At 33.1% G+C, this 141,322-nt stretch overlaps 7 protein-coding genes and 1 long non-coding RNA gene across 19 annotated transcripts; 6 read left to right on the top strand and 2 right to left on the bottom strand.

The window, feature by feature from the left end:
• Nucleotides 1-29,383: 29,383 nt before the first annotated feature.
• Nucleotides 29,384-30,372, bottom strand: LOC127905916 (uncharacterized). Its single transcript, XR_008060466.1, has 2 exons — nt 30,225-30,372; nt 29,384-29,723 (listed from the first exon to the last, which is right to left on the bottom strand). It is a non-coding gene; the product is annotated as an uncharacterized LOC127905916 (long non-coding RNA).
• Nucleotides 29,522-31,846, top strand: LOC7483631 (GDSL esterase/lipase At5g55050). The gene is made up of 5 exons (XM_002317307.4): nt 29,522-29,768; nt 30,207-30,337; nt 30,571-30,804; nt 31,000-31,252; nt 31,372-31,846. The coding sequence occupies exons 1-5, from the start codon at nt 29,522-29,524 to the stop codon at nt 31,590-31,592; spliced, it is 1,086 nt and encodes a 361-aa protein (XP_002317343.2). The 3' UTR covers nt 31,593-31,846.
• Nucleotides 31,847-42,432: 10,586 nt separating this feature from the next.
• Nucleotides 42,433-58,860, top strand: LOC7483629 (DNA mismatch repair protein MSH5). Of its 10 annotated transcripts, none has more exons than XM_024611583.2 (34): nt 42,433-42,606; nt 43,037-43,068; nt 43,645-43,739; nt 43,993-44,070; nt 44,149-44,221; nt 45,853-45,916; nt 46,888-47,042; nt 47,184-47,285; nt 47,354-47,381; nt 47,484-47,515; nt 47,604-47,661; nt 47,936-48,022; nt 48,370-48,426; nt 49,202-49,303; nt 49,405-49,449; nt 50,250-50,327; nt 50,577-50,627; nt 50,718-50,799; nt 51,940-52,013; nt 52,106-52,205; nt 52,574-52,670; nt 52,775-52,864; nt 52,971-53,035; nt 53,146-53,204; nt 53,781-53,857; nt 53,950-54,036; nt 54,310-54,371; nt 54,464-54,525; nt 56,639-56,692; nt 56,789-56,874; nt 57,451-57,482; nt 57,561-57,584; nt 58,044-58,203; nt 58,664-58,860. In XM_024611583.2, exons 1-34 carry the CDS (start codon nt 42,571-42,573, stop codon nt 58,728-58,730), a joined length of 2,451 nt encoding a protein of 816 aa, XP_024467351.2. In that variant the 5' UTR covers nt 42,433-42,570; the 3' UTR covers nt 58,731-58,860. The 10 variants fall into 10 exon arrangements, 7 of the variants coding, with proteins under 7 accessions (XP_024467351.2, XP_024467350.2, XP_024467352.2 ...); XM_024611582.2 differs by having other exon boundaries at nt 42,435-42,606; nt 43,993-44,073; XM_024611584.2 differs by lacking the exon at nt 58,664-58,860 and adding an exon at nt 58,250-58,631 and having other exon boundaries at nt 42,438-42,606; nt 43,993-44,073; nt 58,044-58,159.
• Nucleotides 58,861-64,971: 6,111 nt separating this feature from the next.
• On the top strand, nt 64,972-71,196 carry LOC7483626 (uncharacterized). 2 transcript variants are annotated; one of them, XM_002317302.4, is made up of 14 exons: nt 64,972-65,281; nt 65,450-65,529; nt 65,680-65,892; nt 66,472-66,569; nt 66,752-66,945; nt 67,107-67,276; nt 67,570-67,914; nt 67,996-68,060; nt 68,665-68,713; nt 68,793-68,949; nt 69,281-69,365; nt 69,452-69,521; nt 70,020-70,160; nt 70,615-71,196. In XM_002317302.4, exons 1-14 carry the CDS (start codon nt 65,164-65,166, stop codon nt 70,939-70,941), a joined length of 2,112 nt encoding a protein of 703 aa, XP_002317338.4. In that variant the 5' UTR covers nt 64,972-65,163; the 3' UTR covers nt 70,942-71,196. The 2 variants fall into 2 exon arrangements, with proteins under 2 accessions (XP_002317338.4, XP_024437145.2); XM_024581377.2 differs by having other exon boundaries at nt 64,986-65,281; nt 65,456-65,529.
• Nucleotides 71,197-80,203: 9,007 nt separating this feature from the next.
• Nucleotides 80,204-89,218, top strand: LOC7483625 (dihydrolipoyllysine-residue succinyltransferase component of 2-oxoglutarate dehydrogenase complex 2, mitochondrial). The gene is made up of 15 exons (XM_002317301.4): nt 80,204-80,370; nt 80,476-80,557; nt 80,651-80,716; nt 80,810-80,873; nt 80,976-81,003; nt 81,513-81,583; nt 82,156-82,230; nt 82,341-82,396; nt 82,494-82,538; nt 82,645-82,902; nt 82,992-83,086; nt 83,397-83,487; nt 83,594-83,704; nt 88,038-88,232; nt 88,802-89,218. Exons 2-15 carry the CDS (start codon nt 80,501-80,503, stop codon nt 88,991-88,993), a joined length of 1,404 nt encoding a protein of 467 aa, XP_002317337.1. The 5' UTR covers nt 80,204-80,370; nt 80,476-80,500; the 3' UTR covers nt 88,994-89,218.
• A 3,276-nt stretch (nt 89,219-92,494) lies between these two features.
• On the top strand, nt 92,495-93,806 carry LOC7483624 (uncharacterized). The gene is made up of 2 exons (XM_002317300.4): nt 92,495-92,847; nt 93,396-93,806. The coding sequence occupies exons 1-2, from the start codon at nt 92,565-92,567 to the stop codon at nt 93,497-93,499; spliced, it is 387 nt and encodes a 128-aa protein (XP_002317336.1). The 5' UTR covers nt 92,495-92,564; the 3' UTR covers nt 93,500-93,806.
• Nucleotides 93,807-106,234: 12,428 nt separating this feature from the next.
• On the top strand, nt 106,235-110,237 carry LOC7471863 (grpE protein homolog 2, mitochondrial). The gene is made up of 6 exons (XM_024611609.2): nt 106,235-106,580; nt 107,416-107,644; nt 107,732-107,925; nt 108,056-108,223; nt 108,366-108,494; nt 109,749-110,237. The coding sequence occupies exons 1-6, from the start codon at nt 106,449-106,451 to the stop codon at nt 109,824-109,826; spliced, it is 930 nt and encodes a 309-aa protein (XP_024467377.1). The 5' UTR covers nt 106,235-106,448; the 3' UTR covers nt 109,827-110,237.
• A 22,994-nt stretch (nt 110,238-133,231) lies between these two features.
• On the bottom strand, nt 133,232-140,080 carry LOC7483623 (chloroplastic import inner membrane translocase subunit TIM22-2). 2 transcript variants are annotated; one of them, XM_024611704.2, is made up of 5 exons: nt 139,807-140,074; nt 138,981-139,045; nt 138,677-138,749; nt 138,543-138,596; nt 133,232-133,645 (listed from the first exon to the last, which is right to left on the bottom strand). In XM_024611704.2, exons 1-5 carry the CDS (start codon nt 140,012-140,014, stop codon nt 133,392-133,394), a joined length of 654 nt encoding a protein of 217 aa, XP_024467472.1. In that variant the 5' UTR covers nt 140,015-140,074; the 3' UTR covers nt 133,232-133,391. The 2 variants fall into 2 exon arrangements, with proteins under 2 accessions (XP_024467472.1, XP_024467473.1); XM_024611705.2 differs by lacking the exon at nt 133,232-133,645 and adding an exon at nt 134,793-135,452 and having other exon boundaries at nt 139,807-140,080.
• Nucleotides 140,081-141,322: the final 1,242 nt, after the last annotated feature.

Below are 141,322 nucleotides of genomic sequence, written 5' to 3'. Positions count from 1 at the left end.
ATTTTAAGTTTATATGCAATTAAATCTTTGTTATATTATAAATAGGTCATCTAGTAGATGAAAACTATGATTAGCCTTGCATATATAATTTTTTTTACAACTTTCTATTTGTAACATTTTTTATTTACAGGTTTCTATACCTTTGTTTACTTGATTTATTTTGGTTTTTTCTTTACATTAATTTTTTTAACTTGTTAAAATCAAGTTAAGAAATTCACATTCTTTTCGGTTTGTGAGGCTGTTACTTATCTTTGATCATGATTAAGTTATTAATTTTAGTTTCTCCATGTTGGTCGGAAGAAATGAAAAACATGTAACATATTGTTCAAAGAATTAACTATCCATCATAAGATTAACAATAATTGATCATAATATTTGCATTCAACAGTTCAAGAAATTAACATGTCTAGTGGGACTAATTTGTTAAAATAATAACATGTTAGTAATCATGCCAAAAATCAAACTAGAAAAAATATTTTTATAATAATCAATGACTAGTCAATCCACTCAACTAATAAAAGTTATTCTTTTGGTCGTAAAGAGTTCGACAACCACTTACCAAAAAAGGTGCCAATGAAACAACTTGTATTAGGCATGCCACATGTTAACTCTTCATTGTTTAATTCCCTACATCATTAATGAATTGTACTAGAATAGAGCGATGGTACCCCCATGCAATCCATAACTCTTGCACCCTTTTCAATGTATTTCCCTCTGCATAACCTAATGGTTATCCTTTCTAAAGGCCTGATAGCATGATCAGATGGTTACAATTAGTTTGGCAAAACCCTAATTAGCCAATAATTGTTCCTTCTAGAGGTGTGTCCTTATTATCATAACTTAATCCTATATAAAACTAATTTAAGGGATTAGGTGGAGTTGATCATACACTTATTTTATCTAGACACTTGAGGGGCATGTCCATGGATATTTTGAAAAAAAAAACACTCTAATAAAAATATTTGCAAGTTCTCAAGTTCATTATAGATATCATATGCCACACACCAGATACCATAACAAGCTTAACCTGATTTGAACATGATTGCTAATGAGGTACCACCTATCCTATAAGAGTAAAGACAAACTTGGACCAGTTATATGGCTCAACGGAAGGCTATATAGTATACAGTGATGCATCAAGAAAAGGGCTTGGTTGTATGTTAATGCAACATGGAAAAGTTATAGCGTATGCATCTCGACAATTAAAGCTATAAGAACTTAACTACCCTGTTCATGATCTTGAACTTACGACAATTGTGTTTGCATTGAGGGTGTGGAGACACAACTTGTATGGTTTTCGAGTCCAAACATTTATAGATCACAAGAGCTTAAAGTATCTCATGTCACATAAAATATCGAACATGAGACAAAAGAGATGGGTAGAGCTAATTAAATACTATGATTGCATAATAGACTACCATCATGTGAATGAAAATGTGGTGATATATGTCTTAAGTAGACAAAATTGGATTAAAAAAGAGGACTCCAATAATGGAGATAGAAGGGAGATGACAAAAATTAGGAGAATAAATGCTTAGTTAAGCCTAGGACCCAAAAGGTCATTAGTAGCACAATTAAGGGTATGATCTTCCTTTCAAGATAGAATACATGAAGCTCAATTGAGGGATGCAAGGGAGATGACAAAAATTAGAAGAATAAATGCTTAGTTAAGCCTAGGACCTAAAAGGTCATCAATAGCACAATTAAAGGTATGATCTACCTTTGAAGATAGAATACATGAAGCTCAATTGAGGGATGCAAAGACTGAAAAAGTGAGAAGAAAGTTGGACATGGGGGTTGAGACACTTTACAAGATTTCAAATGATGGTGTAGTAATGAGGGATAAACAAATGTACGTTCCATGAGATATGATTATTAAGAATGAGGTGCTAAAAGAGGCTCATTAGTCAAAATTTATAGTTTATCCTAGGAGTACTAAGATGTATAAAGATTTAAAAGAGTATTATTGGTGGCAAAAAATGAAGAGGGATATAGCTGAATATATAGCCAAGTGTGGAATATATCAACAAGTAAAGGTAGAACACCAAAAACCCACGGGACCTTTACAACCCTTTTTAATTCCTGAATGGAAATGAGATAACATAACTATGAATTTTATGACAGGTCTGCCTAAAAGAACGAAGGGTAATAATGTAATATGGGTTATTATAGACCGGTTAACTAAGTTTGCTTTATTCCTACCCATGAAAATGACGAACTCGATGGATAGATTGGCTCAGTTGTATGTGAGAGAAGTGATAAGACTGTGTGGAATTCTAGTGTCCATTATTTCATATCGGGATTCCAGGTTTACTTCTTGATTATGGTCGAGTATTCAACATGTGTTAGGAACACAATTGGATTTAAGTACAACTTTTTATCTACAGGTCGATGGACAATATATGAGAGAACCATTAAGATTTTGGAGGATTTATTAAGGGCATGCATTTTAAAGTTTGGAGGAAAGTGGAAGGATCAACTATCGCTTGTAGAATTCATATACAACAACAATTATCAAGCTACAATAGGAATGGCTCCATATGAGGCTCTATATGGTAGGAGATGTAGAATGTTAGTGTGCTGGGAAGAGGTGGTAGACAAAAAGCTATATGAAGGAAAATTGATAGAAATAACCTCTGAAAAAGTGAGGATTATTAAAGATAGAACGAAATCCGCCCAGGACAGATAAAAGAAATATGTTGATATTCAAATAAGACCTCTTAAGTTTGAAGTGGGTGATAAAGTGTTTTTAAAGGTGGCCCTGTGGAAGCATTTGTCAAGATTTGGTATGAAGGGAAAACTAGCATCGAGATATATTGGGCCCTTTAAAATTGTATAGAGAATTAGACTAGTGGCATATAAGTTAGCTCTGCCCCCATAATTGACCAAAGTGTATAATATGTTCCATATTTCTTTGCTTTAAAAGGTTGAAGTATATCCTTCCAAACTATTACCCCAAGTTCCTATAAAGATTAAGGAAGATTAACAATCAAACCATGCATTTAAAAACTACCTTGAGCATACATTTTAAAGTGTGCATATTAGTTTAAAACATTATTAGACATATTAAATCACAAATATTGTCCATTAAACTACAACTAATCATAATAGATGCACAATAAATATTCTAGCAAGAACTTGAAAAACATTCTAACAAGCTTTTAATCCTTAGCTTGTATGAACTTGTTCTTTTCTCTTTTCTTCCTTCAACTTTTGACATGATTTTCTTAAATTTTCCTTTCTTTTTACTCAAGGATTTTTCTCTAGTTTTTCTCTATTTTCCTCTTTATTTTCTCTTTATCGTCCCCTATTTTTTCTCCTCAAGAGCACCTGCCTTTTTATAAGCAAATCAAAACTAGAAAGTGTGAACCCATGGTGGTTTTGCACAAGATGGGTGGTTTATGGAAGATTCTTCCTCATCCTCTCCTCTAACCTCTTTAAAAAAGTGTATTCTGGTCCATTTTGTCCTTTTATGAGCTCACCTATCAAGAGAAAGAAAACCACAAAATCTACTCAAACATGGAATTTTTCTTCTTCAGTTATGGTTGATTAAATGAGACACTTTGGCGAGATCATCATGAAAATAAGATATAAATATGTCATAGGCAAACATGAATCATATAGAAGGGATGTATATCTACCATTAGAAACAAACCTCATCTGATTTGGAGGTGTAGAACTCTTTATTCATTCATTGAAAGATTGGCCTCCAATCAGCTTACATCTATCAATGCAAAGGAGGCTGATTATAGACAAGATGTTGTCAACATCTTTGAAGCAAATGAGATGTAAATGTTTGATGGAAGTAGCCGATCATTCATCTTAAAGAAATGGTGGTTTGAGCCCTTGAGGTAGTTAGAGATGCAACATTCATTCATCTCAAAGTGGTATCTCGATCAACTTTTGTCTGCTAAAGAAGATGATAAATAAGGATGAGACGACATGTCATTCGGTCTCTCTATTAAAAATGAGTGACATTTGATATATTTAAACCTTAGGAATTATGGTTTCTAATGGGATTTTGGTAAATTTCAAGTTAATCCATGTCTTTCTAATTTCTAACATATGCACCCTCAATTGATTCATAAACTTTTTAATTTTTGCAATTTCACCCCTGTAAACCTTGATTTAAATCTTTTAATTTAAGAGCATTTTACAAATTAGTCATTGGTTTCCAGATTATGCAATTTGACCCCTATTAACCATTAAATTTTCAATTTCTTTCAAATTAACCCCTAATTTGATTACTTTAAGTCCCTGAACTCACACGTTTTTTGCACTTTGATTTTTGGTTTTGAAATTATTTAACTTTACCCTCAGTTAGCCTTCAATCTTTAAATTTCTTTCAATTGAACACCTAATTTGATTAATTTAAGTCCATGGACTCACACGCCTTTTGCACTTTATTCTTTATTTTTAAAATCCTTTAATTTCACCTTTAATAAGCCTTTAACCTTTAAATTTCTTACAATTGAACCCCTGATTACAGCAATATAGCATTTCAAAGTTTCAATTATGTATTGAATCTTCTAATCTTTATGAATTGATTCGAATTATGCTTGCAAACATAATTTTCCTTCAATTAAATCATTAAATAAGTTGATTAAGCTTATTAGAGGTTTAATTAAGTCCTTAAAATTAATTAATTCTTATAATTTTGGTCAACTTTGAATTTCAACCTTAATTTTCTTTCTATCAAGTCTTTCTTCATCTCATTTGATCAAAATATCCCAATCTGGCAATCTTCTGACATTTTGGTCTGTGGTAGTTGAAAGACTTATCCCTCTCATATCCTAAAAATATTTTCAGATTTCATATTTTTATTTTTTAAAAATATTTTAATGAAAATAAATATTTTTATAAGGGAATCCAAAATTAGGTTATGATATTTACTCCTTCTCTTTATAATATTTCAGGTATAAAGTCTTCTAAAGGACTTTAGAAAGTAAACTTGTATAGAAAAGAAAATGGTGTTTTGTATTTGAGCGTTGACTCTTTATGTGAAAAATATTTAGCATTTCTCATGAATGGTCTGTGTTTGGGTAACATGTCTGTGGTTCGTGATCGAGTAACTTGCTTATGGTCACTATTCAGGTGACCTGATCGTTGTTTATGATCTGGTAACCTGATTATAGTCTGTGTTCGAGTGACCTATTTATGGTTTGTGATTGGGTAACCTACTCATGATCTCTATTCGAGTGACCTGCCCGTGGTTCTTGATCTAGTAACTTGCTCGTTATGTGAAAAATATCTAGGATTTTTCATTAATGATCTGTGTTCGGGTGACCTGTCTGTGGTTCGTGATCAAGTAACCTGCCCATTGTGTGAAAAATATATAAGATCTTTCATGAATGGTTTGTGTTCGAGTGACCTATCTGTAGTTCGTGATCGAGTAACCTAGATGTGGTCTCTGTTTAGGTGACCTGCCCATGGTTCATGATCGAGTAACCTGTATGGTTTATGATTGGGTAACCTACCCATTGTGTGAAAAATATTTAGGATCTTTAACAAATGGTTTATGTTTGGGTGATCTTCTCGTGGTTTGTGATTAGGTAACATGTCTGTTATGTGAAAAATATATAGGATCTTTCATGAATGATTTGTGTTCAGGTGATCTGCCCGTGGTGTTAGAAATATCTAGGATTTTTCACGAATAATAGCGCCTTGGATTTTCCATGAAATGTTTTGCCTCCCTTCTTCTGAGATGATCCATCTTCTGTTTTTATTTTTCCATTCACTCTTAGTTATATCTTGATTGGATTTCCAATGGTTCATATTTGTTGAACCTTCTGGCTGCTTTTGAGAAATCTTCCTTAAAACATTCCTGAAAATATCTTTATGATGTTTATGCATGTATTTTACCTGTTTTGAAATATAGACCCCCCCTTTTCTTGTCATCTCTTTATTGTTTGATGGATGAGGTTTGTAATTTCTAAAATGAGTTCTTTTGGTCTTTTGACTCTTCATCCCACATGGTCAATGTGTTTTGAATTTCTTACAATTCCTGTGGGTTTAATCTGTAGGAAAAAAGATAATTTGATCTTTTATTCAGTCAAAGAAAGAGGCTCGAGTAAAACTCGAGATTTTATTGAGAAAAAAATGTCTTATTTTTAGCATTTATTTATCAACATGAATAATAATGAGTAGCTTAGTTCGCAATGTCATGATTTTTGTGAAAAAAGTTCTTTCACATTTTGAGAACACCATTTATTGGTCCAAGTTGCTTGCTTGCTTGATTAGAAATGATTTTTTTAAAGGTGCAGGCTATGACTCTTGACTTGAAAGAATGAGATTTGTAATCTCAAAAACTGTTTCAAGGTTTTAAAGACTTAAGATCACTGTCAATGTGTCTTTCAATTGTATTTCTTTTATTTGCCCCTTTTTTGTTTGCTTTAGTGGAGCATCCTTATTTTGTTTTGACCTTGACTTAGTCATTTTTATTCTTCGTTTGGGAACGCCACCTCCATCATTTGGATTTCTCAGGTTCTTTGGCTTTTCACGACCTGCCTTCGATTTTGATCTTTAAATTTCTGCTTGCCCCTAGTATGAGGTGTGATTCTAGTCAAGGTTTTAAGAAAGAAAAACTTATTTAGACTCAAATAGGAACAACAAGGGGTATATTTTTAGAACATGATGGGATAACAAATATGGCTTTTCATCATTTCAAGCGTAAACAGTTAGAATCAATAAATTTTATCCTCGTCTTGTGTAATGGTTTGGGATTGTGTTTTTATGAATCACTAACTAGCAAATCGAACTACACGCGATTATACATAAAACTAAAATATGGCATAAGACACATGAGATGTGAGTTTTTTTTTTCATGTCATTGTTCAAAATTATTTGGTCACCTTAAAATAAAAATTACTTGAATGATTCGTTACAAAATGGTGTCTAAACATTCTTTTAAGTAAACATTGAATTATTTCTGAAATCAAAAAGCAAATTCAATTTTTTAGAAATATTTTGGCGAAAGGTGTTTTTCGTTTTACAAAATTGATTTGCTCAAAATGCTTTGAATAGATCCATGAAATCAATTATGAGTGTCAAAAAGTTTTAAAAAGGGTGAGGATTGCCTCTTAACATTGTATAACATGCGTTAGGGTTCGATTATTTTTACCATTATATTTATCCAATCATGGACAACAATAAAATGCTAAATATTATTTTCACAACAACATATCTTGATTTCAAAACAACAAAGAGATAAAGAAAATGTATATTTCATTAAAAGATGTGATGAGATCCCAATATACATGCAAAACATACTAATAACAAAATAAGAGTAGTAAAAGGATTGCCAATGCAACAACCCTTTTTAGTTTAGCTTGTTTAGCAATGCCAATGTCTTCTTAGCATTCACCACTATTTTTTCCATCTGTTTGCTATGTTGGGAATGGTCTAAAATGGGAAACATGCATAAAGTAGTCCATTCCCTTGTTACAACATGTTAATGCTTCTAATTTTGAAGTTGAATAGCATTATATCATAAAGTATCCTCCTATTACTACAATGTCGATATCGTAAAATACAAAAGAGCTCATATAAGGTCTCTTCCCCATTGTTGTACTCATGTTTACCATATACCTTTTATGTCATTCTCATCTATTATAACTTTTCATTACCTACAATTCCATGAAGCTACATTTATCATCCATACAGGTTATGCGAAGTTTCCCTTTATACTAGCTAATCATGATCTATGTATCTTTATCATATCCATAAACTAATGGGAAAATTGGAAACAACTCGTAACTTTCTGTGTTCCCATTAAATATGAATTTGTCTCTTTCCAAAGTGAGCCAGTGAAGTAAACCATTCACAAATACTAGGTTCATATGACGAAGTGATTCATCTTATGCTAACTTGATTTCCTTCAACTGCCTCCACTAACAAGCTTTTGAATCAAACAACTCACATTAGATGCAATTATACAGATAGAGTTCCTTGTGAGAGCAAAACTTGGTCCTTCAAGATCTTATGATCTTGTAATGCAAGGGATTTGATCTTACCACTAGCATGCCAATTCCTAGAGTATGGTACCGTATTTTAGGTTTTGGATTTTCTATTATTGCTTAGTAGCAGGCTCACACATATAGTTTTGAGGTTTATTATGTGCCTGATAGAGTAAAATACCTTGGTATGTTAATGTCATAATCTTCACATGGTTAGGTAAGCAATCAAGGAACGATCCATGGTTTATCCTTAAGGTAGCATAATATTCACCTTTAAGTATGTTTTGCCTCTAAGAGATGATATTGGTTCTTTGGGTGTGTAATTTGAAAAATATAGGTTCATAGAAGGGTTTATTGCTCTTTTTGGAAAAAAAGTCTACATCTCCCTATAGTTTCCATTGATGACCATGTTAAGGTAAAAAAAAAAATATTCAAGCATAAGCCTTGAACTGTGCCTGTATAAGTAGTATATTGTGCATCAATATGGATTGATCCTTAGTAAGAAGCTTCGTTCCCAGATGATCGACATAGCCTATCATTTGGCTCTTGTGATACTATCGTTCCAATTCCAGAATCAATCTTGATATCTTCAACTCTTAATATTCCAAGAGTCATTATCATCTCAACCTCCCAATGGAATTCATTAAAAAAAATCACTGTCATAACCATATTTGCAATGATATTTACAAAACTTGTCAAGATCCTCCACAATTTGGGTCTTAGATAGCACCTGGAGGTATCCTTCTTACATTAACATTCTATATAGATTCTCCATGGCCGCCCTTAAGACTATTTCACCTCTTTTTCCTTTTTCATTGGCATTAACTACTCCAATTCCAAAGGCATGATTTTGAGGTGGGTTTGAGTATTTATTTAGGGCTTCCTCAAAGGTGATCCATTTTGCCTTGATAAATTGAAGGAGTTTGTCTTTAAAAGTATAGAAATTTTCAATGTTATGCCCACTAGTGCAATCATGATAATGTTTGGTTAGGGTCACACCACTTTGGATATGGGGGTTGAAATGGTTTCTAAAGAATTGGAATGATTTGTCAAATACTTATCAATCTTTAAAACATCTTTTTAAAAGATAAAAGAAGGGGCAATAAAATTTGCTTGAGCTATTATGAGTTTCCATGTGGTTTCTTATTAGTTCGAATCTGATTAGTCACTTAAGGGAAATGATTATGATGTTGAGGCATAAAATGATCTTCATCTATACTTTTCAAGTAAGAGTTATCTTCTCATTTGTCAATCGGCATAGCATCAAACCTTTTTTTTTTGAATTCCAGATCCTTTTTAATTTCAATCCTTGCTTAACCCTTTCGGCTGTCGTTATTACTTCCATAAAATAAGCTAATGACTTAGAAGTCAAGTAATCATAGTAAGGAGTCTTTAAAGATTTGATGAAGATGGAATTAAGCTCATTCTCAAGTAGTGGAGTATAAACGTATTCCTTAACTGACTCATCATTTCTCATCCCTATTCTTTGAAGATCTGACCTGGTTGAAGCCACCTTTAAATTGAGTTTGAATTATTACAAAAATGCATTAGCCAAATACTCTCATTTTCTTTTTTCAGAGCCATTCAAATCCATATACTAGTTGAGAGTAGGTCCGACCAAGCTATTGAGAAAATGATGGATAAAACGTATCTCATCATGGATATTTTCTGCCATTATATTATAGTATATTTTAATGTGAGTCACTAGGTATTGTGCTCCTATGTACGTGACAATTTCAAGAGCTTTAAATTTTTAGGAATGTCAACATCTAGCTCACGAAATATTCCCCAGCTGAAAAGGGATCATGCGAATCATTTTTTTTTTTTATGATTATACCGAATATGCCATTTTTCTCCTGGAAGCATAGCCACCCATGTTAAATTAGCTGATCAATCTTTCTTCTAAAATCATGACAACTATCAATAGAATAACCTACTGCTTCTACATGGTATTTGCATTGTGCATTCTTATTGTATCATTTAGGAAAAGGGTGGTTGGATGGGCTTAAGTGGTTGAGAAACTATTTAATGGGTTTTTATAAGGCTTTGATAGATATCATTAAGGGGAATTAAAAGGGGAGAAACTTGCATTTTTAGATTTTCATGATATCCAGGTGGAACAAAAGTGAAGGGGTTTGATACATCTGGTTTGCAACAATTTGCAGTGAATTTGGAGACAAGATAACATAAATCTTTGATGCACTTGGGGTGTTAAAAGTAAGATTTTGTGAATTTTTATTGATCAAATAACCATCTAAAACTTTCTTCTGATGAGGGTGTGTGAAGGGACAAAATGACATATTCTTCATATTGGATTCCATGTGTGTGTGTGGGGGGGGGGATCCTTTCAGAGTGAATAGTTTTCCTGACAGGTCAGTTAATTGAACGATTTCCTTTTTCAGAAAATTATCCTGCTTCTATCCAAGTTCAATGTCTTTTTTGTTTTCCATTTACTTCTTGGCGAAGGGTAGCGTTAAAGGGTTAGGCCAATATTTCTCATACATGTGCATACATGACATGTAAAACTCTAAAATGTTTGCATGTTGAGGTTTATATATGCTTATGTTGGATATGGGTTAGCTTCTTTGAAATTGATTCACAACTTCTATTTTCTTGATTTTAGGCAAGATTTTTTATTTTAGCTGATTGTTATAAAAGAGTATTTTACCATGTTCTTATCATGATTGAATTCCAAACATATTAAATGAAAGGTAATATGATTTGCAGCCCTTTCATGACATATAACAAAAAGAGTTCGTATGTTTTTTTATAAATCAAACTTAGAAAAGTTAGAAAAAACTATATATCACTACTCATAGAAAGCATTGCCTTTATTAGCTATATTTAAAATAAAAGTGGTGGTTGCATCTAAGTGCTCTCAATACTTCATATCATCATTTCCAACTTGGGTAGCCTGTTGCTTTAATCTCTCGACCTGACGTGCTGCGTGCTCAACCTGCCTTATCATTTGTCTTATCTAGTCATTGAATAAAGTATTGTCTGTGACTAGGACACCAATACTGAAAGCTAAAGCCTCATTCTTTCTTTCAAGCATTCGTACTGTTTTTGTTTTCCAGATATGTTACTTTAGTTATTGCTTTTTGCAGCTCCTTCTTTTCTATGTCAAGCTCAACTATTTTGAAGTTAATATGGACCACAAAATTGTATATGTAATCTTGACATTCTTGACGCTCTTGCTTGGATTTGTGTAGTTATTTTTCCATTTTAAAGTATTGTTCTTTTAGCACCATCAGCTCTTCCTCTTGAATTTCTATCTCAGATCGTAATACCATGAGTTGTTCTTTTAAAAAATCAACTCTTTTCTTATAGTTTCTTATGTTAGATTCAACAACTTTTCTAGCACTCATTTCTTCCTCTAACTATGCTATATATTGGGCTCTCTTCTATGTTAATTTTGGTTAACCAACTCTTCTTTTTATTAGCATCTGATTTCTTTTTAAAGTTTTCATTTTATTTTCTTAAAGAAATATCTATCATTTCTTTATTAGCACTCATCATGTTCTTAGCTGACTTCTTGATATTAACCCCTTTTTTTATATTTGCACACATTTGTTGACCAGTTAATCACGCTTGGCTATTTAAATTTTCTACTGGTTACAACCTCTATAATTTATTAAAATAGAATTGTATTCATATATAAAATTTTATAAATGTTTATACGCTACAAGACAGACCTTATTCAGTGATTCTTTAGATGCTTGCTAAGTAACCATGTATCGATCTTGAGAAATCATCCCTTTTTTAACAACTTGCATTGCTCTTTTATACAAATGATCAAATGAATTGGGTTAGCAATATCAACATTATTAGACTCATTATCTGTTGCATATCAACATTATTAGCTTAAAATCCTTTCTTAATTGTGCCAAGATATAGGGGATTTCCTCCACCCCATTGCAAAAATAGGGACTAGCGTAAAAATCAAACATGGTGTAAATATTGGTATGAAAAAAGAAAATAAATAATATGTGAGATATACATATATAGTAGAAAAATAATAAATAAAAATTAAATGAATCATGATAGTGAAAGTTGGATTTGAGAAAAATAAAATTAACAATAATAGTAGAATTTAATGTGTGAAAGTTTAAATTAACCATAATGACAGGCCTAATATTTTAAATGTTAATCCAACTACAACAATGAGGGTTATTAAACTTGAAGTATGAGTTACAAAGTCCTAAAATAATTAGTGATTATGAACAATAAAGAGTATGAATTTAAATACAGAAATGGATCAAATGAATCTAATAATTTGATTAAAGTGTTAATCAAACTTATGGATGAATGGATAGATCTAGAAATGTATGGATAAGACATAATTATTATTTAAATGAGCCAACGGGTATGAAAAATAATTGTGTGGGGCAAAAATATTGTAATGTGCTATAAATGGGCAAAGGAAATATTTATGTTTGAAAAATATTATAATATGCCATAAATGGGCATGAGAAATAATTGTGTTGGAAAAATACTGAAATGTGTCATAAATGAGCATAAAAATTAATTGAGTGAGAAAAATATTGTAATGTGTCTTAAAGGGGCATGATAAATATTTGAGTTGGAAAAATATTGGAACTTGCCACCAATGGATATAAGAAATATTTAAGTTGGAAAAAAGCATTGAAATGTTCTATAAATGAGTTTAAGAAATACTTAAGATAATTTTTTTTTGAAGAAACCGGATGATAAAGCATATGAGAATGGAAGAAATGTATGTTCAAGCTAGAATTGGCTGGAAGTACATTGAGTTTAAAATTTTGATTGGAAGAGTCTTGGTAGACATAATAGACATTGAGTCTGAAAGTGATATTGATAAGCCAATAATGATATAAATGGATGATGACATGAACTAATGATTTTAGTTGGTTGGAATGAAATAAATGCTTAGGAAGGTCAGGAAGGCATATGATGGTAATTTAGAAATGTGATATGAATTAAGAGGGTTATGAAATGAAATAACGAAATGAACTAAATACAATTATAAGATAAAATGGGGTATAAATAAAATACGATGTGGAAAGGGAATATGAAATGAAAACATTATAATGGATTCAATAAACATAAAAGAAGTGAGTGAAAAATTGAGAAGGGTTATGGAATATATGGTAAGTTAAAAGGTGGTTTACATCTATGATGACAATAATTAAATGTGTTTAATGGAAAAGAAGAGCTCGTCAATGGTTGATAAAAAGGTATTGAATTAAAAAGAACATAGATTGATGTGCTTAAAGAAAGGGCTAATGTTATTTATTTTATTCATATAGTTGTAAAATATAATAATCATAATGATATTATTACATATGGCAATTTTCATGGTCTTATGTGTTTTACAAGTATCTTCTTTTGAAGGCTTTAGACCTTATAAAAAGGTTATCGAGCCTTTCTTATCATATAGGTCCTGGTATTGATTAATTGTTGTAATTGTAGACTAGTTTATGCTTGTAATTTATAAGGCGTTGTAACCACACTAAATTATGTCTTTATAATTGTTGTTACCCATTTTTGGGTTCCCACAAAAAAAATACAAAAAATCAAAAAATATATTCGGAAGAAAACCAAAAAATTATAGTAGTGAGTAGAAGATTCCGAAGCGCTAAGAAAATGATCAAATATTGGTTGAAAAGGTTAAAAAATACAAAAATTAAAATTTGACAATATATTTTGACTGGGGAGAGTCCTGTTGACAAAACAAAATTCATTTTAAGGAAGAAATGTCCAAAATCAGATTTTTATGGACTCAATAAAATTTTATTCAAGGTTTAATTGAATTTATGGAGGGTTTGATTGCAAGAAAAAATAATTCCCAAGTCAATTTGGGCTTTAATTGGAAGAAATTAAAGTTAAGGGGTCAAATTATATTTTTTAAGAGTTGATTTGGTTAAATCAGGGGCTTCATTAGAAGAAATTAAAGTTTGATGGCCAATTAGGGACTTGATTGAAGAAATCCGAAACCAAGAACAAAACTAGAAAAGACGCGTAGATATAGAGGCTGGAATGGACCAAATCAGGGGCAACATTGAAGAAGTTGAATTTGTTTTTTTATTAATTGAGGGTTAAAATGCACAAATTCAAAACCAATGACTAAACTGAAAAAGCGGCCAACATCAAGGCCGCCGTTGGAATTTTGCAGGGATACAGTTAAATTGATTTTTAAAATTAAAATTTTACAATTGAGGACTTGATTGAACAATTAAAAAATTAAAGACTGATTTGGAAACTAACATATTTTGGCACCATTTTCTTTTAAATGAAAATGACGCGTTTTGGTCAAAACAACGTCGTTTCTTGAACTCTTCACTTAAAAAAAAAAAGAGAAGAAGCCCGAAATGGTGTTGTTTTGAACGACATTGTTCTTCTTCTTCTTCCCCTAGATGTGCAGCAGGGGAAGAAGAAGGTTTTTGAATTTGTTTTTTTTCCGCACTCTCTCTCTCTCCCCAACTTAACCAAACACTAACAAGTCGTACCCCCCTCTACACGCCCTGCAATAACGCTGAAGAAAAGAGAGAGGAGCCATGCCTTACAGAGGACATCCCATACCACCCTATACTGTGGCACGATGGGACAGGATAGGGTGCCCCTCCTCCTCCTGTTTATAAATAGGGGGAAGCAATGAAGAAAAAAATGAGGAAAAAAAAAAGAGAAGAGAAAAGGAATGGGGAACAGAGGAGAGTGTTTTTTTTAGAAGAGAGAAAGATTTTGAAAAAAAAAATAGAGATGAACGGAGAAAAAAAAAGAAGGGAGAAGGGAGGGCAGAAAGTAAAAGAAAAAGAAGAGAGAAACAGTAACGCAAAGATAGGGGAAAACAGGGGAGAGTATAGGGGAATAAAGAAAAGAAAATTTGAGGCAGAAACAAAAACAATGTGGCGTTGGGGGGTACAGAAGAGAAAGTTCATCAAGAACGAAGAAGAGAAAGCAAAAAAAAAAGAGGAAAAAGGGAGGTTGCCGTTTTTCTTCCCACCGATGCTTGGAACCACTGTCCGTGAGCCACGCCACCACAAGCCACCGCCAGCTCAACTACCAGAGCCCCTTTATTCCAGGTAACACTACTCTTCCTTCTCGTCTTCATGGTCTGCTTATTTGCATGCAGAACATGCACTGTTCACGTTTCTACATCAAGAAATATCATTAACTGGTTACTGTGTGGTTGCTTCGGACTGGACCATCAACCCAGCCCACGCGGCTGGGCTGAGTCCAACAAAAAAAGTGAAAAGAGTTTGTTTTGTTTTTGGGCTAGTCCAGGCCCAATTTTGTTTTGGGTCAGTCCCGGAAGAGTTTCATTGTGGGCTCGCTGTGGCCTAGTGTCTTTTTGGGCTGGTCTGGCCCATTTCCTTCTAGGCTAGACTCAGCCTAATCAGGTTGGGTTCAGCCCATATAATTAGGTTGGGCCTAAACCCAATTCATTATTGTAATATATAATGTTATATATTTTATTTTTTATTTTTTTAAAAGAAAACAACAAAGAAAATTTCACAAAATTTCCAGAATCCTTTCAAAAACAATTTGTGGTTTTTTAGCATATTTTTCCACCATTTTGGATTAATATTTGTTGGCATTTTTATATTGTAAAAATACAAATCTGATATTAAAATACCCGATTTTCTTTGAAATGTTGCAAAAAAAAATATCTATAAAAAAAGTCTTGTTTTCATGCATACAACCAAGTCTATTAAAGAAAAAAAATCATATTATATTTTCATACAATAAAAGTTCAAAAAAATATGTCTTAGCATGTATTTCTGGCTTTAATAATTAGTTTATTAAAGTCACAAAAACTTGACCACTATTTCAAAAATCCCAAAACAATTATTTTATTTTCTTTTAATATTTGGACTTACGAACTTACACGTAAGACGTATTCCTAATGTTAAATAAAAATTAGTTTCTTTTGTTAACAATAAAACGGTTAGGTTTCACTTTATAAGATAAAAATCTCCTTACCGAGAAGGACTTTTCTTGAACCTTAAACAGACCAACAAATAAAAAACAATAATACCTTAGCATATATAATACAATTAAACAATGCAGCTTACCTCAGGTAAGATGTATTTGGAGTGCCAATACTTTCCATTTACACAACCAGTCCACGTGATCGATCTCTGAAACCAATTAGGGTTCCTAGTGATCAAAATACTAGGTGGCGACTCCAATTCCCTCTATACACTAATAAAACACAAGGAATCTTTATCTCCCCCATTTTCCCAATACCTAAAACAAAGTGGTAGATCGCCGCAACGTGACACATATGCGACAATAATATTATAAAAAAGAGAAAAACCTCCCCATTTTTCATGAATATAATTATTGAAAATATGCAAATTCCATTAAAAGGTTCTAGGCATTTCAAAAGGCAACATGAACAACCAGAAAAAGATAGTTTGATTAAAATAAATTTCAAGACGACATCATTTTAAAAAATATTTAGTTAAAAATATATTAGATCGTCTGGGGTTATATTTGAAATTTATAACTCAAGTTATGAGATAGTGATAAACTTAAAGAAAACAAATAAAAAAATATATTGAAAGCCAATTCAATAAACTCAATGTTGAAGAATGAAATTGAAAAACAAAATCATTAAAAAGGACAAAAAAATCCCCGAGTCAACCCGGGTTAACATGTTAAACATGGATCATGATACCAGAATAACTCAATAGAAAGAAAAAAAAATTATAAAGCTCAATTCTTAATAAATTCAATATTTAATGATAGAATTGAGAAAAATAAATCAATGAAAAAAGGACAAAAAAAAAAGATCTGAGTCAACTTGGTTTAACTCGCCAAACTCTTGACTCGGATCATAAAATTGAGATAACCTCATAAAAATCAATCAAAAAAAGAAATCTTGAAACTTAATTCATAATCAACCCAAATGGTTAAGGATGAAATTGGAAAAGAATCCAATTATAAAAAAACCTGAGTTAACCTGCAAAACTTGTGAATCAGGTCATTAAACTAGAATCACCTTATAGAAAAGAAATCAAAATGAATTATGAAGCTCATTCTTCAATAAATCTAATGTTAAAGTATGAAAAAAAAAGGTATTATTCCAATGAACAGTACTTTGTTAGGAGGGGAATTAAATGATGAAATTGAAAAAAAATCGATTAAAAAAGAACAAAAAAAGACTCGAGTCAACCCAGTTAAACCCTTGACTCGGGTCATGAGATTGAGATAACCTTATAAAAAGTAAACTGAAACAAATTATAAAGTTTTATTCTCAATCAACGTAAATGGTGAATGATGAAATTGAAAAAAAAGTAATTCAATTATAAAAAAAACCCGAGTCAGTCGGTTTAATCCACAAAACTCTTGACTCGATTAATGAAATTATGATAACTTCATTTAAAGAGAATCGAAATAAATGATGAAGCTAAATTGTTAATAAATTTAATATTAAATAATAAAATTAGAAGAAAAAAATATATTAAATAATACTTTCTTTTTTTTTAAGGAAAGGGAGAATGATTTGCCTTTGGTTGTTGACTGTTGTTAATAATAGTAAGAATAATAAATTAATTACCAGAGCCTGGGCGCAGCCATAGGCTCAACGAAGATATACATGAGTTGTGTTGGCATGAAGCATTTATGGCAGTACGGACACCACACCAAGATTAGAGATTTCAACCATGCATTCTGCTTCGTAGCTAGACAGTGATAAGGTCGGTCTGTCGTGATGCCTTCCCGGGTTGGTAACGCAGCACCACGTAGTTGGATTTTAATTCAAAAAAGATCAACTAGGAAATGGACAAAAATGATGAGGCACTATTTGATGGGCATTTATAAAGATATTATTAAGGGGAATTAAGAGAGGAGAAAACTAGCATTTTTAAATTTTTATGATATTGAAGTGGAACAAAAGTGAAGGTGTTTGATGTATTTGGTTTGCAATAATTTACAGTGAATTTAGAGACAATATAACATGAATCTTTGATGCACTCGAGGTGTTAGAAGTAAGATTTTATGAATTTTTATTGATCAAATAATTATCTAAAACTTTCTTCTAATGAGGGTGTGCGAAGGGATAAAAAGGCATATTTTTCAAATTGGATTCCATGTGTTGGAAGGGTATCCTTTCAGGAGCAAATAGTTTTCCTGACAGGTCGGTTTATTGAACCACTTTCTTTTTAAAAAAATTATCGTGCTTCTATCCAAGTTGAATGTTTTTTTTGTTTTCCATATACTTCTTGGCGAAGGGCAGCGTTAAAGGGGTAGGTCTAAATTTCTCCTACATGTGTATACATGACATGTAAAACTCTAAAATGTTTGCATGTTGAGGTTTATGTATGTTTATGTTGGATATGGGTTAGCTTCTTTGAAATTGATTCATAACTTCTATTTTCTTGATTTTAGGCAATATTTTTTATTTTGGTTGATTGTTATAAAGGAGTATTTCACCAAGTTCTTATCATGATTGAATTCCAAACACATTAAATGAAAGAGAATCTAATTTGCGGTCCTTGCATTACATATAATAAAAAGAGTTCGTACATTTTTTTATAAAACAAACTTAGAAAAGTTAGAAAAACTATATATCACTATTCATAGAAAGCATTGCCTTTATTAGCTATATTTATAATAAAAATAGTGGTTGTATCTAAGTGCTCTCAATACTTCATAGCATCATTTCTAACTTGGGTAGCCTGCTGTAGTAATCTCTCGGCCTGACGTGCTGCTTGCTCAACCTGCCTTATCATTTGTCTTATCTAGTCATGGAATAAAGTATTGTCTGTGACTAGGACACCAATACTGGAAGTTAAAGCCTTGTTGTTTCTTTCAAGCATTCGTACTGTTTTTTTTTTTTTCCAGATATGTTACTTTAGTTATTGCTCTTTGCAGCTCCTCCCTTTTTATGCCAAGCTCAACTATTTTGGAGTTAATCTAGAACTCAAAATTGTTGATGTAATCTGGACATTCTTGACGCTCTTGCTTGGATCTATGTAGTTATTTTTCCATTCTAAAGTATTGTTCTTTTAACACCATCAGCTCTTCCTCTTGAACTTCTATCTCAGATCGTAACACCATGAGTTGTTCTTTTAATTAATCAACTCTTTTCTTCTAGTCATTTATGTTAGATTTAACAGCTTTTCTAGCACTCCTTTCTTCCTTTAACTATATTGTATATTGGGCTCTCCTTTATGTTAATTTTGGTTAACCGACTTTTCTCTTTATTAGCATCTGATTTCTTTGTAAAGTTATCATTTTCTATCATTTCTTTATCAACACTTATCATGCTCTTAGCTAACTTCTTGATATTGACCCCTTCTTTTTTTATTTGCACACATTTGTTGACTAGTTCATCATGCTTGGCTATTCAAATTTTCTACTGATTACAACCTCTATAATTTATTAAAATAGGATTTTAATCACATATAAAAAAATTTATAAATGTTTATATGCTACAAGACAGACCTTATTCAGTGATTCTTTAGATGCTTGCTAAGTAACCATGTATCGATCTTAAGAAATCATCCCTTCTTTAACAACTTGCATTGCTCTTTTATACAAATTATCCAATGAATCGAGTTAGCAATATCAACATTATTGGACCCACTATGTAAAAATAGGGACTGGTGTTAAAATCAAGAAAAGAAAATAAATGATAGGCGAGATACACATATATAATAGAAAAATAATATATAAAAATTAAATGAATCGCGACAGTGAAAATTGGATTTGAGAAAAATAAAATTAACAACAATGGTGAAATTTAATGTGTGAAAGTTTAAATCAACCGTAATGATAGGCCTAGTATTTTAAATGTTAACCTAACTACAATAATGAGGGTTATTAGACTTGAAGTATGAGTTACAGTTTCCTAAAATAATTAGTGATTATGAACAATAAAAAGTATGAGTTCAAATACAGAAGTGGATCAAATGAATCTAATAAGTTGATTAAAGTGTTAATCAAACTTATGGATGAATGGATAAATCTAGAAATGTATGGATAAGACATAATTATTATTTAAATGAGCCAACAGGCATGAAAAATAATTGAGTGGGGAAAAAATATTGTAATGTGCTATAAATGGGCACAAGAAATATTTATGTTTGAAACATATTATAATGTGCCATAAATGGGCACTAGAAATAATTGTGTTGGAAAAATACTGAAATGTGCCATAAATGAGCATGAAAATTAATTGAGTGAGAAAAATAATGTAATGTGTCTTAAAGGGGCATGAGAAATATTTGAGTTGGAAAAATATTGGAACTTGCCACCAATGGATATAAGAAATATTAAGTTGGAAAAAAACATTGAAATGTTCCATATATAAGTTTAAGAAATACTTAAGATAAATTTTTTTTGAAGAAGCCCGATGAGTGTAAAGTATATGAGAATAGAAGATATGTATGTTCAAGCTAGAATTAACTTGAAGTACATTGAGTTTAAAATTTTAATTGGATTAGTCTTGATAGACATTGAGACTAAAAGTGATATTGATAAGCTAATAATGATATAAATGGATGATGAGATGAACTAATGATTTTAGTTGGTTATGAAAGCTGAGAAGGCCTATGATGGTAATTTAGAAATGAAATGCGATATGAATTAAAGGGGTTATGAAATGAAATAACGAAATGAACTAAATACACTTATAAGATAAAATGGGGTACAGATAAAATACGATGTGGAAAAGGAATATGAAATGGAAACGTTATAATGAATTCAATAAACATAAAAGAGGTGAGTGAAAAAAATTATTAAGAAGGGTTATGGAATATATGGTAAATCAAAAGGTAGTTCACACGTGTGATGACAATAGTTAAATGTGTTTAATGGAAAAGAAAAACTCATCAATAGTTGATGATAATGTATTAAATTAAAAAAAAACATAGATTAATGTGCTTATAGAAAGGGCTAATGATATTGATTTTATTCATATAGTTGTAAAATATAATAATCATAATGATGTAATTACTTATGGCAATTTTATGGTCTTATATGTTTTACAAGTATCTTCTTTTGAAAGCCTCAGTCCTTATACAAAGGTTATCAAGCTATTGGGCCTTTCTTATCAGATAGGTTCTTATACAAAGGTTAACTGTTGTAATTGTAGACTAGTTTATGCTTGTAATTTATAAGGTGTTGTAACCACACTAAATTATATCTTTATAATATTATAAAAAGAGAAAAATTTCCCAATTTTTCATGAACATAATTATGGAAAATGTGCAAATTCCATTAAAAGGTTTGGGGCGTTTCAAAATACAACTTGGACAACTAGAAAAAGATAGTTTGACTAAAATAAATTTCAAAACGACATCATTTTAAAAAAAGAAATTTAGACGAAAAAATATTAGATTGACTAGGGTCAACCCAAGTTACATTTGAAATTTATAACTCAAGTCATGAGACTGTGATAAACTCAAAGAAAACAAATAAAAAACATATTGAAGTCCAATTCTCAATAAACTCAATGTTAAAGAATGAAATTGAAAAATAAAATCATTAAAAAGGATAAAAAAACACCCGAGTTAACCTGTTAAACCTGGATTATAATACTAGAATAGCCTAATAGAAAGAAAATAAAAAATTATAAAACTCAATTCTCAATAAATTCAACTTTGAATAATAAAATTGAGAAAAATAAATCAATTAGAAAAGGACAAAAAAGAAATCTGAGTCAACTCGGTTTAACCCGCCAAACTATTAACTCGGGTCATGAGACTGAGATAACCTCATAAAAATCAAACAAAAAAGAAATCATGAAACTTAATTCATAATCAACTCAAATTGTCAAAGATGAAATTGGAAAAGAATCCAATTACAAAAAAAAAAAAAAAAACTCGAGTTAACCTGCAAAACTCGTGAATTAGGTCGTTAAACTAGAATAACATTATAGAAAGTAAATCGAAATGAATTATAAAACTCAATATTCAATAAATCTAATGTTAAATGATGAAAATAAAAATAAAAAATATATTATTCCAATGAACAGTACTTTGTCAGGAGGGGAATTAAATGATAAAATTGAAAAAAAATCAATTAAAAAATAACAAAAAAAGACTTAAGTCAACTCGGTTTAACTAGTCAAACCATTGACTCAGGTCATGAGATTGAGATAATCTCATAGAAAGTAAACTGAAACAAATTATAAAGTTTTATTCTCAATCAACCTAAATGATGAATAATGAAATTGAAAAAAATAATTCAATTATAAAAAGGACAAAAAAAACTCGAGACGGTCGGTTTAACCCGCAAAACTCTTAATTCGAGTTATGAGACTATGATAATTTCATAAAAATAAAATCAAAATAAATTACGAAGTTGAATTGCTAATAAATTTAATATTAAATAATAAAATTAAAAGAAAAAAAGATATTGTTACAATAAATAATATTTTTTTTAGGAAAGGAAGAGTGATTTGGCTTTGGTTGTTGTTAATAATAGTACGAATAATAAATTAATTAACAGAGCAACGATGATATACATGAGTTGGCATGAAGCATTTATGGCAGCACGTACATCACACCATGATTTATTAGAGATCAACGCTTTCTTCTTTTTTTCTTTTCTTTTTTCTTCTGAGATTAGAAAAGAACTAACCATGCATTCTGCTTCGTAGCTAGACAGTGATGAGGTCGGTACGTAGTGATGCTTTCCCGGGTTGCCAACACAGCACCACGTAGTTGGATTTTAATTCAAAAAAGATCAACTAGGAAATGGACAAAAACAAGATTGGCAGCCAACTCTCGTGGACTAGAAGGGCCACTCATTTCTCAGTGGCGTACTCGTGGTGGCCCCACCGACTAGCCCCATGTGGCCATTTCCCACCGCCTAGCCCTCGCCATGGGTTAGGGGTCAACTAGAAGGAGCGCAGGTCGACGGCCTTGCTCTTTGCATCTATAATAAAATACTTCGTGTTTATTGGTTGGAGGACCCCGCCGTCGCTGGTTTGCATACAAAATTGTTCGAGATTTAAATGAAAGAAATTAGTGATTAAATATACATGTTTTAGTTTTTAGCATTAGGTGTCTATTCAAACATAATGTTAAATACTTCTTCTTGTTATGTCTAAATTTAAACATATTTTACATATATGTTAGATTTTAGTCATTAAGGTAAAACAAACAAGTAACTATTTATTTTTAAAAAAAAAATAATTTAAAAAAAACTATTAAATTGAGTTATAAAAGTTCTTCACGCAACCAACACAATAACTTGCCCATCTTTCCATACTTCCTCTAGTTTTTACCGATTTTTTTTATGTAATTTAAAACACAAGACATGATTCTTACCATGTAGTCAAGAGTAAATATAAAGTTCTTGAGATAAGAATATTTTGTAAATAAAATTATAAAATAGTTATAATTATAATATTTTTATTTAATCAAAACATTGTTCTTAAATATTCATGGTTGATGCTCTATTAACACTTGACATTAATTAGAATTGTTGATATTGGTACATTTGGTGTTCTTTTTTCTATGAAAAAAAATATTGTTCTCATAAGTTGAGATATAAAAAAATATTTGGAACCAATATATAGATACTTTTAAATGAGTCTATCGGTAACCCCGTCCATAATAATTAAAAAATCTATTTTAAAAAAAAATATATTGAATAGAAAAAGAAAATAATTTTTAAAAAATTAAATTTGTATAAAATTCAAGTATGCAAAAATAAATTATCTTAATATGAAAGCCAAATATTTATTACAAATTTATATGTTCAAATACAATGAAACTAGAATAAAGGTTGTGCAGGAGTAGGAGGCTGGTCATTCCCGAGACCATAGAGCTAATAAGGAGGTGTACGTGTATCACTCATTTGTGATCTAATATCCATAACCAATCGATGGAGTTCTTTATAATCCGTAGAGAGTCATTCATATTTTTTTATTTAGATGGGCCGTATGTTCTTGCACTCCTTGCTATAATAAGGTCGCGAACTCCAGAGACTAAGTGCTCGATATCGATTGCAACCTCCCAACGGTTGAAACACTATAAGCCATCCGCAAGTTCTCGGTTGTAGTATTGGAGAGTCCATACACTCAATTTATATTGCGTCCACAGACAATTCTGTTTCCATCCACAAATCCAGATCAAAATCCGGGTGGGTTGAAGAATAGTCTTCGTATCTCTCCTTCAATCAACTGTTGTATGTCTCCTGGAAATAAAAAATAAAATCATCAAATTCAAGAAAATAATAACTTATGATAGAAAATGGTTCAACAAACATACCATAAAGTGTTGAGCTTGATTGTTGATGAACTGTTGCACCTCTTTTTGGTGGTTTTCACTCCGCACGTGCGTCTTCACAAAAAGCTCTATTAGGTTTGGCTCACGTCCAAGAACCGTAGTTTGGAAAAAAAAAATTATTGTCAGTTAAATATATTTATAAATAAATAAAAATTAATTAAAAATAGATGTGATTAAAATAACTCTTACCATTCACTTCGCATGCGAAACAAATAGAACAGAGCCGCCGGTGTGTGTGGTAACCAAACCGTGAATTTACCGGCTCCGGTTCCTCGCACCAGACTATGAGCATCATGTGAAATGATCGAACATCACGTGCTGAATATATTCCGCCCATATATTCTCTATGATGTATGGCAGGTTGAAATCCTTCTAAACCGTCACGTCATTCCAGCCTAGTAAAGTGTTTTCTCTGACATATTTTTTTAATTTTTTTGTGTCTCATACCAAATATCACACAACCTATATGATTCAAACGTATTATATATGAGTTAATGACAAATAAAATTTTAATATTTAAAATTCAAAAAAAATTATCGTATTGTTTTTTATGTTACCTAGTTGCAACGTGATTCTCTCAAACCCTACTCGCAACATTATCATTTGCTTTATCCCACTCAAATTTAGCTTTGCAATAAACATTTATAAAAAAATTCAATAATTTCAATAAAGTATAGGAATTAACATAAAAAATAGTAAATACTTTAAGTTAACACTAAATTTAAATCTTGTAAACCATGCATCGACCTGTGACTTCCAATCAGGATGTTTGAAAACCTGACTCCATTGAAATAATAGAATTTTCATTGACAATTTAAATGTCGATGTTATTATTCGGGCAGCTTCAATGTTTGTGAACCTGAAAATTGATAATTTTAATGAAATATTATTTGTTCATAAATTGTTAAATATAAACCAACTCAAAGCAAAACAAACTTGCATTGAAAGGTCGTCTTTCCAATGCACCTCATACTTGCAGTTGAATGGATCCTACTATGAAGGGATACCTCTTTTACATTGCGGAACTGCACTCGAAGAGGCAGTGTCGTGAGTTGATGTATGTGTTTCAAGTCTCTTCTTGGTCGGCACCTAATGACACGTTATTGTCATCATCGCTGCTAGAATAACTAGCTGTAATCATGTGCTCATGACGTGCACTTGATTTTCTCCTATATATCTACACAAATTTGATAAATATTTGGATAAACAATTTTAATTTTTTTAAAAAAAAACAATTCGGCAGCACATTCCCTATACTAGAAACTACCTAAAATTTTTAATCCTGCAAATAGACAACATATATGCTACAAACAAATTGATTTTATTTAATTTCTACCAATAATTTTGAATAATTCAATTTTATAGAAAATTCTCATTTTCTACATGATAATATTTTTAATCCTAAATTGACAAGAATTTTTTGTAATTAAATTTAATCCTATATATTCAATTTACATTAAACAACAAATTTGACAATAACAATTAAAATTCAACAAAACAATAAAACATTATTGCAATATAGACAAAAAAAGAAAAAACAATACAAAAACAAATTTAGGCCTTAGGAATGAAAAATTCTTACCTTAATGGCATGCTTAATTTTAGAGTTGAACTATGTGTTACATAAAAAAAACAAAAAAAAATACATTATTAATAAACCAAAAAAAAGAAGAAAAATAAGAAGAAAATATGTCAAAACATTCACCACAAATACCTGTCGATTGTGTTGAGAGAAATGAGGTTTAATTTGTAGCCTTAATATTTGAAAGACAAAATTGAAGAATTAGAGAATAAAACGAAGAGCAATGTTTTTAAGCCAACTGAAGAAAATGAAGGTCTGGTGCGCTCATGGAGTTTTTATACTAGGTTTTATGGATGAAATTACCAACGGACTATTAAATATTATTATTTTTAAATTGTTTATCGGTGATTCCCTTAGTAACGTCCTCTTAAAAATTTCATTTCGCACGAAAATTTTTAAAAACCCTTCTAGATTTTTTTCAGTTCGTTCATGATTTCATCGGTAAAATAATAAATAGTAAACAATTAGAGATGCATTAATTACCAACACGTTGGAATTCGTTGTCCATCGGTGATTCTGTCGGAAAACCTACCACTCAGTTAGTAAGTTTAATTGCCATCATCGATATGTAAAGGGAACAGTTCCCTTCACTTCTAGAATACATTGACGGACATAGACCATTGGTGTGATGTTTCATGAACAGTGCCTAGGGGAGGGAAACAATTCCCTTCGCCTCTAGAATACATCGATGAACACAAACCGTCGATATTTTCATTGGTGTGATGATCTATGAACAATGTCTAGGTGAGGGGAATAGTTTGCTTCACACGTTTCATGATTCAACTGAAAAGTGAGGATGCACATTGTTAAAGTGTTTCCATGCTTTACTGTCAGAAGGGTGCTCCATCACTCCATCCATTACATCATGTGATTGGTGTCATGTCATGTGCTCAGCAGTCTTTGATGACATGAATAACCTCTGCAGTCTATGTGTGATTGGAAAGTATCTAAGTTTTTTATGTGTGACAAAAATCCTTCCCCTGCTAGTTTTGGGTTTATAATGAGAATGCCAACATGTCCTGTACTCGATCAGCTTAGCATTTTCAAGGTAGTACAACATGCAGAAGTTTAGACACATGTCAATTTTTTGGTATCTTAGACCAAGGGGTTTCATCATCGACTTAGCAATATATAAGTTTTCTTTTAGTCTGTTCTCTTCAGGTAAAATATTTCTTGCCCATTCGATAATTTTGTCATAACCAACTTCACTCAACTTATAATCCGATTTGATAGTAAACACATGTGCAACGCCTGATAATTTACTGGGATTTGTGCAACCATCCCATAATGGTTCGTTAGAATCTTTCAAAAGATCAAAAAACCTGGCCGCATCTGCATTAGGTTCTTCATCTATGATTGAACATTGATCGACATTACTTTGATTCATTCTCATCGCATCCATAACCATAGTTCTATAAAGATTATTGTTGTCATCTATAACTCCATGCACGTTGCTAGCACTAGAAGTTGACCCAACCATTCTTTCTATCATGGTCTTATGAGGGACAAATGATTAAATGTTGTGTAATTAATAAAACCCTAAACCCCATTACACTAATCCATCATCCGCAATCATTGGGTGAATCTTGATAAATCTATGAATCGTTCATCACTTCTATCGAATCTATATCAAATAATGATGACAACAAGTATTAATTAACTACATTAACATAAATTTGAAAAAATATTGGTTTAACTCAAGATTATTAAACCTACTTTAATACTTCTTTTAATTCATTATCAATTATATACGTACATACAAAAATTTGTACACATTTACAAAAATTACAACTCAGCAATAAAATTAACAAATATATAAAACGGACCCGTTAAACAAGCCATTATTTATTTCATCACAACACACCTAAGTCAGTAATTTGATATAAGTTTCAACAATTTACAAACAAATATAATTTTATAAAATCTAAAACAAATCATAACATGTACAAAATCATAAATCCATACAACAAGTTTGTTTGAGAAAAAACAATAAAACAAGTAAACACTCAAACAAAATACATATACTACAGAAATATGCAATAAAAAAATTAACATTTTAAAATTGTGTTCAAATAAAAAAAAATGGTAGATTTGCTTACTTAAGATGAAAAATCCGCAATAAAATTTCAATCAGAACACAAATGTTGTCAAATAGAGTGTTGTTGTGACTGAAAAAGTTGTGGAAGGATGAGTTGTGTTGAGATGGGAGGATGTTGGGGGGGGGGGGGAAGCTGTTTTGTTGCAGAGGTTTTTTAAGAAAGGGAGGGGAGAGAGGAGGGTCAAGCGTCAGGCCATATATTAACTATTACCGATGAATTTCCGACAGAATTATTGTGACGGTGACTCTGTTGGCAATTCTGTCGGTATAAATAGCACGTCATTATACGGTTTGCCTGTTTGAATCTCATTGTAATTCCGTCGATAATAGCGTCTGTAAAAACTTACACGTAATCAAACTATTTGGATTTTTTTATTCCTTCATTCCGACTGAGATTTCCTTGGTATATACCGACAACATATTTCTGTTGATATATACCGATGAAATTAGCGATGAAAAAAATTCGGTTGGTAAAAATTACTACAATATACTAATGGAATTAATCCGTCGGTGTTTCTGTTGAAATTTGTCGATTTTCTAGTAGTGAGCATAACAACACCTAATCAAGACAATTGAAACCAAATCACCATATAGTTGTTTAAAATAAACTCCCGAGTATATCCAAAACTAACTCTTAAATTCAAGCTACGAAGTCGTATATGTTCTTCTCACATCTTATTTTACAAAATTATTAGCCATATAATTGGCCTCACACAAACAAACAGAGAGAGATAAAAGAGAAACGAGACCTGAAAACTATTTTTCAGCAGTCTCTAGACATTGAATGCTGAGACTTGATCAACGAATAGACTTCTGGCTAGCTTCCCTCCCATGTAGGTACTAGATAGGTCCCATCCATTTAACAGTAATAGCCGACATGGTTTCGAAATTTGATTTCATACACACATCTGATAGTTACATGACGCGCATGCATCCATGGACAATCAAAATTGAAGCAGAGCAAAACACCGACCGATACTGTACTGCACATTTAGCTGCTGATACCTCTACAAAGTATAGAGGGGATTGAATTAAAATTGTTGTAAGCGTTACTATTATTCAAGAGATTGAAGACTGGTTTGATCGTCAGATAGACTGATGGGATTCTAATTCATTTCTGATCCAGCCTTGTGAACGCAGTTACAGACAAAATCCCAAGCGAGTCTAGAAGTCCAGCGCCATTCACACAACAAAGCCATCAGCAAGAACAGTGTGTATGCGTGATGCATGGTAAACTGAAGTAAATTAGGCATCAAAGACCAACACATGGTAAACTGAAGTAAATTAGGCATCAAAGACCAACACAAAGGGGAAGTTTTTACAAAATAAAACATGAACTCACGCACATAACTCATTTCCTTTAAGTGAACTATTGGTAGATTTGAAATAAAACAGCGTAGTGGTCTTTTATGATAACAACATTTATAATTGAAAATTGGTGGAGTTGCCTTTGCGAACTCTCAAGTTCCCACGCAGCATCCCTTTTAATATCTTATTTTCACACTAAGAAGAAAAGAAAAAAACAAAGATAGACCCGCAATCCTTTCATCTCATCGTAATAATATCTAGCTACAGCAATAACAAGAGATCGTTCCAAGACATTTATGTATCTATATATACACTCTTGGGAAGTGTGCTTTTGTTCATAGCTAGGAAAATGGGCAACAAGTCATTTCTTCCGAGTTTCTTGGTTGGTTTTGCCCTTGTCCTGAGCCTCAAATTCGCCAACGCTCAAATGGTGCCAGCCATTTTTGTTTTTGGTGACTCCCTGGTAGATGTGGGCAACAACAATTACCTCCCAGTGTCGGTTGCCAAAGCAGATTTCCCTCACAACGGCATCGATTTTCCTACAAAGAAAGCTACAGGAAGGTTTAGTAATGGGAAGAACGCAGCGGATTTCCTCGGTGAGTTCCATGCATGCATGTATATTATAAATAATTAAAAAGATGTTCTAATTAACAAATCTTTACTCTATAATGCTATATATATACCAGATTCTAAATACACACAGTATACCGAAGTAGAATCCCAATTAATCTAGCTAACATCATTCTTTCCAATATGTTTAAGCTCAAATCCATCTCATGCATCTCTCCTGAATCAGTGCCTGTCTTAATTAGCTTTAGACAAAGTGAAACGCTGCGCGCGCATGTACATATATATACACACAACTTCTTTTTATTGCATGTTATAGTTCGCACAGCAAGCCGTATGTACTGTACGTACTAATTCTTTGCAAGTAACCAAAGCAACCCGTAGATCGAGTTGCTCTCTTGATTAAACAGTAGTTCCCTGCTTTCTGGGTTCGTTGTCTTATTTAATAATATATATAAATTGTGCAGCTCAGAAAGTGGGCTTACCTACTTCACCGCCATACCTCTCCGTCTCGCCACAGAATACCTCCTCCTTTATGACCGGTGTCAGCTTCGCTTCTGGTGGTGCGGGAATCTTTAATGGCACAGATCGAACTTTGGTAAACTAAAACATAATCCATGATCTTCTGTTTGGAATAATTAATTCCCTTTACAAGCTCTTTACTTTTTCAAATTATGGAAGTCTTTGACAGTTTGTAAAATGGACTATCGAGCCCATTGAAAAACATTCCTGAGATTTTTCTTCTGCGTGCAAGCCAAAATATACATGGTGGTTGCTTTCAGCTTTATGTTTTTATTAATATTCTTTCTTCTTTCCAATTTACTCAATTAGGGCCAAGCTATACCACTCACTAAACAAGTTGGCAACTATGAATCAGTATACGGCAAACTGATCCAACGGCTGGGATTGTCTGGCGCACAGAATCGCCTGTCTAAATCACTCTTTGTCATTGTCATTGGTAGCAATGATATTTTCGATTACTCCGGTTCGTCTGATCTCCAAAAGAAAAGCACCCCACAACAATACGTGGATTCGATGGTTCTTACAATCAAAGGCCTGCTTAAGGTATTTGTCCTGATTCCGCTGTTTACTGGTCTGATTTACAGATCTCTGTATTCTAATGCTAAGCTGGATAAAGTTCTTCGTGTCAAGATTTGGTCCATTAAACACAATCCCTTTTGCTTAATTACTCTATCCTTCTTGGGAGTAGCTTGTTTCCGCAGCTTTAATTACTAATTGACTCCATCACTTGCTGAGCAGAGATTGCACACTTCTGGTGCACGTAAATTTGTATTTGCTGGCATTGGGCCACTTGGCTGCATTCCATCACAAAGGATTAAGAACCAAACAGATCATGGATGCAACGAGGGCAGTAATCTCATGGCTGTTGCGTACAATAAAGGGCTAAACTCGATATTGCAGGAATTGAAATCAAATCTCAATGCCATATCCTATTCCTATTTCGACACCTACGCCTTGATGCACAATATCATTCAAAACCCAGCAACCTATGGTACGTAACAAGCATGCATGCTTCATGAGCTGGTTAGCATGGCATTAACAATTATAGTCTCAATCATCTTAACTATGCAAGCAAATTAGCTAATTAATTACTGCTCATCATGGTGTCAGGGTTTACCGAGGTTGAAGCTGCTTGTTGTGGGCGTGGGAAATTGAACGCCCAGATTCCATGTCTGCCCATTTCAAAATATTGCTCCAATAGGAGAGATCATGTTTTCTGGGATTTGTATCATCCTACAGAGACTACTGCCAGCATTCTTGTTGATGCTATTTTCAATGGACCACTACAATATACATTCCCCATGAATGTGAGGCAGCTTGTGACAGTTTAAGTATAGCAACAATACACGCCTGAAATATGTGTTTGGAGGAGAACTTTACCTTTGTCGAGGGCTGTACCAAAAGAAACAGAAAATGTGTAATTGTATTAGCAGCTGTACGTAGCTATCAGTTTGAGAAATAGAGCACTGATGATGGGAATTGAAAGTCGAATGATATGAAGAGTGATTATCATTCAACAAGAGAAAAGGATTTCATGAAATCTGAGAGAGAAGAATAAAGCAGTTAAGAAGATTACACTTACAAATTAATTATGTTTTACTCGTGCCAGCCCAGATAACTATCAACTGAATTCAAACAACTATAAAAACTATCTGTCTATTGTCACAACATGTGTCGACAATCTTTTATTCCTATCATTATACAAAAGCAAAGCCTAACCAACGCCTTCAATTCTTTTCTCAATCATCATCTTCGGCGGCCAAAATGTTACCCTTTGTCCTCGTGTTACTGAATTGATTCCCTTGACAAACACTTGTATCAGTACTCTCTAGTTGAGAAATCTATTCGTCAAGCTTAAAATCAGGTTATGTGCAAATCAAATGCATATTCCCAAGCGGCATATATGATCAGCTGGTGAGCTGTGAGACCGATGAATAAGAAGCTTTGTGGCCTCCAAATTTCTCCTTTTAACCATTTTCCTGTACAAGATCGCTATAGGGTATGGTAAAATCACCAATACTACTAGTAGGCAATGGAATTTGACCATGAACAGGTTTTAATTGAGAAATATGAAAAGTTGGATGCGCATGACAACTTGCAGGAAGATCAAAACCTGACAATAGCCTAGAGCTTCAAGTATAACTAGTCTCCTAACTGAAAATCTCATGTTTGTTCGTTTTTTTTCTCAGCTAGGTGTTTTATTCAATGTGGAGTTTGCTAAAGATGATTTAAGGAGCCTTACAACATCTGATTTCTCTTGTAATAAGTGAGTGATCTCCTATAAACTATGGCAGATGCAAAGGATGAGAATGATATGATGCCTTAAAAGGAGTTGCTGCTATCCAACATCTAGGATTCTCAGGCTGAAAAAAGAGTATTTTTCAGAAGATTAAGAGCTCTAAAAATGCAATGGTTCCTGAGAACCCAAAATTGGTAAGGTATCACAGTTAGTTGTCAGGTCATTTGGTTGGCACTTGTGGATTTAAACACCATACAGCCTAATTTGAGCATTTCCTTGTAAAAATGGCTAGGGTCAATTATGTAGAAAATAAATAAGAGAATTTAATTAATATGTGTGTGTGTGTAAGTTATATTATTATTTGCAAATATTCGCTTTAAATAATTGTTGGATCGCAAGGGTTATAACCTTGTCTGTTTGAAGTCAAATTCAATTAAGTTTTCATATAAACTTTTTGTGTGAGAATACATGGCAGAGTAAATACATAAATGCAAGATAAAATTAAAATACAAATTCAAGAAAGTGAGCTAAGATAAAAATTATGACATGTGATTTTTATTTTTATTTTGAGAAAAATGTTTTATGACAAGTAAATGTATTCAAAGAAATTACAAAATTACAATACCAAAAATCTTATATTTACCGACAGAATTTTCAATCGGTATTTATACTATCATTCCATCGGCAATGAATTTACTGATGGGATCGTGGATGGAATGCTTTGTTGGTAATTTTTTGTTTGTCGGTAAGTTCGTCAGTAATAAAAAAAAATATTTATTACTAATAGATTTACTGATGAAAAAAGTACGCCAAAAACAAATTATTTGCTTCATTCTGTTGATATTTCTCTCGGGAAGCTTGTCATATAACTGACAAAAATATCATATGCAATTCCGTCAGTGATTATTTAAAAATATTTTTTTAAAAAAATATATTTAACAGAACTAAAAAATAATTAAATTAATTTAAATCAACACTCCATAATACTCAGGAACTATGTGGCTTGGAAAAAAAGAGAAGAAAATCAACTCAAAAAAATTTGCAACAAATAAATAACATAAATAAATAAACAACAACAAATAAATAAATCAACTAAAAACAATTTTCACCTAACCTATAAAACATATTTCAGAACTCATAATCTGGCAACAAATAAAATAATTTAATTGAAATTGAACAACAAAATTAAAAAACAAATCCAACAAAATTGATCTCATATGAAAAACAAATCCTACAACAACATTCATACAATTATTAAGAACAGAAAAATTTAATATATATATATAATCCAAAAAAACACAAAAAAAAAATTCACTGTAATTTACCGACAAAAATATTATGTTAATGTTTCTGTTGGTATTTGTTAATTTTATGGTAGTTTTATAGTAGAATGACCTGAGATCCTAAATTAGACGTTTTGTCATCCTAGAATGAGATTCATTTAACGTTCAACATAAAATTTACATGAAAAAAATAAAGAAATTAAAGTTTACATGGCATAGTAGATTCACAAATTATAAATGAGTTAAGATAACAAATGAATCTTTGTTATCATATTCATGACAATGACAAGCATGGTGCAATCAATGCACGAGGTTAGAGGGGTTTGGAGATAAGTGAAAGGGTAGTAATGCCAACATGAGTTGAATGGTGTTTAAGGCAATGTAATAAAGTGAGGACGAGTGGCTCTTAATAAGGCAAGCTAGACCATTAGTAGCAAGCAAGCTCTAGCTCAAGCAATCCAACTTTGGTTAGTATCAAATGCATATGTTTAGGCAAGAAACATTAGCTCTATTTTTATAACTAATGCTAATGGAAAAATAATAAAGGTAACAACTAGCATAAAATGATGAATAATTGACGGAACTTTGAGTTGTAGTTTTATTTATGAAATAAAGTCTAATAAATTATGTCTCCCTATAAGGTTTATAAGTCTTTAAATGGGTTTGAAACCAATCTTAAAAAGGAAACAAAATCATAACCCTTAAACAAAAAGAAAAATTAACATAAAATCCAAAAATAACATAAAATCCAAAAATTTAAAGAAAAATCACAAAATTAGCTCAAACAACATCTTTGGAGCCTAATTTGGTGGGGGGTTTTTTCGAAGCTGGACTAGTTACAATAAGCCAAGCCTCTTATTAAAATGAGCCTCAAGAATATCCTAGAGAAATTTAAGTTCAATCTAACTGTCGGATCACAATTATGTATTGTGGTAACATATCCATTATAAAATTTGCAAAGAATCTGGTCTTTCATGACAGGAGTAGGCACAAGGACGTACGCTTTTATTTTTTACGTGATATTTGCAAGGATAAGGTGATTGACATGGTTTAGTGTTGAAGTGGATATCAAATTGCATATATAATGTCCAAGACATTTAAACTATCAGTATTTAAGAAGCTAAGGAGTTCACTTGCATTAATTACCATGAAAGAATTTCATAATTAACTTTGTAAATTGGTGTTTGAAGACTAGTAGATTAAAGGAAAGTGTTGTGAATAAAAGAAGATGTTGCAATCTTCTATAAAGGATCATCAAATTGGCTATTCTAGGAGGGAATATGTTATTGAACTATTCTCTATGAAATCAACCAACTATGTTATTTTTGTTGGAATTATTTTGCAATTTACCTAATTATTAAGAAGTTGTTTCTATTATTTACTTTTCTTTACCAAAAATTATAATTAGTAAAGTAGGTTGTTAGTCATGGGATTGGGATCCTTTTTTTGTAATTTTTTCTTTCCATCCAAGTTATGTATAAGTGGAGAAAATTATGGGGAGTGAAACACAGGATATAAAATGTGAGGTGAGAGAAACACGAGACGAGAGAAAAAAAAAATATAAGTGAATACAACTATGATTTGAGTAAAACATGAGAGAAGAGTGAAAGAAAACCTATCTAAAATTGCAAAATCATTCACTAATGGCATCTGATAACTTTGTATAACTTATAATCCCACGCTTCGATGGTTATTATGATCATTGAAATGTGTTGATGAAAAACTTTCTAAGATCCAAAAGGTATTGGCATCTATACTTCAAGAAGAAACATCAATAGATGCAGTACATAAAATGATTCAGAATGAATAGAAATCAAAGGACCTCAAGGCAAAAAAACTACTTGTTTCAAGCTATAGGTCGCTCTATATTAAAGGAATTAACTATCTATTTAAAGACAAATTTGACAATTACCTTCTATATTTGTAAATATCTTTTTTTTTCCTTTATTAGGATACTAGATTTAGGCTAGTTGTTAGAAAAGTATATATATGGTAGATTAGCTATTTTATAGAAGCTAAACTTGTAATCATATTCAAGATAAATAAATAATAATTCTCTAGAGAGGGAGCATAATTTTTCTTGCTCAAAGTTTTCTAAGTTTGTCATGAAAGGATTGGAAAGCTTACCCAAATGGCGACCATATATCAGTCCGAAAACTTGTATAATCCACCTCGAAACATACATCATATATAACTACACATCTATATGCATTTATATTCATGAGTCTTGAAATATGCCCAAAACAGGCATTTAAAATATAGGTTCCCCTACCAAGGTCTACAACAGAAGGCTTCGCAAAAAAATAAAGAATGAAGAAAGGGCCCACTTCGAGGCCCACTACTAGAAAGAGTTGGACAATGTCGAGAGTAACATGACCCGGATGACTAGCTTGCTCGAGCAACTCCTGCGAGCACAATCAGGGGAAGGGACATCCAGGCAACAACCAACTCTGCCACAACCATTGGCAACCCCAGTCATCATGAACCCACAAAATCTAGAGACAAATCTCGTTGACAGACCACAAGGAATGACGAGCATTTTATTGGCTCACCCGATTACGCCCGCTTAAATGTCAACCACCATAGACTTGACCATGAGAGAATCCAATGGGATTAAAGATTTTGGTCACCACGAACAGGATAAATGGGTTGTCTGGGAAGAAAGGTTAAGGGCAGTCGAGGGTTTCAACATCTATAACCTGGTCTAAGCAGCTACATATGCCTAGTACCAAATGTAGCAGTACCCAAGAAGTTTAAGGTATCAGACTTTATCAATTTCACATTGTTGGAATGCCCTAATACTCATCTAAGGTTATATTGCAACAAAATGGTGGAAATCGTACACAACGACAAGTTGCTTATACATTTCTTCCAAGATAGCTTGACGGGTTCCACGCTAAGCTGGTATATGACGTTAGACAATACTAGGATTAAGAAATGGAGCAACCTTGCAAATGCCTTTTTAAGGCAATATAAATTTAACATTGACATCATTCCGAAGCGAATGAGTTTGATAATAATGGAGAAAAGTAACAAAGAGACAGTAAGGGAATACGCTCACAGATAGAAGAACAAGGCATTACATGTGCAACCGTCTTTGTTGGAGAAAGAAATGGTGACTCTGTTCGCTAACACTTTCAAATCTCTATACTATGAGTACCTGATAGGAAGTTATGCTTAACATTTTTTTGATGTTATTGTTATCGCTGAAAGGATAGAGCAAGGAGTAAAAGCTGACAAAATATCAAAACCCACCGATAAAAAAAGGTTTTTGTGGAGAAAGAAAGATGATGAAGTAAGCAATATAGAATGAGGGTATAAGGGTAAGAGAGATTTCCAAGCCTAAAGTTATCACAACTAAGGCTACTAAGCCCAACCCCCTAAAATACCTAACATCACCTTTGTCAAGTCTTTCTCAGCCAGCCAACCCACCTACCCCACAGAAAACCAAATTGAAAGTAACCAAAGAAGCCAAGAACAACTCTTGCCTTTACCAATGCCCTTGAAAGAAATATATATAAAACTACTAAGCATAGGTCATATAGCCCCCCTTCCTTTTCCACCACTTAAACCTCATTTCCCAATTTGGTACAAACCAAAACTAAATTTTAAATACCATGCTGGAAATCTAGGTTATAGCATTGATACTTGTTATGCATTTTAAAAAAAACTTTTGCAGTTATTCAAAGCAAGGTGGATAACTTTCAAGGATACACCTAACATCAATTCAAACTCGTTACCCAAACATGCTTCCAGTAGTGAGGGGGTGAACGCAGTGGAATGTGGAGAAAAGAAAAGGTAGGTTCCAAAAGCAACCATGAATAGGCTATATGACATGTTGATGCAAGTCGATTACTTATCAACAAGAAGTATAGCAAGAAAGGGAAATCATTTTTGTAGGTTCCACGAGGTTACGAGACATATTATTAAAGAATGTGGAAAGTTTCACCAGAAGGTAGCACAAATGATGACTCTTGGTCTCCTATGAATTGGAGAAAGGGAAGGAGATAAGGCTGTTAGCATGATAGGTTTTCAAGAAGGGAAAGAGAAAGCGAGTAGAACCCAACCCACTAGAAACGGACCCCTAAAGCTCATCCTGACAAGACCTGTTTTTACCTATAATAAAAACTATAGTGCGCTGCTACATCATTATGGAAGCTCTTCTCCATTTTTGCAAACCGAGATTGATGGATTAACTTAGAATGACGGGTGTTTACACCTGAAGAATTGGAGAAACAACAAAAGGCTAAAAGCAAGGAATTTGTAGAAGATATTAAGGATATGGAGGTAAAAAAACTGATAAGTGAGGAGGAGACAAATGAATTTCTAAAGCTAATGAAGCACAACATGTACAGCATGGTAGAACAGCTAAAGAAAACCTCTGCCTTTATATCCCTAATATCTCTTATCTTGAGTTCTGAGTCCCCACCACAACGCCCTGTAAAAAGTTTTGAATGAGGCATATGTCCCTCAAGACATGACCTAACAGACCATGGAGCATTTGGTTGGAAGAATCTAAGTGACCAACTATCTATACTTCACCGAAGATGAGCTCGATGTCAGAGGTCACAACAAAACCTGTGTACATTATAGTAAGATGCCAAGATTGCACCGTTGGTAAGGTATTGGTGAATAATGGCTCAGCTTTGAACGTACTCCTAAAATATATGCTGGATGAAATGTCGGTTGATCCAACCCACATGTTGCCAAGCACTATGACAGCCAGAGCATATGACGGGTCTCCGAGATAGGTGGTAGGGACCATTAAAATAGATTTGTTCATCGGCCCGCAAGCATTCTTGGTAACTATGCAAGTGATGGACATTCACTCATCATACAACATGTTACTAGGAAAGCCTTGAATACATGTTGTTGGCGTTGTAACTTCCTCTCTGCACCAATGTATGAAGTACATTGTTAAGAAAGTTAAGGCTGAAGAAACACTAGCAATGATACAGAATGTGGTAGTACCTTATATAGAAGCTGAAGGGAGTAAGGACATGAATCTTCATGCCTTTGAAATTGTTAACACGGACTGGGTTCCAGAAAATTCAATGCTAAGAAAGCCAATCATTTCTAAAACCGCAAAGATGGCAGCTAGGTATTTCTTGAAACATAAGCTTCATTTCTAGTACAACCCTATCACTGGAAATCCAGAAAGGATAAGCCCGATAAGATGAAAAGCCATAAACCAAAGAGTTAGGCTTAGCTTTAAGCCTAATAACAAATATTACAAAAAAGCTGTTTATATCAAGCAAGAGAAAAGACTAGCTAGGCTGGAAAGAAGAGAGCCAAAATAAGAAAAGATTACCATTCACCCAATCCATATAACATTCCTTAAAGCTGCCTATGTGGCTCACTCGGGAGATGCAATGGGTCCTTACCCAAGGCCTCACTACTATGGACATCAACACATTGAAGCGAGATGACGGTGAAGTCAAAGGTCGTAATAAAATACAAGAGAGGAAAAATTGCTGCCCAACTAACTATCAACATCGTAGACAAGATGCCTGCAGTGGCCATTTTACAAAAGTTGGCAAATGGCGAAAGATTCCAGAATTGGGCGACTCAGGAAGCTCCAATAGTCTTTAAAAAGTAAATGACAATGTTTTGTGTTTTGTTGTGTTTCTTTTTTTAGTTCCGTGTTTTTTACCAAGTTGGCAATCTAAGCTCAAGATGCCAACATATCGGTTTCGTTGTGTTTGAATCTTTTTCTTTTATCAATGAGATCATACTTTTTTTTACATTTTCTTATTTACCTGCTTTTTTTTCTTTTGTTATTTTACAAACAAACATGCACTTACACCTTCTGCTTTTCAGGAAATCTGAAAGTGAATCATCCATATAATCACTAGCACATAACACTACACTTACACCTTCTGCTTTTCAGGGAATCTGAAAGTGGATTATCCACGAAATCACTAGCACATAACATTGAGAATAAACGACTAAATTTTGATAAGTATACAATTGCAACAGAAGAAAATAAATGGGAAAAGAATGTTGTGGAAGAATTCACTAGGTTAGTGGAACAATCAGAACAAATCTGAGATCCGGCAAGAGAAGAGCTGGAAACAATCGATGTTGGTACAAAAAAAGATAAAAAAGAGTTAAAGATAGGGGCTTTGATCACTTCTAGTGAAAGAGAGGATTTGATCGCATTGCTACGAGAGTATGTTAACGTGTTTGCTTGGTTCTATGCAGATAAGATACTGATATTGTAGTGCATAAGATACCATTAAAAGAAAGGTATACGCCTGTGAAGCAAAAACCACGGAGGACCCGCCCAGACATGGTACTCAAGGTAAAAGATGAGATAACAAGGTAGTGGGATGTTGGGTTTCTAGAAGTAGTTAGATACCCGCAATGGGTGTCTAATATAGTAATAGTTCCCAAAAAAAGACTAAAAAATTAGAGTATATGTGGACTACTGGGATTTAAACAAAGCAAGCCCGAAGGATGATTTCTCGTTACCTCATATTGATATCCTAGTCGACAATGCTACACAAAACTCGACATACTCCTTTATGAATGGTTTCTCTGGGTATAACTAAATTAAGATGGTCGAAGAAGATAAATGGAAAACAACCTTTGTTACACCATAGGGAACCTTTTGCTATAAAGTAATGTCATTCGGATTGAAGAATGTTGGGGCCACTTATCAAAGGGCGATAGAGACTTATTCCGTAATATGATTGCATAAAGAGATTGAAATATATATGGATGACATAATTGTCAAATCTAGAGAGAAAGAAGACCATTGTTAGAATCTGAAAAGTTGTTTGAAAGGTTAAGAAAGTATCAGCTAAAGTTAAACCCTGCAAAGTGCTCATTTGGGGTAAAATCTAGAAAGTTGCTTGGTTTTGTGTTAAGCAATCAAGGTATTGAAATAGACCTTGACAAAGTAAAGGCAATTCAGGATATGTCGACTCCTAAAACTGAAAAAGAAATCGGAGGATTCTTGGGTTGTTTAAATTACATTGCCCAATTTATCTTCCAAATAACATTGACTTATGAACCGATCTTCTGGCTCCTTTAAAAGAAGAATCCCAAAGTATGGAATGAAGAATGCCAAAAGGCCTTTGATAAAATCAAAAGATATCTACAAAATCTACCTTTATTGGTTCCCCCGGTACCTAGCAAACCATTGATTTTGTACCTAACAACAATTGAGAAAGCAATGGGATGTGTACTTGTGCAACATGATGAGTTTGGTATGAAGGAAAGGGTAGTATACTATCTGAGTAAAGAATTTACAGAATGCAAATCCAGGTATACCTTAGTAGAGAAGCTTTGTTACACACTTGTATAGGCTACTAAACGACTTTGGTAGTACATGTTGTATTACACCACATGGTTAATTTCAAAGTTAGATCCTCTCATATACATCTTTGAAAAACCTTACTTATTAAGTAGAATAGTAAGGTGGCAAGTACTGTTGGTTGAATATGACATAGTGTACACAACAAGGAAAGCCGTGAAGAGGAGTGTCATTGCCGACCATTTGGCAGACAATGTGATCAAAAACTATGAACCTCTGATCTTTGATTTCCCAGATTAAGATGTGTTGATTATAAAAGGGTGAAAGAGCTAGATTGGTGGACAATGTATTTCGACATAGTAGTAAATGTGTAAGTTAACAGGGCAGGAGCAATGATAATTTCTCTTGATAAAAAACAATATCCTGTCTCAATAAAACTACAGTTTGAATGTACCAACAATACTACAGAGTATGAAGCTTAAATCATCGGGTTAGAAGTTGCATTAGAATTGAAAATAAAGAAACTTGGTGTCTATAGACACTCTATGCTAATAATTTGCCAAGTAAAAAGAGAAGGACAAACAAAAGATGAGAAGCTAAAGTTATATCAAGAATATATGTTCAAGCTAATAGAAAGAATTTGGCGAGATAAATTCACTCATATATGGAGAGATAAAAATCGGTTCGCCAACACTCTGGCTACCCTAGTATCCACGGCCAAAATTGATAGTGAGAACAGAATACAACCTTTAGAAATTGACGTTAGGAAGTCTTTAGGAATTTTATCTTTTAATTAAATTTAAATTTATTGATTTCATCATCTGACATTTAATTGAGAAGATGTTGAGTTTTATAGTTAGCCCAGATCTACAATTTAATAGGTTGTGGGTTTAAAAAATTAACCCGGTTTATCTAATTCACTTAGGCTTACCTGATTTTTTTCTCTTTTTTTATAAACCTTTTGTTTTCCAGCTTCATTATTCATCAGCATTTTATAATTTTATTATTATTATTTTTTATGAGGTTTTTTTTTTGTTTTAAAAGTAAGGTCAACTTAGATTTTTTTTTTTCGATCTTTGTTGAATCTTACTTTTTTTAAAAAAATTTATTTTTAAATTAAATTAATTTTGTGAGTTTTTATTTTTAAATTAAATTAAATTAATTTTTTTTAAATAGCCCCAATACTAACACAATGCCGTTTTTATTATTTATTGGTCCAAATATATTTTAAATATTAAATGAAAAGCAATGGGGAGATATTTTTGGACGGGAGAGGTTTAGTTTCCAACCGTCAAAGTATAACTTGTAAAATGTAATTTTTTAAAATTCACCAATTTAGTCCAAACCACATTACACGATAACATGTGTAATTTTCGTATTTTTTATTAATAAGCCTTTCCCACTCAAAGGATGGCGGTTCCTTCGACTTCCTCATAACACGGTCTTCGAAGCAGAACAAAACCAGGACGCGCACAGAATAATAAAAACGAAAACCGGAGACGCAGACAATAGTTGGAGCTCGAAGAATGGAGGAAATAGACGAAACGGAAGCCCAACCTCAGGTCTATTTCCTCCGTTTCATTCTGTTTTATTTCCTCTCTCGCATTTCTGTTTGGTCGCCGAGAAAACGAAGGAAACCGATTATTATATTTTTTTTATCAAGAAGAGAATTTCCTTATCAGTGGAATCATTTAAATACTCAATTCTCTCTGTTAACCATCAAAAAAACAGAGAGAGAAGAAAGAAAGGAGTCAACAATTTATGCCTCTTAATTCGGACTTGCCGTTAGAAATAGGCTTTGCTAATAATTGCAATAATCATGTGATTTCAAGACTCATAGTCGTAATTAGTACGGAGTTGTGATTTATTTTTTGTAGTCGTAATTGCTGGAAATGCTGCATCATTTTCCTTTTGCATTTTTGCAATGTATGTATAACCGTTTCATTCAGATGTCAGCTATTTATTTCAATCTAAATCTACATCTAAATGCAGGTCTATATGGCATGCATCCTACATGGCCATCGGTAAGAAATGTGCATGAAGATTAGCCTTTTTTTAAAAAAATAATAATAATAAATGAGTTTTAATTTACGGTTGTGATTTACTTGTATAGTAGTTTGTCAGGAACTGCTTGATGCTAGGTTTTCATTTTTTGAACTTAAAGCATTTTCTTTTTTTTATATGCAGCAAAATAGTAAAGCTATTCAGGGTTTTTAACGTTTTAATTGCCTAAAGGATTCGTTTCGAGTCTTTTTAGTGTTTTTATTTCACTACATAGATAACAATCAAGATACTCTATGTGTCCTCTGAATGCACTGAAGTTTGGAAGTGTTCATGACTGATTGATCTTGTTAAAAATAGAAAACAGAGATCCTGTAATATAAGAAACTGTGTGGGTGTGGCAATTTTGAATTCTTTATAGCATTGGAGTTTTAAAACGGTGAAAAGCCAAAGTGATCTTGTTGATAAATTAACGTACTGATAAGGGCTAGTTATTCAACTCTTCAATGAAAAGTGTTTAGTCTGCAATTTTTATTTGTGTTCGGAAAATTTTATACAATTTATATAAAAAATGGCATTTTCACCAAATTCCTGCACAGGGTTGGGATTTCTTACTATGATTCCAGTATTCGCCAACTGCATGTGCTTGAAGTTTGGGAAGATGGAAGTTCAGACTTCCCCCTAATTGATCTGGGTATGCCTTGTCTCTTTGTTGGAATGGCGTTCATTTCTATTATTCTTCATCAGATTTGAATTCTAAAATGGTTTTTCTTGATGTTTGAAAATGATTGGTTCTGGAATATGGATTCATTGCTTGTCATTTAAATTATAGTTTTTTCATATTTCCATTCCTTGTATTTATTATACTCTTTGCTTTTCTTATATCTGGATTCAATTATACCATTATATCATTAATATCCTTTTCTTTTGCTGAAACACTGGTTCAGTAAAATATCAGGCGAAGCCTTTGAATATTTACACAAGCACTAAATGTGAAGAGTCCTTCTTATCTGCTTTACAACGAAGTGGTACTCTGCTGTTTACCTGTTTGATTTATGAGCTAATATACATGTGGAATGTGTTTAAGTTTCAAAGTGATACAGATGGCACAACTGAGGCTCCTATGGTGAAACTCGTAAAAAGTTCAATATTCAGCTATGAGCAAGCCTGGCACAGGTATTAGAATGGATCCTGACATATTTGTGCAACTCTACTAGGTTTGAATTTTCATATTAGTGTGCCGAAAAGTGGAGGGTCATGGTCAAACCCTACTAACTAAACCATAAGATCACTCTTTGATAATGATTTTTTATGGTGATACTTGGAAATCTTATCATGATTCATTGTAATAATGAGTCAAGAATTTAATGTCTCACAGAATGCAGAGACTAGTCATTGACTTTCTTCATATTTTCATCCAAGTCATTCTAATGGTAGGTCATTCTTGTTGTGTCATCACTGAGTTCCCTTAAAAATGAAGCACTTGAAGAGCACATATGAAATTCCAAACACTTTAGAATGTATCACTTAGCATACATTCTATTAGCATTTCAAATGTAACTATAACAGAAATGATAACAGGATAGGGGTGTTCACGGTTCGGTTCGGTTCGGTTTAGACTCAAAAAACCAACCGAACCGAATTACATGAATTTTGTGAAATATTAACCGAACCGGACCGAAAACCGGTTCAAACTGAGCCGGTCCGGTTCGGTTACATCCGGTTTTTTTGGTAAAAAACCGGGAAACCTAATCCCATCATATATGGGTTATTTTTTGGATTTTTTTTTTAAATTGGTTTACATTAAATCAGACTTTAAAATTTTCACGATCTCAGCCAAAACAACTCCTTCATGGTTTCCATTGCCATTAATCTCATCGATCTCAGCCATTATCACGAATACTTGCCACAAGAAAGATCGGTTGGGAGATTCTTGAAATTGAGAAGAAAAAAGCCCTCAGGTCCCGACCCACAAATGAATAGGAAACGGGGCGAGGGTCTTTCATTAAAGGGGGTAAAGAAGGGTGGGGCTTTGTTCTGAGGGGGGCGCTTTTCGCAGCTTTAGAAAGGACAGCCTCCAGTTGCAGGAGTGAAAGAAAGAGTCTTGACCAAGAACTCAAAGTAGCGGAGTCTGAGGTACAACTAAGAATGAAAAGGGAGGAAAGATAAGAATAAGAAAAAGATACAGGTGACAAAGATGGACAAAGTGACAAAGATGGGCAAAGATCACTGTACATCAATTTTCTTTGGCTTTGGATGTGTATGTGACGTTGAAAAATATGATCTTCTCATTGAAAGCTCATTTAACAACCCACCAGAAAGGAAGATTGGGAAACTGGGAAAGGAAGATTGAGAATTATTTGAGAGGAAGATTGGTTTTTTCTCTGGGCAAGGCGGCGACACAAATGAGAGGCAGTAAAGTTATGTTAACTGTTAGGGTTAGGTTACAATTTAATATTTATACCTCGAAGATTTTTGTAACTTTTGGCTTTTATAGGTCCGGTTCGGTTTGTGCCGGTTTTTGGTTCAAAACCGAAACCGAACCGGACCTGTTAAAATTTATGGTTTTGACAATCGGTTTAATCGGTTTTTCATTTCGGTTCGGTTTTTTCGGTTAATTTTTCTCCGGTTTTCTTGGTTTTCTCGGTTAATCGGTTATTTTGAACACCCCTATAACAGGAGAACAAATACCTTGTGCTTAAATATAAAAGTGTGGCTTCAGTACAATCAACTCTACAATGAATGCGTCATTTGATTGGTCCTGAGAGCATACAACTAAAACTCGATGTTTTTGTTTGGTTTTGTAGATTGATTTACCTTCGAGTGACAGGAATGGATGATGGGCTAAATATCAAGGAGAGGGTTTCATATGTAAATAGACAAATACAAACTTCATTACTTTTTGTTTCTTTTCTTTTGTAAGGCATGTTGTTTAATAAATATTCTTCTACAATTTAAGTTTCTTTTGTTCCTCTTGAATCATATTAAACTTGTTATTATATGTGCACCTTCTGCCCATAATAATACATTTTTTCCACCAGAAACTTGGTGATTCCAGCACTTTTTCCATGAAATGTTGAGCATTGCGATATAATAGTTTGAAATCATGCTCTTATCTAGTAGATTATATAGAATTTAAGTGCTTTTCAGATCATAATCGATTCATGAGATTCAATGAGAGTAGCATGCAGTAGTACTTGAATTTCATTTATCATCCTTTGATCTTCACAGAGGATGTCATATCGTCCTTATTGACACGTATATTCTGTTTAAATAGGACCCTCTTCTTTCTATGTAAAAAAAATGAGATAGAAGAAATGACTTGAGTTTAGTTTAGAACTCTACAGTTAGTATGGATGGTGTTTTCTGATTTAGCGGATGAGAAAAGTTGTTTTTAGTCATCCTTGCACTGATGCTCTATATCTTGATTCTATTCTTTCTTAATGCCATTTGGAGAACACATTAAATAATATCTGTTTTCCCTCCTGAAATGGATGGCTAATGTTGGGATCTGCCAGCTCTTGCATATCACTATATTCCATGACCCTCATAGTGCTACAGAGAGCTTTCTTTTGAATTATGTAATTGGGGTATTTTGGTACTTCATTCTGTTTGCAATTGTGAGTGTCCTTTTTCAGGTCCAGGGAACACTTACAAGATAATATTTTTCTCTTTTATACTTTATATAAATATAATCCTGGTACAGTCTGAAATAATAAGAATTATTATACAGAATCTTTAATGTGTCTTTAACTATGTCTTTCTATTCTTCCAGTGTTGGTGATGCCCCCAAAGCTTGACCTTTCTCTACTTTAAGCTTCCTCTCTGTTTCATATTGTCAGCTGAGTTCCATGATGGACATAGGAAGTGATGTTCAAGTTCGAGCAAGTGGAGGTCTTCTTGCCATATTAGAAAGTGAAAGGATTGTAGATACCCTTGAGCAAAAGGAATATGGAAATGCATCAATTACTATCGATTCTATCGTGGAAATTTCACTGTATCTTTTTATTTATGTATTATTTCTGAACTATTTCTTTTCGTTTATCCCACTAATTTTTGTTTTTACTTTTTGAAAACAAGTTAACAAATGGCAGAAAAGAAACTTGGAAAAGAATTTATCCTTCACGTATCAAATTAGAAACAAATTTCTTAAACTTGATGCAGCAGCTCATGAAGCATTGCAGATTTTTCAAATCGACAAACATCCAAGCCATATGGGCATTGGCAGGGCAAAAGAAGGGTAAATTTTGTATTATCTTGTCAGTTTTCTTATTCAGAAAAGTTGTATCCTGATTTTTTGACATGCAGGTTCTCTGTGTTTGGCATGATGAATAAGGTTTGTAGAGATATAGTTTTCTTTTTGGTAGTATCTTTGTAGAAATATAATTTTCCATTAGTAGTACCTGTAGCATATTAGACTAACGTAATCCCTCATCAGTGTGTGACGCCCATTGGTAAACATCTTCTGAGGTAAATTAATTTTGAGACTTTGTGATGTTAGCTTTTCCAACATTTTCTCTAATCCAAGGCCTTGAATAAATGTTTTACCTTGCTTTAGAAACTGGTTCCTGAGGCCTTTGCTGGATGTGGAAAATTTGAATGGTCGACTCAATGCTGTATCCTTCCACTGTTTAAGTTAATGAAATTACTTCCTGTTTACATGAATTAGAGCTTGGTCCAGTAATATGGCAAAAGATGGAAAACAATTACATAAGCTGGCACCATTTTGGCATGGGTTTGGTTGCTTGATCTAGCTGAAGATATATTGTGAAAATGTTATGATCACATTGAATAGTTTTCATTCCATTACTTTTAGGATCAGCTTTCAAAATGATCAAACTTCATATTTTTTGGTTACTGTAACGATGACATATTCCTTGACAGATTAAGATTTCATTCTTTCTTTGTTCCGAAGAACTGATGGTTTCTTTGCGAGAAACATTGAAGTCTGTCAAGGACATTAAGCGTATACTCAGAGTACTGTTTTTTTTTTTCTTCCTGTTATTTGTCATGCTATCCTTATGTAGGTTTTCAAAGCCTTTTTCCATACAAAATGAAGATTTCCAATTGGTTTTTAGTAACAATTTCAGCACAGATCTTTTATTTAAAACAGTGATTATATACAAAATAATTTTGTGGACTTGCAAACTTCTCACAGAGACTTGCTTATGTTCTTTGTTTCTGTCTAATCTGAAAAACCCATAACTCACTCTTTGCGCTCTTAATTTATTGGCATTATTACAAACATTAGTGAATTGCCAATTCCTTTCATTATTTTTCTTTTTATCTTCTGAAATTTGTAATCTTTCCTTTTGTTCTTGAAGAAGTTCGACTCACCAAGCTCCCTGTCTACTGTTGGTGACTGGACAGCCTTTCTGAAGGTAATCTCACCTCAGCAGGCAGTGCTTAAGTTCTCAATCCTGTTGACAAATATTTCTTAGCTCCCTCGCCTGCTAGCTGGTGCTGAGATGCTTCACTAGTTTCATAATTACAGGATAGCCACCACTACAGATAACCATTCTCATTTGTTTTCATGCAGTTGATTTGTATTTCATTGTTTCCTCCCTTCTCTCTGCTACCAATTGCCACATGTCTCAAAGTTTGAAACAGTTAAATAGGCTTCTTCATTGTAATATAGGACCTGGCCACTTTTTTTGGTTTTCTATGGTTTCTCATTGACAGCTTCTTAATGGAAGTAGGGCCTAAGCAGGAAATATTGCTTAGCAGTGTATACTGAAAGATTTTCTGTCAGTAGCTCAATTTTATGCCATCCAAAGAAGGCTTCAATCAAATATTCCTTTCCAACCTTAAGATTTTGTGTAAGCTCCTTGAAAAGAACTGCTGTAATGTCAGCTATAGACGAAGAAGAAAAAATGTACTTCATTTTTTCTGAAAAGATTTATTTTCTTTATTTCTAAAAAAAGAAATGGAAATAATGGCTGACTTTTGCTTTGTATGAATGGAATACGGACAAAAGAAAAATATTTTTATTGGCACACAAACCTATTCATGCATTATGCCTTCTACGTGTGTATGTGTGTGTTATAAGATCTTCATGCAATTTCCTGAAGAGATTATCTTTAGTTTCTTCTAGTGAGTAGATTCATAAAGTTCAGATTATATTTTATTTCTCCTGATCCAGTGATACTCTTGTAGAGTGTTTGTGCGCTCTTGCATTTGGGAAAGATATTTGAAGTAGGAATTTCTGAAAATCTTCAAGAGCATGCTAAGTACTTAAATCTGAACATTGTTGAACAGGTATCAGAACATTTGTTGCCTGCCTTTTCTGTGAAGCCTTATATTGTTATCTGTTCTCAAGGTTTATTCATGTGCCCTATGCATGTTTGTTTATTTTCCAGGCTTGTTCATGCATCACAACAGAGCTGGCTTATGTCTATGAATTGGTTAGTCCATCTTCCTGGATATTTTCTTAATTGTAAACACTGTAAAAGGTCACTTCTTATTGGAAGTTCCTTCTTCCTTTTTTTTTTTTCTTTTCTTTTCCTGAATGACATGGAGTTCCAAATCTCTCTGGAAAATAGATGGTGTGAGAACATGTACTGTTCAATAATTCTGTGTTCAGCTATATAGTTAAGACTATCCCTTATATTCTTCCAGCATGCATGGCATTTCATTTATTTAATCAAGTGTAATTGTAGCCTAAAATAAGAATTTTTTCAATACTTCCATATCTATTATTCAGAGCTTTGTTTGAATGATATTTATATGACTTATTGGCGAGGCTAATTGGAATAAAAGGGACAGATACTGTACATTTGGTAGCATGATTAAAGAAAAAGCCATGGCATGTGGGGTACAAGGCTTCAATGAGTTAAAGTGAGCACAGGAGTCCAAAAAATAAGAACAGCCCTGGGAACCGTACCAAAAAGAAAGGTGCAAATAGCTGTCTAAAGATTATAAGTTCAGGGATCTGCACAGAAATCTTCAACAAAAATCGATACTCAAGAAGAAAGGCGTTGATTTTTTATTCTGCAATTTATTATCCACGTTTCATTTTGTCGCATTACTGAGATGTTACAATTGCTGTGATTTATTACAATATGTTGTATCAGCTGGAATTATGTGTTGACATTACCTAACATTTTTACTGGGACATACTGCATCTCATCTTTCTTGATGTCTGAGCTGAATTCACTTCCCATCATTTTGTGGGTCATGCTCAAACGTGTGATTTCTTTTACAGGTGATTGGTGTTATTGATGTTAATAGAAGTAAAGAGAAGGGTTACGGGACAATAGTGAAAGAAGGTTTCTGTGATGAGGTTGCAGATTAGTTGTGATTTCTGGCCATGATTTTTTAAGAAATGGATTTTTAATCATTTACTCTATGTTCTCCTGTTTCTATTTCTTCAGTAAATATATTAAGATGACCACTTCTCCCCACTACTGAATCCACCATCGAGATGATAGGATTTCTTTCTGTTTTGCCCAAACCTTAATGCTAGGATTCGACTTTTCTCATTTGTGCTCAAACTGTGTTTCTGATAATTCAGCCTTTCTTTCACATGCAGTTGGATGAGCTTAGGCAAATCTATGAAGAACTTCCAGATTTTCTGCACAAGGTAAGTTGTTTCATTTGTACATGGATCAAATTGGAGTAAGGAATTGAAATTGTATGTACATTGAGATCCATTTGACTAACTCCTTTGTAGGTTACTTTATTGGAGCTTGCACAACTACCCCATTTGGGTAAAGAGAAGCTCGTTCCTTGTATTGTTTACATACATCAAATAGGTTGGTCGGAAGCTCTGTATTATACTGCTATTGAAAAACTTTGTATGACTAATTCAAAGTTTCTTTTAGATTTCATCCCTGATTATAATTGCCTTCACTATGTGATATTACTTTGTCTAATGCCTTGGATATACTTGAATGATGGCTTTTTATACTGCCTCTGTTATATAATGAGTAAATGAATCTCCCAAAAGTAAACGGTCAAGATTTCGCTATGCAGTGTGTTTGTGTTGAAACACTAATTTGAACTACCCAGAGTAAATATACATGTCATTTACAGATGATCAAAATCTGAGTTTCCAATCGTGATACCACATTTTATCTTCTTTACATTCCACTAGGAACTAGAGGAAGAACACTTCCATTGCATGAAAGTTGCTACATTTTGAGCTAGACATTGAATGAAACACAAGGGGTCTGGCACCATGATGAAAAGTCTTTTTTGCCACCACAAGACCAAATTGCTTCTGGTTATGAGAAGTGATTGCTAATTTTTAGAGTGTATTTTGATGAAAGAAAGCTAGATTGGGTAGAATACTGGGAAGCACTAACTTGATGATGCTCTTGAAGGTGTTACTTTATTTTGATAAAGGAAAAATATATCATTCATGATTTAATATCTTACCCTATATTTTTTTTTTCTTTTAAATGACGAGCATTTTCAATGGCACACTACCAAACCTTTTTTTTTTCCCGTAAACAGCTTTACCATCTCAGTTGGATTTAAGTGTACGTTTGGCTATGTGGTTGAACCCGTGTTTCAACCATCATAAGCATCAAATTGATTTCAACCACGTAGTGAAACCAAGCCTTAAGTTTTTGCTGAAAACACAACAATGCCAGCTGTGATCCAAACAGAACATGGCCTTCATACATATGGCATCTAATATGCTTGATACATTGTGGATTTTATTTTCCATAGTAGTGGAAGATGGATATCTTAGCTTGGAAGGAATTTTGTGAGTTTTGTTTTTAAGCATGTTACAGGAATTTGTGCGTATTGGTTTAGCTCATTTCTCATAGAAATGGAGGATAGATGTTGTTTCCAAACAGATGTTCAATATGAGTTATGCAATGCGAAGCTGATCTTATTTATTTTAAGCTTGTTATCCTTTTACATATGTGCTTTCCTTTATATAGGGTACTTGCTGTGTATTTTTGAAGAGAAACTTGAAGAAACCTCACTGTTGAAGCCTCAAGATTTTGAATTTATGGCAAGTTGACGCTTGTTTTCTATTTTTGATTAATAGTATTCATTCAAAAAATGTATTCGACATATGCTGATGAAAATATATTATCAATATAGTTTTTCGATGTTGATGGAGAGACTAAAAGATATTTCTATCGTACTCCAAAGACAAGAGAATTGGATGAACTTCTGGGAGACATTTACCACAAGATACTTGGTATGCATTCTAAATCTTACTCTACCTTGCTAAATATATGTTAGTGACTAGTTATTCTCTATAAATGTTTGTGAGAAAATACAAACAATGTAATGCCTGTTGTGAAAGATACTATAAGATGAGTCTATGGTCCATCAATCCAACTTAGTGAGTGCTAAACTCCGTTATCTGGTACATAATTAGATAGTCTTCAAGGCTAAGAGAAGAAGACTGGTTGCACATGCTTTTTGGTGCGAAGAAAATGTGTAAATGTGTCTTATATTGAAATTATATAGAATGGTGGCAAATACTTTTAATGTCAACGCACATCATTGTTTATTTATTTTATTCCAATTTTTTAAAAGCTGTTCATTTGTTAATATGGAAAGATATGGAAAGGGCAATCACTAGGGACTTGGTTTCTCATGTGCTTCTCTTTTCTGACCATCTGCTTAAGGCTATAAATTTTGCGGCTGAACTTGATTGGTAAGAATCATCTAGCTACCAGCTCTCCCCCTCTCTCTCTCATCATATATGTAAATTTCTTTTTGTATGCATAACTGACCATGTTATATGATGTTTACATTTAGCATTTTGTCACTGGCCATAGTTGCTCATCAAAACAATTACGTGAGGCCTATTTTGACTGAAGAAAACTTGCTTGACATTCAAAATGGAAGGTGAAAATTGATTGGATCATATGAACTGCTTTTCATTGGATAAAAACCTTAAAAAGTTGGATCTACTGATTGAGGGTGTTAATGAGTAGTCTACACCCTTTTGCAGACATGTTTTGCAGGAAATGACAGTAGACACATTTATTCCTAATGATACAAAGATTCTTCATGATGGTAAATTTACACTAATCATGACATTGATGTCAACAAAGTCTATTCCATTTCAGTAAGAAACTAAGGTATACTAGTTTTTGTGCTGAAATTTTAAGTTTGTGTTGCTTCAGAAAGGATCATTATCATCACAGGTCCAAATTATTCCGGGAAGAGTATATATATAAAGCAGGTCAGTAATGATTATCGGGAGGACTCTCTGTGTGCATGTATGAGTGCACACGCGCATATCTGTGTGGTGCACTTGCGCATGTCTGTGTGATGCACCTGCAAATATGGGTGTTGTGTCTTATGCTTTTTGTGATTCCTTCAAATTTGGGGCTTGATTCATCTTTCAAATAAAATCTATTAGTTGGTTGCTTCAGCAGTTGTCAGACAAATGGATACATTTTGCAGCATCTTCCTATGTGTGTCAGTTTACATTTAAAGTCAACAGACCTAAGAAATGACTATTTAGGGTACAATGTTTTGGTCATCATCAAACATGTTATAGAACTATAAAGTGCAAGTTCAGTGGATCACTTCAGCTAGCAGCAACATGTGTATCATGACAATTTGTTTCCACCATCTCCATATTTCTATGGATGTCTGTCAAGTCCATGGTGTTGATGCTTCTGTTGCAATTAGTCTTGAGGGTCATCTTGCTGTCCATTCTTGTGATAGTCTATTTTCATGCAAGTTGCAATTGATGAGTTTATGTTTCGTATCGCATTATTACAAATTTTGCTTTATGGGCGTTGTTTTCCAGGTTGCTTTAATTGTTTTCCTTTCTCACATCGGAAGTTTTGTACCAGCAGATGCTGCCACTGTGGGATTGACTGATAGGTGTCTGACCTTCATGATTCCAGCATCTTTCTTAGAATAACAGTTGATGTTTGTATTCAATCATCATGCAAAAGACTACTCTCTTGTAACAGGATATTCTGTGCAACTGGAAGCAAGCTTATGACTGCAGAACAATCAACATTTATGATAGATCTGCATCAAGTAGGACTGATGCTAAGGTAAACTAGCATCAGGTCAATTACGATGGTTTCACATTTCAGAACTAAAGGCCATTGTTCATGTTAACTGTCTCACAATCTTTAGCACCTAGACTTTGTTGATGTCTTGTCATAACGTTCATTCTTTTGTCTGCCAATTCAACATGGTGTTATAGAGAATGTTGGAGTGCTAAGTTTTTTTAAAATATCTGAATGCTTAGTAGCTGGAAGCTTATAAGACATCTTTAGAATCCACCTTTGCAACCATAAGGATTCATGTTGACAAATTTTCAGGCAAACAACTTCACGATCTTTGTGTCTGTTGGATGAATTTGGTAAAGGTACTTTAACTGAAGGTTAGTTTCTCTTACAAAGACTGGGTTTTTGTGATGCCTGATCATTTGTCCTTGTTCTTTAATTCACAAGTATACTACGATCTTGAATACAGATGGCATTGGTCTCCTTGGTGGAACTGTAAATTACTTTGTTGCATGTGATGACCCTCCAAAGGTTTGATATTCGTCTTCATCTCCTGTGAGATTTTATATATCATACTAGCATAATAGTTCTCTTAAGCATAGTGAAATTCAATGAGGATCTTTGTATGTATGATCATGCTAAGCAACATTTTCCTCTATTATTACTTCTTCCTAGTCAATTCCTTAATAGCATTAGCACCTTCTGTTATGGGTGCATATCATCATATGTCGAAGCATCAAAGCACACAAAAGAAAAACACCTGGGCTAGTTTCTTAGCATTTGATTTGGCTGACTACATCATGCAGCGTAGGGATTTAAATTTGACTTTGGGTGCATGTTTAAGGAACAGAAAGAGATTTCAACTCAAGCTTTAATTTGGTGGGATAAAGGCTTATATGATTGGTTATGAGAGTTGGTTTAAGTTTTTCAAACCAATTTCAGTTCCAGCTGAGGCTGCTCCTAGTTAGAAAGGTCAAGGGCCATTCTGTGATTTTACAGATTGCTGGAAATTTCAGTAGTATGATCAAACTTTTATTTTCCTGTTTTATTGTTTTCTTAGTCCTTATAAAGTGGACTTGTTTATGTTTCTTATAGGAATCATTACATTTTCTTACATAGGAATCCAAGACCAATTAGGATTAGTACTGACTCAAGGCTAAATATATATCTGCTTGCTGTCTTTTAATTGGATTATGACAGATCTACTATGAACAAAGTGAAGCCTTTTTCTTTGAGAGCGTGATGCTTTCACTCAGGAGTGATTCCTTAAGCCCTAGGTTCATCTTAGGTTCTTATTTTTAAGGAGTGATTCTTTCAATCCGCTAGTGTGAGGGTAGCAGCAGTCCATGTTCTGTTATTCTTCAAATTTTCTTTCAGATCTGCTTTCAATTCCACCTTAAAAATACTAAATTTGAAACCCTTACTAGTCCTATAAACATCAAACTCAAATCTTCCCCTAGACTTTTCCTGCACCACTACATCCACCCATTTGTTCTCAGCGTTCTTTATTCCCATTGATGCGGAACAATGAACAAAAAGACTTAAGAGAAAGAAGCTAAGAATTGAAAGCGAAGGAAGAGAAGAATAGAGATTGGAGATATGCAAAATCTGCAATATTTTTAATTAATCATCAAAATTGTCTCACAAAATGATAAAGAAATATATACATAGTAAAACCCTAAAATATCTCACTATTGGGCTCAGCCCATCAAATCAAATTGTTTAACATAAATAATTCCAAATAAATAAAATAAACAATGAGATAGGCCTTAATGGGCTCAGTCTCCCAACCAAAGAGTGACAGGTTGCGCCATCCTATGTCGTCTCCACCAACTCTTCGAGGGTTGGAGAAACTCGGCCCCATTGAGTTTTGATGATGAACACTGAACAATGTTTTTTTTTTGTAATCAGAACAGTAGGATGCTTTTTTTTTTAGATCAAACCGGATCTAGGGTTAGGGTTATGAATAAGCATAAGCATGTAGATCGTTTAATTGTAAGAACAGTTAAAACCCTAGCTCTGATACCAAATTTGATGCTGAGCAAAGACTTAAAGCATAAAAGAAATAAGTTTTTAGAGAAAGAAGCTAAGAATTGAAAGCAAAGAAACAGAAGAATAGGGATTGGAGATATGCAAAATCTGCAATATTTTTAATTAATTATCAAAATTGTCTTACAAAATGATAGAGAAACATATAAATAGTAAAACCCTAAAACATCTCTCTATTGGGCTCAGCCATCAAATCAAATTGTTTAACATAAATAATTTCAAATAAATAAAATAAACATTGAGATAGGCCTAAATGGACTCAGTCTCCCAATTAAAGAGTGACAGGCTGGGCCATCCTACATCGTCTCTGTCCATATACCTGTGTAATTTGCGGTGTGTCTAGTGTCCCCACCATCCATGTCCAATCTGGTACTATTTACTAGGCTTCTTTGCTGTCATTCTCACCATTTCTATTATAGATATTCTTTGCATGTGGCTAGTTTTCTCTACTTACTTCAATGTACCACCTCTGGCCCTACATCTGCCACTGGCATTTAAACAATTCTGAGGAACACCTAATATTGGGAACATGGGACAGTATAGGTAAGCTGAGCTCCTTACTACTAAAATTTCTCAAAGTTTTTTGTTCTTACAGGTTCTGATGTCCACTCATTTGACTGAGTTATTTAATGACGGTTGCTTACCAGAGGTATGCATTATTTTTTAGTTGCTTACCTAAGTTAGAAACACTTCTCGCTTTACCATTTAGAAGTGGGTTTTTATTTTAACTTTTAATTAATTCCAGTCTGAGAAGGTGAAATTTTTCACCATGAGTTTGCTGAGACCTGACAACAACTCTACGGACATCAAGGACATTGTGTTTCTCTATCGGTATATTTCTGTGACCTTTTTGCATCATGTTACAGCAAGCCAACATATTTTACCCCTTGCCACCCCAGGGCTCCCCTGGATGGTAACGCACACCCCACTTTAAAAAGTGAAGGTTGTAGGTTCAAGAAGGAGGACTGAGTGTTGGGGAATTAGCTAGAATTAGTCACATCTTTGTACTTAAAAACAGAAAATAACATTTTATCACTCAGTGAAAAGGAGAAGATTGCCATAGGTTGATGACTCAATTGTTTTCTTTTCCGATGTTGGGATTACTGATGTTAGGGAATATTTTCACTGCATCAATGGTTTAACAATTTGATGGGATTTTGGGCACTGCTCAGCATGGATCTCTTTCTCCCTACTCCGCACTTCTGCATTGCTGATTGTAGCATCCAAGTTGTCATGTTTGTAGGCAAGAGGGCAGTTAGTATGTTTGTGACCTCAGATGTACATTCTTGAGCCATAACATATCAACAGTGAACTTCTCATATTGGACTTCTTTGCCCAGTGATGGCTCTTATTTCTTGACGGATGTTGAAAGTGATTCTACTAATGTTTAGAAGACTGTTTTTACAGGTTAGTTCCTGGACATGCACTTCTTAGCTATGGTGAGTGTATACTTTTGTGTGCATTTGGTATACATGCTGGAAACTTGCAGTAAACTCATGCTGATCTATGGTTTGCAGGACTCCATTGTGCTCTGCTAGCCGGTACATCCTGACTTCATGATTTGTTTAAGAAACTTGGTCAAAATTATGTCCAAATAACAGCTATATGTTCCTGCGGTTGTTTTCCTTTTTCTTTCTTTTTTTTAATTCTCTTGGGGAAGCTGCTAATGGAGAAATAAATATGGATATGATACAGAGATTTTCGGTAACAGCAGGACGATATAGCTTGTTTGTGTTTGCAAGCATGACTAACATTTGATAGGTATAGCTGCTCCCTATAGGATTGACTCAAGTCAAGTAACCCCTAAACCAGTTGGTGTCTGTTACATGAATCTTTAATAGATTGTGATAAATGTTGCGCTGACAGTGTGACAGAATGTAGTTCTCCGGACGACAGACTTCTGTCGAAAGTTACCCGCGTAAACAAGAGCTATCATTGCATTAAATTCATTCATGAAAGGGCTGCATCACTCCAATTTACTGATGACATTGTTCATGCAGGCGTCCCTGAGGAAGTTATTAAGAGAGCAGCATTCATATTGGATACCGTCGGGAGCAGCAATTATGTTGAGCGATTGTGCAATGAGAATTTATCAGCCCAGGATCAACTAAACAAGGTCTTGAAGAACAAAACTTGTAGAATAACAGTGAAATCTTGGAGGTATGCAAGTATGTTTTACGGAGTTTTGCTGTTGTATTGAATGCAGGAGACGGTTGACCGGATGCTGGAATTTGATGTTTTCAAGGGAGACATCAATCTCTTCTTCCAGGATATATTTCCTTGTTAATCCAAAGAACATCAAATCAAATGTATCCTTTGTCTATCGTCGTAGAAGCATCACCTTACCACCTACAAAATATATGTCTCCTTTCAGCATTATTTCCTCGCTGTCAAAGCAAAACAAATGCACTCCCATCTCCACTTGATTTCCCAGCCCATTTACATACGATGCGATAGATATAGAACATCAGGGATAATTCTTTGGTCCCTTGGGATGGTTTCATAGTGGAAGACAACATTGTCATAAACTTCAGTCTTGGTATCTTTTCATGTTTTCTTCCTCCTGATAAAAATCCAAGGTTTTGATCTCCTGATGGACTTGCTATGTCTCTCTTTTCAGGGCGCCTCCTTTCCCATCCAATCCGAAACCTGTCTGCATTAGACTGAGAAGCATGTCCTATCGGTAAATAAGTGTAAAGAAAAGAAGAAGAAAAAATTTCTAAAAAATGAAGATAACAAAACAATTTGTGATAAATAGCCCAAGTATAAAATAATGAAAATGTTAAGTATAAAGAGAAAAAAAATATAAAAACAAAACTTGTTTTTTGAAAAATCCAAATTATAATTTTGTCACCTTTATAGTAAAAGTATGGGCAAAATTTATAATTATACAATTTCTATATGGAAACATCATTTTCTTATAGTATATGTATAACTAAATTATTTAAAATTAATTTTTTTATAATGTTAATAAATTTAAAATTAATTTATACCATGTTTTGAAGAAGTAAAAAAAAATTAATTGATTTGATGTGACTCGATTAACTTCACAAGTTTAAAGATAATTTGGATAATAAATGAAATATAGTTTGACAAAAAAATTAAGATGATATATATATATATTAAAATGATAATATATTAGATCGATTCAGGGTAAATAAGGTTAACATGTAAAATTCACTACTCGAGTCATAAAACAATGATAACTTCATAGAAAATAAATAAAATAAACATATTGAAGTCTAATTCTCAATCAACCCAATGTTGAAGAATAAAATTGAAAACATCAATTAAAAAAAACAAAAAGTTAACATGCTAAACTTGGATTATAAGACTGAGATAACCCAATAGAAAGTAAATTAAAATAATTTATGAAGCTTAACTCTCAATCAATCCAATGTTAAAAGATGGAATTGAAAAAAAATCAATTAAAAAAAAGATAAAAAAAAACCAGAGTCAACTCATGTTAACCTGTTAAATTCTTGACTCGGGTTATAAGACTAAGATAACCTCATAAAAAGTAAATTAAAACAAATTGTGAAGCTTAATTCCCATAAGTTGACGGATGGAATTAAAAAAAAACATTTAATTAAGCTTAATTCTCAATCAACTCATATGTTGTTGAAAGAAGGAATTGAAAAAAAAATTAATTACAAAAATTGACCAACAAAAAAACCAGAGTTAACTTGCAAAATCCACGACTCGGGTTATGAGACTGAGATAATCTCATAGTAAGCAAACCAAAATAAACTATGAAGCTCAATCCGTAGTAGGAAATTATTAGTTTTTTTTTAAAATATAAATAAAATATTAAGAGTATGAAGAATATTTTAATAATATTATTAAATCTAACCAAATGAGTTAATTTTTAAACCTTCATTCAACTATTTACCAGACCCAGGCGTCTTAGGTCTAGCACCCAAGTAAGTTAGGTCTGGCATATTTGTCAAACCAAAGTAAACACGGGTCTGGTGCAGCTTTTTTACTCTAAGAATAATAAAACAATATCAAAATACTAAAATGCCCCCTATGATTATAGAAAATTACACAAAAACAGTGTGAAAGAACAAAAATAATTACATGTGCAAAGCTTATTTTTTGTCTTTTCCAAGGCTAAAAATGTATTTTAACTATTTAACAGTTTGTGAAAGATTAAAAAAAACCCTAGGCAGCAGGCCTTAATTTTGTTAACCTTGAGGGTAGAATACTATTTTTACTATGCAAATAAACGTGAAAAGACTATCATACCCCGCTTAAACGTTTAATGACCAATAAGTCTATGAAAAGTACTAAAATACCTCCATAACCAGGGCTTCAATTTTTTCAACCAAATGGCAAAATTTTAATTTAATTTTCTATGAAAACACAACATTAGCCTCATCCCAAAGCTTTAGAGCTTGGAAAATCCTCTGTGCAAGTCTATAATGGATTGTGTCTTGGTCCACAGTATATTTGCATAGGGTTACCATACTCAAGCTGTTTGGGTCTAGCAACCAAGTAAACATGGGTTCAACGTAGCTTTTTTAATTTATATATAATAGCCAGACCAAAGTGTATTGGGTATGGCTACCATGTTACACCCAAGGTACTTGGGAATGACAAACATACCTGATTTGACAAACAAATAGGACAATTGTGCACTTTAGTTGTCAGGAGAGAGAAAAGAAAGAAAAAACGCAAATAATCGATCACCGACGGTAATCCAACCACTATTTGTCTACACACGCCACACCATTAGAAGAGAGCATGATTGCATTTCTAATTAGACGGCGGATGGCTAGATTTGACCACCGAGAAACGTCATATGCGCCTCCTTAATGGCACGGGCGCTACCCATTCGCTAGGGTGTGAAGAATACGCTCTAGCAGCTTTTCGATTAAAAAATAACAAATAAAATATGAAAATACTAAAACACCCCCATGGTTCTCTTAATTACACAAAATACCAATGTAAAAATACCAAAATACCTCTAAAGAAAAAGCTTCTTTTTATCTTTTCTGAAGCTAAAAACGTTATTTTACTGTACATGAAAATTGAAAAAAACCTAAAATACCCTTATCTAGCAGCCCATCCTTTTTTATCTTGGGGGCAAAGAAGTATTTTTACTGTTATGAATATTGTGAAAAGTCAAGAAAGCCATTGGTTAACAGTTTTAAATTTTGATGACTCTTGAGGTAAAACAATAGTTTTACTATGTTAAAAAAAAAATTAGTTACAAAGTAATTACTTACAAAAAGATTAATTACAATGTAGGAAGACAAAATTCTATAAGTTCTTTCATAAAGGTAAAATGCATGTAAACAAAGCTATACCTAAGAAACTATAATATCTTTAAGGTCTATGACCGTCCTATCCAGCAGAATGTGATGAACCTGCAACACATAGGATTATGGAATAACATTTAATCTAAGTACTCAATTCTAAATATTGTATACAAGAATAACAAATATTCCATAGTCAATACATCGTAAGAACTCCCATTTAAAGTTTAATGAAATCTCACTACATGTTTATTTAATATATCGATATTAACATCACATGCATTTCACAAAGGACTTCTACCGATACAATAATATACAATCAATAACTTTCATCTGAGATGATAAGCTTAGCATCAGTGGCTTTCATAACAATGGCTACCATCCACAATAGTGCTTATCAAACAGTCGGTATCGTCCTTAACGACACTTAACAAACAATAGCTCTTTTCTTTTCCCATTTGGTTTCATCCCTTTCTTTATGTTACAACAATACATTCTCTTTTCATATTATTTTGTTCTCTTATTTGAACAAATATACATAAGATGCATGTTTCAAGAAATTTAAACTAGAATTGAAAATAAAGATTAAGATGTTAAGTACCTACTTGCAGCTCCGACTAAATGTGTTTATCCAACTGCCGAAGATGTCACTCTTATTGCCTCTCCTAAATCTAGAGAAGGTACTCGCATTAATATCTCATAATTTTCACAATAATTCTAAAGTGTCTAATTTCAAAACACAATAAAATTTTCATTTTGTTTCAAAATAAGATTTAATTCAATTTTAAATCATCATCAATATCTCTACATACACAACACATTCAATTAAACAAATATTCATTAAATTCCACAATTCTTCATATATGTTCCTTTTATGGTCGACACCACATCTATTAACCATAATAAGGGAGAAGAAGGGCTAGATTTTGGCCAAATGACTATGATACACCTTACTTAAGCCATGTTTTTATTTTTCTATATTTTAGTTCACCTTTTAACATTTTTCCAGAGCCTTCTCAAGATCTGATTTCCCTAAAACATTTACTCGATGTAGAACAATATGTTAGGTGAATCCATGTAAAATCTCATCTTGATTTGACAGTCAGATTAAGAGTTATACTTATTAGCATAAAACTGGTCGATAGGTTATTTTACACCAAAATTCAAGTTTTCTTGTGCCCTCCTTGCATATAGCATGTTAATTATTCTACTAAGTCCTTAGGACCATTTTCTTATGCCATAAACAATAAAATAAAGAAATAAAATTGAATTACCTAAGTGTAAAATGTAAAAAATAAAATAAAGATAAAAAATGAGAAAAATGATTGAAAAGTTAAGTGGACAATCTAAAGTATCTTGATTAGTTCCAACAATAGTTTAACAACCTATTTTCTTGAGTTTATAGTAACAACAACAACAATAATTTTCTTTTAATCTTTGATTATATTAAACTAGGCCACGTGTCCCCTTTTTTTTACATAAAAATGATGTTAAGTGCTTATTGAATACAAAACCAAAATGTAGCTCAATTATTAGCCCATTAAATACAAAAGGACAAATATAGATAGAAAAAAAGGATCTAAAAAAATCAGTCTAAGTCAACTTGAATCAGTATGACAAACTTGTAACCCTAATAATTAAGGCTCAACCAATCCTGGTTATTCCACTAAACCCGCAATCCAAGTCATGAGATTAGGATAACTCAATAAAAAAGAAAATGATAAAAATCACAAAGCCTATTTTTTTACAAAAAAAAAAAAGCCAACCCATATTAACTTTGCAAACCTGTGACTTTAGTCATTAGACCGGAAATACCCTATCTAGAAAAATCATGAAACTCAATTTTCATTCAATCAAATATTGAAGGATAAAAATTGAAAAGAATTTCAATTATACAAAAGGATTCAAAACAAAAGGTAGTAATTAAAAGAATGATGATCAAAATTGAGATATAAAATAAATTTGATCTTTGATTGAAAGGTAAAATTGAAAAGAAAAATCAATTTAACAAAAGAACAAAAATAATCAAAAGAATAAGGATTAAAATTGAAATAAGAAATACAAACAAAATTTTGATGGAAGAGTAAAATTGAAAAGAAAAATCAATTTAACAAAAAAAATCAAAACAATGAGGACCAGATTGAAAAAATAATATGACAAATTGAGATTGAAATATGAAATATGAAATTAAAAACAAATAAAACTTCTACAAAAAAAAAAAAACCATAAACAAAAGCTAGAAATCAAAAGAATAAGAACTGAAGTTGAAACACAAACAACAAAAAGGACCAAGTGTTGGAGGAGAAAGAAAAAAGAAAAAAAATGGCACTACCAACGATAAACCACCCTGCCACCTTTTACATATGCACCATCAATAGAAAGATGACAAGGTGACGATAAAATATGATGGAACTGTATTTTTGGTTATTAGAGGCGCTGCACATGCCATTCAAAATGAGCAGGAGCCCTTACGCATCAATACTTTTCAAATTAAATAATATTTAATCGATGTAAAAAAATTAAATTACCCTTATGCCTGTTTGTTTACTGGAAAGTAGTTTCATTTTGGAAAGTGAATTCTAGGAAAGTGAATTCCAGGAAAGTGAATTATTTTCCGATGTTTGGTAGTGTAATGGAAAATAAGTTGGAAAACACTTTCCAGTGTTTGGTTATGTCATGAAAAATGAGTTGGAAAATAACTTATTAATGTTTTATTTTTTTTCAAGTTTATTAAAATAATGAGAAACAAATCTTACAAATTAAAAAATTGAATGAGAATGAAATTGAAAAAAACATATAATTTCATAAATTATCTCAAATAAAATAAATAATAATCAAAATAATAGAGATTAAATCTAAAAAATAAAAAAAATTGAAAGATGAAGAAATTAAAATAATAATAATTAACATTTCATAAATTATTTCAAATAAAATAAGTAACAATAAAAAGAATAAGGACCAAATTTGATAGATAAAAAATTTCAATTAAAAATGATAAGGGAAAAGCAAATAACAATTATAAAAATGAGAACCAAACTTAATATAAAAATTAAATTCTAAGGGATGAAATTGAAAAACAAATATTAAAACAAAATATATATATAACAATCAAAAGTTTGAGGATCAAATTTGATATAATCAGCAAATAATATGACATTTCTAAATTTTTCACAACTTTCGGAAAGTGTTTTCCGTCCAAAATAAAAGGAAAACACTTTCCTGGAAACCAAGTCAAATTTTTCTTTGACTGGAAAGTGTTTTCCGTTGACCAACTTTTCTAATGACAAACAAATACAGGAAAGTTTGGAAAGTGATTTCCCGGAAACCACTTTCCGGGAAACAAATACCCCCGAAATCAATAATAACAAAAAAAAAAATTGATGTAAAAAGACGGAGAACCTTTGTATATATATTTTAAGTTTTTTTATTTTAAAAATAAAGTTATAATTTTATTGTATTTTAAAAGGTAAATTTCAAAACTTCTTAACATGAAAAGTAATTGAGTTATTTTTACCGGGGGGGGGGGGGGGGGGGGGGGGGAACACATGTGCCCGGGGCCAATCCCTCAAGAACTAATAAATCCTGCGAAAAACAATAGGTTAATTGTTAGTTAATAAATATTATATAACAAAAATAATTGGCTTAGAGAAAAAAATGGAAAAAAAAAAAAGAATTGAATAAATTAAATAGAAGGGGAGCCATAACCCAGGAGGAGTCTTCAACCATGATGCTTCTATGCCCTCGTGTCTTTGATCCCAGTCTTTCCTTGTGAAAAGAAAATATGCTTTGCCTTCATTTTCGTTCCTTTAGCCACCTCAAATCTGTCTAAATCAAACCTACGCACCTCCCTGCGCAGGATATGGAGTCGCCTTCTTTTGTATCCAAAGCAAGGACCGCCATCCATTCCGCTGCTGCTAAAGCGGAGCAAGTTTTCACTGACATTAAATCAGACTTTATATCCGATCGAGAAGGGCCAGGTTCCCCGTCTCTATCTCTCTTCAATCTATATCCACTGCTTTCTTTCCTTTTATTCCCCTCTCCTTTTCTTTCTCATGTAGAAAAAGATGCGTGTATATATATATATATTAATTAATTAATTAATCATCGATGGAGTTTTGATTTTTTGTTGAAATGAACCGGAGAAGACTCAGATAAGATATCGCCAAAGGAATCGATAAAAGAATCGGGAGAAAAGTCGTCTCCGCGCAATGACAGCGAGTCAAAGGTGAACTAATTTTTGTTTTTTTTGTTTTTACAAAATAGGTGTGTTTTGATTCGATTGAGAATTTGAACTTGATTTGAATAAATGTTTTTTTTTTAGTATTCTTGAAAAAAGAAAAAAGAAAAAATTATTGTGGGCAATGGCATGATGCAGAATAAGAATGAAGGGAAGCAGCAACATATGAGGTGGAGACCTGGAAAAAAAGGGACTAAGCTGGATTGGCAAGATAGATTCAAGAATACTATAAGATTAGGAGGGAAAAGAGGACCTGACAACAACAACAAAGCTGAAAACTCAACCATGGCTCTTCCATGTTACGATGAAAATCTGTACTTACTCAACATGAAAAACGAGGAGGAGGCCAAGGTATCAAACTAACATCACCCTCATTTTATATTTGCCGTTTGTATGATCTATTTGCTTGACGTTTGACGTGTCCATCATGTTGTTTGCTTCAAATGTGCTGATGAGTGAATGACTTACGCTTTAGTGTTTTCGAAATGCCTGTTTAGCAGTGATGTTGTTGCCAGTGATCTGAAGAACAAAAATAAAGAAAGGAGCTTTTCCAAATCGATCGATGGAAATGCGATCAGACAGAATTTTATAGGTTATAATTAGGTTTCTGTAATTTGGCCTGACAAGGCTTTTATTTGTTGCCGCAGCCAGTTAATACTTAAGCCAAGTGGTAGTTTTCTCACCAATTGACTTTTTTTCTTTTCTTTACCTAAAAAGGGTCATGCTGAATAAGCTTCTCTGTTTTCTTACAACAGAGTAGTGCATTTGTTCCTACAATATATAGGAGGAGTATGAAGCTAATAGGAAAAGCTTTTGTCTGTTCCATTATCCAACACCTTTGATTGTTGCTTGTTTTGCTGCATAGCTCACACATATGTAGAATTTCTTGTTTTTACATGTTTACTTATTTCCAGGATTGATCTTCTGTAGGGCTCACATGTTTCTTCCATAGTAGAAAGATTAAATGCCACCAACCCAGATACAATTCCTCCAATATCTGCCTTGAAGCAATTGGCTGTAGCTGTGGAGTAAGTTGCTGGATATTTTTTTATTCTTTGACCAAAATATTCCCTTTTCTTTTAGTTCTCAGATCATTTTATTAAACTCGGCAAATCTTGAGGCTGTGTCCTGATGAGATTATTCTGTAATTGAATTTGATTTTTCTCCATGCACACAGAGTTCTTAATTGTTTTCTGGGAATCTTTTTCAGTTCTGGAAAAAAGTTTAAGTCAGTGAAAGACATTTTGGCATCATCTGGAGCTTCCTCGCCAATTATGGAGAGGGCAAGCTTAAGCCTTGCTGCAGTTAAGTCATTAATGCTTCGAGACAAGGAGGATAAACTTACATCTGAGTTTGGTAATGATGAGAAGCTGGAATCCTTGATAAAATCATTGTTTGATGCAGGTAGATTCATGATTAGATGACCTTCAGACTGCTTTTCATACCATTTTTCTTTAGTCTTTGATACATTGCATTATATTTTTACATATAAAAATTTGTTAGTTTGTTGCATTATCCTGTGATGATCTTTCACTTCCGTTGTAATATTTGCAAGATATTCGCAGAGGGAAACTTTCTCAGCCGGAACATGAGCCTGGTTTTGGAACCACCATTATTGCCCAGAGATATTCATGGTGCTCCACCTGAGGGCTTTCTTACTAAACTATCTGAAGTAATTGGAAGTTTTACAACCCTGCGAAAAATGGCATTGTTCTGGTGCAAAATTGTTACTGAGGTAAGTGGACTGCTAGAAATTCTATCTGGTGATCTAACACATGGGAAAGACTACATAAGCTTTACAAACCTCAAATAATCACTGCTTTATATAATAAACTGTTAAAATCTAGCACCACTACAAGAACAATTTCCATTGGTCTCTTCACTGCAAAGCAATACACGATAACTAGTTTTCTTTTGGTCCAAACCATGAAATTGTTCAGATAAGATCTTTCACATGCTTTGGAATTTTGAGCATTAGCGTCACTTCACCATTTTCTTTATCTGGCAAAGCATGTTCACCATTTTCAGATAAGAAGACTTTGGTCTGAAGAGCTGTATATACCTGGCATCCCTCTAGATGAGATTCCAGATTTAAATTCCTGTCGTTTGTACCAGCAACTTCAGGTTGTGAATTCTTGTGTTTCTAGAAAAAAGTGGCGCACTCTGGCCACTCAATCAATAGAATCAGTAATGAGGCATGCTGGTTCATGTTCTGAAGAATCAGCTGATCTCCAGGGCACAGTCACCTCACACCATATCTTATATGCTAGAATAAGCACTGGAGAACTTGTTCTTCGATTGGGAGCTGATAGACCTGCTGATAATTTAACCATGTTGGAAACCGGAGAACCTGTATACTCACCGATCACCCAGGTTTGGTTGGTTATTCTCAGTAGCTCTTAACTATGTACTTATAACTTTCTTGTTTAAATCCATTTTCATCCATATATACAGGAAGGACCTTTGCTTACTGAAGATCTTATCAAAGAAACAGAAGAGTTTGTGCTGCGAACTGGAAGGTTAGTGTATTGAGTAATTCCTGTTGTAAAAGTTAGGTGCTAAGCAGAACAGTAAAAACCATCCAAAACAGGGAAGGGTGCTGACCAAACTGAGATAAGGAAGGGCAGGTTGTCGTCCTTGGATCTGCAATCAAATAAATTGCCACTACGTCACCCAATACATTCTGTTAGGAACATTAGTCTCCTTGTATGAGCTAGACCAGCTGAACAAAGTATAATAGATCTGCTAGTCAATTATTATAGTTTTTAAGCCATTGTTCTCTTTGATGTTTTTGTTATAGGATTCCTATGTGCCTCTTAAACAATGTGTTGGATTTGGGCTTCTTTTGCATTCTCTAAGCATCACGAATGGATATGAAATATTAACCATTTAAATTTATGGTCATGCTTGGTTTATGTAGTATGATGCCTGCAATTGACTACAAATTAAATAGTTTATACAAAATACTTATCTTTATCCTAGTTTGGTTCTGTCAAAAAGCACAATATGTTGATCTCAGGCCCATGCACGCCTTTAGCTTTCTGCATTTGAAACTTGTGATGTTTAGGAAAGCAATTAAGCTTTGGGATTTCTTTGATGAATTGTGTTATTTCCAATGGTCAGTGTTGGCGCTGGGTGTTCTCAACTCCTCTCTGACATGCAGGCCTTCAAGGTAGATTCTTCAAACAAAGTCTATCTTATAGATTGTCAGGAAGTTTATGAAAGTAATTGACATTCTATATGTGCGCTAGGCTGCAAATCCTGGTTGTATCTTAGAAGATTTTGTCAGATGGCACTCTCCCCCTGACTGGACAGAAGGTGAGCCAAGTGATGAGGCTCAAGAGTATGTTGATCAAGTTGATTCATCTTCTACGAGAGGCCAACTAAGCAGTCGAATGCAAAAGGAAGGTTTACCCTTTACCCTGGTGACCTCAACTACAATATAGAAGTGTTCATTTAGCAAAGCAATAAGCAGATTAATTCTTAAAGATATTACTACTGCTAGCTATTGCATGTTTCTATGTAAGATGTATTTTACCTGAATTGTGTATTCATCTGGATTTTCTTGTCTATTGAATCACAAATTATTGCATTCTTTTTTCTCCTAATATCCATGATCAAATCAATTAGTTACTTGACTATGTCATAAACTTCACTAACCAGGTTGAAGTTGAGTGTGCTGCTGCTCATTTGAACTTTTATCTGATTTCTCTTGTAATTGAATTTGCAACAATGCTAGGTAACTTGTGGCGTGAACTGTGGGAAACAGCCAAACCTGTACCAGCTGTTAAACAGGCTCCCCTCTTTGATGTGGATTTGGCTGTGTAAGTTTGAATCTTTATATGGATGCTAGTTCTGATTAGTGCTTACACTTGACTTTACAAGGCAGCGTGTTGCTTTAATTCTTCAGGGAGGGTATTCTGAATGACTTAGAAGACATCCCACCTGTTGAGCTTTTTGAACAACTGTTTATTTCTTTGGTAAGATATCTTGAACAGCTCATGTTGCTTATCAATAAGTTATTCCCATCCAGCATTGTTCATTTGCTACACTGCTATATAAAACCCTGGATTTTTATGTCTTTTGATAGCCAGGTCTGTCTGGCCCAAAGACGAAAGATAGCTAGGTCTCTTCAAGCTACATGTTTTTGATAATTAACATTATAAGCTTTCACTAGCTTTCCTGTGGTGCTTGGCGTTTGTCTTTCCTGAATTGCCTTTTGATACCATACTATATCATGAGAAATGTTTTTGATCCTGCAAATTGACGTTTGCATATGACAAAGTTTACACTGCTCTTTGCAACTAAAAAGGAAAAAGTAAAACCGGAAGGAAAAAAATCCAATTCGTCTGCTTTATTGGTACAGTCTGCAACTGCATTGTTAACATGTTATTTTACTTGTTAATTACATGTTGTTAACTTCAAATCGTACCTCTTTTATGGTGTGCTAATAATGTCAGATGTTCTGAAAATTTCAGCTTGGTTTGGGATTTGTAATGGCCGAGGCTAAACTCTCCTGTAACAATGATTTGTTAAAGATATTTTTGGAATGCAAAGACTATGTTGTTGTCACTTGTCAAGGAAAAATCTGGAGTGATAAAATGGATGATCTCTGCCAGGTAGGTTATACCAAGACCATATCAGATAATTATAAGCATTTGTAGCATTTATCGATTCCTTCATTTCAAAATGGCATTTATACTGTTACTTGAAGTACCTAAATTTGTTGCCTGTACACAAAAATACCCTATGCATAACTATGTAACCCATAGTTTTCCATCTCTCTCTTTCACTATTCAGAACAGTCTTTTTTTTTAAGTTCGAAACATGTTTTTGTCATGCACTATTGTAATGAGAAATTATGGCTGGCATTATCTTTCAAAAACACCCCCTTATGGAGAGGTTGGACTTTCAACTATGAACGGTGCATTTTTTGAGTTCTCAGAGCGACCACTTCATGCAAAAATGCTCAAGGGTAGAAGAACTATTTCGAAATTTTCTTGCACTCTAGTTTTCATGTCTTAGTTTTTCTTTTTAAGATTACTTTAATGCGACATTTTTTTGATGTAGTAGGTGTACGAAACAGTAGAGACAATGTTATTGAACCCAGAAGAAGTCCTAAAGGCAGCAAGGCAGATGGAAGAAACCAATACTGTGGGTGAACCAAGACGTAGGTTGAAGATGCTTGGCCTGAGCTTTGGAAGCAAGGAAAGAAACTCGAGAAACCCATCAAAAGATGAGAAGAACTCAGAGGAAAATTCATCTCGCCAACCATTCTCTACCTTCTTTGATGGCAAGTCTTCTTTATTCTTGAAAAAGCCTCCAAGGCCTGAGAGTGTGTCCTTTGGCGACAAAGCTGCATACCAAGATGAAAACGAAAATGATTGGACAATTGTTTAATCAACAGCCTCCTTCCACCGAACCCAGCCCTCTTATTTCTCGTATTGAGCTTTGAAGAAGAAATTGTAAATTATCCCCCCACCCACCCCCCAAAAAAGAAAAAAAGAAAAAAAAAGAGCGCTCATGTGATTCCAGAAGAAAGAAGTAATGAAATAGGTTTTTGATCCAAATGGAATTTCAAGCAATTGTCAATGATGTACTACATTGAATGTTGGTTGAAAACTCTTCCTCTTTATAATGATTGTCTCATTTCAATGTGCGTTGTTGAATACTGACCCATAATTTACCTCTTTTTTTTCATGTCAAGATGCTAATAATGATACTAGTAGAGTAATAGACAGTACAAAATAGAGTAGGGCAACACTGGACACTTAAAAGCCAGTGGCCTGCTGGGCTCCGGTTCTCCGCCTTTTGCTTACGCTGTCGGTGGCCGTGCTCCAATCTTCATCTGAGGGATTATCGTCATTGGGCCTTGTGTCCTCGCTTGTCTTGTTAAATTCATCGTAGTGCATGGAGATGAAAGCTGGGGCGACGAATACACTCAAACAAAAGTAAAGCGCAGTGATCCGAGATTTATGACAAAAGGTGAGTAAGCTATAATGTAATCCTATAATATATATATACTTTATTGAATCAAACTTGCAATGTAACCCTGTTTGAAGGACAAATGATCATCGCCAGGTCTAGCTCGAGAAGATGAGGAATTTCGTGATGGCCCTTGTCCTTGTTTTCATTCTTTGGCTACGCTTAGCAATCCCAGTAGGCTCTTTGCAAGAGGACCAAAGTAATTTCTCTGCCTTCCATTGAGGTTTGAGATCAAGGGATTGTTGCCTTTCTTGTCTCTAAGCAATAATCATTAAGAAAAACATACCTGAATTCATTATTGAATCAAACTGGAGAGTGAGATTGGATGCTGCAGTTCATGGCTATACAGTCGGTATCCAAATTAGTGCGTAGCAGAATGGTCTTTTGCTCGAGTTTCCAAGCAATTGAGTGTGAATAAGACAAGAACAGGATTGTTCGATGCCCAGGCAGGCAACGGCAAGCTGAGTGCCTCTACTATATTTCAGGGCTCGGCCCGTCTTGATTAGTTTCGATTGGAAGGAGAAACAATTTGGGCCAAGTCGGTGCCCAACCTTTATAGACTCAGAGAAGGGCAACTTCATATCTTTCTCAGAAGTTTCAATTTCACCTTACTTATGAAAAACTCACTTTCTGTTTGTTTCTGATATTTTCTTTTATCTTTCTTTTTTACTTAAATCCCCATATATTCTATCCCATGACACCAAAACACTTAAAATTCTAAAAACAAAAATAAATATATAATAATTAGGGTTGACATTGAACTTCTTAGAACAACATGGGTAGTATTAAAAAATGTTGAGCTATAGGAGTTGAATGACAACATTTATGACCTACGGGAGTTACCACTATTAACAAAGACTTAAACGTGTTTTTCGTTGTAGACAATGACATATAAAATAACGTGGATTGATACATTGAAATGATGATTTTGACAATATTAAACAAAATTATTAGATTGGTTATTATTATATGTCTTTTTTTTAAGATAAAATCTTCTTTATCAAATTGATCGGGACAACTCGGTCTTTTCACATTTTAAAAATATAATAAAATAATAAAATAAAATTTTATTTAACCGGCAGCTATGTGCTTTTTTTTAATTTTCAATTTATAAAGCATAGGAAAATAACTACATTATATTTAAAAGCAAAACAAAAATAACTAACATCCGTGGGCTTTTTTGTATTTTCACCCTGGTTTTTTTTAGTTATAATCAAGTTGACTAATAGACAATTTGTATTTTAATAAATATATAATATTATTTAAAAACCAAATGTAGTTAATATGTGCAACACACACGCGGGCGAGTGGGAGACGCCCATACTCTTCATGAGATGCCTAAGGCATCTTTTAGCGACGAAACACCACTTCTTGTGACAATGATGGAAGAAGTATCCCAACATTCTCTTCTCGGTGGTCAAACACATGTACAAGGTGACGCAGTCGTTAAGCTCTGAAAAACTTTTTTACTTTTTTTTATTTTCTCTCTCCTTGTCTTGGGTTTTGTGCCTATCCTTCCAAAAAAAATAAATGTGTCCTATTAGTTTGTATTTGTATCAATTCCAGTACTCATTCTTTTTATTGTTATTTATTTCATTTTTAATGTCTTTTTAAGTTTTTTTGTTTTTCAATTTTATCCCCCAAGATTTGATTTTATTTATTTTTATATCCAATTTGGTCCTCATTCTTTTAATTTTTTTTTTATCATTTTCTTTTTTATTTTGTTATCAAATAAGATCATTTGGATCTTTTAAGAATATTTAAAGGGTGTTTTTTCATAATATTAGTAAGTGTTTATTTATTTTTTATTAGTCATTGTTATTTATTTTTTTGTTTTATTATTATCATTAGCTTTTTTATATAATTATATTATTAAATTAATTGATTTTATTGTACCCATTTGAATTAAATTCTTATATCCTAAATTAATTATTTTTGAAATGTTTTGCAATTATCTTTATATTTTGCTAAATGTTCAGCTTCGTGTTACCTTGCATAGTTTACTTTGTTGCAATTCAACCCTCTCATTCTAATTGCCAACTGGAGTTCAGAGAACTTTAGGGTCTGTTCATAAATAAAGTAATTTTTTAATTTTAAAAAATTGAAAAAAATAGAATTTACTCTTCAAATGTGATATTTCTCCATTTAAAAAAATGAAAAATTAGTTTTTTAGTTTTTCAAATTTATATTGAGTTTAAAAAACACTCTTTAAAGGTTTTTCACAGTTTTCCTGCAAGTTTTCGTTGTTTTTCAAATGAAGAAAATACATGGACAATATAATTTTTTTCTTTGATATAAAAACAATTTTTAGCAATGAAAAATATTAAATTTTTTTATATATATTTTCATATTTAGTTAGTGTTATAAACTTAATTTTTATTATAAATATAATATAAAAATATCTTTTGATTTAACAATGAAACTTTTTCATGATAATTTTTAATTTAAATGCAATAAAATTAATTTTTTTTGTTACTGAACATATATATTTTTTCTTTTACGGTTCAATTTTTATTCACAAAATATATGCTGATTATACAAAACTATTATAATATCGGAAGACTTGTTGTGGCAACTTAAGTAGTTCAAGACAAGTTGTGAAGGCCTTTACGACGGTCCATTTATTTTCCCCGACGATATAAAAGTATTTGATAATGAAAAAAATGCATGAAACCCATTTTAAATTATGGTCAAGTTATTATTTTTGCAAAAGCAACAAATATACGCACAAAAAAAAAAGAGCTTATTATTGCTTTGATAAAATGTTCAAAAATTAACAAAAAATGTCATTTATTTTATTTTATTTTCATTCTTTTAAAAATTACATTTACATTCCAAATCAATTTAAAATTTAAAATAAAATAAAATAAATTAATTTACCCTTATATATAATATAACACAAACAATATATCTTTTTTTTTTTTTTTACACTCTCCCTTCCCTTCTTCTTCTTCCTCCTTCTCTCCCTTCCCTTCTTCCTCTTCATGTCTTGTTTATTTCAATAAAAAATCAGTAGATTATTTTAATCAAAAGACAGAAATTGCATACAAATTTCTTAACAAAAATATGGCTATAATTTGTCCTTCTCCCTTGTTGGATTCACCGTATGGAAAAACTAAAACCCTAAATAAAATTTAATTTTTTTTTATTTGTTATTGTGAATTTTTGTATAGTTTTAATATATTAATTATTATTCTATTTTTTCATAGATGAGCATAAAAATTACCAATACTTGATTTTTTAAAATTTTTTGTTGGTACTTTCTTTTCAAATCATTATAAGTTTTTATTTAAATAAACTTGCTCATAATAAACAAGACATGTTTTCATCAAAATAAACAAATTAAATGAATAAGAAAAATGAGATTTTGACCAAAAAATACATTTTTTCTCTTATGAATTTAAGCAATTAGAATCCTTGCAAATATTTATTTTAATTACCTTAAGTTTTTTATTGAAAAAAAATGTTGTAAATAAAAAAGACATGTCCTTATCAAAATATATATAAAAAAAAATACATGAATAAGAAATTAAGATTTTGACTAAAGAAATATATTCATTTCTTCATAATTTAAATCCTTTGAACTCTTTCTAATAATTATTTTAATTGATGTAGATTTAAATAGAACTAAGCTTTGAAAATGATCCCCTTTCCTTTGTTATTTCCTCATTTGTATAGTTTATTACATCTTTATTTCCGTTATTTTGCATGACTTTATGTAACTTACATTTATAAAATATTTTCATATGTATTTATCCTTCATTTCTTACTTAGAAAGATTAACTTATTATTTTAATGTTTAATTAGCATTAACAATTTTTTTTTATATTTCTTAATTGTTTTTGGCCCTTTATGTTTTTTTTCTTTAATTTGAATTGAAATTAAATAAAAATACATTCTAGATATTGTTTTTTTAAATATTGTTTAATTTGTAATTTCTTATCGAATAAGATTATAATATTGTTTTTATAATTTTACCAAATGCTCTTTTTGTACAAGCCTTAATGACTATTTAAAAAACAATTATTTTGTTCATTATCTTTGCGTATGTTTATTTTAGTTATCCTATGATTAAATGAAGAAAATTTTTACCCAACCAAGTCCATAACTCGGGTCATGAGTTTGATGAATTAACTTTGGTTGACTCAAGTCAATCTAAAATATCATCATATTAACATTTTTTTAAAAAAAAAAGTTAAAAGGAATTCTCTTTTAAAGCTTTTTTTTTTTTTAAGTCAAGCTAGGTTTTGAACTGGTAGGCTAAGTCACACTTGGGTCCACCGGTCTACTAGGTCACACAAAGTTAGCTTCAACTTGGTTTAATTTGAAACCCCAACCAAACAAGGGTTCAACATAACGGGTCTTTAATTTTAATTGAAATTCATTATATACATTGATTAAAAAACTATTTTGTGTATTATTTTATTTAATGTAGTTCAAATTCTACTTTGCTTTCTAATAAAATTATGGTATTTTTTAGATAATATTAGCAAACACTCTTTTTTTACAACTCTTCATGATTTTCTTTTTTAAATTTCATTTGGTCACTTTCTTATGCATGTCTATTTTTATTATCATATAATTGAGTAAAAATAGATTCTAAAAAATTTTATTAAATCCAATTGGATCCATGATCTATGTTGTGGGTTTAATGTTTTAACTCCTAAATTGATCTAAGGTGTTGTTGTCTTAGTATTTTTTTTTTTAAAATAGTTAAAATAACATTGTCTTGGATTTTATTTTTTTTTACAAATCAAAATGGGTTTTGACTAGGTCGATCAAATTGTGTTTTAACTTGCTAAGTTGAATGGGTCAAATTCGATCAACTCTAACATGGTTTGATTTGAAACCTAGGCTAGACACCCAAGTTAGGTTAGGCTTGATAACACTTCTATAAAGATCCCAATTGCAACACCTGAGCGTTGTATTTGTTAGGTCTCCCAAAACTCTTAGACACAAAGGAAACAATAGTTTTTTTAAAAAAATTAGAAGTCACAAGGATCTTGTTAGACAATCTAAGATCATTTAAGGTTTGAGCAAAGATTACTTGAAGATTATCGTACATTTCATAAGAGCACAACGTTGCGACGACCCTTCCTGGACGGGTTGAGAGGTATACGGTTGGATAAGGAGTCATCAAGTATTGTAGTTGTTACGAACCCTTATTGGTCTCAAAATTATAAGGCAAGAGACTAGTAGTGTAAATGGAAGGTATTAACAACCTAATATATCTTAACTAAGGTAAGCTACATTGTTTTTCTTTGTTTGTGGTTGCTATGGTCTTATGATGTTTTTATTTTTATCAGCATATCTATGACGAGAATGCTACAATAAACAAACGTTAGTTTCTTAGGTCAAGAACATGGTCTGAAGAGATATTTAAAGAAAACAGATTTATTCACAGCTTATGCTCTTCAAATGAACCATGGCTAGAAATCTAAAGAGATTCAGTAATTTTTGTTTTTTTTTCCTCTTTTCTCTTTGGTATTTTGGACGTCCATGACTCTTGTTTCATGGGACACATGTTGAAATATTCTTAATTATCATTGAGGCTTCTTTCGGGATAAACTTGAAATTATTAGCTATTATGTCGTTCCAAATAATATTTCAAATAAAACTCCTTGCAGTTTTTATACTTATATTAGAAGTAAATGAATTGTTTTGCTCTGAAAAATATTCTGGATATAAACCCCTTACAAGTTTTTTTATCCTTATACTAAAAGTGAATAATAATAAATATTATCCATAATAATATTTTGGATATTAACTCTTTTGTTGGTTTTTTTTTATCTTTATATTAAAAATAAATAATATATTTTCTTACCAGAAATAAGTTTTTAATATTTTTGAAATGCAGGCTAAAATCCTTTGGAATTTTACAAACTTCTTGTAAAATCCGTGCAACACCCTTTTTAAAAAAAACATGCAAAGTATTTTAGATTTTTAGAAAAATGCTCAAATAATGCAAAGTATTTAAAATCCTTTGGAATTTTACAAACTTCTTGTAAAATCCGTGCAACACCCTTTTTAAAACAAACATGCAAAGTATTTTAGATTTTTAGAAAAATGCTCAAATAATGTTTAGGATTTTTGGCTATATACAAAGAAAAAATATTATATTGTTGAAAAATATTTTTTATATTATTTTTACAAGGCTTTGTTTGTCAAAAACTCGTTTTTTATTTCAATAAAACTGTCAACATAGGCGCATGTTTTCCAAACACACCCTTAAGCCAAAAAATCTTTTATCAAAAAAGTTGAAAACCAAACAAGGCCTTACCTAAATGACCCAAAATTGACTCGATCGGGTTGATCCAAAATCTTTGGTTTGACCATAAACCAACACAAAAAACACTGGTTTGACAAAAAAAACCAAAACCAAAATTAAAACCCAAAACAGATCAAACTTGCAAAAAACACAAAAAATGAATTGTTTTGTCATAAACAAATCAAATCCCATAAAATTAAAGGACATTAATCATCATCAAAGACCACCTGAATTTGGTAGAGGAGGTGCACACCTTCCGTTTGGATTCAACCTTGCTCAATTTGAAGGTTTATAGCTTCATATTTATTCGTTTGAAGATGCTAACTTGATTAGCCCAAAATCGCCCAAAGAAGAAGATGAATAGTGGGCAGATAATATGCCCTCTATTGCAAACTGTGCGTTTTGAACATAAACCAAACAGTGTATCGTCTAGGTTAACCATTAAGAGATTAAGGTTTTTAATTTGGGATTTGATCAAAATTCAATTTAGTCCATAATCTTTTAATTTGTTTTAATTGTACCAATAATTGCCTTTAAACTTTTAATTTCATGCAATTTTACCCGTGATTAAACCAATGTCAGTCCTTGAAGTTTAATGTTTTTTTCAGTTCGATCCTTAGTTATCAATTCGTGCATTTTGACTCTTAATTGATCAATAAACTTCCAATTTTATTCATTTTGACCCTGATTAAACCAATATCAGTCCTTAAAGTCTTGTGCCTTTTACAAATTGATCCTTAGTTTTGAATTTCTTCAGTCGAGTCCCTAATTGCCCATCAAACTTCAATGTTTATGCAATTAAGACCCAGGTTTGACCAAATTAACTTTTCAAAACTGCGATTTAACCATAGACTTTAATTTCTTCTAATTAAAGCCCAAATTGAATTAAAAACTCATTTTTTCTTACAATTAAACCCTTAATAAATTCAATTAAAATTTCAATTGAGTTATTAAATAACTAATTTTGAATTTCTCTCCAAATTAAAATTTTCTTGTCAACAGAGCTTTCATCAATCAAAATTGAACCGCCAATTTTTCTTGCCATTACTTGGCGTAATGAATTTGTTGAATAAGATATCAAGGTGTCAAACATCTTTTCCACAACAATATCCATTCATGTGCTGGCTATCTCACTCATCAATTATTTTAGAGTTCTCGTCACACACACACATATATATATATATATATTGAGATTAATTTTTGTCGTGGTGGTCTAAAATGAATTACACATAATTTCCACAATTTCAATCAATAATAGATCATACATCGAATCCCTCCAATGCGGTCAATAATAATTCTTGTATAGAAATTCTCCCATTGAGGTAAATCACATCTCAAAATATACTTCATATTATCGCCTATACGATTAACTACAAATTGAGATTAATTTCATCACACACACATATATATTGAGATTAATTTCTGTCGTGGTGGTCTAAAATGAATTACACATAATTTCCACCATTTCAGTCAATAATAGATCATACATCGAATCTCTCCAATGCGGTTAATAATAATTCTTGTATAAAATTCTTCCATTGCGGTAAATCACATCTCAAAATATACTTCACATTATCGCCTATACGATTAACTACAAATTACATACCAATTTATGAAGAAGTATGAAATAATTGTTTTTTTAATTTCATGAATTATTTCAAATAAAATAAATAGCAATGAAAAGAACGGGGGACCAAATCTAATAGATGAAAAAGTTGAAAGATAATGAAATTAAAAAAATAATTATAATTTAATAAATTATTTAAAATACAATAAATAATAATAAAAAATAAGAACCAAATTTGATAGATAAAAAAAATCTTAATTAAAAAACGATAAGAGAAAAATAAATAATAATAAAAAAAATAAGAAACAAAGTTGATATAAATATCAAATTAAATCAAATTTGATGAGATGAAATTAAAAATTAAAAATATATAAAAATATTGAAGACCAAATCTAATACAATCAATAAATAGCAAATTATTTTTATAACTTCTAAAAAATATATTCCATCAAAAATAAAAAGAAAAATACTTCTTGAAAACAACTTTTCTTTAATTTAAAATTATTTTTCTTTGATCAATTTTTTTAATAGTAAATAAACAAGAAAAAAATTTAGAAATTATTTTACATAAATCAAATAAACATTGTATAAATAAAATCATTGGAGTAAATAATACAGCCCTCCAAATTACAACCCACTTGGCAACGCATTTGTCAAAAACTTAATTTTTATATTTAAAATTATTTTTGTTACTATTTTTAAATTATTTTAATATATTGATATAAAAAATAAATTATTTAAAAATAAAATAAAATATTATATATATATATATATTTTTTTTTTATAAAAAAATACAGTTGTATTAAACATATTTGACTCGTATAATAAAAAAAAAGGAGCACGCAAGCAAATCCGAAATGGCGCAACGTGTTTTATTTTCATTCAACTTTGCAGCAAAGTCTTCCTTTTCTCTGGAGCCAAACCCTACGTAAAAAACACTATAGACACCCCTTTCTCTCCCGATTCAAAATCAAAGAGCCTCGCTCTCGCTGGCGAACAATCTGATCAGGTCTAAATCTACTAATAATCCTAATTAGGATTGTTTCTTTTCTTTTTTAAATTAACAGCTTCTTTTCTTATTTTTTTCTTATATATAAATTAAAAAAAAAAACAGATAGAGATAGAAAGAATCCTACAAGATGCTTGGTGTTATAAGAAGAAGAGTCGCTAGTGGAGGCTCGTCTTCTTCATCTTCGGTTAGAAAATTCATTTTTACTTCTATCTATATATTTATTAACTAATTTATGTATGGAATTTATTTGTTCATTACTGATATTTGTGATCTTCAGATCTTGAAGCAGTCATTGCAAACTATTCGACCTGTGTCTTCGTCTACCTCCAGAGTCTCCGAGGAGGTTTTAATGGCTGTCATTTATTTATATATTTATTACTGTAGAAAATAGTTTATAATAATTTGATTTCAACAATCCTATCTTGTCTGTCAACAGATTTTAATTCATCCCAGAGGATTTGGACATGTTCGGAAATTCAGTTGCCTTGCTCCTCTACGAGGTAATATTTAATACTGATTGCGCCATTATGGTCCCTTTATAAACATAATTATATTAGTCATAATCTGTCACTAATCATGTTTTTCCTTTTTGGTATTTGCAGGTAGGGCAATCAGTTCAAGAACCATGAGGTAAGTGACACCCATTCTATTTCCGTGCTTTGAATTGAAGAGACTCTATTTGAATTAGTGTTTCTAGGATCAGAATTTAGACTGTAAAAGTGATAATTAGATGACTCAGTGAAACCGTTTTTAGGTTATTGTTTGATTGTGTTTTCATTTGATTGTCTGTATCATGTCCTTTTCTGTAACTTTTATGAATCCTACTCTACTTTTTATATCTCAAAGGTTGAAATACATGCTCCTGTTGTTGATACTCTTGCGCTTCAATGGGGTGGGTTAACTAATTTAACCTGTGGTGTAGAACTACATTTTCCATCTTTCATCCACCATTGAATTTCTAAATTGGAGATTACCTGTACTTTCTAATTCTCTAATAAAAATGTTGATTAGGTGAAAAAGGCTGAAGAACTTTCATGCTAATTAAAGTTGTTTATTGTTTATTACGTGCTGCTTGTAGTGCTCTCTCTCTATCTCTGTTATTTTTTTTTTTTAATTTTTTAGTTTTTCTTGTTATGCAGAGAAGGTGTTTCCAACATGGAGCTCACAGCTAGCAAGCTAATCTTGAGCAGGCCATTTTCTTCAGACAGTGGTGTGTTGTTGACTGGACTCTATGAATTTCCTTCATTTGTGCACATCACTCTTCTCCATGTCTGTGCTCTGGTGTGTGATCTATTGGTGAAGGAGAAATGCATGGATCCTAGTTCACACAGGATTTCTTAATCCTTTTGATTTTATAATTGTTAATTTCCATCACTTATCTAGGATGTTAGCATTCTAGCTCTTATCCCACTTAGCTTTGATGTTGCTTTTATACAAAGAATGCAGTTTGAAGCTCTTTTCATATAGTTTTATCATGGGAAAACATAATTAATGGGAAATTTTGAATCAAGCTGCTCTGTCATAGTTGACAGAAATGTGGTATGTTGGTTCAGATTGTGGTAGCCTTTGGAGCACCTATTTGGCTCGTCACCAAGTGTTGATTCTTACCACCATGGTTAAATACTTTGTTAAGTTGACCTGGATGTGATGACATAGATGGTTTACTGTCAATTTAGTTTTATATCTTTTAAGAGGAACCTGCAGCTGTTTCTTATTGTGGTGATATTGTATCTTAAATTTTTTCTATATCTTGATAAATGATAATTTTGTGTTCTGATTTAGGGGATTTGGTTGATGCCGTTGTTCCTTTCATGGGTGAATCCATCACTGATGGCACTCTGGCAAAATTCTTAAAGAGTATGTCTTACTAGTGATAATTTCTCATTTCTTCTGTTTGCAAACACATTTTCTGTCATTTATATAGTTGCCAATTCCTAATTGTGTTGAATGCGATATTCTGAGAGCAGATCCTGGTGATAGAGTAGAAGTTGATGAGCCAATTGCTCAAATTGAGACCGATAAGGTGTTGTTGTCAACATGCTTTCCCACCCTTGCTTTCTGTCTAATGTAATAGAAAATTTGTTGTGTTTCTAATACTTGTAATGTCAATTTATGTTCAGGTGACAATTGATGTTGCTAGTCCAGAAGCAGGTGTGATAAAAGAGGTAATACATAAACTGTTTTTTTAATGATATTTTTGTGTTCCTCTGGGGATGTTTGATGATTGAGGTTGTGGATTTTAATTCAACTTCCGAGCATGATTTCTAACAGCTTATAGCCAAGGAAGGGGATACTGTAGAACCGGGTACCAAGATTGCTGTTATTTCAAAGTCTGGTGAAGGTGTAGCTCATGCTGCTCCCTCTGAGAATACATCAAAGCAATCTGCTCCTGAAATGAAGGATGAAGAAAAGATAAAGCCAAAGGTTGAAGCTAGTCCTGTCCCAGTAAAGCCTAAAACTCCAGCACCACCACCTCCTAAACGCTCTGCTACAGAACCCCAGCTTCCTCCCAAGGAAAAGGAAAGAAGAGTAAGTATCTTTCTCTTTCATCGTTATGTGGTAGAGCAATGTTCTCTGTGTCTCAAGCAGTGTGGCTTGAAATGCTTCCTTGATTACAGGTTCCTATGACAAGGCTTCGAAAAAGGGTTGCAACCCGATTGAAGGACTCTCAGAACACGTTTGCTCTGTTGACAACATTCAATGAAGTTGATATGTGAGTTCAATTTGATTTTGATGAGTCATTGCTTATAGCACTTTTCTCATAGCTCTAAAAGTTCCAACCCTTTGATAATAGTTGGTAGTCCATATCTTATTGGTTTGGTTTAGCCAACATAGACCATGTACTTTCTTCATGAGTTTTCCTTCCCTATTAAAGCTTCTATCCCTAAGAAAACAGAAAATGGTGCTTTGGAAGGGGTAGATCAGTTCCTGAGTTATATCCAACAAAATAACATCATCTTTAATTGTTTTTCCTACCTTTTCTCATGTGTATTGTCCCATCATTGATTTTCTGCTTATTGTAGGACTAATTTGATGAAGCTTCGCTCTGAATACAAAGATGCCTTTGTTGAGAAACATGGAGTGAAATTGGGCCTTATGTCAGGATTTATAAAGGTACACAATGCGTGATCTACAATGATACAAATAATTCACGAAATATACCCTTGACCATTAAGATGTGTGGTATCCTTTTTCTTGTTTCCTCTGTACAATATCTCAGGCTGCTGTCAGCGGTCTCCAGAATCAGCCTATTATAAATGCAGTTATTGATGGGGATGATATCATATACAGAGACTATATAGACATTAGCATAGCTGTCGGCACTCCAAAGGTTTGTCTTCATCTCTTTCGTTGACTGACTTATTATTTGTGCACACTTGTATGCTACCTTTGGTACTAATGGTATGGTGAAGCTCCAATGGTAATGCACTGGACTTGCTTTCTTTATATGTATCTGCCTTTTGTGGTGCTGACAATCAGTCTATTGGTTAGGCATCTTTCTCGCCCCTTACATTTTTAAAAGTATCTTCTTGTGCATGCTTTTTTTATCCCAACTAAATTGTGGGACGCTATTATAGTTTGATTCTGGTTTTTAAACATGGTTTTATTTAAAGAATTGGAGCATTTATGTGTATGATGAGTTCATCAAAATAATGTTTTAATTATAATTTATTAGGTGGCTAGGGCCTAATATCATCTAATCTAAATTTCCCTTTAATCTAGTCTCTCTGAATGCAATTTTTCCCTTGCTATTGGTTATTCAGCGTAAGGATTATTTGTTAGGTGAAGAAATGACATACTTGACTTCTGTTTGTGATATGTGGGGGTGGGAAGATTTGAACCTGGGTAGTCCTAACATCCATAGCCTCAACCTAAGTCTTTAATTGGATCAATGCCTCATTGGCATATTATACTATACTTTAAAAGGCGTGGGAAAAACATTGTGCATGTACTGTGGACATAGACTCATTGCACTGTGGACCACAATGTAAACATAGAATGTTTACATTGTGGACGACACTGTAGCACCTGAGGAGCATTGTCTTTTCTGTTTTCTATGTCAAAAGTTGTTGAGTCTGGCTTGTCAGCGAGACCCAACGCTATTGGGTCTGGCTTGGAAACCAAGCCCAAATCGCTTCAACATGAATACGAATGCTCCTTTGGCAGTGACGTAGGTCCCCAAAACTTTGAATTTTCCAAGAAAAGGGACTACAAGCTTCATATAAAGGAGAGAATGATTAATGAAGAACAATGGGAGAAGATTATTGGGTCTGGCTCGGCAGTCATACCTAATGCTTTTGGGTCTGGCTTTGGCAACTAGACCTAATGCTTTTGGGTCTAGCTAGGCAGCCAAACCCAAGGAATCTTGGGCCTAGCTCAACAACCTTTCTTTTAAGATATTTTCAATTTTATTTTTTTTCCTCTTATTTTTGTTTCATATGATAGAGAAAATAAATTGATGAGATTTTTTTTTATATTGTACAAAAGTTGGGTGATGATAATTTTTTTTTCATTTGAGGTTGGGTTGAATTTTCTTATCAAAGCATGTTTGTTTTTTGCGTTTCAAAAATGCTTTCAAAATAAATTGATTTTTTTTAATTCAAATTAATATTTTTTGATGTTTTTGTATTATTTTGATGTGATGATATAAAAAATAAATTTTAAAAATAAAAAAAATGTTATCACTATATATTTTTTTAAAATATTTTAAAAAATAATCGTTAGTAATAATATAATAACTAGCAAATTGGCTCGCGCTTTGCAGTGAGTCAATAACAATATTTTTTTAAAATGTAAAAATGCTTGAGTTGGGTTAAAAGAACGGAATGTATTTGTACCATTGTCATCTTCAATTTTTTTTTTCTACAGTAGCACCATGAATAGTGCATAATAGAGTAGTGCCCAATACACCAACAACTAATTTCTTTTCCTTTAATTTTTTTCCTTAAAGATATTTTTAATTTTATTTTTTTTCTTCTCTTATTAAATTTTTTTTTCATACTGTAAAGAAAATAAATTGATAAGATGTTTTTTATATTGTACAAAAGTTTGGTGGTGATAAGTTTTTTTCCACTTGAGGTTGGATTGAGTTTCCTTATTAAAGCATGTTTGTTTTTGCGTTTCAAAAATACTTTTACAAAAATTTGAATTTTTTTTAATATTTTCTTTACTTCAAATTAATATTTTTTGATGTTTTTGTATTATTTTGATGTGATGATATAAAAAATAAATTTTCTTTTTTCAAAAATATGATCTCAATATATATTTTTTTAAAAATATTTTAAAAAATAACCGTTATGTAATAATATAATAACTTGCATATTGGCCCACGCTTCGTAGCTGGTTAATAACAATTTTTTTTCCAAATATAAAAATGCTTGAGTTGGGTTAAAAGCACAGAATATATTTGCACCATCACCATCTTTAGATAAAGTATTTTCTACAATAGCACCAAGAACATAGCAGAGTAGCGCTTAATACACTGACAATTAATTTCTTTCCCTTTAATTTTTTTCCTTTTAAGATATTTTCAATTTTTTTTTCCTCTTATTTAATTTTTTTTCCATACTGTAAAAAGAAAATAAATTGATGAGATTTTTTTTATATTGTACAAAAATTAGGTGATAATAATTTTTTTTTCATTTGAGGTTGGGTTGAATTTTCTTATTAAAGCATGTTTGTTTTTGCTTTTTAAAAATGCTTTTAAGAAATTTGAATTTTTTTTATTTTTTTTACTTAAAATTAATATTTTTTGATGTTTTTGTATTATTTTGATTTGATGATATAAAAAATAGATTTTAAAAAATAAAAAATATTATCTCAATATATATATATATATATATATATTTTTTTTTTAAAATATTTTAAGATATTTTCAATTTTATTTTTTTTAGGATATTGGGCTTGACCGCCAGACCCAATGGCCTTGGGTCCAGCTTCGCAGCAGACCCAATGGCCTTGGGTCTGTCTCTGCAGCCAGACCCAAGGATTTTGGGTCTGGCTTTAGAACATGACCCAATATTCCTGGGCCTGGCTGCGAAGCCAAACCCAATGAAAATACGCCAAAAATTTCACAAAATCATGAAAATACAAGTGAAGCCCCTATTTTTGTATTGAGAAGCAAATCAATAAATGCGAGAACCTGTCATCAGAGAGATCAATGTCGGCCTCAGGTCTTGAGCCTTTGAGAAAACCCATGTTACATCACAAAAACTCTAAAAAACCATGCAATATCACTAAAGATCAAACTTGAAATTGTATTCATGATTCAAATCACAAGAACTTAAAATTTCAGCATAGATTATCAAATTAAAACCACAACAATCCATGAAACGAAACAAGCTGAAATTTTCTCAAAGGCCCACCTTCCATTTGGCATCATCGTTGGCTAACTTCAATTTACCCCCAAGATTTTTACCTCAACAAAAAAAAGAAGAATAACCGAACATACAAACAAGCATGCTTCCTATCTCCGCCTATTATCAAAACAGACGAGGCAAAACAATGAAAAATCAAAACCAGGCCGGATGTGAATAGAAACAAAACAACAACTTCTAGCCTAAATTATTCTTAACTCAAAGTTTCAAGCTTTAACTCAAGTATTTCCACCCAAAAACTCGAGCATTTAGCACAAGACCCTCACATTGATTCACACCTAGCCTTGAACCTCAGCAGACTCATCTCTGTATGTCAAACCTCAAGCGGAGTTTTTTTGTTTTTGTCTATTTTAACGGGTATGAACACTCAGAGATACATGATAATAATCTTCATGAGGTTACAGTAATAACATTCATTACCATGCATCTTCAAGCACCTGACTAGTAAAGCATGGACATTTAGCAAACAAGTAAAGGATAAAGGAAAGAAATGACACTTATGAGACTTTGATAAGTTAAGGATTTGGGACCCTTTTATTTGCTTTCTATCCTTCAAAATCTCCACCAGATCAGTAGCCAGACACAAGGCCATTGGGTCTGGCTGGGCTGCCAGACCCAATGCTATTGGGTCTGGCATTGCCTTCAGATCCAAGGTTATTGGGTTTGGCTCCGCAGCTAGACCCAAGGCTCTTAGGTCTAGCATGACCGCCAGACCTAAGGCACTCAAAATATTTGCTATACTTTTCATATATATTTTTTTAAATTTAAAATTAAAATTGTTATTGACCCGCTGCGGAGCGCGGGCTAATATGCTAGTATATTTGATTTGTGGAATACTATTCCACAGTAAATATTGCACCTGAGTTGTTGAGGACCACGAGACATAATATTCCAAGGACACCGGTTATTGCTTTGATTGACCATTGTTGAGGCGTGTATTCTCTGCTCTGGAGGTGCCAGTCTTTAAAAAGCTTCTGCCATGTTTAATCTCTGACTAACTGTATGCTTGAAGCATCTAGTTCAAACATTGTGATTGAATTAAAGTATTTGTTCTTTGGTTTGGTATTTCTCAATGTTAATCTAGCTGAAGTTGCCATTTGGAATTTCATGAACGAATAAATAGGAGAAAAAAAAATGCTGCAGTCCTGCATTCCTTGTTGGGTTTCACTTTCTTTCCACCTCTGTTACTTTGTTGAAGTTTCATTTAATCATAGAGGATCTCAAATGATAACCTTGCAAACTTTTTTTAATCGCGATTCCTTCATGTTTCATCCCTATGATGTCCAGGGCCTTGTAGTTCCGGTTATCCGTAATGCTGAAAAGATGAACTTTGCTGAGATAGAGAAGGAAATCAACACTCTTGCAAAGAAGGCAAATGATGGAACTATTTCAATTGATGAAATGGCTGGAGGTTCATTTACAATATCCAATGGAGGTGTTTATGGAAGCCTTTTGAGTACACCCATTATCAACCCCCCTCAGGTTTGGCATTCTAGTGTGATAAAAATTTAAATGACCTTCCATATATTTTCACATACACTTGTCTTAACTGATCGAGACACAAAGCACAAATTTACTAGTTGGCTGAACTTGCAAACTCGTCTATTTAAATTAATTAGGATATGCATCTCTTTTGGGCTCTGTAGTTCTTCAACTAGATGTTAGAGGTCATGATTATCAGAAACGGACTGGCCTTTTGGATCCGAAAACTGTTGAACCAGCTACTAAGCTGGTCTGGTTTTAATTTGGACCATTTAAGCAAAGAAAATCAGAAAGACCTGTTTTAACAGGTGTTTAAATGTGGGCTGACTGGCTCTCAAAGCATATGAAATTTAGAAATATATGTGCTCATTGCTAATCCAATCTGGCAATGATTCGAGTTTAGACAAACGAAACCTAGCTGCCTGAACGTGACTTGGTGATCTGGCATACTTGTTTGGTCACTGCGTGGTCTGGTCCTGATTGTGCAGATATGGACAGCAACGCATTTTCTTGGATAAATGACTGCTGTGTTTTTTTTATGGTTCTCATAACCAATAATTTTTTGGCAGTCGGCTATTTTGGGCATGCACTCGATTGTGAGTCGCCCAATGGTTGTTGGAGGCAACGTTGTTCCGAGGCCAATGATGTACATTGCTCTGACATACGACCATAGGCTAATTGATGGTAGAGAGGCAGTTTTTTTCTTGCGTCGAATCAAAGATGTTGTGGAGGATCCTCGCAGGCTGCTTCTGGATGTATAAAAATGGCATTAAATTTATTGAGTTTTCTGCCACACTGCCATTGAACATGCTTTTATTTGACATGAATAAATACTTTGAGATTGAAATTTTGTTGGGTTTGGATTGTTAATTCACACCCTATGAGTTTATTTTGTTGGGTTTGGATTGTTAATTCACACCCTATGAGTTTCACTTGCGGCTTGCCATGATTTAATCTAAAATGAGGGACAGTCTACATGTTCTTTATATTCCAAAATGTTCATCAAACTCCTCTTTATTTATGTATGTAGAGGTTTCAGATTCTGGTAGACGGCATGTATAATGCACCTGTATTTTCGTTATAAATCTATATATAGTTTTAAATTTCCTTAGTCCTCGTTAGATTTATGGGCGTGGATTTTCTTATTTTATTGCACTTGATTTATGTTTTACTAAGTTATTGCCCGCCCTGCCGGTGGGATTAATGTTTTTTTATTGTTAAAAAAGAAAAAAGAAATCTAAGGTCGTGGGAATTTTTTTAGTATTATTAAATATGGATTAGTGGCTTAAATTTGAAAACTTTTGACTTGGTTTTTGTTCTCGCTTAGATTTCAAAGTGATTTTCAAATTAAATCATTTTGGAGTTCTCTTAATATAATCTAGTTAAATTGACTTGTAATGGTTTGTGTAGATAAAAATATGAAGATATTTTTTTAAAATATTAAGGTAATGATATATTATATCAACTTAGGTTTTGTGATATAATACACTAAATTTGTTACATGCATTATAGATTTTATAGGATTTAATAATTTTTTGTAAACAATTTTTTATTTAATTATGTGATAACAAAAATAAAAACTTGTAAAATTGGACACCAATCAAATAATAACATGTTTTTTTTTAGACTATGATAATCTTATAAAAAATAGACTAAAATAAATTATGTAGACCAATTAAAAATGGAATGATAAAGTTGAAAAAAAAAGGACAAAAAAAACAAAAGAACACAAAAAAACCTAGCTGCGCGGATTTGGGTGACCCAACATGCTCGGGTCTTTTAAAAAACCAAGCGCGTGGGCTTGAAGTAGGCCCAGACGCTTGGGCCTTGTTTATTTTTTTAAAGGGCGTATAACATGTAGTTTATCCTTTTTTTTTTTGAAAAAAAAGAGCAAGCACGTGTCACTGCTTCGCCTAGAATCCAAACATCACTATGGTGGACGAAACATCTTGGCCTAAAAATCCATTTTTCAGTCCATTTTCACCCATAAACAACTAAACAAACACCATTAAAACCCAAAAAACCCAATTTAACAACAAAAACCCTTAAAATGATCCAAAAATACATAATTAAATTGAGCAAATTGTTTCTCTAGACTCTGATTTACTTTTTTAGATAAGATCAAGGTTTAAAACCACCATTTTTGAACCCTCGTTGAATGAAATCTGTTAACACCATCAAAAAGGGGTCAAACCAATGATTTTCTCTTCATTTGCAGTTTTCAAGTGACATTTTCCCTCATCTCTCAAAACTAGGGACCAAAATGTAAAAAAAGAAACTTTTGGACCAAAATAAATTGTCAGGAATTTAGATTAACCATGTATTTTCACCATGTTTTTCATTTTAGTCCTATTTATTTTAATTTGATAGTTGTACCACAAAACTTTTCAAAGGATGATAAAATTATCCACATATTAGGATGTAGCTGGCCTGAACCTAGTTAGTAGTACTTGAAAACTTCTCTAGCAAACCCTTAGAGAGGGAAGGAATGCCAATTCCATACACGTAGATGGAGGTGGTGGTTTTAAAATGACCCTAGGTCTATTGGCTGATATGCTCGATCAGGTCGAGCATCTGAATCGTATACTCTCTTGATTGATGGCAAGCCATATATTTTATATCCTCACACATACGTTTTTTGGGAAGTCGTTCTCTAGAGCCCGAGGCAACCTCCTTCCCTCTTCAGGATCTCTAACAGTAGCAGGAGAAGAACTCCTACGAGGAGGGCTACTCGACCCCTATCAGAGGTGGATGCTAGTGTACCACCCCCTCTTGTTATTGGACCTAGTCTGATGGACCCCTGTCCCCTACTGCTTCTTTCAGGCTCTGGTTGAAACCTGAACTTATTTTCAAATGAAACAACACCTTTCTTTTTAGAGACAAATCTTATTTTTCCAAGATCCATTTTTTTTTAAAAAAAAGAAATAGAAAAAGGTGATGGTAAAAGGAATGCTTGAAGTGGGTTTTTTCTCCTCCTGGAATGGAGCAAATTTAGTTCAGGGTCTTTTCAATGAAGCTGTTTTTCAAAAACAACAAAAAGTGAAAGTAAAAAGTTAGAAGCAAGAATGGCTAGGGTTATAATGAAAAAATCTTTTCACTCATATTATCAAATGGAAAACTTTTCATGTCATCACAGATCACAAGAAGTCCACTCAATTGTTGCATTAAAAGACAATCATCGTTTTGTTTCCCAAACACCTCCTTCTAGTAAAGACAAGCCACTTGGTCTTGATGATCCCAACAAGTCTATGTGGGACACATAAAATCTAATTGAGAAGATAAAAAGACTTTCATTCACTATTGATAAAAACTTTCAAAATCTTTGTGTATTGAATACGTAAAGATTTGGCGAGCTACTGATGGATCAACATGTTTTGTTTTTACCTGAATCCTCTTTTCTAAAATAATCAAGATAAGATGATAACCCAATGCCCACGAGCTCAGTCAAGCGCTGAGCCCAGAGACATATGTGGGTTTGGTGAGCTGCCAAACCCACCATCCCTAGGCTCAGTCAAGCGTTAAGCCCAAAGTATACTTGAGCTTGGCAAGCTGCCAAACCCATCATCCTTGGGTTCAACCAAGCATCGAGTCCAAACGCCTTTTGACCCCAGGAATCTTAGGTTCCATGTATAGACCATTAGTCATAGATATTTTACCCTATGACGAGTCATATTTTTTTTTCCTTATACTTTAACCTTTTCTCTTTAAAAAGAGACAAGCCACATAGGCTATAAGAAGAGACCATGAAATCTTTCAAAGGGGTTATGGAATTCTCCATTCTCTGATACATATTTATTCTCAATTCTTATCTAAAATATGATTGTTTTTTTCTCTAAAACGATATTTACGTAAGTATCGGAAAGTGCTCATATTTATCAAATGAGATCTTTTACAGGTATGAGACATTAGCCACTAGCCACCTTGGTTAGGAAGAATAGATCAGATCACCAGAACCAGAAGATTAACCGATTATCCATGATATAAGCTATGCCTTTAAGCTAATTGTGTTTTTTTGGACATCACTAGCTAGTATGCATTACTCTTGGCAAATTATACACGAGGTCTACTAAAAGATTCCTCTCTAGTGTTAAACGTGTGCAAGTTGATACCCCGAAGTAAAGATATTCTATTCTATATATGATTTCCTGGGTCATGGAAAGAATTATTCCTTAGCTAAACTGTAAGTCTTGAAAAGAATATACAAGTTCGAACGAAACTGCACAATTAATATACTAAAGGCAGTCTCGCCTTTTATCTCTCTCTTTCTCTCTATATATCCTAAAGCTAGCTAAGTTCTCCTTCATTCCACCATAGAAAGAACCTTTCATAAACATGATCAATCTTCTGTTCACCGTAGTATTCACCGAAATGGCTTTGATCCTGATCCTTTTGTTCAGGACCCCTGTAAGGAAGCTAGTGATCATGGCGATTGACCAGTTGAAGCAAGGGAAGGGTCCGTTGGTGGCGAAAACTGTGGCGACAACCTTGATTGTGGTGTTCACTTCCGTCTTGCACAACGCGCTGCAGATTAGGAAACGCTTGCTAGATGCCGGCGCCGTTAATTCTGCCGACGAGGTTCTTATGGTAGAACGCATCCTCGAAGCATCTCTTCTAGGTAACTTGTGACCGTTCATCTTGATGTGCATTGCTTTAATTTTTGGATTTCTGGAGAATCAAATACTGTCGTGATCTGCAAGTAAATAATCGACCATTATTCTATACAACAACCATTACTTAAAATTCCACAACAACCCCTATATTTTTATCAAATCTACGAATTAGCCCTTCAAAGAACTTTCAAAATTTACCTCGTGCTTGTAAGAATTAGTCAACCCTATCAAATTGGGCTCAGTTGCTTTAAATAGAAAGATAAACACCTATCAAGAATTTCAAAAGATATTTAAGAAATCATTTTTTTCCAAGAACATAAAAAACTTTTGAAAATTTTTCTTGAATAAATAATAAAAATTCTTAAAATAACTCTAAAAATGTAAATAAATGAAATTTCTTTTTGAAGAAACTTAGTCATTAAAATTCTAATTATACCCATATAAAATCCGTCCCCTTTTACTAAATTTACCACTTTGTAAATCCTACAGAGGGGAACAAAATACATATTAAGTTAGGGTTCATCATCACTCTTAGGGTTGCTTTAATTTGCAGGATTTTCTCTGTTTCTGGCAATGATGATAGATAGACTACATTGCTATATCAAAGAACTGCTTCAGGTTAGAAATGAATTGGAAGCGGTGAAAAGATTAAACTAGCTGGATTATAAAGACAGGAAAAGCAGCAGCAGGAGGAAGAAGACGTCAAACTGATCTGACTCCAGAACATGAAAGAAAGGCAAACTAAAGGAAGCAAAGGCTCCGAAAAGAATCTAACATCTGTACATACAAGGATGTGATCACCCCTCACCTCTCTCTCTAACATAAAATCTATCAATAATATTTAATAATGCTACAGAATTTATACTAGTTATGATGACTACAATATCTATTGCTTTGATTCATTATAAATTTGTGTTTCCTTTGTAGATAAATTTTCTATGTTTAATCATACTAATTTCTTTTTTATATAAATCATGCTAAGAAATTTAAATGAATATAACAAAAAAATAATATGGTATGTATAATAAATCATGAAAAAAAAACTATCAAGTAATTATCATCGATTAACTAGATATATAATGGTATAGTTAAGGATGGAAGAAGAGAAGAAAGCAATACTCTTTCTTCAATAATTTTATATTGAATTTTGATATTATTGATTATATAAAGAAATTCTTGATAATCAACAATTATTAACATATCGATCAATCATTAATTTCTCAATCAATATATTATTTGTTTTTCATTTTTTTGTTAAACTACAATTAGAAATTTAATTACTAGAAGAAGCAAATAACACCCTCGATAATCAAATACAATGTGAAGTTCTAAACTTGACTCTGACAAGTTTAGAATAATACCAAAATGTACATATCGGGAAAAACATAACAAGAAAGGATAAAGATACAAGAAAGCTACAAAAGAAAGGCTATAAATTATAATAAGTAAGAGAAAGTTTGTATAAGGTTGACTATCATTCTAACATTTTAGATGTCCTATTTATATAGTTAGAAAGATAGAATTTCATGTAAACATAAAATCCTAATCATATGACATATAAAAACCGATGGGGACACCAGACGCACATCACAAATTACACGAGTATATGAACAGAGACGACGTAGGATGGCCCAGCCTGTCACGCTTTGGTTGGGAGACTAAACCCATTTGGGTCTATCTCATTGTTATTTTATTTAGCATATTTGGGCTTGTCTCATTTTTATTTTATTTATTTGAAATTATTTATGTTAAACAATTTGATTTGATAGGCCGAGCCCAATAACGAGATGTTTTAGGGTTTACTATTTATATGTTCCTCTATCATTTTGTGAGACAGTTTTGATGATTAATGAAAATATTGTAGACTTTGCATATCTCCAATCCCCTTTCTTCTCTTTCTTTACTTTCTCTTCTCAGCTTCTTCTCTAAAAGCTTCTTTCTTTTCTTGCTTTAATTCTTATTATTTATTCTCCCGCACCAAATTTGGTATCGGAGCATGGCTTTTAATTGTTCTTACAATTAAACGATCCATATGTTTATGTTTAACCCTAGATTGATCTAAAAAAAAGCGTACTGTTCTGATTACAAAAAAAAAAAATGTTCATCGGCACTGTTCATCATCAACGACATCAATTTTCAGCAGCGGCGCCTCAGCCAATCACAGCGGCAGACCCATCACCGAGAAGACCTGCACATCAGTCCCACAGAGCGATCGACAATTCTACATCAACGCCGATCACAGCCAACGATCACAACCAAGACACAAGTACACGCCGATTTATTGCCTTCAACAACCCGCAACGCTGCAGCCACAACAGGTCTTTGTCTTCAGCAACCCAAATCAGTGTTACAAACCATCAGCCGTAACTACCACTGACTTGCACCCTCCAGCAGCAGCACCAGTCGCAACGCCACCATCCACAGTGCCCTCGCCTTCAGCAGCGACAACGGATCAACAGGCCCCCGTCTAGCAGCGACACCACATCCCTTACCCTCGCACCGACGGGCTCAAATAGAATCATGAAGCCCCGTTTCGTGCGCCATCGCCATTAGCAGTAGCAATAGATCATAGGAGGTAGGGAAGACAGAAATAAAAGCTAGTAAAATAATTAACCTAGCCACGTCAGCACCAAGTCAGAGCATCCACGTCATCAGCCACGACATTAGTTCTTGCCACGTCGTCTGCCACGTTAGCACATCATCTGCCTCGCCAGCATATCCTGCCATTTCAGCTGCCACGTAATCCTTCACTGCCACATCATCTGGTCAGAATTTTTACCCATTGAAAATCATCATTCCTAGTATGCTTTTACACTTGTAAACGAAGATTTAACATTAATATTATTCTTTGTGCTTGCCCATTTTGAGCCATTAAAGATCTGATCCTCTTAATTAATTGTGGAGCTTAGTTAAATTAGTGGGAAAACTAAAATAGTGTGTTTGGATTACTTGTGTGCATTTAGAGGACTTACATTGCTTACTTGCGTATTTTTCTGGTTTAATCTGTTATTACTTAGTGTCCAAGATAATAATAATAGTAATAAAAAAATTATTAAAAAAAATTAAAATTAAAAAATAATTTTTTTAATTAGCTATAATTTTATTTTGCGTTTTACTTGCAAGTGTTATTTGTGATCTCAGTCTTAGTATTAGTTTTTGCATGCATTTACGTAGTGGTCGTCTAGTACACAATCTAGAAGTCACAGCTACCATGGGCTCGAACTCTAGTAATGTTCTTAGATATATTCAAGAACAATTACAACTTATGAGAAAGGAAATGAGCAACATGTCCAATTAAATGAACAACCTTTCTAGGAGGATGGAGTCCATAAAAACTTTGCATGTAAGACAGTCTAATGAGAGTGAACATTCTAGTGACAACCATAGGAATCCTCAAAGACCAGTTCCTCGTAGGAACCGCCAACGTAACCAATATCAGGGTCACAATGACTTTGATGACCTTAACGATAGTGAGCGTTCCAATGATTACCGTCAAAGACCAATTCATCGTAGGAACCATCAACACAACCACAATCAAGGCCATTACGACTATGATGACCCTGACGAGCGAGTCATAAGGCGTATCAAAGTAGAAGCCCCGACTTTTGAGGGTCAACTTGACCCATGGATCTTTGATAGATGGATTCGTGACATGGATCAATTCTTTGACTGATATAATTTATTAGAGAATAGAAGGGTAAGATTTGCAAAGATAAAACTTAGTAGGACCGCTCAACTCTATTGGGAAAGTGTAGAAGAGTCGTTGGATAGGGGAGGTCAACCTCCTATCACTAATTGGGTTGAAATGAAGACTAAGTTAGAAGAAAAGTATTTGTCTCGTTCTTATAGAGGAAATCTTTTGGACCAGTGGAATAACTTGAGGCAAGGAGGCAAGTCTGCCAATGAATATGTGGCACAATTTGATGAGTATAGGATGAGGTGTGCAGTTAGGGAGGATGAAGTGATGACCCTAAGTAGATTTCAAAAAGGCTTAAATGATGACCTTAGAAGAGAAGTTGTGCTTAGAGGTGTGTCCACCCTTGATAATGTTTAAACCCTAGTACAAAATTATGACTTGGTCACAAAAAGCCAGTGGACGAGACGTCAGGACACTCGTAGTACCCCTTCTAGATCCCAACCTGGTAGTAATGACTCTATATTGGGTGCCCCACCTCGTAAACCCAATCCTTTGAGTTCCCAGATACCTAGAGAAGACAAGGGTAAGGGTATTTTTCATAAAGCACTTAAGATAACCTCAAGAATTCAGTGTTTTAAGTGTCAGGGTTTTGGTCATATTTCCTCTAGTTGCCCTAATAAGGCTTTGTTCATCAAGGGGCAAGAGGATATGGGTGAAGAAGATAATTGTGATGATAAGGTATATGAACCCAATCCCGATGATTTTCAAGATCTAAATGATGAGGAGGATGAGTCTAACTTGCTAGGATGTGTTAGGTCTATATTCACTCAAATCAAGACAACCAGGTTAGGTGTGGTTAGATGTGCTTTAACACAACCTAAAGGAACTGAGGATTGGAGAAGAACTGTTATTTTTTACACTTACATAAATGTGGAGATAAAGGGTGTAAGATCATCATAGACAGTGGTAGTTGTATCAATACAGTTTCCTCGGGTAGTGTATCCTGCTTAGGCTTAAAGTCTGTTCCACACCTTAAACCCTATAATGTGTCTTGGGTTAATGATACATCTATAGCGGTCAAAGAGAGATGTCTTTTTCCCATAAAGATCTTGGACTATCATGATGAAATTTGGTGTGATGTCATTCCCATGGATGTAGGGCACATCATATTAGGTAGGCCTTGGTTATATGATTTGGACGTTACGATATTTGGATGATCAAATTCTTGTTCATTCACTTTTCAAGGTAAAAAAATCCAACTTATTGGATTACCTCCAAGGTCTAATGATAATAGTCAGAAGAAAAATAAAGTGAAAGAAGAAGGGCTTAACATAATAAGTCCTAGGGAGTTTGATAAGGAGATTTGTGAGGAGTTTGTTGTGTTTGCTATAGTGGCTAAGGAGATTATAGAAGACTTTTTAGAGGAGCCACCTGAAGAGGTAAGAGAAGTGTTGAAAAAATTTCTAGATGTTTTCCCTCTTAACTACCTGATGCTTTACCCCCTATGCGTGATGTTCAACACGCCATAGATTTTGTCCCTGGTTCCACATTACCAAACTTGCCTCACTATAGGATGAACCCGAGTGAACATGCTGAATTGCAAAGGCAAGTATGTGAGTTGTTATAAAAGAGATTTATACGAGAGAGTTTGAGCCATTATACAGTACCTGCACTGTTAACACCTAAAAAACATGGATCATGGAGAATGTGTGTAGATAGTCGAGCCATCAATAGGATTACAATCAAGTATTGTTTTCCAATTCCTCGATTGGATGACACGCTAGATATGATGGTAGGAGCCCATATCTTCTCTAAGATTGACTTGAAGAGTGAGTATCATCAGATTAGGATCCGTACGGGAGATGAGTGGAAAACGACATTTAAGACTAAGGATGGTTTATATGAATGGCTAGTCATGCCTTTTGGCCTTTCCAATGCACCAAATACTTTTATGAGAGTAATGACACAAGTGCTTATGCCATTTATGAGAAAGTTCTTGGTTGTATACTTTGATGATATTCTAATTTACAGCAAAACCAAGGAAGAACATTTCGATCATCTTATTCAAGTGGTCTTTTTAAGGTTTATAATGTCATGGAAAAGAGTCTCTGCTGACCCCTAGAAAGTCCAAGTGATAGTAGATTGGCCTGAACCTAAGACTATTCATGAGGTTCGTAGTTTTCATGGGCTTGCGACTTTCTATCGTCGTTTTATTAAGGGATTTAGCACCATCATGTCGCCTATTACAGATTGTTTGAAACAAGGTGAGTTTAAGTGGAGTAAAGGAGCTAATAGAGCATTTGAGGAGGTTAAGAAGAAGATGACGAAGGCCCTAGTAATGCGGCTACCTGATTTTACTAAAGTGTTTGAAGTAGAATGTGATGCTTCGGGAGTCGGTATAGGTGGAGTACTTAGTCAGGAACGTCACCCTGTAGCCTACTTTAGTGAGAAACTTAATCAGGCAAAACAAAATTACTCAACTTATGATAAGGAGTTTTATGCGGTGGTTCAGGCCTTGCGCTATTGGCGCCATTACTTGTTACCACAAGAGTTTGTTCTTTACTCCGACCATGAGGCCCTTCGCTATCTTAACTCCCAAAAGAAGCTCAATCACATGCATGGTCATTAGGTTGAATATTTGCAAGTATACTCATTTGTTTTGAAACATAAATCTTGAATAGAGAATAAAGCTGCAGATGCTTTGAGTCGTCGGGTAACGCTGTTATCTGTAATGAGTGTTGAAGTCACAGGATTTGAGAGACTCAAAGAGGAGTATGAATCTTACTCAGAATTTGGAGAAATATACTTGACATTAAAGGATGAGAATCACTGTGTTATAAATGGTTATCACCTCCAAGATGGATACTTATTTCAGGATAATAAGCTTTGTATCCCGGAAACATCCGTGCGTGAATTGTTTATATAGGAGATTCATGCTGGAGGTCTCTCAGGATATTTTGAAAGGAATAAAACCATCGAAGAGGTGGAATGTCAGTTTTTCTGGTCTAGTTTGAAAAGAGATGTCGCCAAATTGGTAGGTCAATGTTGAACTTGCCAACTAGCTAAGCATAGAAAACAAAATACTAGTCTTTGCACCTCATTGCCTGTTCCTACTTGCCCTTAGCAAAATGTAAGCATGGATTTTGTGCTTGGGCTTCCACGTACTGCAAAGAAACATGATTCTATTTTTATAGTTATCGACCGCTTCTCTAAGATGACCCATTTTATTCCTTATACTAAGACCACAGATGCTTCTAGAGTTGCAAAACTCTATTTTAATGAGATTGTCAAGTTGTATGGTCTTCCCCAAATCATAGTTTCGGATAGGGATGTTAGATTTACAAGTTATTTCTGGAAAACCCTTTGGCATATGGTGAGAACCAAATTGAAGTTTCTACTGCTTATCACCCCCAAACTGATGGTCAAACTGAGGTGGTTAATAGGAGTTTGGGCAACCTTTTAAGGTGTCTAGTGAGTGATCATAATAGGAATTGGGATCTGATTCTTCCTACGGTCCAGTTTGCCTATAATAGCTCTATCAATAGGTCAATATGCATGAGTTCCTTCGAAGTTGTACATGGTTACAAACCTAGGAAACCTTTAGACCTTCTTCCCATGTCCCTTCATGCTAGAGTGTATGAGTCAGCCGAGTCTTTTGCACGCAGAATTCAGGATTTGCATATTGAGATTACTAAACAGATTCAAGCAAGTAATGCGCAACATAAACTTCAAGCTGATTTACATAGAAAATATAATGAGTTTAATGTGGGAGACTATGTTATGGTACGGATTAGACCCGAGCGGTTTCCTTCGAGAGCTAATCGAAAATTACATGCACGTAGTGCCGGCCTTTCAAAATGCTACAACGGGTTAGTCCAAATGCTTATGTTCTTGATTTACCACATGATTTTGGCATTAACTCTACATTTAACATTGAGGATCTAGTTGCATACCATAAGCCACTTCCTATTCCAAATGATCCATTTGAGATACCACTTAACTCCCCCCCGATGATCCTATTGAAACCCCTATCCCTTTCACCTTGACATCAGCACAAAAGGATAATATTGATGTTATTCTTGATGAACAAGTTGTTTTTAACAGGAATGGCGAGGTTCAACGGTTTCTAGTTCGCTGGGTGGGTTGACCTGACTCGGATTGCACTTGGATTACTAGAGATACTTTACAGCAGCTTGATCCAGATCTTTGGGAGTACTATCAGAGTCGGCCAGTGCTGCACTCGACGAGGTCGAGTTTCTCTAACCCCAGGAGAGTTGGTGGGGACACCAGACCCACACCACAAACTACACGAGTATATGAACGGAGACGACGTAGGATGACCCAGCCTGTCACGCTTTGGTTGGGAGACTAAACCCATTTGGGCCTATCTCATTGTTATTTTATTTAGCACATTTGGGCTTGTCTCATTGTTATTTTATTTATTTGAAATTATTTATGTTAAACAGTTTGATTTGATGAGCCGAGCCCAATAGCGAGATGTTTTAGGGTTTACTATTTATATGTTCTTCTGTCATTTTGTGAGACAATTTTGATGATTAATGAAAATATTGCAAACTTTGCATATCTCCAATCCCTTTTCTTCTCTTTCTTCGCTTTCTTTTCTCAACTTCTTCTCTAAAAGCTTCTTTCTTTTGTTGCTTTAATTCTTATTATTTATTGTCCCACACCAAAAACTATACAATCTTAAACCTAGTAGAATTTGTTCTTCTTATATCCACACACATTTTGTTTGCATTCATATGTATTTGTGATAATTTTTAATATATACTAGTATTCATGTCAAAATTTCTTTTATTTTGCATACAACTTGATCGATCGACCGCCAATGTGAATTCTAACCTCCTTATTGATAATAAATTATTCTTTCTTCCATTTATTTCTTGTATAATAATAGAGAATAACTACTAATTTTAACGACTCAACACATGGATGGTTTATTTTTGGTATAAGAAATTCCCTTATATTTTTTTATTTAAAATAAATAAAAGAATATTGACTTGCATTTTGCACTCAAATTAATTGATAAATCAACCATGGATCATGTGAAAAACTAAACATTGTTCATTAAAAAAGTTATTCATGTTTCACTGCCTAACTTATCATGCAATTAAAAAAAATTAAAATAAAATATTTTTAGGCTTTTAGACATGATGCTTAGGATTATAAGAACAACAACTTTATATTGTAATTAATGGATCAATTCTTCAATTAATACCCACTCCTTCACCTTTTTCATCACATCTCCAATTATTTTATTCAAAAACCTAAGATTTTTTTTAAAAAGAGAAAGAACCAAGAACCCTGAACTCTTCTCTTTTCAAACACCAAAAAAGACATCCTCAAGTTGTACTCCTCAAAGATCTTTCTTTGTTATTTGTTTTCAAAACTATGCTAGTTTTGGCCCATATATAAACAAGTTAATTATTAACAATACACCAGCAAATATGACTAAAGAATGTGTTAGTCCATGCCAAGAAGAAATACCATGAAAAAGAGATAGTTTGTTCCTTTTAGATGCAGAGAGAGAGAGAGAGAGAGAGAGAGAGAGAGTTTCATTCTATGTAGATCATGAGAACCTTAGCTTGTGGAAGAAATCTATTTTTTTAGATTAACGTGGGTGTCTGAGTCAGCTTGCGCGTACCTCGACTAATCCCACGGGCCTTGAAGTTAACGACCATATAAGTCTCTAGTGGCCCCGAGGTTTGTGGAACTCGAACTAGTGACTTATGGGGAGCAAACTCAATGCCTTACTAGTTGAGTTACATCCCTCAGGGTTGGAAGAAAATTCATTTTAACATGGCCTTACATTGCCAGTGCAAATTACATCAAGTGGCTAGACAAAATATAGAAATATTTTGGCAAAGAATAGAAATGCTAGAGGATTTTCAAGGCAATCTAGTTGTCTAAGATTCTCATTAAGCCCAAATAAAGAACTATTTGTTGCCTTTTCCAGTAAAAGTGTAAAAAATTCTTCTTATTTATATACGGGATGTAAACCATCCCTTTATATGATTTGTCCTTAAAAGAAGACCATTTTGTTAAAGTGGGAGAAAAAGGAAACCAACTTCCTCACTTAGAGAAAACATGTGGCTTTTCTTCTCTATTGGGTGTGTAAATACCTCATTTGTTTTAGGTCCAAGAAGCCAACCTAGGCATAGTTAAAGATGGTAATAACTTTGGTTGAAGGTAAAATAGTTGTTTTATAACCTTTTGTACTAACCAACATATATAGGGATTAAAAGAAAGAAAAGAAGATCACCTCTTTATGGTGAAGGGTAATGTTTATGGAGTCTTGAAGTAGGTCTAAACATGGATAATTACCTATTTTTAAGAGTTTAACAACATTCGATCAACCCTAGACCACTATTAATTTACATAGGAGATAATTTAAAGAGGTCCCCTTTCATGACTTTCCTTTTTTAAGGCATGTTGAGACCTTAGTTGTCTTGGAAGTGTTAATCTATACTTGTCATGTCAGTTGATGCTTTTTATTGTTATCCTCTACCTCTTCCTTGTCCTTAAAATCCACCACGTCATTTGCCTTTTCTTAATGATGCTCCTCTAGGAGTGGTGACCATTGAAGCTTGCTCCTCCTCAACATGACTTGTCATCCTCTACTTATAGATCGGTAATTAACAAAAACCTAAAAGGTATCAAGAAAACACTGTAGCACAAGACAAAAAATACCATGTAGTAGAACAATGTTTTAATGTTTTTGCTTTTCTAAAAGAAAACTAATAACCTTGTTGATAAGGTAAAATGATCTTTTTCATATGACCCATTGATTATTTCTAAGTTGATTTGGACAAATTAATCTTTTCATATTTTTAGCACAATTTAAATTACTTAATTACACTTAAAAGTAAAAAAAGAAAAGAAAATTAAACCGGCATCCATGGATTTATTTGTCTTTTCTTTATTTAAAAACATTGAAATGATAATCTTGCCCTTAAAATAAAAAATCAGCTTATGTGCATTTTATTTGTATTGTTAATTTGATTTTTTAGATATATTCAATTTGAATGAGAAATAATTCAGTCTTTTAATAAATCTAAATATAATTAAAAAATTTAAAGTGGCTATCGCGTGCTGTGTATGTATTGATAAAGGGGAGGCGCTTGCGTTTTTTTAGTGGCACATGTGACACTTCGCAATGGTCAAACTTTGCCATCCATAAAGGCATTGGAAGTGTTGCACCATCCTCTTCATGGTGATCAAGTGCATGTACATGACGAAGCAACGATTGACTCTGCTAGATTTTTTTTCTTTTCCTCCCTATTGTCTCTCTCATAGTCTCGGATTTCATGGCAAGCCTTTTAAAAATCAAATATGTTTTGTTACTTTATATTTGTATCAATTTTGATCCTTATTTTTTTTACTGTTATTTGTTTTGTTTTTAATGCTTTTTAAAGTTGATTTTTTTAATTTCATCCCTCAACAATTTATTTCATTTAATTTTTGTATCCAATTTGGTCCTCATTCTTTTGATTTTTTTTTTGTTTTTATCATTTTCTTGAATTTTTTTTTTCAATTTCAATCCATTAGCATTTTATTTTATTTAATTTTTATATCCATGTTTTTTACTTATTCTTTTGATTGCTATTTATTTTTGTTTTATCATTTTCTTAATTTATTTTACTTTCCAATTTAGTCCCCTTTGACTTTCTTTGATTTAGTTTTTATTCCAGATTTGGTCCTCATTGTTTTGATTTCTATTTTTTTTTATTTTTAATTGTGGATGGTTAGGAATTTTATTTTGTGATTTTTTTTGTTATTGTCTTTGGTAAGGTAATCTTGATCTCATGACCCATGTTGTAGGTTTTAAAAATTATCCAAATTTAACTTCCATCTTTTTTAGGAGTATTTTAAAACAAAATAGATTTTTTTTTAATTTTATCGTTTAAGATTAGATTATTGGGTCTTGAACTTCGTGATTTTCTCTATTTTTTTATGGAGTTATCCCGATCGATCTTATATCATAGGTCACAGACTAATCGAGTTAACTCAAGTTGACTTGAGTTATTTATTTCGATGTTTTTTTTTTAATTTTTTCTTTTATTAGTTAGTTTGCTTAAGAGTTGATCTTCATTATTTTATTCAATTTCTTCTGTGTATGGTTATTTTGGTCTCATGACTAAGTTTTGAATTTGGTATGATGACTCAAGTTAGGTTTTTTTTATCCTTTTTTAAAATTAGTTTTTTTAGTTTGTCTTTCAACATTTGCTTTGCTAGTAATTAAGCTTTAAATTTCTTTCGTTTTTCTATATACGAGGTTATCACATTTTCATTCATTTTTTTTTTAATAAGATCTTTGAGATCTTTTATGAATATTTAAAGGGTATATTTTTATAATTTTAGCAAGTTTTCATTTGTTTTTATTAATCATTTGCTTTTTTAAGGGTTTTTTTTTATTATTATTATCATTATTTTTTCAATCATATTATTAAATTAACTAAAATTATTAAACTTATTCAAATTAATTTGCCCGTGTTATATTTTTCTTGTCGTTTTAGAAACTTTATCATTATCTTTGATTTTTTTTAATTTTTAAAAAAATTGACCTATGACGTATCTAATTAGCTGTATAGTCAAGACTCAAGATCTCTAGATTCTTCAATGGAGAACACTGCGTAGTCAAATTTAGGAGTCATTGAGCGAAGGATTTTCTCAATGACAGTGACATCACTCATCCTCTCGCCATGAATCGCGTCTTGTTTTCCGTTGTCAATGTTTTTGTAAAGTATTTTCTCCGGTCTTCTATGACTCTCGTTGGTGCATCATTCAAGATCCCATTCTCTAGTGGTTCAAAATACCAATCGTCATCAGACTTGATTACTCTTCATTATCATGCTCCGGTGATCGTGATGACCATTAAAGCGCTTTGATTGGCTGGTTTTTTCTCTACTGCTATTGTTTTTGTAAGGCTCTTCCGATACCGGAATCCAGCAAGAAACTAAATTGCGTCGGTATGAAGAGATGGCTTAAATAGCCTTTTTCAAAAGAACAAACCGAATTAAAAAGCTGCAACTAAGAAATCTCACATCTAACAAATCTTGAACAATTGAGCACACAAGCAATTAAGCAACCATTTCTCTGGGCACATAAGCAGCCCTCTGTAGCCTCTTCTCTACCTTTTCTCAAAAGACAGTTTGGTGAGAGTTGGGGAAGGGTAAGAATCCAATGAAATATCCTTGGCTTGGTTTTCATGGAGGGACGATGATCATTTGGAAGAAAACAACGTTCCTATTGATGGAAACGCAATGTGCAATCTTTCCTCTACTTGTATTCTATAAAACCCTTACCTTCATTAATGGATCCAGCCACATTCAAAAATCCCGGAATCTTTTATTTTAATGGATGGTGTTTCATATTTAAATAAATATTTATATTACTTTATATTTAATTTTTTTATATCAAATAAATAGAAATGATGAGATTCGAACTCGAAACCACTTGGTCATCAAAATTCTGATATCATGTCAAAGAACCATCTCAACTCAATAGATTAAACTGTTAGATTAGGTTTCAGATTTATATTATTCTCTAGTCTAATCTTTTCCCATTGCAATTCATGTTTTAAAATTTTTTGAATTGTTTTTAATTTTAAATTATTTTTTTAATATATTTTAATAAGTTATTAGAAAAAATTATTTAAATATATATTTTTAAAATAAAAAACATTTAAAAAAACAAATTATATAATTACATTTTATCTTACAACTTGAGCGAAAGGAAAAAATAACCGCTACAGTTGCCCAAGAGAAAACCTGCCGCTACCCTAGAACCCCTTCAGTCTCCAGCGCATTAAGAACAACTTTTCTTCCCCTCCACGCATTTCTCTTGCTATTTCTCTTCTCCGCTTCTTAATCCTCCTTTTATACTCTCATTTTTATTTTTATTTGCCTCCTTGTAATATTTTCTCATACCCGTCCTTGTAATCAACCAACCATGTTAATGACCAGGATGTTGTCACGCCTTTCGAGGAGCGTGGGCCAACGCTCTCTGCATCTATGCTCTCCGTCCCAGAATCATCACCTGTTGCTGATTCCCTCTAGTCAGTTTCATGAATATCCTAACAAGGTGCTGCGTTCGTTTATCACCCAAAAGCTCTTAGATTCTTGGTTTTAAATTCTCTCGCAGGGTTTTACTAGGGTTTGACTCGAGTTTTTTTTTTTTTTTGTATCCGTTCTTTTCGTGTCTGATTTCGTTGAAGGTTTTGCTGGGGTTTTGAGGATTTTTTCCTCTTTCTTGAATTGTTATTTTTGTGTCTGGTTCCATAGCAGGGGTTTTAGAATCTTGAAAATTTTATGATCATTTAAGTGCTAGTGTTTGGGGCATCATTTAGTTTTGAAATCATTATATGACTAATTTTCTATGTTAGATTGCATTTATGTGTCCTTTGCTTGAAATATGCAAATTCTAATAGGTTACTGAGAGAGAGAGAGCAATTCAAAAGCAGTGACTTGAATGAATGGATTGCTTTTCTATCATCATTTTGGGGTTTCAAATTAAGAGTAATAATAATGGCTTTCCATTTATGCTGTTGAATTAACCTGTATTCCTTTGAATTAAAACATTTGATCACATGTCCATGGCATGCAAAATAAGCTAGATGTGTTTATTGTATTGGTGCCATTTGAAGGTTTTTGGGTTCAGCTTATGGAGGGGAAGTCAAGTTTGTGTTTCCTTTTCTATGTAAAAAATATGGTTCCCTTTTGTTATTGTTGTTTTATGATTTCCAAGTAGCATGCACAAGTATGTTAGCTCCTCTTATCTATTTAAGTGCCCACCAATATTTCTGCCAAAGTACAAATCCTTGGATTTGACTTCTATTCATTTCAAATACTTGAATGGGTTTTTAATATTTGATCTCTTCTTGACAAGTTCGGTTTCCCCTTTTGAATTTTTCTTTCAGTGTATTACAAGTAAGGTTTGTCTGTTTCATCATTCAGCCCTAAATTCCTCCCTTTTTCAAAATTTTGGGTTCACTTCATCTGCATCTCCTGAGCCTGGCGAAAAGGAGCATGGGAGCGCTGTAGAAAACGATGGTGCTCCCACTGATGTGAAGTCAGAAGAAACAAATGGAAGTGCAAAACTTTCTGATCCGACAAAAGTTTCAGTTTCACGAGAGACCAAAGAGTCAGGTTTTAACTCAGAATCCCATCAAACCATTTTCCAATCTGTTAAAAGAAGGAGGAGAGGTATTAAACGAACTGCATTTTCTGATTCAGATGCTGAGGCTGTGAGCGATCTGTCAATGGATGATCTGGTGAAGCTTGTGATGGAGAAGGAGGAGCTCTTGAAGGAAAAGCACAAGGAGATGGAGACGATGCAAGATAAAGTTCTCCGCACATATGCAGAAATGGAAAATGTCAAGGAAAGAACAAAACGTGAAGCAGAGAACTCTAAAAAGTTTGCTATCCAGGTCAGCTTCGCCAGATGACAGCATGTTTTTCTTTCTTTCTTTCCTTTAGGAAATGTGGATTTGTTAATTACTTGGTTATTCTTTGTTTCTGGAATTTTAACTGAATGCGCTCTCAAAACATGTACCTCAGAATTTTGCAAAGAGCCTACTTGATGTGGCAGACAATTTGGGAAGAGCTTCATCAGTTGTCAAAGGAAATTTCTCAAAAATCAATGTGTCAAATGATGCTGCTGATGTAGTACCACTCCTTAAAACACTTTTGGAAGGAGTTGAAATGACTGAGAAACAGCTTGGAGAGGTAACATTTCTTGTTAATTGCCAGCTATCAACTCAGCCTCACACCCTTCTCTTTATTTGTACATTTTGCATCTGGTATTTAAGCTACCAAGTAGGAATAAAAAATCATTGCTCAAACAACCTTATGATTTTTTGGATCTCAGGTATTTAAGAAGTATGGAGTAGAAAAATTTGATCCAATAAATGAGCCATTTGATCCGCACAGGCATAATGCAATGTTCGAAGTACCAGATCCTCTTAAGCCTCCGGGGATAGTAGCTGCTGTTCTCAAGGTTATAATTTAATAAAATCAAGCTCTTTGCTCTTTATTGAATAACCATATCGCTCACCATTACAAACCGTTATCCTGAAATTACTGTTGACATGGTTTCATTTTTTTCATCAACTGGGAAAACACTATTTAGTTATTGATGTGATTATGATTTCCATTGTTTCTTTTTGTTATTGTTCCATTGTGGCAATTAGAATTGTTTCTTGGAGAATGCTAGCAGTACTCACATTGACAGCTGCTAGCAACAGTTGCCCTTAAGATAAAACCATGTTGTAAGCAGAGTTAGAAAAGAACATAAGCAACTGGTTACCCTCTTGTTGTATCGACTTTATTCTTTTTAATTGACAAAAATACTCTCATATCTCTCTCTTTTTCCATCCCTTGTCACTCATTTTATCAAAACTAGGAAATGTTGAAACCATGTGTGAACTATGTAGAGACAAACATGAAGCATAAATAGCATTGTGAAACAGATCCTTTTCTTTGTATTTTCAGTTTCTTTCTTGCATCTGGCTAATCTGTCATAAAGCTTTTATCCTTAAAGATCATGCAATTTAGAGATTTGCCTCCATGCCCAATTTGAAATGAAGCACTGTGTTTTTTCCAAGACCTAGTTGAATATCTATAAACCAATTGGGTTTTGAGCATGCTCATCCTATGGTATGGGGATATGAGTTTAAATCTTGGGTTGATTCTAATCTAACAAGGGTGATAGATTCAATTCAAGGATGTGTGTGTGTGTGTGTGTGTGTGTGTGTATCCAAGTGAGATTTGTTGATTGGGTGTGTTTCATGGGACTTGATTCTACATTAGTGAAGGCTGGATTGACTATTGGTTTTTGGTGTGATTTTGGCAACTAGGGCATATGATTGTGTTTTCCTTTTCCTTGCTGGTTCAGTTTGGGGTTATAGGATGGAAGGGAACGTGGTGGGTTTCTCGTGCGCACTGATTCAAACTCTTGTTGTGTTGTGATAATTATATAACTTGCCTTTTCTTTTTCTTCAACTAACTGGTTGCCAGCAGTGTTACTGACCATGTAGACTTGTGATCAGAGTGCTGCTAGTTACTATCAAAATTACTGTTTCTAGCTTTCCCCCTGTTTTTTTTGGTAGAGTATCTTGCTTTCCCTCCATGACCGAGCCTGATGTATCAGTTATAACATCCCTGCTAATTGCTCTTGACTATAATTTGATTTAAAGTGTCAATTGAAAAAGCTTACTACATACTGAACTGTTACTTCTGTTCTATATTACAGGTAGGATATATGCTACATGAAAGAGTCATTCGGCCAGCTGAAGTTGGCGTTACTCGAGCAGTTGAGAAGGATCTGTAGCAAATAGCGAGTAGGAAGGCACTGATGCTCGGAGATATGTCATGCAGGAGATTCTAAAATTTTGTTTCTTTCAAGAAGACTGAGATGTGATATTCAGTTTCTACTTTGTTTCTTCTTCTTCTTCTTCTTCTTCTTCATCATCATCATCATCTTCTTCTTCTGCTCCTCCTCTCGTTCTCCATTCTTGATTTCATTTCTTGTAATCCATAAAAATGCTGCAATGAGCGGGCCTTTGCTCTAAATATTCTTTATGCTTTAGATACAGTTTTGAGCTAGATTGAGGATGGCTATTTGTTTAGACTAAGGACATCAATGGAAGGTGGTCACCCCTTTCATCTTATTTTGTGATCGTGGCCTGAGAGGACTGCTTTATCACGTGCTATAAAGAGAATAGCTCATTGGCCCGAGTTACCCTCGTGCTTGGATTAAATTTTTTATTTGAACACAAGGAAATACATTCAAGTTATAAAAATTATTTGCTAGAATTATTAAATCTAATTTAATGAGTTAATTATAAGATTTTTTTTTTATTACCCAGTTTGAACTTAACTTGTTGGAGAATTGTTTTATTATTATTTTTTTAATTCAAGATGGTTTTTTTTTTTTTTAATATTGAAATTACAATAGACTTAACTTGCTAAATTTAACTCAGATAATGTATTTTATTGGATTTATTAATTTTATTTATTTAACTATTTTTTATGAAATGTTATAATAATACAAATAGATTTTTATAAAATTGAGTGAATATTTATTTTATATTATGATAATTTTATAGAAAACAAACTAAAATCAATTATGAAAATCAATTTAAAATCAATTATATGTTGATGAAACTTGAAAAAAAATACCAAAAAATATTCAATTATAAGAAAAAAATTGGAAGATGAAATTAAAAAAATAAAATAAAAATATAAAAAGGTTCAAATTAATAGGTCAACATTAAAACCTCTCAACCTAACTTCTTGCTTAGCCTGAATATAAAATTAACTTGTGTAAAAATTGTTTTGACGTGGCGACTCATAAACATAACCCGGACAATTAGTAAAAAGGCATGGTTTGACTTTAAAAATATTTCAAAATGATGTTTTTTTTTTTAATATTAAGACAATGATATATTGGATTGACTCGGGTTTTACTACTTAACCCGCTAAACATGCGATCCGAATAATGGACTCCACAGGTTTTAACAATTTTTTTTAATAAAAAAACTATTTTTTAATTAATAATATGATAACAAAAATAAACACTCACAAAATTGAGCACCGACAAGATGTTTGTTTGAGATTGCATAATTTTATAGAAAATAAATCAAAATAAATTATGAAGTTCACATAATATTAAAAGATAAAATTAAAAAAAAATTCAATCGGAAAAAAATAAAAAATAGATTTTAAAAAAAAAAAACAAAAAGGGCAGCTCCTTCACTGTTCACAGTGAAGAAGCTAGGGAGCTAGGAGGTAATGAGGGTATCATGGTAGCAAATGTTTGCATGTGCTTGCTAGCTGTGGGAGGAGATTCAACCAAAATATTCAGATAATTTTGGAATCCGAACATGCTACCTGCGGAATCTAACGTCTTTCCGATCATAACTTGAGATTATTTCTGCGTTTCAAAAAAGTCATGATCTAGATGGCTCCCCATGGTTCAACACCTGATCCGCGTACCTGGAGAAGAAGCCTTTAAGATCCAAAATTGTAGTGGCACATTTGCGGAAAAACAGATAGGCATGCGTAACGGGCCGTGTCAACCATAGCTATTAAACCCGGCCCGGGGTTTGACCCGGCCAAGGGGCTGGGTCCCGGGTTTCATGGGTCAACCCGGGTCAACCCGGATTAACCCGGAAAAATTAAAAAAAATTAAAGTTTTAATATTTCATATGAAAAAATCCATGTAAATATAGATTATACATATTATGAAGTTTAAAAGAATATTTTAAAAAGTTTTTTATCCTACATTAAAAAGATATTATGTTAAGCTTTTAAGTTAAAGTATTTAAACTAAAAAAGTTTTTTATCCCACATTGAAAAAACATAACTTTTTTCTTGGAAACATATAGTATATATACTAATGGGTTTCAAATCTCACATTGAAAAAACATAACTTTTTTCATTGGAACATAGAGTATATATATGAAAAGGTTTCAAATCCCACATTGAAAAGATAATATATTATCCTTTTAAGTTGAAGTATTTAAACCAAAAGGTTTTTTATCCCATATTGAAAAAACATGATTTTTTTTTGGGAACATAGAGTATATATACTAATGGGTTTCAAATCCCACATTGAAAAAACATGGTTTTTTCATGGGAACATAGAGAATATATATGAAAGGGCTTCAAATCCTACATTGAAAAGATACCATGTTATCCTTTTAAGTTGAAGTATTTAAACCAAAAGGTTTTTTTATCTTACATTGAAAAAACATGGTTTTTTTCATGGGAACATAGTGTATATATATGAAAGGGCTTCAAATCCCACATTGAAAAGATACTATGTTATCCTTTTAAGTTGAAATATTTAAACCAAAAGGTTTTTATCCCACATTGAAAAAACATGGTTTTTTTTCATGGGAACATAGAGTATATATACTAATGGGTTTCAAATCCCACATTTGAAAAAAAAAAAAAACCGGGTCTCGTCCGGGTTCGCCCGGGTCACCCGGGTTCCGGGTCGACCGGGTTTGGCCGGGCTGTTGACACAGCCGGTCTTTTATTAAACCCGGACCGGTCCAGCCACCGGGTCGACCCGCCGGACCGGGCCGAGTTTAATAACAGTGCTGTGAACCCTAACATGCATGCATGCAATTTGATTTGAAGATCAGATAGTTGCAAGTGCCAGCACACGCACGATGTTTGGCGATGTAGTGGTGGGTGCAGGGAGCTACGTAGGGTGATGAGGGGGCAATTGCCCCCTTAATCTTTTTTTTTTTAATTCCTTTTATATTAATATTAATAATATCTAGCAGATTTAATTTTTTTTTTTGTTGGTTATCTATTAATCTAAATTAGTTATTGTTAACTTTAGAGGTGAGAAAAAAAATAAAAAAAGTGATTAAATTGAAAAAATAAAATAAAAAACCAAAAAAACCAAACTGTGAAAAAAAACCAATTAATCCAAGTTAGTTTTTTCATTTTGAAAGTATTCTTACATTAATTTTATTTGATATGAGTTAGAACATATATTTCAAATTAATTTCTCTAAATAATGCATATCTACATATTACATAATATATAATATCAAATATTTGTTAATAGTTTGCATTTTTATTTAAAAAATTCTGGCTCCGCCACTAGATGGGTGGAAGGAGGTGTCTCCTAGGAGGACCAAGCCTCAAGCGGCAAAATATGCCTAGGGTTAGGGTAAATCCATGGGGACAAGGGGAGCGTCAAACTTCTTGGGGAGAGCACTGAGAAAATAGCAAATGTTGATGGCCCCTCTCCTAATGGAGGGGTGGAAATTTGATCAAGAGAGCACATGACTTTCTTTCCTTCCCTTGGGCAGGACTGAGCCTTAGGCAGCACTAGAGAGGCTATTAGATACTCCTCCCATCCACATAAGAGAAAAAACCCAGTGGGAGAGCAATGCCCTTGAAGTAATGCTTTGAAAGCACCTAACAATAGACGGTGAGCAACGGTGTGCCGGCGCATGTTGCAGGATCGCAGTAGAGTAGAGACATTGATTAATGGTTTCCTAGAGCTCCAAATAATTGCAGTAGCTCGATAAGGTAAAAAGGATATCCCGCCGTACAAGTCACGTACCAGCCTTGCTTGTCAGCCTCAATCTCTTGCGTTTTATAGCAGATCCATGAGTACAGAGCTTGCAATTCTGATCATGAGATCTTTAATAAGACAACAGACGAGATACTGTATGCTACAGAGTCGCAGTAATGACACTGCAAACAAACCCATAAGTTCAGGACTGGGCAGATAGCTATGAGGGTTAAAAATACGTACAGATTGCAGAAACTAGTACAGAGAACATTCATCAATGAACTAGAAAAGATGCCTGCAATTAATTACAATGTGAAGCAATGTTGCACAATCTAATTCAAAAGAGCTACACAGGTATTGCAATGAGAACCAATTCAGACTTTCATGCCAGAGCACAACTTGTAGGTTTCTGTTTCTTGGGTCATCCAATTGCCCACAAACCACCTGAGCTTGCTCTCTTCACTTGATCCTCTTTGCTCTGGCCGACAGAATCAAGGTCACTGTTGCGGCCTTTTAAGCACAAACCCAAATCCAAATGGCTCAGGTTTGAGTCCTGCAGGAGAAGTGGATTCTTGCTTGACACCAGTATCACAGAGATAACAATCCAACGAATTGAAGCTTAGATACTAAGTTTCGTTTGTTTGCTGAAAGTATTTTTTTTTTAAAAAGTAAATTGGAAAATAAATTGAAAAACACTTTCCAGTGTTTGGCCGTTTGTTTGCTGAAAGTGGTTTTTTTTTGGAAAGTGAATTGAAAAATAAACTGGAAAACACTTTCCAGTGTTTGGTTATGTTATGGAAAATGAATTGGAAAATAATTTATTAATGAATTAATTTTTTTTTCAAATTTATTTAATATATGAAAAATATTAAATATAAATATTTAATCACTTACAATAAAAGAATAAAATCTAAAAAGTGTAATGATGAATTTTTTTTTATTATATTCTATATTTATATATAACTTATTTTATAAATATAACTATATATGTCATATAATATTATAGAGATATAACCTTGTGAAATTTTTCATAAATAAAACCAATTAATATTTTTTTTTCAATTTTAAAAGCTTAAAATATGTTTTTTTTTTCATATGAAGAAAGCCAAATTAGTTTATGGTATTAAGTAAGAGTTAGATATTTGAGTTTTTTTTTGTATGGAGATTTTTTTAAAAGATAAATAAATACAAAAATATTTTGATGGGTTTTTTGGATAAAGATTTTTTTTTACGGGTATAGGCAATTATCCCTTTAATATCCCTTTAATATATATCAAATAAGTATTAAGAAATAAATATAAATATCTTACATCAAACATAGTCATGCATAAATATTAAGTTTTGATGTAATACTCATACATATTAGTTCAAATTAACAAACATAAACATGCTAGACCGAATTAAATAAGTAAACATTTCATAAACTTTCTTATCATAGTGAAATCATCTTAGCAATCAGGCCTGTAGTAGTGTTGGTTCATAAAATTCTGAACCCAAATTTTCCTAAAATTAGCATTTTTTGCCATAAATGCTTTTGCCAACATTTCATTTTGGATCAAGTGATCAAAAGCATCATCAAGAGCGATCTCCTCAAAGCCTTCAACTTTCATCACTTCTGTATATAGCTCATTAACATCAAGTTGATTTTTGCTTAGGCTTTGAATTGCAAACGCTACATCTCCAATCTTTTTAGACAACTTTTCAACACTATCATCTTCATACATTCGATTTCTCTTCTTATGTTGCCTCTTTTATGTACTAGAGGAAGATGTCTCTTTACCTTTTGTAGTTTCTTCATATTCTCCTTCATTTTCAATTGAAATAGATTGCACTTCAATGTTCTCTTCCAGGTTGATATCAGCATATGATTTGGCATAATTTCCGGTTGCCATGTCTTTTCCAACAACAATTGTCATTGCTTCATATATATCAAGTTTTTTTTTGTTAAGATACTTGTCATGATTGGGATGTGCCTGTTCATAAAGATTAGAATATACAATTTTTAGTTCCTTGTATAAAGTTTTGGAAACAAAAGTAAATGTAAAAATACATAGAATATACTATTTATCATACATTTACTTCTTCATCATATACATCTTTCGAAACTGTAATCATCTTTAAACAATCATCCCAACTAAAACCACTTTTATTTTTAAGTTGGGTTATTATTCCCCATTCTTTTTTCACAGTTTTGAGATGATTGTCCACATGCTTAGACTCACATTGTACGTTGAAATTTTGACTAATTTTTGTAGCTACCTTTACAAAAGATTCTGCTTTAAAGGTGGAAGAAGTCTTGTTTCCTTTAAATGCCTCCTCGACTAATATCTCAAGTAGCATGTGAGACATAGGCTTAGACCATGTGAAGTGCTTACCTTTGCATTTTTTCATTCTTCGCGGTACTCATTTCTACAAAAAAAATCACAAATTTATACAAAATAAAATTATACAATATTTAGATTGAACTAATTTTATACAAAAAAAAATACAACTACTATTTAAAAAAGAACACATGAAATACGTAATAAATTATAATAAAGTCAACAAACAATCCAAATATATAACAAAGACATAATAAAAACAAACACATATAATTAACACTCAATTACTAGTTTCTTTGAGTGTTATAATCATTCCATATGGCTGATGCAATCATTTTTCTTTTTGTTATCCACTCCCTATTCTCTTCCCTCTTCTCCAGTTAGCTTAAGCTGATAGTTCTTCTAATTGGTTCACTTTCCGAACATATTTCTTCCATAAAAAAGTCATAAGGATCAACTCCCATTATGTGATTATGAATAATACAGCATGCAAGCACAACATTCACTTGTGTTTCATAAGACCAAAAAGGTTTTCCATCAATTGATCTAAAATGACTCTTCAAAATACCAAACTCTCGCTCAATAGCGTTTCGTAATGAAGAGTGTCGAAGATTAAATAACTCATTTTCATTTTCCGGTGAATGTTCTGTAAACTCATTCAAGTGGTATCGAACTCCACGAAAATGAGTAATGATTCCTTTTCGAATACCATAACCAACATCACCATGATAATATTTCCCTACAAATAAAAAATAAAACCTATTATTATCTTTATCTAATTAGACAATTTACATGTTTATTGCATATTGTAAATATTTAATTTATACCTTTTGAAATTTTTAGTCCACTAGGTCTTGATAGTGCATCACCTAAAACCCGGGAATCGTGTGCACTTCCTTCCCATCCAGCTAAAACATATATAAACTTCAAATCAAAAGTTATAGCTGCTAAAATATTTTGTGTTGTTCCCTCTTTTCAACCTCGAAACTTTCCTTGAATTTCAACAGGAACATTTGCAGGAACATGGGTACCATCAATTGCTCCCACACAATCCTATATAAACATGAAACAAATAATTTATAACCTTTTCTTCTAGATGTAATTAATTAATGTATAAAAATATTGATATTGTTCTCATACCTTAAAATAAGGTTAGAATCTGCGATTATTCATTATCTCCGCAGGAACTGTATCCCCTGGGTCTTTGATAAGGTGTTTGTATAACTTAAGAACTGCTTTTAATACAATTCTAAAGTAACGATGGATAGTTTCAATAGACCTATAGTATATACCATTAATAAAACAAAATTTTTGGTTTCGACCTAAAATTTGTAAGAAAACAATTATTTGCTCCCTAATAGACACATTTTGAGTTGATCGTAATAGGTTTCGACTTGTGAGAACATCACACAAATTATATAACACAACTGGTTTCATATGAATTTGTTCGACGCAATGTCTATCACCTCGATTCAAAATGCTATCAATATAGAATTCTCGTTGAGCAATTGCATCTATACGTGGTTCTCTTGGTATATAAATTCTATTTATTTCTCGTTCAATAATAGCTACTCCTGCAGCTATGATAGTTATAGCTGCTCCCATACATGTTGCATGAATAATCTTACTATCCATGATAAGAAAGTGAAGTTTTCTGACAATGAAACCTAAAAAGTATGGAGAAATAAACATTCAAAAAGCATATCAAATACTTACACAATCAATATAAGAAATTATAATCAAACTGACACAATCAATATATTTGGATAGCTAGAAAAATTGTAATTCTACATGTCATGTTCAGTTCAATTATGTAGTTCAAATGTCATTGAAAATAAAAGCAGAAATGATTACCAGATAACAGGTTTTGAATCAAAATCTAATAATCATCAAAACATGCATTCGTACATATGAACTCCTGCTCAGATATAAGCACATGAAGTTAGAGAGCATGACAATAATGCACAACCACAATTCCTGAATCATTGAATTTGCATATAATAAGAGTGTGCATTCTACTACTAATCATTCACCATTTGAAATTAAGCCCTTTAGATTTGATTCCTCTAATTGTTGATAAAATGATTAGTCTTGATAGTAGTGGAAAAACACAGGTGGTGAATGCACTCCATAAGAGTTTTCAATGATCTATAGAGAAAATAAATGAATAATATACATCTAAACCTAACAAAGATCGTTGATGTATTATATTTAAACCAGGTGATTAGGCTTGGGTGCATATGAGAAATGACATATGAGATCTAAATTGAAACATATAGGAGATGGTCCATTCCAAGTTCTTGAATAAGTCAATAACAATGCATATAAAGTTGATCTTCCAAGTGAGTATAACATTAATGCTACTTTTAATATTTCTAATCTTTTACTATTTGATGCAGGTGACGATTCAAGGTTCAAGAAGAGTAGAAATGATGAGAATCAATAAGCATCACTAAATGATTTATTAGAGGTACCAATTGAGCCTATTATAAGGTTGGTTAAGAGCCAAGAAGGTCAGAGAGGCATTTAATAGGCCAATTCAAAATATTTAGGCCAAGTCAAATATCAAGATGAGTTTAAGAGATGATCAAGCATTAATTAATATAATACACACAAGAGAAGGAGTTAGGAAAGCCTAATAGCTTGCGAAATGGACAAGAAATCTTGGTAGCTTGCGAAATGGACAAGAAATCTTGGTAGCTTGCGAAATGGAGAAGGAGAGATGGTTTTGGGTTTATTTTTTCTAATGTATAGTTCTATGCTAACAAACATAACTTTAGATCCGATCATTGGATAAGACTAAAATTATGCTAGACAATCTTAAAGTCCTTTTTTTTTATATAGGATTAAATTTTTATAGAAATCAAAGTTTGGTAAAGCCTTGCAATAAAGTCCAAAAACTACTGTACAAGAATTACATAATTTTCTTAGTTAGATTAAGATTATTTTTTCTATTTTATTTAGAACACTTTTGTTATTTTTTCAGCATTGTTTAGGATGTTTACCTAGTATAAATAGGTTATTTAGCTTGTATTTAGTGTTTTGTTTTTAGATTTCTTATTATTTACAAAGAATAAGAAAAATATTTCATATATTCTTGAATAGTTTACCTAGTATAAATAGGTTATTTAGATTGTAAAATCCTTGTGAAAGGTGGAATAATACTTGAAAATAGTTTCAACTATTATTTAAAGAATCAATTACTACAATATTGAAAATAAATATGATTTGACAAAGCAAACACAATGATGAATTGAAAAAAGAGATTTTTATTGGTTTTACCTCCTATTTATATGAAAAGATATATGCTCAAATGTTCAAATCAAAACATTGTTGATGAAGGATAATAATTACATAAAGAAATTGATAATTGAAAGATTAAGTCAAATTACATATGACTTTTTTAATATTTAAAAGACCATGATATATTGTTAGACGATGCACTTGATCTTTAAATATAAATAAATCAATTATTGAATTGATAATAAATCAAATTATTTAATTTATTTAATCCTATTTTACTTAGGAATATGATTTATAATTGGCCAACATCTTAGGAATCTAATGAGTTACACACATTAAGATCTTGTTTGTTCATGAAAAATAGTTTCACGGAAATTATTTTCCAAACTTTTCTATATCTGGTGAGGTTTAGAAAAGTTGATCAAAGAAAAGTGATTTCCAATCAACTTAAGAAAATATGCCCTTTTGTAAGAAAAGCATTTTCCTCTTCTTAGCGAAGGAATAAACTTTTCTTTTCCACTCTTCTTCGCTTACTTACGTTAAACAAAAATAACTACCTTTTTCTAACAAAACAACTTTCTCCATAGCTACATTAAACTACAGGTAATTATTCTCTTTATATATTTCTTTTATTTTTAGGGTTTATTTTTTCAATTTCAAATATCACTTGTCATAGTCAATTAAGCCTTGCCTTTTCCAATTCTCCCTTGCTAAGTAGTCAATTAGGCCTATTCTCCCTTACTAAATAGTCTATCTAGGTTAGACGTAGCCATTAATATTATTTTTTTGAGGAATAGATTATCCATTTTCATACTTTTATCCCAAAAGTAAACGTGACTAGCTTCTAGTCACTTTTGAATCTAGTTTCTAAAGACAACATAATTGTTAATGTCATGTTTCCATGAGTTTTGCCATAAACAATACTTCTTCCTTTTAATTTGATCATATCAGTGGGGATGGTATGATTACTAATGAGTTTAATTATCCCCTAATGTATCAACTAGTCAAATACTCTTTCGGTTCTTTTAATGTTAAAGAGTATTCCTTGTTTTCTTCAATCATTTTGGTAGACTTTATCTCTTTTTTACTAGGTTTAATAGCCTTTTTATACTTTCTTGATATCTCGATCAAATGGTCTCCCTTCTTTTATTTTTTCTACTGATATGATTTGTTGTTATGCTTCTTCAAACTCCTCATCTAATACTGAATCACTTAGTGAATGTGTTTTCAAGACATTTTCTAAATAGCTAGCTATTTATATTCCCCAAAATGGCTCCTTCTCTGCTTATTTTGTCTACATCTTTTCATAAGAATAGTATCATCTATTAGGGTGAATGTTTTTAAGATCTGGCTTTTATAAGTCACTTTCTTATATTCCACAACATGTTTTTTAAAAATGAGTTTAATGAACTTCTAATCTAATATAGTTATAGTGTGCTTAGTTTTTAATGTACTAAACTATAAGGCATAGCTTATAATTGACTCCCCTAGATCCTGAACTATTAAGGCTAAGTCATTCAATGTCACATATGATTATGTCCTGTAGAAGTGCTTATGGAAACGAGCCTTAATCTATTCCTAATTATTGATGGAATTAAGAGGCAATGTAGAAAACTATTGGAAGGCTATTTTAGTTAGTGATAAGCCAAACAACCTATAAGCTTTAGGAAGGGGCTCACTGCACCATTTTCATATTGGTTTGTGAACTTGGTGATGTGTTCCCTCATAAATTGTTTATCTTTTCTAGAGAGTTGTTTGAAGTTTACAATCTTTTATTTTTTTGGGATTTGGGTGCAACTTATCAATCAATTTAGGATATGAAAAATTATATGGAGGTCTAGTTGTTCGTCTAATTTCTAACCTCATATCCCTTAGGTGTTGGGTTAGTTCAATCCTATTTATCCTTCCCCTTACTTGTTGATCAATAACATGAGCTTGTTATGCAAAATAAATTGAGGTTCCCTTGTCATAAAACATGTGAGGCGTTAAAATGCATGGTAATAAGTTATTGCACAAGATAATAAGGTTGTAGGTTCATATAATCGGTTAGTGGTTGCTTTTATATTTGTGAGGGCAATTACTGTATCGAGGTCTATCATATCCAGGTTGAGCTATTGTTGTTGTTATGTCTTAAACGTTGGAATATGTCCCACCATATGAGACATTATGTTTTCAAACACCCCTGTAAGAGTGCTTGTGGCTGTAAAAGTTTCTAAGACTTACCTCGTAGGTGTATAAGCCCATGAAACTCCTTACCTACTTTGCCATAGTTCATTCTAGATCTAATCCAGTTGATCAAATATGGCCTACATAATTCTATTGACTATCATAATATTATTGTGATAAGTTGTGTTTATTGTATTCTTTTTTTTTGTTAACCGTGGGTGTCCGAGCCAGCTTACACATACCTCGACTAATCTCCTGAGGCCTTGAAGTTAATGACCATGTAAGCTTCTAGTGGCCCTGAGGTTTGTGGCACTCGAATTGGTGACCTCTGAAGAGCAAACCCAGAGGCTGACCAGTTAAGCTACACCTTCAGGGTTGTGTTTTCTCTATGTAGATGACCCTTATATTAGCATTTGAAAGATTTAAAGATTGATAGAAAAATATTCCTCCAAGAGCAGTCATAATTGGTTGGCTCATACTTGTCATAGATGGTTATGAACACCTTACAACACCATTTGACGGGATATGTGTATGATTGTATTTAAGGCATGCATACACCTATATGCTAGTCCGTAACTAGTTGTGATAATATCGTTGAAAAAGAAAAAAACATGAGCAAGTATATAGAAACAATAAGGCTATGTCCAGATATAAATTTATATTATAGAGGTGAGTTAAACAATGGAGATCTTCTCATGCCACGTCTAATACTAGCTAAATCTATAATGATGAAGAGATATGAAGTTCTTCATGGCAAAAAAAACTAACCCCTCTGTTTCTTATATCAACTTGAATAACATCAAGAAGAATACTTGTATTTTTTTTTAATGGTATATTTACTATATAATAGAACAAATGCTGAATATATTCCATTGAGCATGTTAATCTATTAATCAAGATTCAAGTACTTTGAGATCAATTACACTACTTATTCTTTGTTTCTTCCTTCCAACAAGAGTAAAAACATGTGGCAACGTCGTAAAATCAAGTCTTAGATTGCTAAAATCCTATCCAATAAAAAAATTCAAAAGATGGGCAAAACTGGTTTCAACTTTAATTTCTCGTCTCATCGTAAGTTTTGCATCCAAAAGAAAGAAAGATACGGCAAAACTGCAAGGCCTGATCTGAATACGAAGTTCACATAACAAAATTTTAGGTAGCCCCAACTCCCATGCCCTTTTTCCTCGATGTCTTCTTCATATAAAACTTAGCTCTCGGCCCTCCAAGATGTATCTGTAAAGAAAGTTAATTAGCGTTCTTTTGCAATGCCCTCATCTTTAACCATAGAATATAGATAGCAACCTAAACAGAGAAGCAGAAGAAAGTAGCATACCCATTAGCACGACCACACTGACCAGGTCGTGATGAAATACTTGCCATTAAACGACCGCTACCAAATTGCCATTAAAATAATATCTTTTTATATTAAAAATAAATTTAATAAAATAAAAAGATATTATTTTAATATATTTATAAATAAATAAAAACATTGGATATCAAATACTGTGAAACTCTACCTAAGTTTTCGACTTTTAAACATTGAAGTAAAGCAAATTTAGAGTCCGTTTGGAAACGCGATCCAAATCGCGTTCCCTTAAATTTTAAAATATTTTTTTTTGTTAAAAATTAATTTTTTATATTTTCAGATCGTTTTGATGTGCTGATCTAAAAAAATAATTTTTTAAAAATAAAAAAAATATCATTTTGATATATTTCTAAGCGAAAAACACTTTAAATCGCAACCGCTACCACAATCTCAAATAGGTACTTAGTTGTTGCACACATTAGGGTAGAAAATATAAAATAAATATTCAAAAACCAGCAAACAAGTGATCCACCTAGTAGAAGAAAGACTTGGGTAACAGTTCTACCTCCCCTTCTTTCTTGGCAGTAGCAATGGTTTTTTTCTTGCGATCAATTTCAACACCATAGTGCTGCAGATACCACTACTTGAAAGGTGCAACATCAACCTGAACAATGGCACTTTCACCAAAGTCTGAGAACGAACCAGCTCATTGTTAGATGCATTGTACACCGCATCAAGAATCTTGGTCTTTCTGGTCATTGCCTCACTACCCCAAAAGTAGTTTCCAGTATCAAGTCTCAGAGCACGCCACTTCATATTTCCTCCTCGGACCCTAATCCTCCTCACAGTCTTGTTGCTCGACAGTTTAGTGTTAGCAGGCTGCCTTCCGAGCTCATACGTTCAAGAGCAAAAAGACAATGATGTAATTGGGTTCACAACCAACATCTTAGACACATCGTATAGGAAAGATGGGCCCATTTTCACACATAATGAAGGGAAATGGCCTCTTATAGCAAGACACAAAGACTCATATGAAAAGGAAACTTAGGGTGGATAGAAGGGATCAGGCTTCACGCATCCTGAAGCATATCAATATTGAGTCTTAATATTTTTTTTAAGGAATGAACATGAACTACAATCAATACTGATTGATCTCAAAGTGTTTTCTTTTTTATTAATATTATTAAAGGGCCAGAAGAAAACACAAATCTTTTTTTATTTTATTAACCAACCAAACAGAGCAGAGCAGAAACAAATGAATGCCAGCAACAAAATAGCTTTTAGAGTAGCTTACTTTCTTTTCTTTCTCCAGGCTTTCTTCTTGCCTCCAGTGGCCCGCCTCTTGTGTAAAGAATCACGAGAAATCCCTAATCCATACAAAGTTTCTGGAGCAATGGACTTGGACAATGGGTTACCTGATTTCAAATATAATAGACAACGAATGTAATGAAAAGGAAGATGATGATAATGGAAGGGAAGATGTGAGTGATGCAGAGGGCTGAAAAGGGAGAAAGGAAAGAAGCAGAGAGAAGAGTGAGAGGGAGAATCTCTGAAAATATTGGAATGTGCTGTACCACTAATTTTTTCATGTATTCTGTTGAAACATAATGCAATATATATATATACCAGTCTTTCTATTCTTAACATTCTAGTGTTTTTTCTCTTAACACACGTGGCTTCTATTAGTTAATTAATAGTGAAATTAAAATACATAGCATTGGTTGTAATTGCAGTGCACAAAATGCATCGTTCTGACTTATTGATTCCCCTAACTTGAATTCCCCCCCTGAAACCCACTTATCAGTTCCCTCCTTGCAACAATTACCCCTCCTTCAAATGGACCTTGTCCCCAAGGTCGAATTGGGAAAATCGCAAAGCTAATTCATCAGCAAATTCCTAAGTGGCTTCTACAGGTGTTAGGCCCGTCCAGTGAATGAGCATTTAGATGGATGCTTGGTTTTTCTTGATCATTCGTTAATCTTGTATAGTTTGCGGGTAGAGAAGAGGTTCAATTGGTAGAGCTGGCAATGTAGTGTGCATCTCCCTATTCCCCCACCTTTTCCACCTTGTTCTTTAATAAGGACACATGGAAGACAGGATGTATGGTTGCAGAGGCGAGTAACTTCAACTTATAGGCCACGATACAAATTCTTGCTAAAACTTCATAGGGACCATAGTATTTTGAGGCTAATTTTTTGGATTGTCTATGGTCTAGTGTTTTCTATCTATATGGTTGCAATTTTGATGTAGACTAGATCACCTATTGCAAATGATCTCTCACTTCTGTGCTTATATGCTAGTATTTGAATCATTATGTGTTGTGCACCCTGTAGATTTCTCTTAATAGTTTGCAGCATTAGTTCCCTCTTTGATAAACAATCATCCACAGCCTCTACTTGGGAGTCCCTTGGAAAATATGGATTGTGTAAAGGGGGAGGGTAGCCAATAATGATTTCGTAGAGAGTGGGTTTTGTTGTAGTATGGTAGTTAGTGTTGTACCACCATTTTGCTAATGGAAGCCACATAACCTATTGAGTTGGGGAGGAACCTATCATGCAACGCAAGTAGTTCTCTAGGTATTTGTTGACCACCTTAGTTTGATCGTTCGACTGTGGATGATAGACAGTGGAGTAACACAGTTTCACTCATTGTCTGGTGAAGAGTTCTTTTTAGAAAAGGCTCAGAAAAACAACATCCCTATCACTCACAGTGGTAGCAAGTAGGTTTTACAGTTTGTAGATTTTGTCGAGAAAAACTCTGGCCACGTAGTATAAGGATGGTGAATGCCCATGAAATACACGTATTTACTGAATCTGTCAACGACCACAAATATAACCTCCCTGCCTTCAGACTTAGGCAACCCCTCCACAAAATCCATACTAATATCAATGAATGGGGTTTTAGGTATGGGAAATGGTTGTCGTAACCTTGGGGTGCTTGTGTTTTTTAACTTGTTCTGTTGATAAATGGGACATTCCCTGATGTATTGTCTGATATCTTTCTGTTGCCCCTTCTAATAGAACGTGCTAGCCACCCTCTTGGCCGTAACAGTAGTCCCTGAGTGGCCCCCTGCGGCTGAGTCATGATACAAGGCAATGATCTTAGTCTGAAAAGTCACATTATAGCTAACAACTACCTTACCCTTTTTGCACAATATTTGATTAACCCATGAGTAGTGGGGATGAGAAGTAGGATTCGTACTTAACTCCTGAACAAGCTTACCCATGATGCTTTGATTTCTTCCATAAGTGTAGTGGAGATAATAGAAACTGTTAAGGTGCTTAACTCTTTGCAAGACACTCTGGATAATGCATCTGTAGCCATATTGTCCTTACACTTCTTGAACTCGATCTTATAATCAAAGCCAAGTAGTTTGGCTAACCACACATGTTGTGATGGGCAAGTCACCTTCTGTTCCAACAAGTATTTTAGACTAATATGATCAGTGCGGATAATGAAATGTTTACCCTATAAGTAATGCCTCTATTTAGTGATAACTAGCAGAATAGTTAGCAGCTCTCTTTCATAAATGGAGAGTGTCTGTTGTTTAGGCCCAAACGACTTACTGATGAATGCAATTGGGTGGCCTTCCTGCATCAGAACTACCTCTATGCCCCTATTGTTAACATCTGTCTCTACGATAAATTCTTTATCCAAGTCTGCTAATGTTAGTACTGAGGGGTTAATCATAATGTTCTTGAGCTAATGGAAGGCTGTGATTGCCCCTTCATTCCATATGTAGATGTCATTATTCAGCAGATGTGTCAAAGGTTTGCATATGGTGCCATAGCCTTTGACAAATCTCCTATAGTATCCTGTGAGGCCAAGAAATCCCCTTAATTGCTTAATGTTGCTTGGGATAGGCCAATCTAGTATGGCCTTGATTTTTTATGGATCTGTCCACACCCCTGCTACAAAGATAATATGACCAAGGTACTCAACTTGGTTACTGTAGAAGACACATTTATTGGCCTTGGCATACAACTTGTTAGACTTCAAAATCTCAAATACAATCTTCAGGTGACCTAAGTGTTCATTCATGGTGTTGCTATAGATGAGGATATCATCAAAGAACACAAGGATAAACTTTCACAAATGGCTCTGAAATACCTTATTCATCAGACTTTTAAATATGACAGGAGCATTAGTCAAGCCAAAAAGCATGACCATGAATTCATAGTGCCCATTATAAATCTTGAATGCCATCTTATAAACATCCTCAAAAGACATTCTGATCTTGTGGTAACTAGATCTAAGGTCTATCTTAGAAAAGATAGTGGCACCAACCAACTCCTTCAGGAGTTTGTCTATTAGAGGAATAAGGAATTTGTCCCCCACTATAAGCTTGTTTAATGCTCTGTAGTCAATACATAGCCTCCAAGATCCATCCTTCTTCTTGACTAGGACTATTAGGGAAACAAAAGGGCTATGATTATGTTAGATGGTTCCCGAATCCAGCATCTCTTTAATCATCCTCTCCTCTACATCCTTTTGTATACTTAAGTGTCTATAAGGCAGGGGTTGACTAGATTAGATCCCTTCTTTAGAGGTATATTGTGGTCATGGCTGCATGGTGGTGGTAAGCTCCTAGGTTCTTCAAATACTTATTGGTATTTTGCCTGCAGAACTTCCAAGGTAGTATTCTCAATAATACAGAGTTGTAACGTGGTGGACATTGGTTGCCCCTCGTGATCTTGATCCTCAATAAGGCATAGGGTGTATAGATTAATTTCAGAAACTAATATAGTACTGCATAACAAGCCATTAAGTTGCTCAAATCTAACAGTCTTTACTGATACAGGGTCATCCCTTTTGATAAATATTTATTGGCCTTGCCGCATAAATGCCATCCATTTCTCGTCATAATTGCAGACAATGGTTTTCAATTTAACTAGCCACTGAATTCCCAGGATCATGTCACAGTTTTTGAGTTCCAAGGTAAAAATATCAGTCGCGAATTCAACTCCCTACATTGACCATTGGAAGTTTTTGCACACTAAAGTACAGGTCATGGTTCCACCGTCAGCGACTTATATAGTTAAAGCTTTAATACTGGTGAGTTTACAGCGCAACATGTCTGCCACTTGGTTGATGATGAAATTGTGTGTGCTCCCAGAGTCCACAAGGATAAACAATGGTTGTTTTCCTACTATGCCAGTGACTCTAAAAGTATTTAGGCCAATCAATCCTTCTAATGCATTAAGAGATATGTGTGGGTTATGAGTGTCATGTTCTACTTAGGTCACTCCTCCCTCACTACTCTTCCTATCTTCTTCAACAACACACAAGGAGTAAAGCTTCTTGTTCTAGCACCTGTGACCAGGTATAAATTTTTTATCATACCAAGAACAAAGGCCCTTAGCTCTTTTCTCATCCAAATCTCTGTTTCTGATAGGTCTAGTGGTTCTATTAGCATTGTTAGGGTTATAAGGTGGGGGAGTTGGTAGGATAACATTGTGGAATGGCTTAGAACTATTATTGAGAGGTTCTGGTAGGCTTTTGTTGCAGTTGAGTGATGCAACCATATTATTTGATAGTTTTACCCACATTTACCTAGTATTTTGTACATGTTTTATACATAAAATGTCTTGATATTCTTTATTTTATGTTTTGAAGGCACTTTTGGATGTAAGATTAAAAAAGAAGTAAATTGAAAATAATTAGCAGATTTGACCTCCTATCGATGATTTGTGCAAAGCTTGAGCTCTAGAAGTCGAAATGAAGTGATTCTAGTGGCATTTGAAATCTAACATCCATACATTTCTATAAATATATGGCAAGAAAAATAAAAAGAGAAAGAGCATGGAGATCGCAGCCTTCAAATTCAGATCTCGTATTCTTCCAATGTTAACCTTTAGTCATTCCAACTTGAATATCTTGAGCTAAAGAAGTCCATCTGATGTAAACTCAATTTTTTTGGATTCCTAACTCGAAGACCTATCATCCTACTAAATTTCAATAGAAAGTGAGCTTATATGAAAGAGATATGATTTTTCTAAGATGACACATGAATTTTGTCAGCAGACAGGTTTTGTGCAGAAAGAAGTCCAAATTATATCTCAAAGCATCTAAACCGACATCTAAGTCTTTATTTCAGCAATTTAGCTCCTCTAAGTCAAAAGTCAAAGCTTGAAGATTTTATGCAAAGCTATTTCTCTTTTTTTAGGAAAATAGTTATCGAAATACTTAAATGTAAATTGTCTACTTAGGAAAGGACTATTTTGTAGAAAAGGGATTAGGGTTTCTTAGGATATAAAAAGAAAGAGAGAAGGGAAAGAGGGAACGGCCAGCCAAGAGAGAAAGAACACACCTTCCTCCAACAGAACCCAAAATCATGCATTCTTCTTTCTTTTTGATTAATTATTCAGTAGACATGCAAGGCTAAACTCTTTTTCTTGGTTGCAAGGACATAGAAACCTTCAGATTTCAAGAATTGTGAGATTTATTTTACCTTTTCTTTTCAGTTTATATGATGGATGAATACATTTGTTCTCCTATGTTTATTTCTTATAATTATTTATTTTAATTGCTATAGCGGACTCTAAGTTATTATTGTGAACAATCTATTGCTAAGTTTGCTATGAAAACCGGAGTTGTGGTATATAAACTTGTGAAGCAACTAAGATTAATAATCTTAGGGAGAACATTTGATTGATTAAATCAAACATGGACTGCAGACAGTTATGTTGTCTAGATTAATCACCTCATCTAGTTCTTAAGGCTACCATTGAATTAAATTACTAGTGCGGACACTGTAATTGTTTGATGGTTAGGATTAGTTATACAACAGATCTGTTAACTAATCAACATAACAAAAGATAAATATTCAGAGTATAAATTGATGTTTTGTTTCCATGATCAGTTCTGATTTCTGTAGGTAGACGTTTACTTGTGACCAAGGTTTGTTCTCTTCATAATTTTCTGATTTTATTTAATTTCGCTTGATAGTTTTTTGTTTTCTTTTGCTTTAGCCTAGATAACCTCCAAACCCCCCCCTCAAATTATATATCATCTAGCATAAAAATCTGACTTGAACCTTCTTCATGGGATCAACCCCTTACTTGCTCTATATTATCTTGTGTGTTGTGTTTTAAACTAGGGTAATTAATTTGTGCGATCGCAACATCGCAATAAATTTGGGCGTCATTGCCGGGGAAGTGATTTTAGTTGATTCTTGTGCTGTGATTTTTATTTGTTATGATTGTTATTTATTTTGTTGGAAAAAAAAGACATTTTTTTTGCTTGTGGTAATACTGTACAGTACGGTACAATTACTATTCAAAATCAATTTTTTGGTGGAATTAGGTCTCAGCCTTTAGTTTCCTAAAGGGAAACAACGTTTTGAAAAGGACTAGTTGCTTAAAGCAACTAGCCTCACCCTATCGAGGCCAAATTCCATTGTTTTCTAGGGTTTTTAGGCAGTTTTTGTTTCTCTAGTGTAGGATATCATTCAATTTGCACTACTTTCAATCTCTTGTGTGGTTGGTTTCTTTTAAATTTTCTTGATGATTTATGTTTGTAACCCGCTCTACTAACCAAAGACAAGTGCAGGTAGATCACGAAATAGAAAACACTTTACACAGGTTATGAAAGGAAGCTCGCGTCAACACTATGGTTGTTGAACGACAACAGACACTCAAGGAGCTCATTGCTCCTAACCTGAAAAATCAACCATTGTGCATAAACATGGACAACAATGTCAACTTCGAGCTCAAGTCTGGTTTTATACACTTACTGCCAATATTCAATAGACTTGCCAGAGAAGATCCTCATACTTATCTTAAGGAGTTCCACATGGTTTGTGTTGGTATGAAACCGAACGGAGTTGACGAAGAACAGGTTAAGTTGAAAGCTTTCCCTTTCTCTTTAAAAAGAACAACAAAGACATGGCTTTTCTCTATTCTCCCAGGTTCTATTGGGACTTGGAATGGCATGAAAAAGATTTTCCTTGAAAAGTATTTCCCAGAATCTCAAGTTGCCAACATAAGGAAAGAAATATGTGGGATTCGATAATCTAATAGGGAGACACTCTCCGAGTATTGGGAAAGATTTGAGCAATTATGCATTCAATGCCCTCATCATCAGATACCCGATCAGCTGCTCATTCAATATTTCTATGAAGGACTGATGCTTACTGCCCGTAGTATCATTGATGTGGCAAGTGATGGGGCATTGGTAGATAAGACACCCGAGGCTGCACGCCAATTGATCTCAAATATGGCAGCCAACTCCAAACAATTTGGCACTCATGGAGACTTCCCAAGCAAACGAGTAAATGAGTTAAGTATTTCTAACCTTGAGAATAAAGTTAATGATCTTACTTCTCTTGTGCGTTCTTTGGCTTGTGGAAATGTACAGCAGGTGAAAGTTTGTAGCATATGCTCCTTACAAGGACATGCTTCGGATATGTGCCTAACAATGCAAGAAGATTACATTGAACAAGCTAATGCAGTTGATGGAGAATTCAATGGATAGCCTCAGCGTAAATATGATCCCTTTTCCAACACGTACAATCTTGGATGGAGAGATCATCCAAACTTACGCTATGGGAACCCGCCTCAACAAGGCAATCAAGGCCGACAGTTCCATCCCTATGGATTTTAGTCCCAATAGAATTATCAAGCGAGACAGCCCCCTACATTCACAAATTCCAATGTTATGGGGTCATCGAGTGATGATCTTCGTGAGATGATGAAAACCTTGGCTTCTAACACAGTGACCTTGCAACAAAATATCATGTCTTTCAACAGGAAATAAGGTCAAGTATTCACAACTTAGAGAAGTAAATGGGGCAAGTAGCTTCAAGTGTAGGAAAATTAGAAGCACAAATGAATGGAAAGTTGCCCTTCCAAGCATTGAATCCAAAAGAGAATGTTAGTGTGATCACGCTGTGAAGTGGGAAAGAACTCGAAGAGTAAAGGTCAAAACAAATTGAGATGGAGGAAGAAGAGGAGATAGAAATCAAATTGAGTATAAAGAAGAAACATCCTCCTCCTCCACAAACTGAAACAACGACCAATACTGCAAAGGTAAGTCCTAATTCAATCAATATCAGTTTTAAGATAATTCTTTCCTTTCCTGTGAGTTCTTCTAGGTCTAAGAAAGAGAACAAAGAAAAACAGATTTTAGAGGTTTTCAAGAAAATAAAACTCAACATTCCTTTGATTAATGATATCAAGCAAATTCTCAAATATGCAAAATTCTTAAAGGAGTTGTGTACTACCAAGAGAGCCTATAAGCTAAAAGGTCATGAAATGGTAAGTATGGGTGAAGTTGTATCTGTTGTTATTTAAAAGAATATGTCTTTGAAGCAAAAGGACCCAAATGTATTTATTATCCCATGTGTTATTGGTAATACTAGTTTTAAAAGGGCCTTATGCAATTTGGGTGCATCCATTAGTTTTATGCCTAAACATGTTTATGATTCTCTTAGTCTGGAGCCTTTGATTAAAACTAGCATTGTAATACAACTTGTGGATCGTAGTTTTGTTTATCACTTGGTGTGATAAAAGATGTCCTAGTTAAGATTGATAGTTTGATTATTCCATGCGACTTTTATATTCTTGATATGGAACGTGATTCTTATGATTCATCAAACAACACTTCTATATTGTTTGGGAGACCATTCTTGAAAACTGCCAATACGAAAATTGATTGTGGTAAGAATACTTTGTCCATGGACGTAGGAGATGAAAAGATTGAATTTAATTTTCATGATGCAATGAAATATCCTTACAACAATGTTTATTTTATCACATGCTATGACCAAGTTGATAAGTGTGTGCAACAAGTTTTTTATTTTGATTGTGAGGATGGATCAAGCGTGGCTTTAAGCTATGGTTATGATTTTACTGAGATAGAAGAGATGGAGAGGCACATATGTGTTCCCCAAAACGTGCAAGAATCAACATTGGCTTTGCAAGCTTTGCAAACTGTTCCCCATGGTTTGTTGATTTAGTATTTTCACATAAAAAGCTTTTGACATCTATTTTACAGGCTCCCGAGTTAGAGTTGAAACCTTTGCCTAATAATCTGAAGTATGTATTCATTGGAGACAACAACACACTTCATGTTATCATAACAAAAAGGCTGACAAGTTTGCAAGAGGAAAAACTTGTGAAGTTGTTGTGCGATCACAAAACAACCATTGGATGGACTTTAGTCGACATCAAGGGTATTAGTCTTTCGATGTGTATACATCACATACTATTGGAAGACAATGTAAAACCAACAAGATGACGCTTATCCATGTGGTGCCTAAAAAAACCAGAATCACGTTGGTGAAGAACAAAAATGATGAACTCAATCCTCCTCGCATCTCGAGTGGATGGAAAATGCGTGTTGATTATAAAAAACTTAATATTTCTACACGCAAAAATAATTTCCCATTACCATTCATGGACCAAATGCTTAAATGCCTGGCAGGTAAGTCTTTTTATTGTTTTCTTGATGGATATAATAAATATTATCATATTGTTATTAATCCTGAAAATCAAGAAAAGACTATATTTACATGTCTATTTGATACATATACATATAAAAGAATGTTCTTTAATTTCTATAATGCACCTGCAACTTTTCAAATATACACTATAAGAATTTTCTCTGTAATGATCCTGAATTTTTTATGATTTCTGTACCAAAGAACGTACGACATCAAATAATGCCTCTAGGCCAAGATGAAATTGCATACCACGCAAGAAATCAATTTCATTGTCGAAGCCTGCAACAAGCTTCAGAAGCTAAAATACAGATTTACATGATACAATGTCGCCATACCAGCAATCTAAACATAATCAATCTGCTTCGGGTTTTATCAGGAAACAGCAGGAAAATTTCCACTCTTGGGCTTCCGCAGGGACTTGCAGAAAAAGGAGAAGGCCCTTTTTAGTTCATCTGGAAGAGGGACCGCAAGATGGAGAGCTACGGGACAGGTTACATTGTGATAGTCACGTTTGTTCCTTGAAGAAAATGAGTGAGCCAGCGCTGGTTGCTGCTTGTTCAGCCCTTCAATTATGAATGAGAATGCTCCAAATGTAAGGCAACTCTGCAGAAGTGCCTGAGGTGCGCCTGCAAATCCAGAAGAGAAACTTATAAGACTCTAAATAGACATCTACATGATTTTTATTTTTTCTTATTTATTTTTATTAAAAAAAAGGAAATATCAGAGGTACCAAAATGTGGCCATCCATCACGTACATGAATCATATTCAATTAGAGAAGAACTTGTTAACGTTCGTTAACATTTCCATGCAACTCCTTTTGGTTCACAGTTACGCATTGAAAATAAGACTAATTTTAATGGTCAGCTTCCTTTTTTAGTTATCTGTAATTTGTTGTCTTCCATTCTGGGTTTATATATATATATATATATCCTCGATCGAGATCTTAAAATTCCTCCTACAAAAACATAAGTGCAAACCAAACCCATAAAATTCAGAAATGACCTCTTTAAAAATAGACTTCTTTTTTTTCTTTTCTGAACAAACATCAGAGTACATCCCATGGAAGTACCAATTAGAGATGGAAGAAGAAACTACTTATTGTGGTCATGTGAAACTACTTATTGTGGTCATGTGTGAAATCATTGCTAATTTACTTTGACAAGAAAAATAAATTACTTTTTTATTGTAAATAAGAAGTGAAAACATTTTATTATTGTAGAATAGTAAGGAAAAATATAAATAACAGTGGAGAAGAGAGAGCTACAACTCTAAATACAAACTGCAATAGAGAAATAATTTCTAAAGGCCAAACCAGAAAGCAGTCTTCACAAAGGAAAAAAAATAATGGCAAAATTACAGCAAAAGTAGAAAACATAAATTACAGCAAAATAATGGCTAAATTTAAAGTACAATTGAGATTTGGAACTAGCTAATAGGGTTTAGAGTTCATAAGAAACCTCCAGAATCTGAATAGATTGATAAAATAACCTCAGTAGCTTATTAACATTAGTTAACGCCTAAATCCATACAGGAGAAGGATTCCTAGTCTTGGTCTCCAAAGTAAAGCTACTTAATCTCTAAGGAATTGCTTTAACAACTCACATGCCAATCATATGACCTTCGATTAATTAATTCTAATATCCTATATATAATATAAGGAATCTAAAGAAAGCTCTAGCATCATTCTCCTCAAGTTGGAAGAAACTAGTTCTTGGGGTGGAAACCATTCTTGCCTTGATTTTGTGAGTGTTCATTCAAGACTTGTCAACCTCTTTCCTTTTTTTTTTGCTTTGGGTGCATAACAATTTTAGATATCGGCTTTAGCTTTTCCATGATCAGTTTTGCATAAGGAACATCAATTGACAATTTATTTATGTTTTATTGACTTCTTGAGTAATGAAGTGCAAATCTTAAACTTACTTCATCAACATGTGTTCTATCCAAATAAAATTTGCACAATTCTTCTACCTTTGGGATAATATCATACTTGTAATCAATAAAGGTTAAACATAGTGTAAATCAACAAATTTCATTCGTTGAGCAACTCCCATGATCTCTTTGCAAACTTCTACCTTTTCAATGAGGTTACCATTGATAACATCATCATTGCTATTATTGTCAACATTGATTGCTTTATTATCATCATAATCATCATTGAAATAAATGTTATAGATTGGTGGAGAACACCAACCTATTTAAATATTATCATCAAAATCATCATTGCACTATAACATCGTACATTGATGGAGAATCCCAACCTACCTACTTTCTCTACTAATTCTTCATCTTTTAGAACTTGTTGCTCTTTAACTCTCTTCCTCTATAGAAATTCAATTTTTTTCTTCATCCATACAACCACCACCACCTTCTACTATGTCTAAAGAGTCATGGCCGCCTTGAATCTCCACTATAGCTCCCACTAATTCTTGTTGCTGCAAAGCATCAATAATGAGGAACAAACGTTCAATTAACTACTTATCTCAACCATAATTGTTTTCCTATCTTGATTTCTCCATCTACAAACTCCAACACATCCTTCCATGGTTAAAGGATTGAAACCCTAACACACTCTTGGGGATCTTTTTGGTTCACTGCCAACTTGACATAGTGTGGGAAGAGGAAAATGGTAGAGAACAGAAATTACAGCAGAATAATGGCTAATTAGGATAGCATTGAGGTTGTAACAAGGTAATAGAGTTTAAGATTCACAACAAACCTCCAGAATCTAAATATATCAATAAATTAACAAAGAACAACTATAAAATAACCCTAGTAGCCTATTTATATTATTTGTGAAAAGGATTCCTAGTTTAAGTCCCCAAGTAAAACAACTTAACCTCTAATGAAATGCTATAAAAAGTCACATGCAAATCATGACCCTAGATAAATTAAACAACCCTAATATCTCTGAAATAAAATAAAATGAATTGTAAAGAAAGCTACTGCATCAATACAAGCAGTGGAGTTTGTTGGAATTGATGACTTCAAATAAACATTAAGAATTGAAACAAACGAAAATTGCATGGAGCCAAAAGGTAACTCAAGTAGTAATCTGATTAATGATACTTATAAGCTAATTCTTGTTCTACTTGATTGCGTATAAATACGCAACGGTGTGAAGCTATGATGCTTGGACCCTTTGGTTTTGCCTAAGCACTAGTGTCGAAACAACCTGACATGAGTACAATTATGAAATACGAGTCTAACCTCCCACCTAAATTTTGGAATTGAATCTATCAATATAAGAAATTCTTATGCAAATAGATGATGGGAGGAAGAAGATGAAGAAAGAAGTCGTAAAAGTGAGAGAAAAGAAGACAAATGCAGTGATCATGTGTACAAGCATTTTATTCGAGAAGTGATTTGGTTACAAGCAATGTTATTAAAGGCAAAGGCGCCAAGCCTGTAAAATGACCGAGATGCTAGGTGCACGACCAAGCGCTCGCCTGAATAAACCAAGGCAATATGCTACAGGTTAAAAAAATATATTATATTATATTATATAAATCTAAAATATATATCTTTCCAATTAAGATTAGATCATTAGAAAATCAAAAGAAAATATAAAATACCATAACATAGTTGTATAAAGTTATATTTTTCACAAGATAATTTAAAATAGTAAGTAGCCAAATAGATTAAAAAACAAGCTTAAATATCATCATCATTATTGAATAATCTTCAAAAACATCTTCATATATGCGTTCTTGTTATGTACTTGTGTCGTTGTTCTTTGACTCTGTTCAATGTAAAGTGTGGTTGTGTTTCTCTTCAAGTGTCATTCCTTGACTGTATGCCTCCCATTCTAATGAATTTTTATTTTTTTTACCCTAATCTTTGTTTTTTACAAAAACACCCCTAAGTTGCTTCTTGTGGTAAATTAAAAAATGGTCAAAACATAAATCAGTTAAAAAAATAAAAAAATTCAACACAAAAGAAAGTATTTCAATTAGGCGCTCGCTTTAATGCCCGACACCCACTCATGAGGTGCTCGCCCAGGCAGCATTTCATTGAAATTTATCGACTAAGGCTAATAAAGGTGATGTCACCTCGCCTGGAGCCCCTTAACGAGCGTCTTAACACCTCTTGACAACACCAGTTACAAGTGGGTGATAATATAACATGGAGACATGATTTTGATAGGATTTTGCCACGTATTAAGGTGTTACAACTCAGAAGTTATTTTCTTTTAGCTTGCTTTGAAGAAAATTGTATATTTCTAATAAAACCAATTTTTAAAATAGTTCAAAGCACTCCTAACCACATTAACTCATTAATCAAACCTCTATATCTTCCCTATTTTTAATTATTCGTTATATGTTTACTTACACATGTGTCCCCATACTCGTATCCAATTTTTGGACACATCTTTGTTGGGTCTACATATCCTAGTTTTGGGAGATTTCACTTGTCAATCACTTGGACACATGCCTGTATCTGACACCCATACACAAGTTCAAGCAACACGGGTATTTTTATGTTTTGTTTTGGGTAGCAAATCCAGCAAACATGCTTTTTACATTTCCATGAAACAAATGACAATGATGAAAAGATTGATGTTGAAGAGTTGATCAACTGAGAAGAATAGAAATTAAAGAAAGAAGTTGAAAAAAATAAGGAAAATCAAAGTTAAAAAAGTAGAGGAAGCTAAATAGAGATAGGCGAGCGAGAACCTATCACCACTAAGGAGCATTGACCAATTAAGGAAGCCAACTTTAACTAGTCTCCCCTCTATGAAAATATAGAGTAGCTAACAACATTTTCCATTTTTAAGAACTTGAAACCAATCATGAGTTACACATAGAACTTGTTCTTTGTGCAGACATTGCGTAGTTATTAGTTATGCCAATACTGAATTTGGAAATGATAATATCATGATTGAAATTTTGGAAGTTCGGTAGTTTCAAGTATTTGGGTTATTGCAAAATATTTCTTTAGGGATGAATTTTGATGTAGAAAAATAAAGTTTCAACAAAAAGACAGAAAGGGCTTAGATTTTCAAAATAGGTGAGTACCCAAATGTTTGGAAGTTCTCAGCAAATAAAAGATAGGCGAAGGGTCCAAATTTTGGCATCAAATGGAAAATAAGATGATATGCTTAAAAGAAAATGATAGATGATAAAAGATTTGAGAAATGCGTCAAAAAATTGAAAAAAGTATTGAGAACAAAAGTCACTAGCATTGTAGGCATGAAGTAATGCTTGCTATGGAACTGTAAAACCACCTCCACAACAAGAAAAAGACAAAAAAAAAAAAAAAAGATATGCTAGCAAGTAACAAGGCATACCTAAAAACAATCTAGCGAGGATAACTTTTTTTTTCCAAAATGCCAAAAACATTGAGCATACAAGGAGATGTGTGTGCACATCAAGGGAAAATATGCTTGAACGATTGCCAATGATGGATGTGCACATGATCATAAAACTTAAGCTTCAGAGATACAATGAAAATGAATGGCTAATATTTTTTTTTTTAATTCATGTCTTATTGTAAAATAATGTGTTACATAAGACATTGAATACCTGGAAAACTCAAAGCAAGACCAGTACAGCATCCAGCTACTCCAGCATTAATAACTGCAAAGAAAGAAGCATGAATAAAATAAAATATAAACAAGTAATGTGAAAGAACCAGTTTAACTATTGACATGTCATACCATCATCCTTCCCTCGCAGCCTCTTCAAAAAGCAGACAACTAAACTGTGTACTCCGGATAGAACTGCAAATGTCTAATACAAGAAACAGATTAGAAGAGAGAGAACCAAAAAAAAAAAAAGATTTTATCAGCTGAAGATCTGAAGATACAGTATGGGCATAAATTTCTCCTGCACAAATTATAATTGAAAGCAAATAAATTCACCACTGCATTATAAAAAAATAATAATAAAAAAAACATAAGCATGTCTTATAACATGCATATGCACAAATGCTATAGATGAAAATTAATTCATATCTCACACCTTGGCACAAGATCCTGCTTCCCCAAAGGATCCTTTGAAACCTTTCCTCTTAATCAAACCAGAACCTGAAAGGCTTCTATGTAAGGCATCCTCCAAAAATAGTTAATCCTCAAAACAGTCCACATAAAACAATGAAAAGCTGGCAAAACAATGCCCGATTAATGCATGCAACAGGAAATTAGTAGACTTCCTCAGCACACTAGAATGATCATACTGTATGAACAACTGATATCTACATGCAGCAATGTGGGCTACACTTTAATAAAAAAAATAAAAAGATGATTGATGCCAATAAAAAAGCAGAATCCATATAGGCATATCACAGCCAATGCCTTAGTAACACCCATTTGACAGCAAACTAAAGACAGGAAGTATCACTACTGGCTTACTTTGGAGCTGCCTAATGAATCAAGACAAAAAGTAAAAATTCCTAAAAAGCGTTCCATGAGCTGACACCAACCAACTCGTGAACGCAATTGGAACAAAGAACTGCATACAAATGATTAAAAAGTAGAAACCACTAAAGTTTTATGCCTTATCACTCTTTTAAGTAATTAACCTCAAGAAAAGAACACATACATACAGCTCTACCCGTTAAAATAAAACTTGAAACAACATCACGTTGTGCGTGTATCAAAAGCCTCCTTCATTTGAACCCAAATGTTTTTCTTTTATTTAAAAAAAAAGAGCAATAAGAAATTCAGGGTCTCAATTATCGTCATTGATTCCAAAACCACTAGACAACACTATTGAGAAAAATCCCAAAATGTCAAGTCATGAAAAACAGCAGTATTATAATAGATATATGTATCTGTAGAGAGAGGACCGTAGCCGAAGATGGAGCCCATAAAGGCCCCAGCAGCGGAGTCACCAGCGAAGCGGAGGAGGCAGACGGAAGGGGAACTGGACTCAGCAGAAGATATAAGAAATCCATTGTTTTTATTAATTGAAAGATTAGGGTTAGGGCTTGTGTCTTCGACATCGGAATCAGTATTGTTGTTGTTGCTGGCATCTGGAGAATTCGCCGTCGCCATTTCTCTTTCACTCTTTCTATGTATGAAAAATATCCTCTCTAGCGATAATAGCTTACTGCGTTTAATAAGCTTACTGGCTATGTTACCGCTACGTGACACGGATGAAATATTTTTATTTTTTTATATAAATGTTTTTAATGTATTTTAGTAATTTCAAAAATATAACAAACTAAAAAACTTATGCATGATGCATGTAATCAAATAAATTAAAAATTAAATGTAGTAATAAATCAATAAAAATAATTAATAACATATAAAAAAGATTTTAAAAACTAAGAGACAAATATAAATCAGGATATTGAATCTTGAAAAATAAAACATTAAATTAATTGAATAAAATAAAAGAAAAAAATAACATATAAAACTACACATATTAAAAATATCATCTAAAAATAAATATTTTTTATTTTTTTAAATATATTTTATCTATATAAAAAATAAAAATAAAATCATAGATGAACTAGAAAAATCACTCTAGAAATTAAACACATAACAAAAAAATTAATATTTTTTAAATGAGACCACTAAATAAAATAAAAGAGATGAGGTTTTGTCTATTTTTTTTTTTAATTGGACACGTCACTTTATTTCTTTTAAATTGTATTCTTTAAAGTTATATTTTCATGGCAACCATGGTTATCAAACCCGCCCTAGGGGTTGACCCAGCCAAAGGATCAAGTCCCGGATTACACGGATTGACTTGAGTCAACCCAGAAAAATTTAAAAAAAAATTAGATTTTAATATTTTATATGAAAAAAATTAAGAAACAGTCCATGTGGATATAAATTATACATGTTGTAAACAATTAAGTTTAAAAGATTATTTCAAAAGGTTTTTTATCCCACATTGAAAATATATTATCTTATTTTTCTAAGTTGAAGTATTTAAACAAAAAAGGTTTTTATTATCTCACATTGAAAAAACATAAATTTTTTCTTATGAACATAGAGAAATAAACATTTGAAAAAAAAAGGTCTCTATCCAGCGAGTCGACCGGTTTACTCCGGGCCAATTGCATGAACGGATTTTGAATGAAACAGACCCGGCCAAGGCCCCGTGTCACCCAGAAAAATTTTAAAAAAATATTTGATGTTTTAATATTTTATATGAAAAAAATTAAGAAACAATGCATGTGGATATAGGCTATACATGTTGTAAACAATTAAGTTTAAAAAATTATTTCAAAAGATTTTTTATCCCACATTGAAAAAATATAACATTTTTCTTGTGAACATGGAGTATATATATTAAAGGGCTTTAAATCCCACATTGAAACAATAAAGCATTCTTCTAGTATTTATATAGTG

Source organism: Populus trichocarpa, chromosome 11 (assembly GCF_000002775.5).
Source record: "Populus trichocarpa isolate Nisqually-1 chromosome 11, P.trichocarpa_v4.1, whole genome shotgun sequence".
Lineage (NCBI taxonomy): Eukaryota > Viridiplantae > Streptophyta > Magnoliopsida > Malpighiales > Salicaceae > Populus > Populus trichocarpa.
Note: the sequence above shows the minus strand (reverse complement) of the source record. Positions and strands in the feature narration are given on the sequence as shown.

Bases quoted from the DNA above. Each gene is read 5' to 3' on its own strand.
- LOC7471863 (XM_024611609.2), top strand. From the start codon at position 106,449: ATGTTAATGACCAGGATGTTGTCACGCCTTTCGAGGAGCGTGGGCCAA. The intron at 107,926-108,055 runs GTCAGCTTCGCC...CATGTACCTCAG, and splicing joins CTAAAAAGTTTGCTATCCAG to AATTTTGCAAAGAGCCTACT. The intron at 108,495-109,748 runs GTTATAATTTAA...TCTATATTACAG, and splicing joins TAGTAGCTGCTGTTCTCAAG to GTAGGATATATGCTACATGA.
- LOC7483631 (XM_002317307.4), top strand. From the start codon at position 29,522: ATGGGCAACAAGTCATTTCTTCCGAGTTTCTTGGTTGGTTTTGCCCTT. The intron at 30,805-30,999 runs GTATTTGTCCTG...CTTGCTGAGCAG, and splicing joins CAATCAAAGGCCTGCTTAAG to AGATTGCACACTTCTGGTGC. The intron at 31,253-31,371 runs GTACGTAACAAG...TCATGGTGTCAG, and splicing joins TCAAAACCCAGCAACCTATG to GGTTTACCGAGGTTGAAGCT.
- LOC7483623 (XM_024611704.2), bottom strand. From the start codon at position 140,014: ATGGCGACGGCGAATTCTCCAGATGCCAGCAACAACAACAATACTGAT. The intron at 139,046-139,806 runs GTCCTCTCTCTA...GAAGCCTTTCAG, and splicing joins GGGCTCCATCTTCGGCTACG to GTTCTGGTTTGATTAAGAGG. The intron at 138,597-138,676 runs GTATGACATGTC...CTTTCTTTGCAG, and splicing joins GCTGCGAGGGAAGGATGATG to TTATTAATGCTGGAGTAGCT.
- LOC7483625 (XM_002317301.4), top strand. From the start codon at position 80,501: ATGCTTGGTGTTATAAGAAGAAGAGTCGCTAGTGGAGGCTCGTCTTCT. The intron at 80,874-80,975 runs GTAATATTTAAT...TGGTATTTGCAG, and splicing joins TTGCCTTGCTCCTCTACGAG to GTAGGGCAATCAGTTCAAGA. The intron at 83,705-88,037 runs GTTTGTCTTCAT...TATGATGTCCAG, and splicing joins TAGCTGTCGGCACTCCAAAG to GGCCTTGTAGTTCCGGTTAT.
- LOC7483626 (XM_002317302.4), top strand. From the start codon at position 65,164: ATGGAGTCGCCTTCTTTTGTATCCAAAGCAAGGACCGCCATCCATTCC. The intron at 65,530-65,679 runs GTGAACTAATTT...GGCATGATGCAG, and splicing joins GCAATGACAGCGAGTCAAAG to AATAAGAATGAAGGGAAGCA. The intron at 70,161-70,614 runs GTAGGTTATACC...TTGATGTAGTAG, and splicing joins AAATGGATGATCTCTGCCAG to GTGTACGAAACAGTAGAGAC.
- LOC7483624 (XM_002317300.4), top strand. From the start codon at position 92,565: ATGATCAATCTTCTGTTCACCGTAGTATTCACCGAAATGGCTTTGATC. The intron at 92,848-93,395 runs GTAACTTGTGAC...TTTAATTTGCAG, and splicing joins CCTCGAAGCATCTCTTCTAG to GATTTTCTCTGTTTCTGGCA.
- LOC7483629 (XM_024611582.2), top strand. From the start codon at position 42,571: ATGGAGGAAATAGACGAAACGGAAGCCCAACCTCAG. The intron at 47,516-47,603 runs GTAAATTAATTT...ACCTTGCTTTAG, and splicing joins ATTGGTAAACATCTTCTGAG to AAACTGGTTCCTGAGGCCTT. The intron at 52,014-52,105 runs GCAAGTTGACGC...TTATCAATATAG, and splicing joins CTCAAGATTTTGAATTTATG to TTTTTCGATGTTGATGGAGA.